General features: G+C 39.0%; 10 protein-coding genes, 5 long non-coding RNA genes and 1 other non-coding gene across 31 annotated transcripts; 7 read left to right on the forward strand and 9 right to left on the reverse strand.

The window, feature by feature from the left end:
* Window positions 1-246: 246 nt before the first annotated feature.
* Window positions 247-15,369, reverse strand: LOC6529102 (nuclear pore membrane glycoprotein 210). Of its 2 annotated transcripts, XM_002090079.4 has the most exons (19): window positions 15,128-15,363; window positions 13,996-15,055; window positions 10,891-12,258; window positions 10,079-10,829; window positions 9,701-10,018; window positions 9,129-9,260; window positions 8,864-9,063; window positions 8,540-8,803; window positions 8,222-8,347; window positions 8,036-8,141; window positions 5,702-5,823; window positions 5,548-5,646; window positions 5,258-5,491; window positions 5,012-5,158; window positions 4,213-4,365; window positions 2,453-2,588; window positions 2,328-2,378; window positions 645-719; window positions 247-575 (listed from the first exon to the last, which is right to left on the reverse strand). In XM_002090079.4, exons 1-19 carry the CDS (start codon window positions 15,280-15,282, stop codon window positions 442-444), a joined length of 5,631 nt encoding a protein of 1,876 aa, XP_002090115.1. In that variant the 5' UTR covers window positions 15,283-15,363; the 3' UTR covers window positions 247-441. The 2 variants fall into 2 exon arrangements, with proteins under 2 accessions (XP_002090115.1, XP_039227269.1); XM_039371335.2 differs by lacking the exons at window positions 247-575; window positions 645-719 and adding an exon at window positions 930-964 and having other exon boundaries at window positions 15,128-15,369.
* On the reverse strand, window positions 9,528-9,667 carry LOC120320882. The gene has a single exon (XR_005560458.1).
* A 179-nt stretch (window positions 15,370-15,548) lies between the features above and the next one.
* LOC6529103 (mitochondrial intermediate peptidase) lies at window positions 15,549-19,404 on the forward strand. The gene is made up of 3 exons (XM_002090080.3): window positions 15,549-16,604; window positions 16,667-17,196; window positions 17,282-19,404. The coding sequence occupies exons 1-3, from the start codon at window positions 16,470-16,472 to the stop codon at window positions 18,714-18,716; spliced, it is 2,100 nt and encodes a 699-aa protein (XP_002090116.1). The 5' UTR covers window positions 15,549-16,469; the 3' UTR covers window positions 18,717-19,404.
* Window positions 18,747-19,125, reverse strand: LOC6529104. The gene is made up of 2 exons (XM_002090081.4): window positions 18,983-19,125; window positions 18,747-18,905 (listed from the first exon to the last, which is right to left on the reverse strand). The coding sequence occupies exons 1-2, from the start codon at window positions 19,042-19,044 to the stop codon at window positions 18,809-18,811; spliced, it is 159 nt and encodes a 52-aa protein (XP_002090117.1). The 5' UTR covers window positions 19,045-19,125; the 3' UTR covers window positions 18,747-18,808.
* A 2,698-nt stretch (window positions 19,405-22,102) lies between the features above and the next one.
* On the reverse strand, window positions 22,103-23,619 carry LOC6529105 (glutamate-rich WD repeat-containing protein 1). The gene has a single exon (XM_002090082.4). It carries the CDS (start codon window positions 23,535-23,537, stop codon window positions 22,167-22,169), a length of 1,371 nt encoding a protein of 456 aa, XP_002090118.1. The 5' UTR covers window positions 23,538-23,619; the 3' UTR covers window positions 22,103-22,166.
* Window positions 23,620-23,750: 131 nt separating this feature from the next.
* Window positions 23,751-28,240, forward strand: LOC120320778. 4 transcript variants are annotated; one of them, XR_005560325.2, is made up of 4 exons: window positions 23,751-23,950; window positions 24,009-24,337; window positions 27,513-28,041; window positions 28,101-28,240. It is a non-coding gene; the product is annotated as an uncharacterized LOC120320778 (long non-coding RNA). The 4 variants fall into 4 exon arrangements; XR_005560326.2 differs by having other exon boundaries at window positions 24,009-24,068; window positions 24,138-24,337; window positions 27,513-28,240; XR_005560324.2 differs by having other exon boundaries at window positions 27,513-28,240.
* Window positions 28,241-37,405: 9,165 nt separating this feature from the next.
* On the forward strand, window positions 37,406-54,044 carry LOC26534906. Of its 4 annotated transcripts, none has more exons than XR_005560329.2 (3): window positions 37,406-39,626; window positions 39,693-39,771; window positions 39,840-40,078. It is a non-coding gene; the product is annotated as an uncharacterized LOC26534906 (long non-coding RNA). The 4 variants fall into 4 exon arrangements; XR_005560331.2 differs by lacking the exon at window positions 37,406-39,626 and adding an exon at window positions 53,920-54,044 and having other exon boundaries at window positions 39,632-39,771; window positions 39,840-43,392; XR_005560328.1 differs by lacking the exon at window positions 37,406-39,626 and adding an exon at window positions 46,025-47,484 and having other exon boundaries at window positions 39,632-39,771; window positions 39,840-45,971.
* Window positions 54,045-58,729: 4,685 nt separating this feature from the next.
* Window positions 58,730-82,481, forward strand: LOC6529106 (protein apterous). Of its 2 annotated transcripts, none has more exons than XM_015198683.2 (8): window positions 58,730-59,759; window positions 67,585-67,793; window positions 67,850-68,066; window positions 68,471-68,610; window positions 79,604-79,777; window positions 79,833-80,089; window positions 80,318-80,514; window positions 80,589-82,481. In XM_015198683.2, the coding sequence occupies exons 1-8, from the start codon at window positions 59,721-59,723 to the stop codon at window positions 80,760-80,762; spliced, it is 1,407 nt and encodes a 468-aa protein (XP_015054169.1). In that variant the 5' UTR covers window positions 58,730-59,720; the 3' UTR covers window positions 80,763-82,481. The 2 variants fall into 2 exon arrangements, with proteins under 2 accessions (XP_015054169.1, XP_002090119.1); XM_002090083.3 differs by having other exon boundaries at window positions 58,731-59,759; window positions 67,582-67,793.
* A 1,127-nt stretch (window positions 82,482-83,608) lies between these two features.
* On the reverse strand, window positions 83,609-86,665 carry LOC6529107. Of its 3 annotated transcripts, none has more exons than XM_015198698.2 (5): window positions 86,527-86,665; window positions 85,893-85,973; window positions 84,678-85,840; window positions 84,514-84,610; window positions 83,609-84,461 (listed from the first exon to the last, which is right to left on the reverse strand). In XM_015198698.2, exons 2-5 carry the CDS (start codon window positions 85,960-85,962, stop codon window positions 83,983-83,985), a joined length of 1,809 nt encoding a protein of 602 aa, XP_015054184.1. In that variant the 5' UTR covers window positions 85,963-85,973; window positions 86,527-86,665; the 3' UTR covers window positions 83,609-83,982. The 3 variants fall into 3 exon arrangements, with proteins under 3 accessions (XP_015054184.1, XP_015054179.1, XP_015054183.1); XM_015198693.2 differs by having other exon boundaries at window positions 86,592-86,662; XM_015198697.3 differs by having other exon boundaries at window positions 86,386-86,604.
* Window positions 86,649-87,910, forward strand: LOC120320560. 2 transcript variants are annotated; one of them, XR_005560078.2, is made up of 2 exons: window positions 86,649-87,082; window positions 87,137-87,910. It is a non-coding gene; the product is annotated as an uncharacterized LOC120320560 (long non-coding RNA). The 2 variants fall into 2 exon arrangements; XR_005560077.2 differs by having other exon boundaries at window positions 86,649-87,077.
* A 2,135-nt stretch (window positions 87,911-90,045) lies between these two features.
* LOC6529108 (cytosolic non-specific dipeptidase) lies at window positions 90,046-92,823 on the reverse strand. The gene is made up of 6 exons (XM_002090085.4): window positions 92,665-92,823; window positions 91,462-92,230; window positions 91,333-91,400; window positions 91,007-91,271; window positions 90,698-90,949; window positions 90,046-90,643 (listed from the first exon to the last, which is right to left on the reverse strand). The coding sequence occupies exons 1-6, from the start codon at window positions 92,700-92,702 to the stop codon at window positions 90,599-90,601; spliced, it is 1,437 nt and encodes a 478-aa protein (XP_002090121.1). The 5' UTR covers window positions 92,703-92,823; the 3' UTR covers window positions 90,046-90,598.
* A 1,745-nt stretch (window positions 92,824-94,568) lies between these two features.
* LOC120320695 lies at window positions 94,569-96,900 on the forward strand. The gene is made up of 3 exons (XR_005560218.2): window positions 94,569-96,628; window positions 96,686-96,741; window positions 96,796-96,900. It is a non-coding gene; the product is annotated as an uncharacterized LOC120320695 (long non-coding RNA).
* Window positions 96,901-100,483: 3,583 nt separating this feature from the next.
* On the forward strand, window positions 100,484-113,858 carry LOC6529109 (inactive serine protease scarface). 3 transcript variants are annotated; one of them, XM_002090086.4, is made up of 7 exons: window positions 100,484-100,577; window positions 103,485-103,845; window positions 106,585-106,755; window positions 110,835-111,586; window positions 111,640-111,792; window positions 111,850-112,118; window positions 112,411-113,858. In XM_002090086.4, the coding sequence occupies exons 2-7, from the start codon at window positions 103,519-103,521 to the stop codon at window positions 112,701-112,703; spliced, it is 1,965 nt and encodes a 654-aa protein (XP_002090122.2). In that variant the 5' UTR covers window positions 100,484-100,577; window positions 103,485-103,518; the 3' UTR covers window positions 112,704-113,858. The 3 variants fall into 3 exon arrangements, with proteins under 3 accessions (XP_002090122.2, XP_039226464.1, XP_015054170.1); XM_039370530.2 differs by lacking the exons at window positions 100,484-100,577; window positions 103,485-103,845; window positions 106,585-106,755 and adding an exon at window positions 109,751-109,876; XM_015198684.3 differs by lacking the exons at window positions 100,484-100,577; window positions 103,485-103,845; window positions 106,585-106,755 and adding an exon at window positions 110,099-110,240.
* Window positions 103,859-105,627, reverse strand: LOC120320566. The gene is made up of 2 exons (XR_005560087.2): window positions 104,678-105,627; window positions 103,859-104,226 (listed from the first exon to the last, which is right to left on the reverse strand). It is a non-coding gene; the product is annotated as an uncharacterized LOC120320566 (long non-coding RNA).
* Window positions 113,859-118,633: 4,775 nt separating the features above from the next.
* On the reverse strand, window positions 118,634-119,637 carry LOC6529110. Its single transcript, XM_002090087.4, has one exon. It carries the CDS (start codon window positions 119,570-119,572, stop codon window positions 118,778-118,780), a length of 795 nt encoding a protein of 264 aa, XP_002090123.1. The 5' UTR covers window positions 119,573-119,637; the 3' UTR covers window positions 118,634-118,777.
* An 8,391-nt stretch (window positions 119,638-128,028) lies between these two features.
* Window positions 128,029-129,744, reverse strand: LOC6529111 (transmembrane protein 53). Of its 3 annotated transcripts, XM_039370616.2 has the most exons (4): window positions 129,543-129,744; window positions 129,147-129,469; window positions 128,726-129,104; window positions 128,029-128,664 (listed from the first exon to the last, which is right to left on the reverse strand). In XM_039370616.2, exons 2-4 carry the CDS (start codon window positions 129,449-129,451, stop codon window positions 128,299-128,301), a joined length of 1,050 nt encoding a protein of 349 aa, XP_039226550.1. In that variant the 5' UTR covers window positions 129,452-129,469; window positions 129,543-129,744; the 3' UTR covers window positions 128,029-128,298. The 3 variants fall into 3 exon arrangements, with proteins under 3 accessions (XP_039226550.1, XP_039226549.1, XP_002090124.1); XM_039370615.2 differs by having other exon boundaries at window positions 129,147-129,744; XM_002090088.4 differs by having other exon boundaries at window positions 128,726-129,086; window positions 129,147-129,741.
* Window positions 129,745-142,436: the final 12,692 nt, after the last annotated feature.

The raw sequence follows: 142,436 nt of genomic DNA on the forward strand, positions 1-142,436 counted from the left end.
ACGTAACAAATATATAGTTTGAAATACTTTTTGTTCCATATACAAATTTTAGTTCTTCGGCACTATTCTCATTGCGCACCACTCCTCGTGCCTCATTGACCCTACTTAGAGTGCCATTCACAATGATATTCACGTTTGAACGGATTTTATTATATGTATTTATTCCTTTTAAATAAATAGCAGTGTGTTTTGCGGATACATAGAACAAAAATTAACTTATCTGTTTGATAATATTTGGCCACTTCCTTTCGTTGCAATCTCACTCTATATTTTAATCTTTTCTAATGACTTATCCTATAAACTTATTTCTGACGTCTGAATGAAAAGAACTTACTTTAAGATACATAAGACACATAAAAGTATTACAAAAGCCTGAGTTTATCTTATACTTTACATAAAACCCGAGTCGGATTGCTGACAGTCTTTAATTTAGGTATCCAACTAACTAAATCGAGTCGAGCTTCCTGATCTGTTTGGAGAATTCAGTCGAGGGTGTCCATAAATATACGCCTCCGACGAAGCATCCGATTGCTGACTTCGTCGATCCGAAGAAAAGTTTCTCACGTTAAAGGAATCTAACAAAATAAAACAAATTGAGAAAAAAGTACATTTTACAGTACTACAGCTGGCCCAGTTAAACTCACCTCCAAATGTATCGCCTTGATGCAACAATCTGGGAGAAGCAGTTAGCGATGTCACCGACTTTTTTTTTGGGAATGCTGTAATTAGAAGAATATAGTTTAGTTTAAGGTCTAATTTTTTGGCCGGAAAAATTAAAATTTAAAAACAAATCACCAAATTGTAATTAAATGAATATTATTAATTAATAAGTTAAATTAATTGATATCAAGAGCTACATCTACACAATTCTTTAAAATTGAGTCCTGACATCAAGGAACTGAACTAAACTAATATGTGAATTTACGCACTTATTGCCCATAATCATTCAGCCATAACACAGTCCCTGTAAAAAAAATTGGAAACAGAACAAAGATCGTATGTTCTTAGATTTGGGAATTTGTAGGTCCACAGCATTAAAAATAAGTCTTCCTGATGCAGACACAGAACTTTTCTCGATACTGTGTTTTAGTAAAAAGTAAAAAAAAAACAACAGAGAAGGCTATAGTCGAGTTCCCTGACTATGTGATATCCGTTACTCAGCTAGTGAAAGAACGTCGGCTCTGCTGGAGTTTGGGCGGACATAGCAGTCCGCAAGCAATGCAACTGCAATGAAATTGGTTGAAATATTTCCACTTATTTCTCGCTTCGACTAATCAAATATTTATCACGTTTTGTGCAGGCGTAGACGTCGATTTTTATTATGTTTTTGGGTAACTGAATTGTGGAAATGCATCATTGCAGTTCATTGTTATTTACTAACACAAGCAAGGCCATTTTATTTTTATACCCGTTACTCGTAGAGTAAAAGGGTATACTAGATTCGTTGAAAAGTATGTAACAGGCAGAAGGAAGGGTTTCCGACCATATAAAGTATATATATTCTTGATCAGGACCAATAGCCGAGTCGATATGACCATGTCCGTCTGTCTGTCCGTCCGTATGAACGCTGTGATCTCAGGAACTACAAAAGCTAGAAAGTTGAGATTAAGCATACAGACTCCAGGGACATAGACGCAGCGCAAGTTTGTCGATTCATGTTGCCACGCCCACTCTAACGCCCACAAACCGCCCAAAACTGCGACGCCCACACTTTTGAAAAATGTTTTAATATTTTTTCATTTTTGTATTGGTCTTGTAAATTTCTATCGATTTGCCAAAAAAACTTTTTGCCACGCCCACTCTAACGCCCACAAACCGCCCAAAACTGCCACGCCCACACTTTTGAAAAATGTTGTAATATTTTTTCATTTTTGTATTGGTCTTATAAATTTCTATCGATTTGCCAAAAAACTTTTTGCCACGCCCACTATAACGGCTACAAACCGCCAAAAACTGTGTTTAAGACTCTCCTTCTCCCTACCACTAGCTGAGTAACGGGTATCAGATAGTCGGGGAACTTGACTATAGCGTTCTCTCTTGTTAGATTCTTCTAATCTTAAATTTCCCTCCCCAAAATAAAATAGATGTATAGGGCAAAACCAATGTATGTTCATTGAGCGTCTAAGAGATTATATTGGTCTTTGCCTGGATCGACTCGGATAATGATCCTGATGAAGAGTATAAGTAAATACATACTTCACATTGTTGGAAACGCTTTCTACATAAAATTTAATAAATCTAGTATACCCCTATAATTTATAAGTAGAGGATATAAAAATTGCGTTGATAACTACTTGGTTATCATGAACAATTTTAGTAATACTTACCATCGAAGTTAACTTGCGTGCCGCCCTGAGTTTGAAAGCAAGACATGTATACTGCAATAGACGTAATAAAAACATTATAAGATTTGTGTAATTAAAATGGCTCGGAACCTTGTGTTGCAACTTACCCCATATGGAAACGATTATTATAACCGTGGTAGTCAGCACGAAGCCCAAATTCTCCAGCATCCGATACACCAGAGGACCGCCATATGGGCGGTCTGTGCATTTGTGGACCAGCATGGTATTGCCGACAATAGGCACCTGTAATACCGAAAAATATAATCAATCAATTAGTTATTTGAGAAGTTAATAATAATTCAACATTGCTTAAAGAAGGCTTAACCTTCTTGCAATAAAGTTAACTCTTACAATCCGCTGCAGGCTTACGTTCTAGCAAAAGTCTTAGTTTTACGTTGCTGTGCTTTTTTTTTGCATCTAAAACACAGCAAGCTAATAACGTTGGATTTATAAGAATCCGCGCACTCTTGTGGATTGAAACTGGTGTAACTTTCCGATAGTTTACGACATAACAAGTTATACATCCTAATTTTTATTTTTTAAGAAATCTAAATAAATCTTATATAAAACAATTTTCATAAATTAATTTAAATTTTTCGGTTTGTGGGCGTGGCATTGGCTTGTAACAAACCTAATAACGCCCACTTTAACGCCTTTATTTTTTAACCTTTATTTATTTAATTTATACAAAAACAAGAGAGAACGCTATAGTCGAGTTCCCCGACTATCTGATACCCGTTACTCAGCTAGTGGATGTGCGAAGAAGAAATTTTAACACTGACAGTTTTTGGCGGTTTGTGGGCGTTAGAGTGGGCGTGGCAAAAAGTTTTTTGGCAAATTCATAGAAATTTACAAGACTAATACAAAAATGAAAAATTTCAAAACTTGCGCTGCTTCTATGTCTCTGGAGTCTGTATGCTTAATCTCAACTTTCTAGCTTTTGTAGTTCCTGAGATCTCAGCATTCATACGGACGGACAGACGGACATGGCCAGATCGGCTCGGCTATTGATCCTGATCAAGAATATATATACTTTATATGGTCGGAAACGCTTCCTTCTGCCTGTTACATACTTTTCAACGAATCTAGTATACCCTTTTACTCTACGAGTAACGGGTATAAAAAGTAGTTGAACAAGTATAACGAAAAGTGTGTTTAATTATTAGAAAAAGTATAATTATTTTGTATTCAAAAATATAAGTCATTTGGTATCAGTACTAATAAAAACAAAACCAATACAAAAAAAAAATATCAAAACATTTTTTAAAAGTGTGGGCGTGCCAGTTTTGGGAGGTTTGTGGGTGCTACAGTGGGCGTGGCAACATATGAAAACTTGCGCTGAGTCTAGGTCTCTGCAATATGCATGCTTAATCTGAACTCTCTAAACAAGAGAGAACGTTATAGTCGAGTTCCCCCTCTCGAGTCGTTTATCCCTCTATCTGGACTACAGGGTCCTATTATACGATTCCGTATTAAAACCAATTTGCACGTATGGCTACCAAATATGGGAAAGTGCCAGCAGTAGTAACATTGTCTTTATGAAAAAGGCTCAATCATAGATACTGAGAACAATCACTGGAGCATCCTGGAATATCCAAAACGAAAATAGCCACAGAGACCTGAACATCCGATCCGTCAGAGAAGAGATAATTCAACAAAAATAAAAGTACATGAAAAAATGAGCTGATCATAAGGTCAATTTTTTTCCAAAATACAGTTCAAAAGACCTAACTATTAAATATAATTATATAATTAAGATTTGTAAACTCATAATTTTTTTAGTCTCATAATGTCAAATTGTCATAATAACTAAAGTTAAATTATTTTAAAAAAATTGGCTATACGACTAATGAAAACAAAGACTCACCTCGATACTCTGTTTTGTCTCCGGTGACATTACTAAAATGTAGAAGTGTTCATCCAGCGGAAAGTCCTCAAACAGTTGTAAACGGTATTTGCTTAGACCATGTCCATGCTCGATGAAATCCACAGCAAAATATTTTGAATCCGATGGCTTCACCTTGTGGAATATCGCAAACAAAAATAATAACAAAAACGATATTTTATATTTTATTCTCTCTGCGAGAGACATATACTGTTTCTGAGAGAGAATGTTATGAGAAAACATTTCTGTTGGCTTCAAAAGATTAAAGCTGGTTGTGAACCCATGTGGCAAACAAAAAGGATTGGCTGTGATCAAATGTTTTGGTTTGAATGTGTTCGTACAGCACTTTTGTCTGCAATAGAATTAATTGTCTTTTGTAAAAGCCTTTTTGATGGTGTGGGCGGGACAGTTTTTCGCTCTTTGCGGGCGTGGCAATCTTTTGAAACCATTTTACACAAGTAAGGTGTAAATTCACATGCACAATATCATATATCACTTATAATTTTAGAGACCTCGAAGTTTATACGGACAGCCAGGTGGACGGACATTACGTATATGTTACATACTTTTAAGCGACTTTTATATATGTATACCCCTTACCAAAGACATTAGAATATGCAGAACGCCATACGGGTTATTTGCACACAATTTTATTGTTGTGACTCTCTTGAAATTTTATTTGAAAGCTATAGGAACAGAGCTCTCTAGAGGCTCTTGCTCTGTTATACTTTTAACTATTCCTTACGGGTAATGGTTTTAAATATGACCACCAGAAACTTACCTGAACCTTGAGCAACGCCTTGTCTAGTCCACTAATGTGAATCTCGTGTGGCTTTAAATCGGTGACACGCACAGATTCAGGAAAAACTTTGATACCGGGTACTAATTTCAATGACATTTTATCGGACACTCCCTTGGTCACCACTGCCTGTTCAAAGAAGAAAGAGTGTGTTTAAAATAATTAATGAATCCACCTGTAAACGGGGTAATTACAGGTGGAAAATAAATTAAAGCGAATGAGACTGACCTCCAGCTCCAGGTAGACATCGTTTGTCTTGACAATAGCCAACAACTCAATAAAACTGGTGAGCAACTCTAGTCGACAAGAGTACTGCCCGTTGCTAGCATCGAAAAATGCATCAACTTTGTACATTTCTAGTAATTGGCGACCTAGTGAGTCCTTGGCCGACAGTCGACAGGTAAAGACATTCACTGGCAAGCTTCCCAATTCACTGGCACACTTTGAAACATTTTGTGCAATCTAACGAAGAGGACCATGTATCAGGACAAGACAAGATTATTTTCGAAAGGCCTTACAAGATTACTATACTTTTCGGTCTGCAAGTGGTTGCGAATAACTAGCTGTCCCCGATACTCCGGTCCGCTGAATGTGTCCAATGATTTCACAAACAAAATCTGTAGGAAAAGTTGGTTAATATGGTTGTCAAAAATGTAAGTATAAAGGCAATACCGTATCAGATTCACGAACTTCCAAGTCATACTTTATAAATCCTCCGCGTTTTATCTCGTCGCCATTGGTGATCTCAATCTTTTCTCCCGGCTTGAGCCGATGACTTAACACCTGGGCAATACCTGTAATAAATGGTATACGCGATGTTACGTTATAGATCACGCTATTTCAAACAAATATAAAACAAAATATCATTTAGATGTTTACATGCGGCAAATAGAAATTTAATGCCTTTGTATAATATAATTCAAACAAAAGAGAACGCAATAGTCGAGTTTCACGACAATTAGATGCCCGTTAATCATTTAGTAAATGTGCGAACGAGAAATTTTAACATTTATCTTGGACAAAGTTGTTTTTAATATGTCGATAAAAGTTGGCATATTTTTGGCAAATCGATATTAATTTACAAGACAAACATAAAAATGAAAAAATATTTAAACATTTTTTAAACGTGTGCGTGGGAATTTTGGGCGGTTTGTGGGCGTAAAAAATGGGCCAACAAACGTGCGCTTTCTCTATCTCACTGGAATCTGCATACTTTATCTTTCTAACTAGTATAGTTTCAGAGATCTCGACGTTTATACGGACGGACATGGCAAGATAGATTTCCCTATTGACCCTGATCAAGAACATATATATTGTGTGCATGAACACGTTCTGAATCAAATTTACAGCAGGCATCAATAGAATATGTATTTCTAATCCCAACTTTTCTAGCTTATATAGTTCCCGAAATATTCGTTATAAGGTCGAAAACACTTCCTTTCACTTCTTAACGAATATAGTCTACTCATAAACTAACCGAGTAATATGTTTAACAAGAAAGAATATTCAGGCATCCTCTGGTAATCGTAAGTTATTGATTTCGCTTTGGGCCAAATCGTACGATTTCGTTTTTAGGTTCTCTGGTTTTCGCAAAATTTTTGCTATCGTTTTGCTATCAGAATGTTTTTTTTACCATCGCTTCTTGCTGCTCAAAGGAATGTTTTATGTTATTTGTTAAAATCAAAGAACGCGTTCGCATTTACTTTTTTACTGCTTTTTGACCATTTGAGTAATTAAATTAAATTACAAAGAACACGTGTGGTCGTTCTTTTAATTAATTAGTGAATTCTTTTATATTTTGTAAGTATTTTTATCTGCCTGTTTCGGTTCACCAACAGTATGGAAACCTTTGCGATAGCTTTTGGCGACGTACTTATCGACCCCTTACCAAATCGTAAATTGTTGTTGCCGACGGCAACATTTTGTTTGTCAAATCTGAGGTGGGGTCAGATATATATTTTTTATAAAATAATCAAGAGAGAACGCTATAGTCGACTATCTGATACTCGTTACTCAGCTAGTGGAAGTGCGAAGTTTAGCAATGACAGTTTTTGGCGTTTTGTGGGCGTTAGAGTGGGCGTGGCAGCTTTGGGCGGTTTGTGGGCGTTAGAGTGGGCGTGGCAAAAAGTGTTTTGGCAAATCGATAGAAATTTACAAAACTAATACAAAAACAAGAGAGAACGCTATAGTCGAGTTCCCCGACTATCTGATACCCGTTACTCAGCTAGTGTAAGTGCGAAGGACAGTTTTTGGCGATTTGTGCGACGTTAGAGTGGGCGTGGCCAAAAGTTTTTTGGCAAATAGATAGAAATTTACAAGACTAATACAAAAATGAAAAAATATCAAAACATTTTTCAAAAGTGTGGGCGTGGCAGCTTTGGGCGGTTTGTAGGCGTTAGAGTGGGAGTGGCAACATGAATCGACAAACTTGCGCTGCGTCTATGTCTCTGGAGTCTGTAGGCTTAATCTCAACTTTCTAGCTGTAGTTGGTCCTGAGATCTCAGCGTTCATACGGACGGACAGACAGACGGACAGATAGTCGGGGAACTCGACTATAGCGTTCTCTCTTGTTTTTTTTTGTAGTTGACGGCTTTGCACACTGTCCTGAAGATATATTTGCAGGTGTAAAAAAGATATTGATATAAACAAACGAAGTTCGAAATCCTCTATTTAAAATATTTTAAAACACAGGAATAAGAATATATATCTTATGAAGTCGAAAACGTCACTATAACTGCGTCCCAAACTTGTGATTATAATGCTATACTAATGCCAGGAACTTTAAAACCCTATTTGCGAAATAATATACAATTCTAATCAAGACTTTTATTGATCTGAACAAAGCTTAAAGCTTTTAAAATTAAAAAGTTTAAATCGTTTAAATTAAAAAAAAATGAATAAATCTCAGTTAGTTTATATTAAATGTAAATAAATAATAATGTAAATAGTGTAAATAAACACAACAAAGTTGGGATTTAAGTAAAGAGTAAGCAGTAAATTATTTACCTGTCTGTTTATTAATAAAAACAATCTGCTGATTCGAGCTTCTCCAAGTCGATGATAACGTTAAAGGTGAATCGAAACAAATGATGTCGCCTACAGAGAAAGTTGTCTGCCGGAAGGATAGAGTTTTGTAAAAGCGAAAGATTGTACAGACCACGGTTGTTCCATAAGAGGGTTACTAATAATTACCTTGGTAGGAAATAAATTGTCCGGCTCGACAACAGATAGCTTTATGAAGTCCATGGAGTGCTTGACACCCGTTGAGTCCCTTAGACTAATAGCAATAAAATTGTTGGTCTCCCGCATCAAGTTCAACTATATGAAAGTGTGTAACAGAAAAATAGGCGTTTAACTTGAATTTGAAGAACATGAAAGTATTCGTGTAAAAAAATGTCTTTCCACTTTATGGCTGGGATGAGATTTCTTTAGCTACTTGGAGAAAGGCAAATTTAGAATTTGACAAGACAATAATGGAGCGTTACCCTCATATGATTTAATGAAACTTACCGCAAACGTCAGATTATTATCTATCTGAACATCAACATCATCTTTGTTCCCGAGTTCATATCGTAGTCCGTTGGCATCCTCGGTGTTGTGTGAAAACTCGTTGCCTAAATTGTCGTGAAGCGACACTTTAAACACAAAGTTCATTCCACGAGGGATCTTGTGTTCAAGCTTTCTAAATTTTAGAATTGGCATCAGCGTTACTAAAATGTATTGCACATTTTTAACTTCCATTCCTATGGGTAGTGATTGGTCCGTTGTCGTCGCCTAGATCATAAATACAAAATTCGAGTCTACCCGTGTACAGTTCAATATGCAAGTTCTCACAATTATTAGATCACGGCCAAGCAAGTCCTTTGTGTGTACAAGGCCATCTGGTGTTACATTAACAATGCCATTACTTCGATCGTCCAGTTTATAGACCACATCATCCATATTACATTTAAGCTGAAGAGTGCTTCGCGGAGCAGCCAAAATGGAATCCATTTTAATGGCATTTGGTGTTAACAATTCCAGAGTTTTAAAAACTGTAATTCATTTTGAATTCTTATTGTACAGACATACATAAGTGGCCGTGTGAGCTTGTACGTACCTAGTAGCTCCACTGTAGCTGGTGGCAGCAATGTCCCGTCTGCCAAAATAACCGATGCTGTTATTGTAACCTTTCCGGGATTAAGGGCTTTTACTCTAACCGATATTAAATCCTCACTCTGGTACTCTATTCCTGCAATTTTAAAGCATGTTGAGTTATTAATTGGGCAAGAGCTCGTTTTGCAGATTACAAGAAACCTGGCGTCATGCATTTTTATTTGTTATGTGTGTTTGTACAAGTGTTTGTACCACATTGCAAAAGTCCGTACGACGGTTTGTTAGTCCTTATGAATGTAGGGATCTCCTAAATTGATCTGACCATGTCCGTATGTCTGTCCACCTGAGTATCTTAATCTCTCTTGTTGTATCTAGTTGTGTCAAATTTAACAGTGATTTCAAGGCTTGTATATTCCGTATCTGTGCATGCTTTGACACTCAATCAGGCAGGCTCATCGAAGAACATTTTAAATTTTTTATCCGTGCACTTGGTGGCCATAGAGCTTTAGTCTCTTATCTCTACAGCGGTATCCGAACACGTTTATGTTAACTAAGCAATAGGTAAATTACACTCACCTGCAGCCGTAAATACGTTAAATATCTCTAACACCTGCGGTTGGCTTACTTTCCAGGAAATTTTAGTGTTCTGCATGGTAGCCAGTACTATGGGCGACAAATCAGAAAGACCCCACAAGGTGGCTGGCATTATGGCTCCGATATGAATGCGGACCAAAGGCGTTCGAATCTGAACTCCCCTGAGGGCCACTACGTGTACCTCCACCGAGTCCTGGGAGACCACCTCGTCCTTTCCGGTGACAGGGTTTTTTAAAAGACACTTGCCAACGATTTTGGTAGTCCCAAGCTTATGGGCCGTAACAACAGTAGAGCTTATAGCTGCGAATAAAAATCAAAAAAGATTAACTAATGTTAAGTTGATACACAAAAAAAACTGACTTGCTACTTGCTCCTTCTCCACTGAGAATATCATGTTGGTATTTGGGACCGGTCCTCCCTGGTAGTAGACATGTATACTGCTCCCCACTACTAGGGTTGAGTCGCGAGGAAAGAGACGAATTGGAGCGAAAACTTGAATGTTTACAGGGTCGCTTTTCACCTTATGAATGCCTTTGCCAGACTCAAAAAATATTTTGGTTTCGCCGACTTGGTTGCCCATAATGGTGTAGCGAATCTCTCCGGGTCCTAGATTATCCTGCTCGCCTAAGCGCACGCTCAATACACTTTGATCAAAGACGACCTCGGATAAATCGTACGCACTAAGTTTGCTACGGTCCACGAGCAAGAGGTTTTCGTTGGTATCAAAAAGCCTGACGATAGCTTCGATTTTAGTAGTTCGTTCTAGCCGGTCCATGCTAGCTACTTCAATAGACCCGATTCCAACAACAGAGATGGATAAATGGCTGGGTTCGTTTATTAAACAACGGTCGGTTAACTCAAGACGAACATGGCCAAAGCGCAGTGGCGACAGCACTAGGATACGTGTCTTTTCATTGTATTCAACTTCAACAATGCCCACCTCGGAGAGTTCCAGCTGCAAGTAACCGCTGCCTTGCGCGATTGGAATACGCTCGCTATAGCCCGAAGCTAGAAAAATGCTCACGTAATCTTTTGGCAACAACGTGCTGTTTACCGTGTGGAACCTAATTTCATTTTCAATCAAAGGAGTGTATACTAACCCCGTCTGAGGCTGCAAATAAGTAGCAAAACGAATTATTTAAGGATAATTAACGTTGAAGAGGATAACTTACATTTTTGATTCCAAATGGAGGACGCTCCGCGTAAATACCCTGTTGGGCAAGTAGTTTGTCGTTATACTGGGATACCGTTCCCTTGATGCGGAACTTAGTCGTCACTTCACTCAACGTTAAGACAAGAAGATCGCGACTCGGCAGGGTAACTCCATGATTAAATTCCAATTCAGAAATCTGACGGTGCGGGATAATGTTCTTCTGGTATCGCTCTTCACCAGCGGCAAACTCCCAGTCAAGACCCAGTGAGCTGATATTCATAAGCCTACGATTATTCGAATCTTGTACATCGATTTCAATTTCAATCTTGTTCTCTGGGTCTTTCAGGAATAATAACGAAGTGCGCTTCTCTAGGGGACAGGAGTCACGCAGGTTATGGCGAGCATACAGCTTTAAGAAGCGAGGGCTGACGCAATGCACCTTTGTGGTCGCCTCTGATCGATATACCACAAAGCTAGAGGTGGAAAGATTATTATGCACCCGGTAAGTGAACTGCGTTTCGCCCAGCTCACGACACAAGACAGTGAACGCGGTTATCAAATTTTGTGTGTCGAACTCTAGCTCAGACACTTGTAATATTTTTTCGTCAAATGTAGTAGATTTTGTGATTTCGGCTGCCACAGTAAAACTACGCTGCGGTCCATTAGTATAAATTATATTACGGGATGACCCGACGGGAAGAACCACTTCGTTTTCTAGGGGATTAAACACGACTAAGGGCTCAAAAACGTACAGATCAATAATGTCGTAAAGCACTTTGTCCAGATACATATAGGAGACGCGCAGCGAGGTGGTGCCCACAGCGGTGGCCCGCAACCGCAGCACATGACACGCCTCCTGAGCAGCTTCCTCCCCTTCATTACTCTCCAATTGCAGAATGGGATGGCTGAAGTCTAGTTGGAAGTGAAGACTGCCGCAACTTGTGTAGGGAACCTCTGTATTGTTAATTCGAGCGTATACGCTCACATGCACATGTACGAAGTCTTTCAGGGCAGTCTCAAAGTTGCTGCGCGTGATCTGAAGGCGCTCAGGGGGAAGAAAGTATATATGTGCAAGACGAGAAATTTTTTGGTTTTTGAATAGAGCCACCTTGACGGTAGTGTGGGCGGTCAGTTTACTACCATCTTTTAGAACCTCCTGGTTCACGTTAGCAGATTTCACGTCGCGAATTTCAGTTGTGGCTAGGCCCTGGGGGTCAATCTGAAGCACTTGTGGATTTCCTGAGAACCAAACGTAGTTGTTATCTCCGCCAGCTGCATGAAACTGCAGCTTTAAAGGTTTTACACTGTTCGGATCGTAGGGCAACACCACCTTGGTTGGCACTAACTGAAGCTCCTCGAAGATCTGAAGTTCAGCTTGTACCGACAGCTGCAATAAAAAGGAAATTAATACATGTACTAGGTGTTCGCGGGAATTTAGGGGGTTTCCAAAAAATTTAATAAATGTCAAAGAGGAGTATTTCGCTCAGCTCATATACTTAAGCCACCTTTAGCTAAAATCGTCAAACTTGTGCTTTTTCCAATAAAGTTTAGTTTAAAAACTAAAGTATTAATTACTAAAACAATTTGACCGCAATGACTACAACAAAACGCTATAGTCGAGTTCCCCGACTATCTGATACCCGTTACTCAGCTAGTGGAAGTGCGAAGGAGTCTTCAAATCTTTTTGGCGGTTTGTGGGCGTTAGAGTGGGCGTGGCAAAAAGTTTTTTGACAAATCGATAGAAATTTACAACACCAATACAAAAATGAAAAAATATTAAAACATTTTTCAAAAGTGTGGGCGTGGCAGTTTTGGGTGGTTTGCGTGCGTTAGAGTGGGCGTGGCAGCATGATTCGACAAACTTGCGCTGCGTCTGTCCCTGGAGTCTGTATGCTTAATCTCAACTTTCTAGCTTTTGTAGTTCCTGAGATCTCGACGTTCATACGGACAGACAGACGGACGGACGGACGGACATGGCCAAATCAACTCGGCTATTGATCCTGATCAAGAATATATATGCTTTATATGGTCGGAAACGCTTCCTTCTGCCTGTTACATACTTCTACTACATACTACGAGTAACGGGTATAAATACAAATCCGGCCGAAAGAAAGCTAATATGGGAATAATACGAAAAAACACAAGTATTCTACTAATTTGTAAGACTTTACATTTTTCGCGTGGAAAAGTCAGAAATGGCATTGCATTTTATAGGAATCATGGAACCTGGGAAAATATTCAAAGAGAAATACCACTTTAAAGGACGATAGCCGGACAGCATTAATAGACCAATGAGTAAACTATTTTTTTCCCTTAGTAAATAAAATCTTTTTTGATATATAACAAGAGAGAACGCTATAGTCGAGTTCCCTGACTATCTGATACCCGTTACTCAGCTAGTGGAAGTGCGAAGGAGAGTCTTCAAAACTATTTGGCGGTTTGTGGGCGTAAGAGTGGGCGTGGCAAAAAGTTTTTTGGCAAATAGATACAAATTTACAAGACTTATACAAAAATGGAAAAATATCAAAGCATTTTTTTAAAGTGTGGGGTTGGCAGCTTTGGGCGGCTTGTGGGCGTTAGAGTGGGAGTGGCAACATGAATCGACAAACTTGCGCTGCGTCTATGTCTCTGGAGTCTGTAGGCTTAATCTCAACTTTCTAGCTGTAGTTGGTCCTGAGATCTCAGCGTTCATACGGACGGACAGACAGACGAACGGACAGACGGACATGGCCAGATCGACTCGGCTATTGATCCTGTTACATACTTTTTAACGAATCTAGTATACCCTTTTATTCTACAAGTAACGGGTATAACAAGTATTTCCTAGTATCCTGTAGCATGAAAGAACTCAGTAGACAAAAATAACTGGCATTAAAATCATTATCAAGGTTCGACATTATTACTAAGTGCTTAAGTCACTCGCTTATCTATGTTCATCTGTTACCCGTTTTTAGAAATGTATGTACTATGTTTACGGTAGTACTTGGTGGGGCTCTAAATAAAACCGTATTATTTGTATGGAATGAGTCTTATATATAGTTAGGTGATTAGCTTATATATACATAGGTATATATATATATTAAAACTTCCTAATCCTTAACAAACATTTTAGTTATAAACTTACGTCTTTATATGAGCCATACACCTGTGTGATGCCCTCTTTTTTTGCCAGACCGAAAAGGCGGCTTCCGTTCCGAGTACGGTCAACAATGGCGAACAAGGACTCATCTACTTCTGAGTTGATCGAATATTTGGTGCCCATTGTTATCTTCTGACCGTCGGCAGCAAAAAGATCCAACGCAATAACGTGATGCTCGCCTTGCACTGTTACCCAATTGAGATGGGGCAAAAGGCTGATGGACAACCTATTTGGATATGCAACAGTCAATAAAGCGCTGGGACCCTTTTGAACCTTATCAGAGTCCGCCATGTTGCGATCTCGCAGAAAAACCTGGGTGCGACCGAGAGCCGCTCCGGTGGCAGTGTTGCCCCGAAGGTGTGCAATGCTGGAGTCCTCCATCTCCAGATAATACTGATTGTTGTCTATTACGTGTAGTCGGTCCATTTTCAGCTGGAGAATGCGGAATGAGACAGAGTCTCCGGCCATAATGGTTACCTCCGAGGGCTCTATTATAATGTTTGCGAGAACGCTGATGTACACCACGACTGGCCGCACATGCTTGTACTCGGCTTGAGGCATGCCGATGGTCACCTTGGCGGTGCCAGTGTTAATGCCTTCAAGGAGGATCATGTGCCCCTTTTTGCCGTCAGCTTCAAATTTTTCCAGGGTGGGCGGCACCGTGTGGTAGGGACTGTCCGTAAACGCGAGGTAGCGCATTGCGGTGGGTTTATTGCTATCAGGTTCCGAAATCTCCCAGTCAAACTCAATTCCCTCCAAGGTAAAAAACTCGTTACCCTGCTCATCAAAGGCGTGCAGTTCGAAAATGGCAGGCGCCTCCTCCAGATAAAGTTGCCGGGTGGCGGTGCGCACATTTAGACTGGCAATGGCATCCACAATCACGTCGGATCGCAGAGTGTCGCCCGTGTGCACTTCCTCGGCAAAGACGATTGCAGTGTTTCTCCGACGATCGTGAGTGCGGACTGTCACCACCGCCTGATATGCACACTCACTGAACCCCTTGTAAATTGGCATGACAGATATCAAATCCTGGCGCGAAGACGACCTGCAGAGTTTAGCATATTAGTAGTAGTTCAATTAGTTTAAAAGGCAGCAGGTCGGTATGAAGTCGATTTACCATTTGTAGCAGTTTGGCTCGTCGACTTCCAGGGTAAAGTTAATAGCCTTCTCTTCAAATATAGGCAGTAAAACACGCGGGTGATTCAACCTAGCTGCCTCAGTAACGTGTTTTCTTGCCAAAATCAGCAAAACAATACAAAGTGTAGATTCCATCGAGCCGGCAAAGGGACCACGCGCGGTAAGAAATGCTAATAACTGATAGGGATGAACAATAATGACTATATCGGAAGTGTGAACTATCGATAACTTGAATAGTACTGGAAAACATAATTAGTGTTATAATTTGGGAATAATTGAAGACTAAGTGTTTATATATTTCATACAAACAGTGTATATGCCTGGATTTTTTTTTTTTTTTTTTTTTTGGAATTCCCTGCAAACGATTTTTTGAATAAGAATACTATTTTATTGAAGTAACATATAAAATTAATAACGCGACCCATGACATGGCTAGCTCCAAACTTTTATTACATAATATAATAAGAAAATAATCATGGAAAGAATTCTAACAGAATACAATTTTTAGTGTTCAGAAAAAGAATTCGGGCTATACGACGCATATATATTTTATAAGTAATTTATAAGAAGAGAAAACGCTATGCGGAGGTCCCCGACTATCAGATTCCCGTTACTAAGCATGTGGAAGTGCAAAATTTTTCTGGCATTTCGACTTGTGGGCCAAAGTATTCTTGGTATGTAAGAATTTGGCAAGACAAATAATTAAGAGAGTAAGAATCAAAAGATTTTTCAAAAGTGTGGGCGAGGCAAATTTGGGCATGCTTAATCTTTCCAGGTTTCCTAAGATGGAAGCGTTCATACGGACAGACGGAACAGACAGACGGGGATGGCCAGATCTCCTTGGCTATTGATCCTGATCAAGAGTATATATACTTTATATGGTCGGAAACGCTTTCTTCTATATATTTTATTCGCTATATTTTGGTTGAATGACCGTGGGAAGAGGTTTATTGGCCCTGGTACAGTGCCAAATCTTGTTTTTTTTTCAGGTTACTATATTCCTTTCAATTTTGAATAGAACTGTAAGCACATTTTGAATGGGAGCTTTACATCTCTTAGACCTATGTAACATTTACTTTTCTGTAATTTTTAAACTTAACGTAAGGTAAACGTATTTTTTGAAATGGTTACAATTCAGTTAATACTGCAGACAACTCTTGAAAAATAGTATTAACACCACTCTACTTAATAGGGCTGCACACGCAGTGATGTGTGTTTGTTTGCCTGTCTGGCAACCATATAACTTCGCCGACAGCTGACTTCACATGTAACCATTTCGTTATAAACAAGCAATTTAAGTAATACGGCATTGGGGAAGAGTCATGCTAGAATTTAGTCGAAGCTTGCTGCGCTGGCGAACCCGAAGCTGTAGCCGCAGAGTCTCTACGTGGACGCCGCTGGCTATGGCGTTTAATGCGCCTCCGGCGAGGCGGATTAACTTTACCCACGACGATGTTGTAAGTGTCAAAGTCTGTAAAATTTAGAACCTCTGACTGATGTATGACCCTTTTTCCCATAGGGCCTTTTTGGCATGCCCGAGCTGCGAAGTTTTGAGGGTTTCTATCTTCTACGAGACAATGTGGAAAGCCGGACGCAGGAGCTTATTTCAGAAGCCATCTCCGATCAACGACGTCGGAAGATGGTCGACATTTTTGACGAGCTTTCTGACTCATTGTGCAAGGTGGCGGACCTCGCAGAGTTTGTACGAATTGCGCATCCTCAGAGCAGGTACACACAAGCAGCAGAGCAGGCGTGCATAAGCATTTGCGGAATGGTCGAGAGCCTTAACACGCATAAGCCCATCTATAAGGCCTTAAGCCAAGTGGTGGATCATGGGGACAAGATGCCCACCAGCGAAGTGGACAGGCATGTGGCACGTTTGTTCCTTTTCGACTTCGAGCAGTGTGGGATCCACTTGCCCGAGGAGGAACGTATGCGCGTTGTACGGCTAAACGATTATATTCTTCAGCTAGGCCAGAAGTTCATGAGTGGAGCCGTCCAACCTAGTGTTCTTCCGAGCAGCCAAGTCCCTGAATCCTTTCGCAACTAGTAAGTTCATATATAATCCTTTCTAGGCTATACTAAAATATATATTATACTATATTAATACTATACTATACTAATATTTATTTAGCTTCCCTTCCTCCGGAGAAAATGTAGTTATCACTGGACTGTGCACAAACGCAGAGAAAGTCGAGATGCGGGAGGCTGCCTACCGGTTGTACCTGCAACCGTCGAAGAGCCAGGAGGATCTTCTCCGAGACCTGCTTCTTTGTCGGCATGAACTGGCGCGTAGCTGTGGCTTCGATACATATGGCCACAGGGCCCTGAAAGGTAGCACGATGGAGAAGCCCGAGGTGGTCCGAGAGTTTATCAACGAGTTGTCAGAAAAGCTGCGACCGCGCGCTAATTCCGATTTTGCCCGGATGTCACAAATGAAACGCAGCGAAGGCGGAAAGGCGGATGCAAGAACCGAAGTTTGGGATACACCGTATTATACCAACCAGCTGAGGCGGCAATTATTTGAGGAGCATGCCAACGAGTTCCTGCCATATTTCTCCCTTGGCGGTTGCATGGAAGGTCTGGACAACTTGCTGCATGCGCTTTACGGCATCCGTTTGCAAAACATAGATTTGATGCCAGGCGAGGCATGGCACAACGACATCTACAAGCTTGCCGTAGTCCACGAGACGGAAGGACTGCTGGGCTACATTTACTGCGACTTCTATGAGAGAATGGGCAAGCCAAATCAGGACTGCCATTTTACCATTCAGGGCGGCAAGCGTATGCCGGATGGCTCCTACCAGCTTCCCGTGGTAGTTGTAATGCTGGGTCTAGCACAACCGCGTTGGAAGGGACCAACGCTGCTGTCACCAGCGCGATTGGACAACCTATTTCACGAAATGGGCCATGCAATGCACTCGATGCTAGCTCGCACCGAGCACCAGCATGTGACAGGAACGCGCTGTTCCACGGACTTCGCTGAGGTTCCCAGTGTACTCATGGAGTACTTTGCGGGCGATCCCCGTGTACTGCGAACCTTTGCCCGTCACTTTCAGACCCACGAACCAATATCCGAGGATATGCTAAGACGTCTGTGCGCTTCCAAGAACCTGTTCGCAGCAAGCGAGACCCAACTTCAGGTGTTCTACTCAGCGCTGGACCAGGAATATCACGGAGCATCGGCTAGTCATGGCAGAAGTAGCACAGAAACCCTGCGCTCAGTACAGGATCATTACTACGGCCTTCCTTACGTAGAGAACACTGCGTGGCAGCTACGATTTTCCCACCTTGTAGGCTACGGAGCCAAGTATTATGCCTACCTTGTTTCGAAAACAATCGCTTCGTGGATCTGGCAGACGTACTTTGAAGCCAACCCATTCAACCGGCAGGCTGGTGAGAAATATCGCGCCGAAATTCTTGCTCATGGAGGAGCAGTGCCCAGCCGTAAGCTGGTGGCCAACTTTCTGCAGCGCGAGATGACACCCAGCGTTTTGGCCGAAAGTCTTATCAAAGAGATTGACGCCGACGAGTCAAAAATCAATGACCTTATGATCAGCAGAAGTTAATACAAAAAATCATAAAGCTGAATCTACCTCTTTTTGTATTATACTTAGTTAACTTTAATGCCGTTTTGGAATTTTTAATATTGGCAGTATTTTCAGGCTTGCCCCAGCGCCGGCATCAGCTCAACACCCACGAACTCCTTGGCCAAACGCACTCCCAAAAAGAACAGTCCGTAGCTCTTGACCAGCATCCTGCATGGGAAATAACAAAGGTACCGATTACATAAATTCGTATTGATTGCAATTACGAGGAATGTAGGCACGCTCACCATTGAAACTCATTGTTGTAGATGCTTCGCACGATGTTCAGGGGATTTGAAGACTTCACCATTTTGATTAAATTTCTTCGGATTTTGTAATTTTCAGCTCGATTTCGTTATACTGTATTTAGCACGAGGAAATGCTGACAGCTGTGAACGAATGATTCAGCCCTGACGTTATGCTTTCCATTCGGTATTTTTTGTTAATTTTTGTATTCAACAGAGTGGTAGCACTTGTAAATGGCGCAAAACATTTGAGATGGCTGAAAATCCTAAAATCGAAATTTTGGAGTTACATTTTTTCATGTCGCGGTCTTGTTTTACAAAAAATTGCAAGCAATACAAATTAATTACTTTAGAATAAATCAAAAGGAATTATACTTTGTCTATATGATTTAATATAACTCAACTAATTTATTAACACTATCTAATTTTTTGACTTTGTACCTTTGGCATAGACAAGGAATACTTCAAATCTCCTTCTATTTTTCGCCCAAGGTATGTACATACATTTTATTGTAACGCATTCGTTGAAAACCTTTCAGTTTTCGCTAATAAAATAATTCTAACGCTTTGATAAAAAACAAGGCAGAATGCTGTATGATGAGTTCGTTCGATGACGTGTGAAGACATGTTTTTATCGAGCTCCGTATAAAATTGGTCGATTGAGTAAAGTGAGTGGTTATAAATATAAAACAAATAAATAAATGCACCATCGCTTGAATACATACATATATTGAGTATTTTCTACTGCGCTGTCACCAATCTGAAACATAAACAAGAACATCGTGCCGACCGCACAGACTGGAATGGATCGCTAAATAACAATAAAAAGAAAACAGCCATCAAAATAACAAAAAATCAACAATCAGAATCCAAAAATTAGAGAACGCTATAGTCGAGTTCCCCGACTATCTAATACCCGTTACTCAGCTAGTGGAAGTGCGAAGGAGACATTTCAACACTGACAGTTTTTGGCGGTTTGTGAGCTTTAGAGTAGGCGTGGCAAAAAGTTTTTTGACAAATCGATAGAAATTTACAAGACTAATACCAAAAAGGAAAAAATATCAAAACGTTTTTTAAAATTGTGGGCGTGGCAGTTTTGGGTGGTTTGTGGGCGTAGCAACATGAGTCAACAAACTTGTGCTGCGTCTATGTTTTTGGAGTTTGCATGTTTAATCTCAACTTTCAAGCTTCCGTCCGGTTATTGCGACAGAAACTCGATGGCTTGGTTGGTCCCCATACAAAGTTATATGAAAGGACCTCCGGTTAGTACGTCTCCGCTGTAAGCGACAAACCGCTTATACCGATGAGATTTTTTCATAATTCAACCGGATATTGCGATGTCCCATATAAAAAATACAGCAAAATAATGCCAAAAAATTTAACCATCAGACGACTCTGGTAGAATTGTATGTAAATATCAGTTTACCCGGCGTGGAAAGATGATTTTCGGACTGGCGCATTAAAATAAACAAGACCAAAAGCAGACATTTAACATTAAAATAAACCTGCCTATTCTGTACCCTAGACAATACATTTATCACACATTCAGAAGTAGTAACATATCTCGGCGTTAACCAAGCTGTTCGCCTCACCTGTCGGCGTCTTATAGAATCTAGAAGGACTCGTATGAAGAATAAAGCAGCCAATCTTCACTGGCTTATTTATTGCATTACAAAGTACTGCTCTACAATACCGTGCTGATACCCATCTGGAAATCCGGATGTAAACTATGGAGAAACGCTTCAAAAACAAACATTGAAATTATACAGCGATTTTGCGAACTATCACTGGGGCACCATGGCACCTACGCAGCGAAAGCATCCATAAAGAACTCCACATAAATCTCATCAACGATGAAATCCAGATGAGAAAGAGTAAACATCAAGCAAAGTCGCTTACGCGTCTATGCAGTCAAAGCCGCCTGAAGAGCAAAGATTCTTCAGCCCAGCAAAGAAATCCGAGGGCCGTCTCAAACTTATACAAATATATCAAATTGTAATTATCTAAGTTATATAATAAAATTTGAATACATAATTACAAGAGAAGATCCATTAAATAACAATTTTTATTTAGTATCACAATAAGAAAAGATCCAATAAATACCACAAAAGTTTGACAAAAAAAGCTATAGTCAAGTTTCCCGACTATCTGATACCCGTTGCTCAGCTATAGAAAGTTTCAACACTAAAGTTTTTTTCGTGGTTTGGGGGCGTTATAGTAGAAATGGCAAAATGATTTTTGTTAAATCGATAGAAATGTTGAAATTTCTCCGTCGCACTTTCACTAGCTGAGTAACGGGTATCAGATAGTCGGGGCACGCGACTATAGCGTTCTTTATTACCGTTTCTATCAATATGCCAGAAATACGTTAAAATTTTTTGTTTGCATTTCCAAAGGCTGAGTAACGGAAATGTGATAGTCTGGGAACTTTGGGGAATTTGAGCAAAAGAAATTTTGTATTAAACTTTTGCTATAAGAAAAAATGTTTATTTTCTCAAACAAAATTCGTGCTCAGCCAACTGGTTTCAATAGCTTAAGGATGGACAGGACCACAAGGTGCATTCGCAAATGCATCACTCTAAAATCAGTGTACTAACTTTGGGCATTACAGGACAGAGTCGTGAAAATCACTATCACTACAGATAATGGTCGAAACATGGCCAAGTGGAACTTCTTTGTAGTCGGGTGGTTGACAAAGTGTGAGCGTGGCAGCTTTCGGCGGTTTGTGGGCGTGGCAGTTTTGGGCGGTTTGTGGGCATGCCAGCATGGGTCAACAAACTTGCGAAGTCTGCATACTGAATCTCAACTTTCTAGCTTTTATAGATCCGGAGATCTCGACGGATTTTTATAACGACAGACGGGCATGACCAGATCGAGTCGGCTATTGATCCTGATTAAGAATATATATACTTTATATGGCCTGAAACGCTTCTTTCTGCCTGTTTCTTTTCAACGAATTTAGTATACCCTTTTACTCTACAAGTAACGGGTATAAAAATAAAAAATGCACAGAGGATGATCAAACGCTTCTGCCGCAACCACCTGCTTTTCTACCGTGTCAATATAGGGAATCTTTTTCTAGGAATATTTTGTTGAAGAACAGTAAAAATTCTTAAAAAACCATAGATATGATCGTTTTAATTTTGTAGCATTTAGTAACAGCATAGTAGTAGAGCTCAGAGCGTGGTCAGACACTGATAGTGCGAAAGATATTAAAACCACTGTGGGCTGTAGAAAGCAGTACGCCCGGCAATTGAGGGTGCCAGTGTAGCTCTTTTATCTCCTTTTGCCCCTGGTGTATAAAAAGCAGTTGTGGTGGCAACTTGCTTAGGACGTCTTCGTCTAGCGTCGTGTCTACCGCCTGGTCGTTATCCTTCTCTACAGCCAAGTCCCACAAAGCAATTTGATCGTCGTCGCCACCAGACGCCAGTATGGTAGCCTCGCCGGGACTCCATTCAACAGTAGTGATGTGGTCCGTGTGGTGCTTAAAAGTGGCAATAGGCTTCTTGTTTTGAAACTGACGTAGGTCCCAAATGTGGAGATAGCCGTCGTCACCGCCACTGGCGATAAATGGCTCTGTTCGATTCCAGGAAATCACGTTTACGTCGCTCTGGTGAGCATCCTGGCATGTCAGCATACATGCTTTCTGAGGCGCCGCGCGGCAGTCCCAAATACGGATGGTCTTGTCCACCGAACAGGACGCCAGCACGCTACGTTCGTTTGGACTCCATTGCAGATCTTCCACTGACTGCGAGTGGCCCGCAAGTGGACGTTGATCCACTTTCCATGTGCCGCCTTCCACCGGAGTCCACACGTGTATGTCTCGCCGGCAGTCGCCTGTTGCTAGCACACCATCTGAACTGGGACTCCAGTCGATGGCGAAGCCCTCCTGCTGGTGGCCACCGAAAGTAAACACCGGACTCGCCTCGCTTTGTTCATACTGCTTAGCTATCTGAGCGTCCTCCACGGCCTGCAAGGGCCGGGTTAGGTCCCATATGTTGACGCGACCAAGCTCGCTCCAGGTCGCGGCGTAAACCGAGTTGCCCAAGCGGCGGGCACGTACGCGATTAACGCACCCTTGGTGCTTAATCAAAGCACATGTCATCTGCGGCTTCTTAAGCTCCTCCCTGTCAGCCACGTCGTCTTGGTAGTCTTCCAACTCATCGTCTTCTTCCCCGTCATCGTCCTGCGTCTTGTGCAGGTTGCTCATTTTCATCACAATAAGGTTGTTGACATGGGCGCGGGAAGCTTGAGTGCCGGCCACAATGTAAGCCGTCATCGGAAACGACTGCCGTCCCATGCCCAGCTCGTCGGGTATAACATCGAAGCTCAGGCAGGGAGCTCCCGTAGAAGCTTGGTGCAGCATCACGTATGCACTCTCATCGCAAACCAATTCCTCATCGTCGGCCAATTTGTTTCCGGGCAAGTAAACCTGTTTGTGGATTTTCGGCTCAGCGTTATCCCCTTCTGCGTCACTTTCACTGTCTGAACTTATGTCGCTCTCCGCGTCCTCGGGTTCCACCACTTCCATACTAACGTTTTCATTTTCATCGTCCATAGCTGACAACTGTGCTTTGGATTCACAATACTATCTTGCTTAATCTAGCACGTGTGGCTTTAAAGTTAAGAGTGACTGAAGGTTAGGGATGTGAAAAATATAATAATATATCGATATATTTTTTTAATAAAAATAAATATTTGTATCGAGATATATTTTACACGATATTTCGCTTTTTCTATAAAGTATATTTATATATCTCTTTTTGGCCACACTAATAACTAAGTGAATTCGCACAATGAAGACGTTAAAAAACGGAAATTAAATAAGCATAGCCAAAATTTTTATTTTGGATCGACAACAGAGTCCCCTGCAATATATGCGAGAAACCCACCAAAACGACCGGCAATTCGTCAAATCTTTTGTCAGTCTTCAAAAAAAAACATCAAGATGCGTATTTTAATAATGTAATAGTAAGTGCGAATATTCAAAATAGATGTAGTATTTGTGTATTTCCCTCAACATTTTTAGATAAAAAGCGCCGCTGTATACTGCTGTAAGAATGAAACAAGTAAGCTTTTTAAAATTTAGGTGCGCATACCATTCAGACGATTTTGTGAAAGACATAGTTAACAACATTTTAACGCACTTTAAACACAGCCCAGCAGCTGTGGACATGCTACGTAAGTTGCACGAAGATGATGGCATATCAGATGGTCGGATTAAGACACTGGTGCAAAGTGTTGAGAAATTATGGAATTCTTGTCTAGTTATGATAACATGATTTCTAAGTCTATCAAATAAAATACCAATCGTCCTAATAAGTCTATCATCTTCTGTAAAAGGCTTGCCAATAAAAGGTATATTTCCCAACACTCTTGTCATTTTCTAGAGCCTTTTAACCCTTTTGCATCCAGCTTTGTTTCTGGTATATTTGGTCTGTTTAGCGATTAACTGTAAGCGTTGTTTTTGTTTTGGCGGGTATTACGGTACTTTTGTGTCTATTCTTAGAATTGAATAAAGCAAATGCACTTTTGACGATCACTTAGCTAAGTTATTTCAAGGAGAATGGATGTGCTTAGCGAAATTTGTTGTGTAATTCGGAAGAGCCATTCAAGTTGTTAATATACTTTGATAATAAATGAGTAAAATAAGAAGTCTTAAATTGATTTCCTTTTGTTTGTTTCCATATTTGTACTTAGATATGAAACATGACAATGCATTTTTAGAGGCCTGCAAAATCGAATGGATTGCTTTGTTAATCCCGATATGGGCAATTCCACGCGAAGGTCAACCACGATCAAAAAAAATAAAAGTGGTTGGAAGCTCTTGGTTTTGATATATTTCCAAAGAAAATGGTCTAAATTTAAATAATTTAAAATAAAACCCCATTTTCCTTTTTAAGTTATTGGGCGGTAAATTAGTGCATATATGCAAATTTTGAATTTTTGCCTATTTCTATGTCACGATTTGTTTTGGTTTAACTTCGTTAACAAAGATGATATGGACAAAAATGCTCTATCTTAAATATTGGTGGAAGTATAAAGAATAGTGCAAAAACTGCAAACAGAATAATTCGGTAAAGATAGTAAGATTTTTTGCATTTGCAGCATCTCTTTTTCTGATGTCCCATGCGACATCAAAACCGTTACTTGTTATCAGTGCTCCGAAACTACTGGCAGTAAATGCACAAAATTTAGTAACTAAACAGATTTATTGATTATTGATTATTTATTTGCAGAAAACAAAAACTTACTGTAAAAAAGTTGTGATTTTTAATTTTATAAACAATTAAAGTTGGTCCCCTGCGACAAAGTAAGTTATTTAAAAAAAAAAATTTATAAACGTGTCTTTAGTTTAATTAATATTATTTTAGATGAGGGAAAACAATAAAAGCAATTGCAAGCGATGGAGGAAAAATTTGAAGAAGGATGAAGATAAATTAAATAATCACAGAACTAAAAATAATATAAGAATGCAGGAGATGAGAAAGAAGGCAAAAATTATAGAAGAAAATAACCCAAAAGTTACGGAAGAGAGAAGGAACATTGAGCGGATGCAAAAACAGAACCAAAGAAAAAAATTAGCAGAATTAAAAGAGGCGAAACAATTAGAATCCGAGCCTTATAGTTGCAAGCAATCGTTGGCAAAAGCTATTAAAAATGTGGAGAAGAAGCTTCCAAAAGACTTAAACAGAAAGATTAAAGTTATTGAGTCCTTGTACAAAAAATATGAGCCCACTAAATTAAAGGATCCTAACCACACTGTCAGCAATGCATTGCCAGAAAATGTTGTTTCGACCGTTAAACAGTGTTATGTTAACGATTCAATAAGTGTGCAATCTTCGGGAAAGAAGGACATAATTTTGGTTGAAGGGTTGAAATTCGTGGCTAAAAGATTTTTATTAATGACATTAGCCGAAGCATGCTTTTTATCTCAGCAGATGAAATAGAGAAGCAATGCCTTTTGCATAAGATAAATGAAAAATATTAAAAGTTGTCGGGGCATTTCAAAAGAAAGAAGAGAAACAATTATTTAATTGTTTTGCACATATTAGTTTAAGTATATATAATATAAGTTAGTTATTTTGAACACAACAACAAATGTCCACATATTTACACATTACATTGTTGGCTTTATATAAAAACATAATAAATAAACTTGTTTTCATTTTATTTCATAACTATGAATTACAAAAAAATTCAAAAAAAATGATATCCAGTGCGACAGTAATACAAAGTCAATTTAAAAAAAAATATATACGATCTATTTGCTTGAAGACAAAAACATTATTAAGATAAATAATGGCATAACATTTGAAAATTTGACTCATTAAAATATTCCTATAGGTTTCGCTGAATTTTGACTTTGAACGGTAGGCCGACAAAACTACTTCCATCCCGTGCGACAGCGGTAGTTTTTTGAAATTATCTTGAAAATGAAAAGTTGGCCGAACTTTTTCACCAATAATAGAGCTATGGAAGAGTAATAATTTAAACCTACTCGCCAAATTTAATATGCTTTAATCGTGTATTTTTTTCCTTTAAAAGCGTACAAATGTCCCGTACGACAGCATGGAATTGCCCATATGCCGATTAAATGAATCTGTAATTTGTATGGGTAAAATGACAGAAGTTACAAGCAAAGATTGATCACTTTATTATAGGGCGGCTATATGTATATCGCAGCTATGGCTTTTATTTGAATGCCTAGTGCTTATATGTTTATTGCTGTTTTGTCAGCGTGTTTTCCAGGAGATAAGCTAGGGCTTCATCTGGTGAAAGAGGTGTTGGTTTCTGCCATTACATTTGCATCCTCGATTTGCTTGGAAATTCAGGTGTTTTTAAAGTTTCTGTAAGAACAAAGGCAAACGCCCTCTTGCAATATTTTTTAGCAGAAACAGTTGCTGCATGAATCAAAGATTTGTGTCGTGCTCACTTTCACTTGCCAGATGGGATGTCAGTTTCCTTTTTAATCCTAGGTTTCGGCGTCCAATTTGCTGTGGTGTCTTGCAGTTTTCAAAGTCTGACGCCATCCACTTAGTATATTAGAGATAAATCGACCTAGTAATACCCGTTACTCGTAGAGGAAAAAGGTATACTGAATTCGTTTAAAAGTACGTAACTGGCAGAAGGAAGCGTCCGTCCATATAAAGTATATATATATATCTGGCCATGTCCGTCTGTCCGCCCGTATGAACGCTGAGATCTCAGGAACTACAATAGCTAGAGAGATGAAGCTTACAGACTCCAGAGACGTAGACGCAGCGCAAGTTTGTTTATTCATGTTGAAACGCCCACTCTAACGCCCATAAACCGTCTAAAACTGTCACGCCCACATTTTTGAAAAATGTTTTGTCAGGGCTGGAGAGCCTCCTTCGCACTTCCACTAGTTGAGTAACGGGTATTAGATAGTCGGGGAGCTCGACTACAGCGTTCTCTCTTGTTGTCTCTTACACTCGGGCAGTTTTCTCTTAATGAATAATTCAAAATTAACTAATTTTTTGTCAATCTCTTCTTTCTTTTTCAATTTCAGATGGTTTTTGTTAATGTTTTAATTGCGGAATAAACGTAATCTAAAATAGTATACTTATTTCCCGATTGTTACGCCTCCATATGTCAATGACGTCCCTAATATCCTATCCCTATATCCCTATCCAGTAACACGAACTTGCCTAAATAATATTAAATTGTTTGAAAACGAGCAAAAAAAAGACAAATTACTTCGCCATCGAAAACAATAGTTAAAGGTACAAAGTGACGTTTTTAACTTTTGTCAGAAAATTATTTATACTCCACGAAACACAGGGGACACGTTAGAATTTCATGTTTAAATACACATAAATTGGATGTTTAGAAACACAAAAACAGTACAACTACACATGTATTAACTACATACGTTAAGAACTACAGACTTTGACCTTTATTTTCCATATTTTACTATAATTAATTGATGTGTATTAAAATCGTATTACGTGCAAAAGTAATCAAATAATTTGTCGCGAATTGCCTTCTCGCAATCAGCTGTTCAACACTGCACTTTTAAAAGTGCATAAAAGGCTTTAGTGAGGGTTTCGGTCCATATTGTTTTTGTTTTTTATTTATATGATCATTTTACTTTTAGCAAACTATTGGTAAAGGACATACAAATTTAGACTTTATGCCAAAAAAAAAAAAAATGAATTCTGGACCATTGTGCAATGAAGAAATTAAAAGGATCGTAAATTTTGAACGGGATGTTTCAACTGATGAAGAACGTGAAAATGAGATGGAAGATGTTAGAAAACAATTTGGATGGGATAATAGATAAAGAAGAAAGATTAGAGATTGCCCTCTTCAAAAAAAATATAACCAAGGATGAACGTGAGAATGAATCTTGTAATGTAGCAGGTTTGTGCTTTGAAAAAGTTGACCTCAAGACACTTAAGTCGAGATCAAGGTCATTTTAATCTTCAGAGAGTGCTTGGGAAGAAGACAAAGCTTGGAGAAACGAAAAATTTATGACGACGATAGAATATTATTTCACCTTTTTTCATAACAAAGTAATTGACTTCATTACTGTAAACTGAATCGTATGGACTGCAAGAACACGAGTTGAGCTATGTATAATGTACTAGACGGAATTTCAAATGTTACATTGGTATTGTGTTGTGTTAGGTGTTCTAAAATTACCACATCTCAAAATGGCATGGTCAAAAGTCTTAAAGCTTAAAGCTATAACAGATTCAATGCCACGCAAAAGGTTTGCAAAAATCAAGAGATACTTACATTTTAACTACAATTCTTAACAACCAAAAAAAAAGAAATTGTAACTATGATAAGCTGTACAAGATACGCCCTTTACTACAAAGGTATATCTTCTGTAATGTCATAAGAAATGTACACTTAAGCCTAATATATTATATTTATACAGGACGATTGACATATGTATAAACAATAAAACCCAGTTGTCCCTACAAATGGGGCCAAAAAAAGTTAGTTTTGGTAATTGGGGTTCCGAAGCACAAGAATTTAAAATTTTTTTTGATAATGGGTTTACATTAGTAAGCCTTCTGATTTCGTTAAAGAAAATGGCCATTGGCAACTGGTTCTGTAAGTAAGACGTGCGACGTCCTTTCAGATGGTGAATTAAAAAAGCGTGGAAGGGGATCGTATGTTGTAAAATGTGAGATCAACGAATATATTGTAAGTGTGAAAGCCCTGAACCCGTTGAGATATGCAAACGTCGGAATCCAAAAGAACAAAAAACTTAGAACAATGGTATGAGAGAAGTTGATTTGGGCGCATTCCTCATGGATATTTACAAAGTTAATCACCGTAGAAAGAAGAGGTAGATACGATCTTTTTTCGGTGCCTCGGAACATCGGTTAAAAATGTATAGAAAATATTTATATTTGACACAGCCAACGAGCAAACAGATGCCACTTATCAATAATGGAATAAATGGAAGTTGCAAACAAATAAAAAAGGCCATTGCTTAAAAATGTTTAATTATTGGCGAAGTGCTTTTAAAAGATTAAAGGGTAGACATATAAAAAAGAGTAATTGCCAGTCCATCATCTTTACAAACGTGGAACACCATTAAAGAATTACAGCCGGGGAAAAACTACTGATTGTACTCAGCCTTTACAGAAACTATTAAAGAAATGTATGAATCTGATAAAGGATGCATTTTAACTTGTGACTAAACTACTTCATAGCAATAAAAACAAGACAGAACGCTTTAGTCGAGTACCCCGACTATCTGATACCCGTTACTCAGCTAGCTGAAGTGCGAAGGAGAGTCTTCAACACTGACAGTTTTTGGCGATTTGTGGGCGTTAGAGTAGGCGTGGCAACATGAATCTACAAACTTGCGCTGCGTCTATGTCGTAAATGTAGTAAAATATGAGAAAAACATAAAACAATGAACAATCTCAAAATCAAATGTTAGAGATAATATTATATATATTTCCATAATTATTTTTAAAAACAAGAGTGAACGCTATAGTCGAGTTCCCCGACTATCTGACACCCGTTACTCAGCTAGTGGATGTGCGAAGAAGATATTTTAACTCTGACAGTTTTTGGCGGTTTGTGGACGTTAGAGTGGGCGTGGCAAAAAGTTTCTTGGCAAATTGATAGAAATTTACAAGACTAATACAAAAATGAAAAAATATCAAAACATTTTTCAAAAGTGTGGGCGTTGCAGCTTTGGGCGGTTTGTGGGCGTTAGAGTGGGCGTAAAAAAAAGTTTTTTGGCAAATCGATAAAAATGTATCACTATTTAATTAATAACAATTACTTTTTTATAATTTGTCTCTACGAAGATGCCTTGTTTTAAGATCGCAAAACTTTAAATGTAAGTTATGAACTAAGATTGGAGAACATAACCAGCATTGTTGATTATATTTTCACATTAGGAATTACCTTCCCAGTTGCAGCATTCGGAGGATGGTGCCTACTTTGTTTGAACGAGGGCAGCAGACCGTATTTAAGAAATGGGCGCTTACAGTAGAGCTGGGAAAGTATGAATGGTTGGAACATTCGATATTTCCGATGGTTTTTATTGAAATAGTCGATAGTATCACGATAGTGCTTTATTTTCTAAATAGTGGTTATACCCATTGTAAATTGAGAAAGGAGTTTTTGGCTTATTTACTAAACGACTTTTATAAAAAAAACATGTTTGATAAAACTCATATATCACCTTAATTGATACAAGAGTAAAAATTTCAAAACTAAATTAAGTTAACACAACTGGGGATCCATTAATTTTTGTTAAGAAACAATAAGAGGTCAATTTTTTTACAAACGCCTACGTTTTGCGCTAAAATTAAAAAAATGTGGTGATAACACTATCGTCCACTATCGAAATCAAATAGTGGTTTGAGAAGTAAATATTCAATATATCGATAATATCGTGAATGGTCGCCCCAGCTCTAATAAGGGGTCCATTTTTTTTAACAACGCCAACGCACTATGGGAAATTTGACCCCTTTTTCTGGCCAAAACCCATTTTCTGAAAGTCGGAATATTACAATAATATTTAGTGTACGCATTCATAATTGACCAATCTTTAGTGCTGCGTACTAAAAATTTTAATAGATGGCGCCACAACAAAGAAATCAGCTGTTCAAAACAGCTGTTGCGCGTACACAAAATAACAATCTGTAACATTAAGTTTTTCTTTCGTTACAAAAGTTCTAATATCTTTGGAACCAAAGCGTTAATTTTCATTCTGTAAAAAGTATTTTCATCAGTGGGCCTTCTATTAGGCGTTTGCAACATTCAATAGAAAAAAAAACTAGTGTTGTCCCAGTAATTTAGTAAAAATCTTAGTTGCTTTACAAAAGTATTTTTTTTTATAATGCCTAACTTTGAATAGAGATTTAAAGTGATTGCAGCAGATTGCATCAATAAAATATACCTCATGTTGTAGCTTATTTAATTCTTGTTCAGATTATTGTAATTTTAAAAACCACTTTTACCGATTCTGGGAGAATTTATAGATTTTAGACTTAACCCTACTTTCCCAAATTCAGAGTAATCTCATGCTAAACGGGAGTTAAACAAGGCGGTTGCTGAATTGTTTCGTTACTTTTATTAGTACTATTGTTGTTAACTTCTGTAAAATAATTAAGTATATAAACTCTATCACAAAATCAGTTGATTTTGCTGAGATTAGAAAAAGCATACAAAATGAAAGAAAGCCTTTACGAAAATTAATAATATAAATATAAGGGACTGTGCCACGCCCCCAGTTTTTGGGGTACGTTTAAATATGGTCTGGTGCAAATTATTGCAAAAAAAAAAAATTAAATAAATTTATTCGTTCTGGAGTTATAAATTACAAAAAATAGAAAGGGCGGTGCCACGCCCACAATTTTTGGTACCATAAAAGATATGGACTAGTGTAACCCCATACAAAAAACACCAATTGAATATCTCTCCCCGTTCTGGAGTTATTAATTTAGGCCAGAAAAAGTGGTCAAATTTCCCATAGTGCAACGTTTAGCGCTAAAATTAAGAAAATGTGGTGATAACACTATCGAAATCAATTATTCGATAGAGGTTTGAGAAGTAAATATTCAATATATCGATAATATCGTGAGTGGTCGCCCCAGCTCTAGCTTACATTTATAACATCGTCTCCGACAACTATAACACGCTATGCAATAAATTCATTTAAAAGATCGCCTTTAGTCGATATCCGTGTGCTCAAACTGCTTCTCCAACTGCAAAGCCTGCGTCTCTGGATTAGGTTTCCTGGCACCGTCGTTCCTGACGTGTTTCCTTGGCCCATTTTACTTGGTAGCCCAGATACAAGCTGTTGATAGTCTCAACTAGAATTGTTATTCTAAAACATTTTAATATTATTTTTACTTCTTTGTTTTGTACTGACATATTTAAGCATTGAAATTTTGCTTGTCAAAAAGTTTAGTATTTGTGCATTACCGCAATTTTTATGCGTTGCCCACGGCAAGGGGTTCTTATCGAATAATCGATGTATAATGGTATTTTAAAAATGGCAAAATGTAAAATGGCAGTGTAAAATATCAATATCTAGTGAACGACGGATTTCAAAAGGGCTACATATTATAAAGCTGTTCGCTTAGAAAAATATGTATATGAATTTAAAAATGTATACTTTGCCAAGTGCTATAAGGCGCCAACTATCGAATTTCATTTGATACTAAAAATACTAAATAATACTAAAAATATATAAAATAATAACAATTATCTAGCCCAGTTTCGAACACGATGAATATAAAAAAACGTGTAGTAATAGAAAGCAACAAAAACCGTGTATCAAATTTTAATTATTAACTTTAACTACGCATAATTAATAATATTACAAAACTTTTAAGATACCGTTCAATTAATATTAAAAGTGAGCGCAGTAAGCGCAGTACATGGAGAAGGCGGCATTTTTAAGTACCTTTAAACATCTCACACTGTTAGGCAATTTTCTGAAAAACTATGTACAATTTTTTGATGCAAGATTTTTATAAATTCACCTTCAAATAAGAAAAAGATAAATAAACAAATAAAAATCCACATGTTCCAAATTCCACCGCTAACTCATTGACGCTAAGTCCATAGTATGGACGTTACTATTTCTGTTGATGTAATAATAAGCATTTTCAAGACAAATAAATTGAATTGTTTTTTTTAATTGTTGTTCAAGTTCGTATAAGCTTTGTAACGGAAAAAAGTCTTTGCTTCATAATGATAATAGATTACTATCGAATACTAATCCATTCAATCGGGTCTGTTCACACTGGTGTTTTGCATCTGAGTTTTAAACAAGACTTTTTCGATTTTATTTTATATCGATAGTGGCTGGGCTATCGCACGTGTTGCGCGAAACAGTTATCGCCATAGCGATTACGACTTTATTTGGTTATATTAGCAAAATATTGTAAATTAAATATTAGTAATTAATCACAACACAAATAAAAAGTTTGTCGTTAGTAAATTTTCTGTTTATTTGGAAAAGTGTTTTTTTATTGTCTACTTGTTCTTCGTTATGGTGAGCCATGTTTAGCCATATTTAAGCTCAAACATGTTGACGCTAGTTATCGACTTATCTAACCAAGACCTAAGGGGGCATTTTAGATTATATTGCATTTACAAATCAAATAAAAAAATTAACTTCCTTCCGTGTAGGGATGAAAAATATTTCGAAATAACAATATATCGATATTAAAGAAATCAAAAACATGATTAAATGTCGTTTTTTCTGTAAACATTTATTTTTAATAATTCCTGTTAGCCCCACGAATATAATTTAGTAAAAAGTAAAAGAAAGACGAAAGGAAAACGCAGGAAAAAAGAGGGCAGACAAGTCCAGCAAGTCTACTAAAATGAGCGGTAACACATCAAACCTCTTGTCGCACTTGAAAAATAAGTCTAGTAGTGCCAGTTCGAAATTTATACCATAACAACAACTATTTTTTAAGCGCATAAAATTGTTAAGATTGCATTTATTATTTTTGTACTAGAAAAGTATAGTGCGTTAAAAATATTTTGTGTACCTGAACTGGTTCCTATTTAAAAATTCATTCTTAGTTTATTTTTTTATGTTAAAATGAGCTAAAGACACTGTACATTTAAAAATACATGTTAAAAATTTGTTTCAGTAGAAACTTATATTAATTATACTGTCAGAGAAACTAGGCGTTCGATAATTTATCTAATAAAACATAAGAAATGATTTCAATTAAATTTTTCAAAATCTAAAAAACTGTGTTTATGATAATATAGATGTTATAAATATAATAATTTCAAATTTTCTATTCTTACAATTACAATATTATTTTATTTGCTTAAAGATACAATACAAATAATTCTAATGCTCTAAGCAAAAGAAGTTATTAAGAAAGTAAAACAAAACAAGAGAGAACGCTATAGTCGAGTTCCCCGACTATCTGATACCCGTTACTCAGCTAGTAGAAGTGCGAAGGAGTATTCAACACTGACAGTTTTTGGCGGTTTGTGGGCGTTAGAGTGGGCGTGGCAAAAAGTTTTTTGTGCAAATCGATAGAAATTTACAAGACTAATACAAAAATGAAAAAATATCTAAACATTTTTCAAAAGTGTGGACGTGACAGCTTCGGGCGGTTTGTGGGCGCTAGAGTGGGCGTGGCAAAAAGTGTTTTGGCAAATCGATAGAAATTTACAAGACTAATACAAAAATGAAAAAATACCTAAACATTTTTCAAAAGTGTGGACGTGACAGCTTCGGGCGGTTTGTGGGCGTTAGAGTGGGAGTGGCAAAAAGTGTTTTGGCAAATCGATAGAAATTTAGAAGACTAATACAAAAATGAAAAAATATCAAAACATTTTTCAAAAGTGTGGGCGTGGCAGTTTTGGGCGGTTTGTGGGCGTATGAGTGGGCATGGCAACATGAATCGACAAACTTGCGCTCCTTCTATGCCTCTTGAGTCTGTATGCTTAATCTCAACTTTCTAGCTTTTGTAGTTCCTGAGATCTCAGCGTTCATACGGACGGATATGGCCAGATCGACTCGGCTATTAATCCTGATTAAGAATATATATACTTTATATGGTCGGAAACGCTTTCTTCTGCCTGTTACATACTTTTCAACGAATCTAATATACCCTTTTACTCTTCGAGTAACGGGTATAATAAGGCATTAACTTATCATTTCGGCCAGAAAAAAGTTACCGTTTTACAAAATACTTCCGATTTCAAATACCGGATCACCAATTTTACGATTTCAAATCGAAATCGTAAAAATCTTACGAATCCGATTACCGGAGCATGCCTGAATAAAAAATATGTACCCGTCCGATTCCAATATAATAAAATTAAAAATTTTATTATACCCGTTACTCGTAGAGTAAAAGGGTATACTAGATTCGTTGCCTATACTTTAATATATATTCTTGATCAGGATCAATAGCCGGAGTCGATCTGGCCATGTCCGTATGTCTGTCCGTCCGTATGAACGCTGAGATCTCAGATCTCAGCGCAAGTTTGTCGATTCATGTTGCCTCGCTCACTCTAACGCCCACAAACCGCACAAAACTGCCACTCTCACACTTTTGAAAAATGTTTTGATATTTTTTCATTTTTGTATTGGTCTTCTAAATTTCTATCGATTTGCCAGAACACTTTTTGCCACGCCCACTCTAACGCCCACAAACCGCCCAAAGCTGACACGCCCACACTTTTGAAAAATGCTTTGATATTTTTTCATTTTTGTATTAGTCTTGTAAATTTCTATCAATTTGCCAAAAAACTTTTTGCCACGCCCACTCTAACGTCCACAAACCGCCAAAAACTGTCAGTGTTGAAATTTCTTCTTCGCACATCCACTAGCTGAGTAACGGGTATCAGATATTCGGGGAACTCGACTATAGGGTTCTCTCTTGTTTTTAAAAATAATTATGAAAATATATATAATATTATCTCTAACATTTGATTTTGAGATTGTTCATTGTTTTATGTTTTTCTCATATTTTACTACATTTACGACATAGACGCAGCGCAAGTTTGTAGATTCATGTTGCCACGCCTACTCTAACGCCCACAAACCGTCCAAAACTGCCACGCCCACACTTTTGAAAAATGTTTTGATATTTTTTCATTTTTGTATTGGTCTTGTAAATTTCTATCGATTTGCCGATAAACCTTATGCCACGCCCACTCTAACGCCCACAAACCGCCCAAAGCTGCAACGCCTCACTTTTGAAAAATGTGTTGATATTTTTTCATTTTTGTATTAGTCTGGTAAATTTCTATTGATTCTATAACGCCCACAAACCGCCAAAAACTGTCAGTGTTGAAGACTCTCCTTCGCACTTCCACTAGCTGAGTAACGGGTATCAGATAGTAGGGGAACTCGATTACAGCATTCTCTTTTGTTTTTACTTTACTTTTTAAATCCGTAGAAAATTGAAAGTAAAAAAATAAAAGAAGTTTAATTTTACTAATCGTAACAATCTTAGGAAGCAAATTTGAGCTGCGCCTATTTTGATAGAACCTGAAAGCTTAATGGTAATTTTTAAGCTTATATAGTTCAAAGGTAGACTGTGATCATGATCAAGAATATATGATCAAGAATATATGATCAAGAATATATATGTAAATGGTATAGGATCAAAAGCTTCGTAATATTATTTATGTGATCATGATCAAAAATATATATGTAAATGGTATTGGATCAAAAGCTTACTACTATTAGATAATTTTCAACTAATCTAGTGTACCAGTTCTTAATATTTTATACAATGCAATTCCGTATACAGCAAATCAAAAGTGGGAGGCACCTTTAGGATCTTAAAAATAGAGATTTATAAATGCAGGCAATATTAGATTTTCTGGCTTTATTGGCTTCGGCATCGGTCTGAACACCTAAAAAAATAATCGTCATAGCCATCGCTGCCGCATCTTTAAATCTGCCCAAGACCGAATACCCAATCCTGTTTCCGCAGCAACGGCGAAAAAATGTTTTTTCTTCTTATAGTTTTAAGCAGAAATATGGCCTACTATAGGGAGACGAGGCCGAGCACTATTGCCATTGTCAATTAGTTTTTTTTATCGCAGACAAACCAATGTATGTATTTTATGTATGTTTGTCTGCCAAAGCAGTTGTACTAAAAGTCTTTTTCGTCGAATGGTTCGAATACTTCAGCGGAAAGAGTCATAGCAGTCAATATTTGTTGCCGCTTATTAAAGAATTTCCTAATTGGGTCGAAATTCCAATTTAACACGCGATTTCACTTCTGTTGGTTCCTTGTGTCGCCGAAAGGCTCGTACTTTGTATCTAAACCCTTCGGTAAGCTTGCACACTTCGCGGATCCCTTTGCCAACTACAAAATGCTAAAATTGATAAGCCCCTTACTGCAGCAGGTGAAAACACACCTCTAAGTCTCGTCGTTGATGATTGTTTTTAATAATTTTATTGTTTCTGCAGTGTGAAATGTGGTTTCCCCTAAAACATTCTGTGGCCAATGGTAATGGTAATTGCCGTATCTACATATTTGTTGTTTTATTTTCGCTCGAGAACTCTGCAAATATAAATGTGGTTGGCGGAAGCGACCCCTTTGTGTAATGAGCAAACACAACTAAGCAGTCCTATGAAAAGGCCTTGAAATCATGTAGTTTTAAAAGTTGACAGGTGTAGGACGGATTTATCAGATGAAATAAATGCGGCCCATGAATTTTGTATATTTTTTTAAGAATTTTTCCAAAACCGATTGCATCGCTTGACCAGACGATACGGTCAGCGAAGGTAATAATTGCAGGACTCCAGTCGCAAATGCCATTTCGGGTTTGTCCGTCCCTCGCAGAGAGTGTGGACCATGAGTGATGCTGCTGTGGCAGTTGCGGTTTTTGTTCGTAAACCAGAATATGAACGGATTAAACTGGCGGCTGCCTCCGTTGATCGCAGGGCGTTGAAAGCGCTGGATAAGCCGCAGGAACACAAGCAATACAAAATGCCCCAAAAGTGCAGGCCTCTAGAAAGTTTAACCGAATGTGCGGCTCAACATGTCGACGGCTCACTGAGGGACAGCGCAGACAGCACACAATGGTACAATTCAGGCCCCAGAGTCTACCCCAGCTCTAGATCCGCGGAATTGTAGACGTTTTGGTTGTATTAAGAATTTATCTACCTGAGCAACAACCATCGTCATTCGTCCATTGACGTTGCTGATGCTGAGGTTCCCTGTGTTTTTATGTTGCTGTTTTCGCAGCATCCCTAAGAAGCTGCAACATAATGGCCACCGAACGAAGAACCAGCTACCAATACAGAGCCCCCACTTTTCCACATGCGCCGATGTTTTGCACTTTTCAGGGGAATTGAAGACTGCGCTGAGGTCGAATGATTATGCCTGTGCCACGTCCCAAGGTTCCTTCTGACTTATCAATGCATTTGATATCTTTTCTGTAAGCACTGCGGACGTGGCGACTTTTGCGGCGTTCAATTGGTAAGCTGCTTCATGTCTTTGCCGCGACCGGCCTACAGGTATTTCGCTCGGCCTGGTAGATTGGTTTCTTTTGCGTAGGATTTGTTTGCTGCTTCCATGTGGATGGTGCAAGTCAACGCCATTGTTGTCGTTTGTGCTTCTGAAAGAGCAGCCTGGATGCTGACATTTCCAGTGCCGCACAAACAGAGTAGTTGACACCGGCAATGAGAAGCATTTCTGCATTCTTGTACCGCCTTGGCAACGGCAGGGCATGTTTGTATTTCTGCTCATGCATGGTATTTAATTATAATTACTGATTTCACTCGGATTTTAATACAAGTTTCTAGCTCTTTGGCACAAATGATGGAATATGTACATAAAACTAACTGAATGAAGGGTATAAAAAGGAAAAACGGTATAGTTAAGGCCTTAATTTTTTTCTAATTTTTCACTTTTCTTGGAAAGTGAAAATGGGGGAAAATAATGAAATTGTTTAAAACTAAATATTTGTTACCGTTTTAGTTTATATAGTTTGGCTCTAGAAATAGCATTTATTTGTAAAAATTATATGTACTCAAAAAAAGGACAACAGAATCTGTGCATATATATTATTCAGGATGCAGAATTGTATCCTATCGTGTTTTTTTGGTGAAGTTTGGGGAAATAGGAATGTATATGCGTTTAGCCGCCACATATATTTCGGTGCGTGGAGCCGACAGAATGGTGTATGCAATAGAGCTGCCGCTGGTGAACATAGTAGTCACCGAGCCTCCATTTCAGCCGAGCAGGTACGTGGCAGGGGATTACATTGGCTACACGTCCGTGTCGCGGTCAAGAATTTTATTCATTTATGCAATTTTTTACGTGCTGGCAGCATCTCAGATTCTTCTGCGTTTGGCAGCATCTCCCTTTGCTTTTCCCTCAAATGTCATGAATTGTATGTTCTCGCAGGTAGATACACTCAAAGCCAAAAAATGTATCCAGGACTCGGTCCTGAGTCCGCCATTTCTTTCCCATTGCGCCTGTGCGCACAAACGCAAGAGGGGGTTCCTGGGGATGTAAAGATGAAGGGGTGATTGAGAACGAAGGCTTCACCAGGGCGGCACAGGAGTTAGCCATATATTGTCTGTCGTTACTGCCGCCGGCCCAACCAAAGTCATCTGCAGTGGCATCAGCGGCAACCATTGTTTGCCGCATTGTTTGCCCCACCACGCAATCCACGGCGAGTGGTACGTATACGAAACATATACCAGTTCAATCTTTGGTCCACTGCGAGCCCCACTCTCCTTTATAAGGAATGAAACGATTGCGCAGCCCATATTCGATTTGCGATTGCGTTCGGGCTGAGTGTACATTGTTGCAGTTGCACTGGAGGTACAGTGGCAGTTGAGGCTTTGCAATTGTTGTGCTGATTTTCATTAACAATTCCTTTGTGTTTGTAGGTTGTATTTGTCGATTGTCAGACTGTCGGACGGGCTTTCAACCATTTACAAATGATTTATTCATAACCTGAAATATTTATCGTTATGAAGTTTCTTGAAATTTGCAGTTTTTTTTTGCTCCCAGCAAAAGAGTCACTGTCGAATGGAATATGCCATACTTTACTTTAACCACAGCCATTTTAAATTTACCATGTTTTATTAAACGCTGTATCGATCCCCAAGTTCGTTGAACCATAAAATGTTTGGGAGCTTTTGGCTGGGAGGGCTCTCCAATTCACTTCCGAAAGTACATACATCCCCTCAGAGGAGAACGAAAAAGAGAGGTATACGTTGATTACTGCTCTTGAAAATTTCAAGTGTTAATTACCAGCATTTGAAACATAAACTCTCGCACACAACAGTGATAGGGACCCCGACAGGTATATAGCACATCCATTGGCTACGGACTTACCAGACAGGACCAGCGGGCCCAATCACTCAAGGTCACAGGCATGCGCATTTCTTTGTTAGACGTTTTAAGAGTTAATTAAAGAAGCACCAGTTAATAAAATAGCACCAGTCGTCGTGCTATGATAACAACGAATGAAATGAAGAAGTGCGGTGCATCTGAAACTGGACTAAAATCTGTAGCCCCGGGAGACGCCAAAGCTAGCCAAGCCGGGCAGCCTCTTAAGTGGGGAAGTTCAGCAAATCTCCGGAAAATTTTACTTCCGACGCAGTTGTGGGGCCAGCCCTAGCGGCGCAAGCGTCACACTTGATCCGAATGTGGTGCAACTCCTTCTCGAGGCCAGGTTCGAGATACTGGTCAGTGAGAAGGGTTATTGGCCTAGTCAGGGCCAATTTGTAATTAAGTACCATACTTTGAAACTGCGGCAGCCCCGGCAGAGGTATGCGTGCACCCGACTCTCTGTAATTTGTCGCAATTTAATTTCGTTTAGTTATCATGCCGCGCTGACAACTGTGTAAAACGCAATGAATTTGTTTGCCGATACGATTTTTAGCCTGGTCACCTGGTTTGCTGCTCACTCATTTGGGTGATATACGGCTCCCCATCGCACCCCTTCCCCTAATAAGTCTGGGATACCGCGAGGTCGGTGTCAATGCTCACTGGGCTCCTGTTCTGGTCATCTGTCCTTTCACGGCTAACTTGGGCAATGCAACAAACTACCTGCCCACTTACTCTGACTGTATGCGCAGAATTTCATTTACATTACTAATTACTCTTCACATGCTCTCGCCGTTTTAATCGCGTGCAATGCGCGATTCTGCACACCAACGGATTAAAAATAAAAAATAACTCTATAGTTGAGTACTTCGACTGACAAATACCCACTCTCTTAATAAATTTAAAAATTTGTTTATACAAGTTTTGAAGTAATGAGCGGACACGAAAAACTTGCATATAATGATTTGATATTTCTAAGCTAAGTCGTCAATAGAAGTTGCATGCTAGACACCAACTCTTAAGCTTTTATAATTATACCCGTTATCCGTAGAGTTCAAGGGTATACTAGATTCGTTGAAAAGTATGTAACAGGCAGAAGAAAGCGTTTCCGACCATGTAATGTATGTATATGTATTCTTGATCAGGACCAATAGTCGAGTCGATCTGGCCATGTCCGTTCGTATGAATCTCGAGTTATCAGGAACTATAGAACCTAATACATTTTTCAAAAGTGTGGGCGTGGCAGTTTTTGGGGGATTTTTTGGCGTGGGTGGCGTTATAACATAGGACAACAAACTTGCGCTGCGTCTATGTCTCTGGAAACTGTGTGCCTAAAGTGGCAAAAAGTTTCTTGGCAAATCAAAGTTTTTTGGCGGTTTGTGGGCGTTAGAAGTGGCGTGGCAACATCATCTACAACATCTGTATGTGAAATCTGCATGCCCAATCTTAGCTTTTTAGCCTTTATAGTACCTGAGATCTCGACATTCATACGGACATTCAATAGACGATTTAATCTGGCCATGTCCGTCCGTAAGTCTGGACGGACATGGCCAGATTAAATCGTCTATTGATTCTGATCAAGAATAATGCTTTCTTTATATGGCAGGAAACGCTTTTTCGACTGTTCAAGGAATCTAGTATGTATATTCTTTTACTCTGCTTGTATACCTCTTAAGTTTTGACGATGTTTTTAAAGCCTTTGTAGCGCTTAAGATTACTAAACTTCTTGCATATAACACATATTCGAGAAATCGCTTTCTGGAGTTGTTTCTTGTTGTTTGTTATCAAACACACCTTAGCGAGATGGCGAACATTTTAACATTTATTACAAACTAATTAGTTTTTATTATAATTGGAAACATACCGGTAATAAAATAAGTGCTTGGGAATGTATTACGTTATGAATTAAACTGTTGTTCTACTAATAAAGAACTATCCTGCATTTACTCTTTTGGAGCGTTATTTTATAAAATTGTTTGTATGAGCATAATAAATGAATATATAATATTAATATATAGCAGTTTTGCCTCTAAACTAGAGATTGTTTCCAGAAGTGGGTAACAGAATATGTTTTAAATATTTCTATAGCACCTTCAAATATTTTTCGACACTTAGGTAAAGTATCTTTCAGACCATTTTAAGGTTTCATCAAATGCGTATTTTAAGCAATAGCGGGGGATTTTATCCCCAATTTAATCTTGTATAAGTTTTTTTAGTAGTTGTCCACAGTGATTCTTGATTAAGTATATTCCCCTCCTCAAGTGTGTTGTGTATGTAGCTTTAACACTAGAGCTATTAGATTCAAAAGCTACTTAAAGTAAGCATCGGCTAACAAGATACAAATATGCATTAAAATACACTTACTATTTGTCTTAAACACCATATAAGTCTCTATCTAAGCCAGAAATGCGAAACGGATTCGAAGGAATTTCCATAATCCCAACTCAATACTGCGTTTACATGTTTAGTGTTGCTTTTTATTATTATGTAGTTTATAAAGCTATATTTTAATTTACTTCAACATTCCAAGTGACTCGATTCTCATGGCTTCCCCATTTCATATTCGTTATTGTTGAGCAGCATTTTCAGGAGCCTCTCCACCTTGGAAAAAGCTCTCAAGCAAATGTAAATACTTCAGATCGTACGGAAATGAAGTGGAGGTAGCAAACAATAAATAATATTTCTAGTAAGCGAGACGAAGACAAGAACAATGGCTGCACACAAAGGACTAAAGGCAGAGGTTACTGCCACCCGCAATAATGTCACGGGGGGCGGTGGCGTGGCGGTGGTGTACATATGTATTAATGCCGAGTTGCTTGCTGGAAACTATTTTAATCGATGGACAGGTTGCTTGCCATTAGTTGCGGTTTGTACGCAAAGCGCGGATTTCTTTTTGTTCTACTTTGGAGTGCGGCTCACCTTTTTTTTTTGTGGCACCCTGTTCGCACTGTGACCTACGGCAATGGGGCGAAACTTCTGCCGTTCGGACGGTTGCTTCACACGTCTCACGGCCTTCAGTTGCCCAGCCTCCTCCCGCTCCGCAGCCACGTCACCCAGTGCAAGAGCCAAATCGCAGGCCCAGTGTCATCCCTTGCCGCCGAAAAAGTCGTAAGCTTGCCCTCATATTCTGATAAATTTTTCACACACAAAATCTTACGCTTATTCTTTTCTACACGCCGCAAGGACCAATCGCATAATGGGGCGTGGTGACGACGACTGCCACGAGAGTTCTGCCTACTCAGCCCGTGGCTGTAGATGTTCTGCAGTTTCGCTCTCTATTTGATGTTGCTGTTTATGTTTCGCTATTGCGCAGCGACACGACGCAACCAGCAGACTGGCGGAGATGGGGTGTCTGATTTTTTCTCAAGCCAAACTTTGTTTCCCTGGGGTTGCCTCGTGGGGGGACAGGATTCGTCTTTGGTTGGGAAGCCATTTTCTAAGCTTGGTCGCGAGAAACGACTCTAAGCTCCTGATTCAATCACAGTAAGCAACATTGCTTCGATTTTCAAGTGGCGTGAACTTAAGGCAGCGTGCAAAGTCAATCAATAAATTAATCATTTTAACTATGCAAGGACACGAAAACATATAGTTTTCTGTTTTCAAATTTTAAGCTGCTCTTCAAACGACCTCATAAAACAATCCCTTGTGCTTTTGCTATTACTTAAAAAGAAAGTATGATGAAGGACACTATTTAATTTACAAAGACCTTTTCTTCTATTAAAAAACAATTAACACCCCAATTTTGCCGCAGGTTAATGTAATTGTTATCTTACCTTTAAGAATATGTACTATATATTTTGATAGACTACGTTGGTAATCTTTTTTGAAGAAAGGGTATATATGATAGGAATATCTACGTCTATAATTATCAAATACGTAATTTATCAAAATGTTGACAAACGCTTAGATCATAGACAATATTTCTCAGTGGACTCTAGTCCACATATGTAATAACAAGCCGCACTAGAAAAGTACGCGAAAAAGTGCAAATCTATTGTGGTAGTTCTACTATAACGAATTATGGCAAAGGAGACCTATGATGGGGAAGACTAGTTTACGGACATAAACTTTACTTATTGGGCACGCTGCAATGAATAGTGATCCCGATACCACCACGCCTTTCCCAGAAATCTTAAAGAATTTTAACATGTTTCAATCTTGGATTACTTTTGAGAACAGTTAATTTGGTAAGCTGATAATTCTACTTATTTTGGGAAAACAAGTGAGAACGCTACAGATCGTGCTAGGGAGAAATGTGCGTGACAGTTTTGGGCGGTTTGTGGACGCGTGGGAGTGCCAACATCAGTTGCCTAGGTTTTATAGTATATGAGATCTCGACGTTCATACGGACGAACGCACAGATGGACAGACGGACATGCCCAGATCGACTTGGCTATTGGTCCTGATCAAGAATATCTATCCTTTATATGGTCGCAAACGCTTCCTTCTACCTGTTACATAATTTTCAAGGAATCTAGTATACCCTTTTACTCTACGAGTAACGGGTATAATTAATAAATGTAACCGACGCCAAGGGCGATCTTGCCTATCTTCATCGAACTCCATTTAACTAAGTATACTAAGTATCGGGTAACCCAATTAACACATTTTTAAGACGGACCAGGTCAAATCAACTCGTCTAGTGAACTTAACCTAAAATGTACTTAGCGGTATAGTCGATTTGCCGTGATAACGTTTTTGGCCGTTTTGGTCGATTTGTAGGCGTTAGGGTGGGCGTGGCTAAAAGTTTTTTGGCAGATAGTTAGAAAATTACATGATAAATGAAAAAGTATCAAATCCTTTTTCAAAAGTGTGGCAGTTTTGTGCGGCTTGCGAGCGTTGGAGTGGTCGTGGCAACATGGGCCAACAAACTTGCGCTGCGTCTATGTCTCTGGGGGACTATGTTTAATTTCAACTTTCTAGCTTTTGTAGTTTTTGAAATTTTGACGGACAGACGGACGGACATGGCCAGATGGACTCCGCTATTGATTCCGATCAAGAATTATTCCTGTTATTCCTGTTATTCCTGTTACATACGAAACAAATATTTAGAATATGTTTTTACAAGACAATAGTTAAAAATAATCAATCATAAGCCATGAGCTTTCGAAGTTGGAACCAGAACGTTCTCAGCATTTTTGAAACTTCTTGTCAATTATTCAAATTTTGAAAAATATTGACTGTTCTGCCTTTCTTATACATTACTTTCGACATTGAAATAGTAATTTTGCCATCTACGAAATTCTTTGGAAATTCCAACAAATATCAACTATTGCTCCTTCACAGTTTGCACACGAGGGCCACCTAGCTGTGATGACGTACCGTGGTACTCCCTAAAATCTGAATTAAATAAAATCTATAGAAACGTAGTGATTCAGTCGGATTCTAGTGTTGATATTGTTCCGATTTAATCAATTTGTATTACCTATTGACGATTTGTTTAAGCATTATTGGGTTGACACTGATTTAAAACAAAATATTACTTCAAGGGCATTACTAGAACTAGTATGCTTTAACTCAGCTGTCTCGACCCGTATTGAATCGATTAGCAAAAAAAACAAAAGTGACCCTGTTGTTGGTCAGGAGGATAATACCCTCGATGTCCGCAGAGGTCGTTCTTCGTCATTAACTTTTGAATGGATTGGTCCTGCACCTGATGTCATGTAGCTTTAGCAACATGACTTTAAGTACGCAGACGCCTTTTAGGTGATTTATTTTAATTTAATCATCTGCACAACAGCACTGATAAGCACAACGCAAAGGCCCTCCAATTAAAGCGTGTATATCGGCAGCAAATGCCACGGGCTATGTACAGACGTATGTTGCAGTGGGGCACAAGGACCAAGTCGAATCGGAGTTGGAGGTGTAAGGCCTAAATACGGAGGATAGCCTGAGGCAGCAATGGCCACATAATTGAAGGTTCAAGTAGCGTGGCTCAATTTGCGGGAGCGTTTCGCTTTATTACACACTTTTGACACGAAACAGGCAGTCACCAGAGCTCTGCTTGGCACTCAGACTCTCACAGTCACCCATATAGTGTAGTGCCGCACACCGTACGCCAACCATCAAGACATATCCCAAAGTACTCGTCCTAGCAGTTCGGCTTCGTTTGCTCGTTCTGCTCTAATGACTGCCTAATACTGAAATTCGCTAGCTGGCAACCACGACTTGGGAGTGCTCCTGGAAAGGAAAACGCGGAGGTGGGTAAAGCCGAAGGAGGGAGGATTGGTGGGAGGGACCTTCTTTGACTTGACGGACGCACGTTTATTATGGCGGATTTTCGTAATAAACTTGTGTAATAGAATAAAAGCCAGACGGCACGGTAAGCAAACTCCCCGTTGAGCTTAAGTCCGATCACGCTTGATAGCCCTGTCTGCGGGTGGTTTGGTAGGTGGAGGGGTGGTTTTACAGAGCAGAGGGCTGCGGTGGGCCAATGCAACGTATGCTGCACACGCTGGTTTGGGCACACGTGCGGCTTGTTCTCATTGAAAAAATCTTTGCTTTGAGCACGTGCACGGGATTTTACATAATCAAGAGCCGAGAACTGCAAAAACCCGAGTACACAATCCCTGCCTAAGCTCGTGTAGAAAATATTCTCGTCAATCGGGCTATCATGTTTTTGAGTCACTAGCCGCCGACTCTACCACCCACCCGCCGAGCACAGTGATAAGCACCCCAAGAACTTCCGCAAACATACGCCACCTGAACTCAAACTCGAACACTTTTCCATAGAGCTTTTGTTTGCTGAAAAGATAGATTTTGACTTCTACAAATTTTCGCACAAGGCGAGCCGAGCCACCATCCTGAACACGCCACCCTCAGGGCCCAGCATGTGACCGTATAATAACCTTGACGTAGTTGGGGTGGGGATGGGTTGGGGGGAGGTTTGGTTACCATCATCGCCGCAGGTATTTCCACGGATTAAAGCACGCAGGCCGTGTCATTTGACACCACTCGAAATCCACATGCCCCAGCAGTCGTGAGGATCCACCCCAGTTACCAATCTCAGGCACAAACCACTCAAGCTGCAAACATATTTATTTTAATGACGCAAATTTTAGTGGCAATAAGGTTGAGCCACAATTAGAAACAATATAAGTTCACCCTTCGTAGAAATATGTTTCGGTAATATTGTTTCTTAGTTATAAAACAAGAAAGAACGCTATAGTCGAGTTCCCCGACTATCTGATACCCGTTACTCAGCTAGTGGAAGGGAGAAGGAGAGTTTTAAACACAGTTTTTGGCGGTTTGTAGGCGTTATAGTGGGCGTGGCAGAAAGTTTTTTGGCAAATCGATAGAAATTTACAAGACTAATACAAAAATGAAAAAATATCAAAACATTTTTCAGAAGTGTGGGCGTAGCAGCTTTGGGCGGTTTGTGGGCGTTAGAGTGGGCGTGGCAAAAAGTTTTTTTGCAAATCGATAGAAATTTACAATACCAATACAAAAATGAAAAAATATCAAAACATTTTTCAAAAGTGTGGGCGGTTTGTGGGCGTTAGAGTGGGCGTGGCAACATGAATCGACAAACTTGCGCTGCGTCTATGTCCCTGGAGTCTGTATGCTTAATCTCAACTTTCTAGCTTTTGTAGTTCCTGAGATCACAGCGTTCATACGGACGGACAGACAGACAAAACAGACGGACATGGTCATATCGACTCGGCTATTGGTCCTGATCAAGAATATATATACTTTATGTGGTCGGAAACCCTTCCTTCTGCCTGTTACATACTTTTCAACGAATCTAGTATACCCTTTTAGTCTACGAGTAACGGGTATAAAAAAAGAGAGAACGCTATAGTCGAGTTCCCCGACTGATAGGCGTTTCCACACTGACAGTTTTTGGCGGTTTGTGGGCGTTAGAGTGGGCATGGCAAAAATAATTTTGGTAAATCGATCCTGATTTGCAAAAATGTGAAAAAGTATCAAAATATTTTTCAAAAGTGTGGGCGTGGCAATTTTGGAAAATTTGCGATCGTTAGGGTGGGCGTGGCAAAAAGTTTTGTAGAAAATCGAAAGAAATTTAAAAGACTGAAAAAGAATTAAAAGATATCTACACATTTTTCAAAAGTATGGGCGTGGCAGCGTTGGGCAGCTTGTGGGCTTTAGAGTGGACGTGGCAAAAAGTTTATGTGCAAATCAATGGAAATTTACAACACTAATAAATAAAGAAAAAACAAGAGAGAACGCTATAGTCGAGTTCCCCGACTATCTGATACCCGTTATTCAGTTAGTGGAAGGGAGAAGGAGAGTCTTAAACACAGTTTTTGGCGGTTTGTGGGCGTTAGAGTGGGCGTGGCAAAAAGTTTTTTGGCAAATCGATAGAAATTTACAAGACCAATACAAAAATGAAAAAATTTCAAAACATTTTTCAAAAGTGTGGGCGTAGCAGCTTTGGGCGGTTCGTGGGCGTTAGAGTGGGCGTGGCAAAAAGTTTTTTGGCAAATCGATAGAAATTTACAAGACCAATACAAAAATGAAAAAATATCAAAACATTTTTCAAAAGTGTGGGCGTGGCAGTTTTGTTCGGTTTGGGGGCGTTAGAGTGGGCGTGGCAACATGAATCGACAAACTTGCGCTGCGTCTATGTCTCTGGTGTCTGTATGCTTAATCTCAACTTTCTAGCTTTTGTAGTTCCTGAGATCACAGCGTTCATACGGACGGACAGACAGACGGACAGACGGACAGACGGACATGGTCATATCGACTCGGCTATTGGTCCTGATCAAGAATATATATACTTTATATGGTCGGAAACCCTTCCTTCTGCCTGTTACATACTTTTCAACGAATCTAGTATACCCTTTTACTCTACGAGTAACGGGTATAACTAGCAAAACATTTTTCAAAAGTGTGGCGTGGCAGTTTTGGAAGATTTTTGGGCGTTAGGGTGGGCGTGGCAAAATGTTTTTTGGCAATTCGATAAAAATGTACAAGACTTATAATATATCCTTATAAGGATATATGTACATATATACTGTACCGTTTCCTTTTGCATGTTACGTAAGTACTCTTAAACGAATCTAGTGTACCCTTTTACTATACGAGTAAAAGGTATACGATTTGTTCGAACCGATATGATTATGGGTTGCATCATTTAAACATTTATATCGCAGTACGACAAACGAGCCCGACTGAAATAATGAAAAAAAATGGCATAACTATAATAACCAACCAAATCTAGACAAACATATTTGGCAGTTCGCAGCTTATCGTAGGTCGTCGTTCGATGGGCGAAGTTACACCTAATTGGTGTTAAAACAATAAAACCAAGTTATTATGATGATTACTTCCTTGGTGGAGCTGACATGATGGAATTCACAATAAGGCCTTTTAAATATTATGATAGAAGGAAATCCATATCCTAACTTTCGCATGTCTGCGGACTCAGTGTCAAATCAAAGAAGTCCTGGCATAGGTATTGATCAGAACAAGCATAAACGCAAAGGGCCATTAAATAAATTTGTGAACTTGAACCGTGGGCTGTTTAGTTTCCTATGTTACCGAATATGGTTTTATTTTTTATAATTTCGTCCCATGGGTTCTAATTTGTGACAATCATTCTATGTTGGGAGAAAAGATTATGATGCGACTGTTAGCATTTCGCAGATTGGCTATTTGTTCTAATGGCAACAGGAACGAGTACGCGACACCAAAATCACAAGAAACTGCCATTATCTGTCCCCAAGGCTTGGTAATATTTCTTGTCACTCTGTCATACAAATTATTATTACTGCACGCGTCGGGGTGATATAAAAGAATTGTACATCAAGCAATAACTTTTACATGTCACATGCGGATATACTAACTTTACTGTTTTTCGCAAGTGTCTCCCGTTGTATGTATAAGGGTCAATAGTTGCATGTTTACAGCTTTTCATTGCACTAATGAAGTGGTCACTTCTTGATTTACTTAATTATGGGATCGGGGATGTGTTTTGCTTCTAGGACCATTGGGAACCACCCAGCTTCAAATGAAGTTATCACGGCGATTATATTCCTGAAAACGCTCAAAAACCTCCGCCCGTGCCATACGAACTGTTCTTTGGGGTGGGAGTTCAAATTGGAGGGTTTGTGTATAAAAGACCAAACAACCCTAATTGAAATTATGCGGTGTGGTTCTGCAGCGACTGCTCGTTTAGGCTGTGGTATTCCGAAGGGAGTACTAAAGGATTTCATCGGGCGGGTTGCGAACCTTTTGCGGCGGAACTGATTAGCAGACAATATGTCAAAGCTTTCCACTGGGAGGGTGAACACTGTAGCTTCACCCTTCAAGCGGCTTTGGGACTACTCCAGGGACAGCTATTCAAGGTTCGGCTGATAAGGGAAAAAGTCATGACAAATAAACGGATACATGTGTCGGCAATAGTTTTGCTTATTGCCGCGATAATAATCGACGTGAACAACAATGGTCTTTGTCCTGGTCATGCTCCTGCTCCTGCTCCTGCTGCCTGGGTGCTCACATAAAGAACAATCGCGAGCGCGCGCCCAACGAGAATTACAGGATCGTTTATGGTGAACGGGGCAACCGCCTGGTAGTAGTCTCCTGGTAGCACCCGCTACCAAAACAACCCTAAGGCGATTATCTCAAGTGCTCGCCCTTTGTGGACTATGTTTGCCTCCGTGCACCCTGCTGTAGATGCTTATCGATTACACGGTGAGCGATGAAATCATTACTCCGAATTAAATAAACGTCATACTTGCTTTTCGTCAACTTGTATTTGATGTCTCAATGAGCGAGCGTGCCATTGGCAAGGAAACACATTTGCATCGCAGATTTAGACCATGGCACTCTGATAGTGTGTAAACACGTCGCAATTAGTTGACCTAAACGAATACCCCAGAGTACCGTCTTCCGGTCAGGGTCCCGAAATGACATCAAGCTCCGATTAGTCACTTTCTAGTTGTTTGGGAGCCAAGCAGCTGCCTGCTATCCGCAACTCTCGCTCTTTTTGTTTGTCCCCATTTCTGTATTTGTCGCACAACTTTGTTGTGATTACGGCGATAAATAATACCAGGGTCTGGCCGACTCGGTCCGAAAGAAAGTGTGAATAGAGCCGGGCTCAATAATCAACAACAATGGATTCGCCGGACCAGCAATGACAAATGTCTTTAAGCTTATGAGTGGGCATGTGCATAAAAGTCATAAGCAATAGAAATAATAATTGTGTTCACGTCATGGGACACGTCATCAAAAACTGCCGAGGAACCATTGCGCGCCACTTTCTTGGGTCTAAATTAAGATACTTTATAGCTGGGGTGGTGCCGTGGGCTCTTCCGCTGGCTACTGGTCTTGAACCCAGGGCCACGAAACCAGTTCCAGCTCAAGACCTTGGTGAAGCCCAAACTGGACACCATCTGATTGTATTTTTCTCTTTGCATGCGTCAGCGATATATTAAACCGCTAGCATATTCATTGATTTTCAAACCGTAATTCTGCATTATCATTGCCTATTCAACTTCGTGGGACTAGCACAAGCCATCCCGTCCCGTCAAAAATGCCGTCACGTACGCGTACCCCATCGTTCAACAAATAAAGAATAAACCGGATCCTCGAAAAGGCGGGGCATCGTAATGATACCGATGCCTTAGTGAAATTGCTTTCAAATTATAAGAGGCCAGCTAGGAAATCGAGCGACCTGTTGAAGGTAGGCAGGAAATGCGAAATTCGGTAGCCTGTTTATTAAATACAAAAATATCTGAATCTATAGCAGGCTTGCAGGACCTAAGCCGTGGGGCTTTTGTAGCCGAGATCAGAACGGTCAGCTACCTGTGAATGGGTCCCAAAATCACACGAAATAGGCTAAGCTATAAATTAGATTTTTATCTCGTTGGCGCAGGAATAAAAGGAGTCAAGCCTCATACTGACTCTCGATCTCTGGAGAGCTGTCGCTTTTTGGGGCGATCCAATTAAGTGGTAATTTTTATCATTTTAGCGTCGAAGCCGGTTGAGTTCTGCTGGGGATCTTTTACTCCGAAATATTTGCTGGCAAACGGAAGCGATATGTTGAAATTATTCTGCGTAAGGATTCCATGAACCTTCGGCGGAGCCTGGGAGTGAGATTCAGAGTTGGAATTCGAAACGATTCGAGTGGGCTACACCCGTATTGATGAAACGAAGTTTTGTCGGGACTTGCATGATTGACTTTACTCAAGAATGACTCCATAAAAACAATTTAGAATTGGGCTGATAATCAGTCCTGTACATATATGCACACTGTGCACTGTACACTGCGGAAGCTGCACGGCGAACGCAGGGAGTCATAAAGTGTAGGTGAGGGTCTAGTTCAGTGTATCTCGATTTGTTTGTTCAGTTCTTCGTCTCCGTCTCTATTTTCGACTGACGTTGCATGGAGGCCAAGTTTTAATGTAAAATGGTAACTGGCCATCTGAGGCGTCATTTAGTTCTGGCTGGGAGTTTGCCGATCGCATTAGTATCCTTGGTATTGAGTTAGGTGGGAAATCTTGAGTTCATTAAAGTAAAGAAACGGGTATTTATTATCAAAACAAACCTTTTATTCCTAACTTTTCTATCGGTATAGAATATATTGTCTTCATTGAATTTAATAATCGAAATCAAAAAACTATAATGTAAAGCGGTCATTAAAAACATGCTGATATTTAAAAAATTACACCAAGAACATGCTGAAAATTAATAACAAAATGTGATCTTATTAACTCTGTGTGAATTAATAAAAAAAAGTTTGAATCGCCTTATAAGGGTTCCGTACTGGAACTACGCGTTACTTGAAGAGTACGAGTGTTTTGTAGTATCGTTGAAAAGTCCGTAACAGGTAGAAGGCAGTGTTTCCGACCCTATACTAAACAGAAATCAGGATCAATAGCAGAGTCTGGCAATGTCCGACTATCTGTTAGTATAAGGCATTCGATATATACTTTCGAGCTATTGAGCATTTATATGACCTTTTCTAAGTGAGGATCCGCCTCATATGCATATTTCTCCTAAGTATGTATATATATATACACATATGAGCCCGAAAGTAAATGTCGAAGACTGGATACAACCAAATTCGTCCAATTATTGCCAAATCGGTGCTAAATAAAACTTTTGATTTTATGTATGAAAATACATACTTACCATTACTATTGAATAGAAGAAAAAAACAAATAAAAAGTGATTAATAAAAAAAGTTATATACGTTGTATTTTCTATCAGAGTTTAAACAAATGTTGTGTTAAAAAGCTGACAGACTGTATATAGTTTCTATAGTTACTATATTATCGATATGAAGATATATGTATGTACATAAGTACATACAAGATGAAGTCTTCGTAAAGTACTCTTTCGGATAGGTTTGGATATGTTAAGAAAAATAAAAAGCCCGAAGTTTCCCGTTTACTCATAAAATCATGCAAAAAAAAAAAAAATAATGCATATTCGGATACGAGCCAAACCCTGATTTGTCTACACACAGTTTCTACAGAAATACTAGGATTTTTTTTATGTTAAGTTAGAATGTCCTCCTATTATAAGTTATAAAATAATTATAATAAAAATATTATATAAAACATAAATATTATTAATATTAATAATATACATACATACATACATACATACATACTATTTACACACATTCATCTTACATAATGTAAAAAATGTTTTCTTTCTTTTCAGTTTCCTCTACCAGGATAAATCAACAAGGCTACTGGTACTGAAATGTATAAATTTATTGTATTTAAACAAAATAAAAAATAAAATATTTATTGAACCGTGTTATACTCTTTGGGAACACTCAATAATTAATTCGAAAAATTATTCAGAAACAATCCTCAGTAGCGTTTAATAATTGTTCCGGAAAACATCCAGAATGCATTTAGAAGCATTTACAATAAAACTTTACCGGAGTGCTTACAGATGCGTTGCATGGGAAGGTTGACAGAGAGTCTCACTCCAAAACAGGAGAATAGAATACAAACTTTCCTACGTTTGAAAACACTTCCACTCGAAAAAAAAGTATTACGGTACGTGTTTTGGAATAATTCCACTTCCGACTGGGTACTGTCAAGCTCATTTAGGCACTTCAGGGACTGGTACCACGAAAGCATAAGAGGATGTACTAGATTTGTTGAAAAGTATGTAACCGGCAGAATGAAGCCATATAAAGTACATATACACATATATACTTGCTCAAAAACACTAGCCGAGTCGATCTGGCCACTACAAATGCTAGAAAGTTGAAAGTAAGCATGCAGATTCTAAAAACAGGTGTCCCCAAGCCCACTATTACGGCCCCAAAAAGCCCAAAGCTGTTTCACAGTTTATAATACCCGTTACTACTAGAGTAAAAGTAAATGTAAAAAAATATAAAGCATATATATTCTTTATCAGGATCAATAGCCGAAGCGATCTGACCATGTGCGTATGCCTGTCCGTCTGTCTGTCCGTATGAATGTCGAGTTCTTAGGAACTATAAAAGCTAGAAAGTTGAGACTAAGCATGCAGACCCCAAATAGACTAACCGTTAGGATTTCTCCTTCCACTAGCTGAGTAACGGGTATCAGATTGTCGGGGAACTCGAGTATAGCGTTCTTTCATGTTTTTTGTATTTTCCTTGCCAAGTTTTATCACTAGGGCAACATTTTTTTTGGAAATATCTTATTAGCACTCCCACTAGCTGATAAACTAATCTGAGTAATCTATTAGTTGAGGAAAACACATATACAGTGTACTCTCTTGCTTTCTGATAAAGTACATCACCTAATCCATTGATAAATGAAATCAATGATACTTTAAAACGTCACAAAAATGAAGGGCTTTATCTGTATATAATCGTTTATAATTAAAAAAGATCACAGAGAAGGAAACGAATTCTTCACTAAAATGTTATAAAACAAAATACATTTACAAGATAAATGCATTTTAAGACAACGGCTATTATTTATTATAGGCACACCCTATCCTCCCTCATATTCGCACAAGCAGTTCCACCAAATCCGTATTCATCCACTCCTGAATAAAACAACGTTGGAATACCCCGTTCTTTGGCTCCCGGTGGAGATGAAGTACACGTTTCCGTGCCCAGTAGCCCAGCCTTTCATTGCACACGGGATGGAAAACACACGCTTTTTGCCTTTCAGGCTTTCAGTCAATGATGCTAGGCAACGAATTGAAAAATCCATGCTCACAAAAATGTGTACAATTTTCTGTCTATTTAACTTTTATGGATGTGGAGCCAGCTAGAGGTGGTAAAGAATGGTCTACGAGATTGGGCGTTGCGGGTGTACGTTAAAATCCTTTGCCACCGCTCACATAAAGAAACATAAAATCCTTCTCGTTTTGAAATATAGAAAAAACACAGAGTAAGCAGTTCGCCGCTTCAACCCCATTCGCCCTCAGCTCCGGTATGGTTGTCAAAGTTTACGTTTCACTTCGAGTACGGTGTGCTGTTTTATTTGCAAGTGCTGCAGGACCTTTGTGTGCGTTGCTAAAGGGAAGGAGATTGGGTGAAGAGACTGTTCTGTGTGGGAGGAGCGCAGCTTGTTTGGGGTTACTGTGCCCCACAGAGCAACCTTTTGATGCAAAGAACACACAAGAGCAACAAAACTATTGCGTCGGCGACGGTGCCTTGGTGACTGGTTTTACTCGCCTGGTTTGAGGCGGAACCACAGTTAGGGAAATACGAAAATCAGATATTACGTTTCCATTTGTCGTGTCCACGGTGTATGTGCTTGCTGGTTAGGCAAGAGCTGCGCTTTGGCACTGCACTCAATCAAAGAAAGCAGTGAAGACGGGAGTTGTAGCCGGATGTCGAAACGCAAAACCGGTACCCTCGCTAGAATCCTTTTACAAAAACACTACGAGGCAAATTCCCAGCAACCCGTGGACTATACTACTACAGATTAAAATGGCAAACTCAACGCAAAAACAAGTAAACTCATGTATCGGAATTGGTCTTCGTTGTTAGTGTGGGAGGTTGGGTTTGCATGACCAAAAGAAAACAGTAGAATGGATTTTGCGACATTGAATACGCGAAGGATTTGATCTCTGTTTATTCGAAAAAAAATTTAATGCTTCATCCATTGCTCTAACTTATTTAGAATTATTACGTTTCAGCCTAACATACTGGGAAGATTAAATATACCGTGTATTTCAACATTCAAGATCCGCACTAGATCTAGAACAAGAGAAAACGCAATGGTTGATTTCTAAAGTAAGGAAATCACTCAGCAGGTGGGAATGCTAGGAAGCCATTTCAAAATGTTGCTGGCATATCGATAGAAAGTGGCAAATATTAAATTGAAAATTCAAAACATATAACAAAAGTGTGGTCGTGACGAATATGTTTTTGGCACATAAATATAAACTTGCAACACAAATAATAATAAACAAAAAACCAACAGAGCATTCTATAGTCGAGTTCCCCGACTATCTGATATCCGTTACTCAGCCAGTGGAAGTTCAAAGGAGAAATTTCCACACTGACATTTTTTGGCGGTTTGTGGGCGTTAGAGTTTTTTTTAACAAATCTAGAGAAATTTGCAAGACTAACAAAAATGTGAAAGAATATCAAAAAATATTTTATGGCGTTACAGTGATTTCTATATTTTTTTACATTTGTTTTAGTCTTGTAAATTTTTCTCGACCTTCCAAATATACTTATTCCACGCCCACTGTAACGACCACAAACTGCAAAAACTGTTAGTGCTGAAATTTTTCCTTCGCACTTCCACTAGGTCAGTAACGGGTATCAGATAGTCTGGGAACTCGACTATAGCATTCTCTCGTGTTTGGATTGTTTTTAATGGTCCTTTGGCAGCCAGTTTTTTTTAAATACTTATACAATTACTTCGAGGGTTTATAAGCTTCAGCTTGCCAAAGTGAATGCCCTTTCTATTTTATATTCGAATGTTTAAAAAATACGTCATTATGTGCGAATTACAAAAATTACTCGAATTACTCGAAATACAAAAAATTCGTTTAATGTTTACTCCCAAAGAAAAGTCCAAACAATGCGATGTGTGGGCATGTCAAATTGTATGTATATATTTAGGAGTTAGGAAGACAAATTATAAAATAAAGAAAAATAAACAAAATAAATATTCAAAATTAATTTAATGGTGCGGGCGTTACAACAAGCATGCAGACGCTTCTGTCTGGTTTATACTTTACAAAGAATTTTCTATGCTCTTCTACTCTACGATAGAGCCCAGTGTCATTTCACATCAGAATCCCATCCCATCCTCCCAACAGGCTCCAACTTAACTGGTATTCTTTGAAAGCCCTCTCAAGCCAACAGCAACATTAGCAACAACGATGCAAAACATTGGGGCAAAAAGTAAAATTAAATACGAAAGCTTAGTCGCACAAAAATTCCAAATACATAGTACACAACGTGGGAAGAGTTCTACAAACAGCGGCAAATATAATAGCAGACGTATTTACAACTAGACATACAAATATTTCTAGTGGAAATCGGCAAATCATTAGCTTGGACGATACGTATCCTGGTTGAGTTTCAGAAAGTTCACTGCAGTTAATGGCAAATGTTTTACGTTATTAAAATGTAAACGTTAACGCCAGCAGATCTTGTCAGCTTTAGCTAGCGACAAACAATCTAAATGTCCAGGATTATTGGCATCAAAGTAAATGAATACCACAAATACAGAATATCTATAGCTGTTACTACAATAAAATTATTTATTGTTGGATGTGTGTGGACTTTAGTTCCATCTACTGAGGAAGTATGTGAGGAGGAGTGACAGAAAGATTGTGATGATACTTGTTGTAGGAAGGAAGAATTATAAATCCACCTGTCGAAGGAACTTTTTTTTTTACTACAATTATACACCACTCAGCATACGAATAATAAATTAAATAACACTTACTGGAGTAAGTGTTCTGTAAAAATCGGTATATATAGACAACATACATACATGTTCTTATTATACAACTAAAGAATCAGTATCATCAGGCGAAGATCCGATGATGTGAGAGTTCGTTCGCCTGTGCGTAATCAGACCACTGTTCGGCCTTTGCGGGTTGGAATTCCTGTCACGGTCTCCGCTTGCAGCTTCCAGTTGGAGTCCATCCTCATTCATGTGTCGCCTGCCGAACAGCTTATAGTCCTCCTGACTGCTGCTGCCGCTGCCCTATTACACGTTTTGTAGCCGGACAACGGTTTGATGGTGGGCGGTGCGTGGGGAGGATATTCTGGCTAGTGCGAGAGCGCGGACAGAACACCACGCCCTCTTCGTTGACTGGCTGAGCATTAGAGCGGGATCAAGCTACTGCCGCTATCAGCTGAGAGCGCCGCCATTTGCCACTACGGGATAGCTGCGGGATGACCGTGTGTGCAAGCAGGACAGCAGGTCATGCGCGGCACCGCGCTCACTCACACCGGCGCGCGCACATCACGCACGCAAACACACGGCGAACGGGGCGGTGGAGTTTTTTGGCTTCTGGCGATGCGCTCGCACTGCTTCCAAACATTCCCAGTTTCTCAGCTGCGACGGCTGGTTGTCCTCACGATTAGGAGCAGATCAGCTGCAGACTAAAGTCGGTAGTCGAGTTTCAAATTCGAGTCGGTTTTTGTTTTTGTAAACTCTGCGCGTAGTCCAGTTTTGTTTTGACTTGTGCTCGGCTGGCGTTTCGGTTTGCCTGGACGGAGCTGGGATAGGGCATCTGTACCCACCCCAATACTCAATCGAAGAAGAATCGACGTAGAAAAAGGGAGTTGGCGAAACGGATACAAAACTGAAGTTGGATCGGTAATCACCTGCCCGGCCATAAACAACACAAGGGAGCACAGCCGCATACGCATACGCGTCTCTAATGCCTTATCAGTAGCAAGCATCGTCGAGTGTCGTTGGAAGAGTCCGACAAAGGCCAACCTTTACCACTCAATTTGGATCTGATGTGCCATTCACGCGCTGTCTCGTAAATTAATGTCATAAATTAACTTTAGATTTTTTCCGCTAACCGGTGGTCGGCAGCGGCTCGAAAACGTCTTTGCCCTCGAGATACAGGGGCGGTCCCTAATCGAAACCTGTCGCCGAGATAAGTGTTTTAGTGAGTGTGTCACCCTAAGTTCCTTATATTACCTTAATGCTTAAAAGAAAGTTATAAAATAAGCGGCAGAAAATTTGTAGTGTGTGCAATAAGAAAAGGCAAGCCAATGGTGTCAATCTTTAAGACAACGCTGAAGTGATGCATGTCTGCAAAGTTATAGATCACGTTGTGCGCACACTTATTTTCGTCGGGCCAAACCGGTCATCTTATCGTGAGCAGTGTCAAGTGCCCCTTAACACATTCAGGCCGGTTCTAGAGGATTACCCAGAACCAACGTAGTACCGCAGCCCGTTTAAGAAGGCATAACACTCGCAAAACACTAGGCAAAGCCCAAACAACGACAAACATAACACGACCGACGGACATCATCCTTGGAAATAGACCTCGTGTCATTCCAAAAGACGCACATGGGCGTCTGCACCGAGGAGCGCCCTGTGATGCATTGGGTAAGTTCGGCCGCCCTAGCACATAAAATACAAAGTTACCAGCGATAAGACAAAAAAAGTAATCCACCAAGTCGTCCCAGCTCATCCAAACGCTGCCCTTTGCGATTAATATTGATCCGAGGCTGGCTGGGTTACTCGGAGTTATCAATGTCAGACTGAAAGCTTGCCTATCAACAGACAGACCCACTCGATAAGCAACACCCCTTGGGCATTTCAAAATTAAACAGTTCCCAGAAGTGTTCAGTATGGTTCAATCAGTGGCTAGTTCTTTCCTTGTTGATAATGTTGCTCGTTGCTGTTAAATTTGATTATTATTCCCCGCTTTAAAGCGCAGTACCCACTGCTTAATTTTACTTCATATTTCTTGCCAATACATTATTTATACAAATGATTTTTCAAATAGAATTCCTGGACTCTTACATGTCGATTTAGCTATTTAAAGATATTTAGACTATTTCGAAATTTAATAAATGTTTTAAGAATTTTAAAAGTTAGAAGACTAAAGAAAAGAATTCACGCCTCAGATGCACAAAGATTATTTAAAACTTTGCATCCGCTCTATTATCTACGCTTAAAAACGAGGAAAATTATTGATAATTGACGTTTGAATTAATATACAACCAAATTCTAAACTGGTATTATTTTTCAAGAAGTTATGAGTTATGGCTTAAACACAATCGTGTCAAGAAAATAAATATGTAGAGAACAAAAAACACCTGAATCTAATACGCTTATTTTTTAGGTTACTTATTTTAAAGTTTATATATTTATCGGTCATCTTTGAGAATCATCTTTGTCCTCTGAATTGAAAATTTGGGTTCCTTATTCCTATTCTTAAAGTTCATACGGACTGACGGACGGACGGACGATCATGGCCAGTCATACCTATTACATACTTATTATATTGCACAAAACTGATTTTGAATATCATGTTATGTAATAACGTGTGCCGTATCGTATTTCCTAAAATATAAGTACCCAAGTCCAAGTTCTCATATTCTGTAAAGTATTACTAACTTATTGTAGTCTGTAAAAAATTTTAAAATAATGTAAAGAGTAAAAACAAGAGAACGCTATAGTCGAGTTCCCCGACTATCTGATACCCGGTACTCAGCTAGTGGAAGTGCAAAGGAGTCTTCAACACTGACAATTTTTGGCGGTTTGTGGGTGTTAGAGTGGGCGTGGCCAATATTTTTTTGGCAAATCAATAGAAATTTACAAGACTAATAAAAAAATGAAAAAATATTATAACATTTTTTCAAAGTGTGGGCGTGGCAGTTTTGGGCGGTTTGTGGGCTTTAGAGTGGGCGTGGCAACATGAATCGACAAACTGGCGCTGCGCCTATGTCTCTGGAGTCTGTATGCCGTATCTTTCTAGCTTTAGTAGTTCCTGAGATCTCGACGTTCATACGGACAGACAGACGGACGGACAGACGGACATGGCCAGATCGACTCGGCTATTGATCCTGAACAAGAATATATATACTTTATATGGTCGGAAACGCTTCCTTCTGCCTGTTAAATACTTTTCAACGAATCTAGTATACCCTTTTACTCTACGAGTAACGGGTATAACAAACAGAAACATTTATTTGAAATATTTGTTTCTGTATTCTAAATTTTGTTCCTTAATCTTTTGCACGCCATGTTTCCTTATAGGAACAGGCAGGTTAAGCTTGGTCAAATGCCCTTAAAAATTGTTCTTAAAGTTCATACGGAATGAAGGACGAACAGACAATCATGGCCTGTTATCCTGATCAAGATTATATATGTATATATACTTTGTAAGCCGAGAAACGCTTTCCCATACATGTTACATACTTTTCAAGCAATCTAGTATAGCCTTTTACTGAAGGGTGCACTAATAACAAGTTTGTATTTCACCGAAAGTTTGTAGTTAATTCTTAACTACACACATTACTCAGATTATGTATAACGTAGATGTGCATATACCAATTTTATATTTTTTATTGGTATTCAATTGAACTTGAAATACAAATTTTCAACGCGAGTAAAGTATTGGCGACCACTTAAGGATATTCTTGTGTCATCCTTATGAAACAACGAATTGGCTTGACAACTTTTTTTATATATAGCACCGTGTATATGATGCGTTACATATCGAATTTCTACTTTTTACTATTTTTAAAATTGTTTGATATGAAACAACGCTATAATTTTAAACTACCAAATAAAATAATTGAATAAATACTGTTTTGCTGCCTAAATGCAAAGACACTTTAATCAATTCGTGTGATTTTATGTTACTCTTCCGTGTTTGTCTTCATTATTAATTTTTGCAATGTTTTCCAAATGTATGACGTGTAATGGAATCTTGTATATCCTTTGTAATATCTCTTTGAGCTGTGGAATAAAACAAAGGTAGTACATTTTACGATTTTGTTGGTGACCATTGTTTTTTTTTAAAGGTGCTTAAAATACATACATTTTATACATAATAAGAAAAGAAAAATTAAAAAAATATACCTATCGGAAGCATTTTCGACCATATAAAGTATATACATGCCAATGCTGACACACTTTTGAAAAAGGTTTTGATATTTTTTCACATTTTTGTTAGTCTTGTAAATTTATCTCGATTTGACAACATTTTTTGCCACGCCCATTCTAACAAACCTTTAACAGTGTTGAAATTTCTCCTTCGCACTTTCACTAGCTGAGTAAAGGGTATCAGATAGTTGGGAAACTCGTTTATAGCGATCTATTTCTCTTGTTCTTGCTTAAAATTGATATTAGCTGAGTTACCAGAGACTGCAATGAATGTGTGAATTTTTCAGTGTGTCGCCAATTAGATTTAAATATTACATATAAAACATATGAACATATGTTCATATTACATATGAAATATTACAATTATGAAAATTTTCACCATACTTGTATACGGAGTATAGGACTTACACACACAGCAATATGACCTGGTCTTCGTTTAGAAAACGAAAGTACACAGCAAATCTAAATAAATATAGTTTTATCTTTTATATGCACGTGATCACCATATCAAACAGAAGGAAGCGTTTCCGACCATATATTGTTGATCAGTTGAGATTCAGAATGCAGACTCCAGAAATTTAGACGCAGCGCAAGTTTGTTGACCCACGTTCTCACACCCACTCTCACGCCCCCAAACCGCACAAAACTGCCACGCCCACACTTTCGAAAAATAGTTTTTTACATTTTTTGTTAGTCTTGTAAATTTCTCTCGATTTGCCAAAAAACTTTTTGACACGCCCTCTTTAACGCCCACAAACTGCTAAAAACTGTTAGTGTTTATATTTCTCCTTCGCACTTCCACTAGCTGAATAACGGGTGTCAGATAGTCGGGGAACTCGACTATAGCGTTCCCCCTTGTTTTTATGTGATTTACATTTCTCCTATAAAAAGCCACTTAAATTGAGCCTGTCTATTAAAAACAAGAGAGAACGCTATAGTCGAGTTCCCCGACTATCTGATACCCGTTACTCAGCTAGTGGAAGGGAGAAGGAGAGTCTTAAACACAGTTTTTGGCGGTTTGTAGGCGTTATAGTGGGCGGGGCAAAAAGTTTTTTGGCAAATCGATAGAAATTTACAAGACTAATACAAAAATGAAAAAATATCAAAACATTTTTCAAAAGTGTGGGCGTCAGCTTTGGGCGGTTTGTGGGCGTTAGAGTGGGCGTGGCAAAAAGTTTTTTGGCAAATCAATAGAAATTTACAAGACCAATACAAAAATGAAAAAATATCAAAACAGTTTTCAAAAGTGTGGGCGTGGCAGTTTTGGGCGGTTTGTGGGCGTTAGAGTGGGCGTGGCAACATGAATCGACAAACTTGCGCTGCGTCTATGTCCCTGGAGTCTGTATGCTTAATCTCAACTTTCTAGCTTTTGTAGTTCCTGAGATCACAGCGTTCATACGGACGGACAGACAGACGGACAGACGGACAGACGGACAGACGGACATGGTCATATCGACTCGGCTATTGGTCCTGATCAAGAATATATATACTTTATATGGTCGGAAACCCTTCCTTCTGCCTGTTACATACTTTTCAACGAATCTAGTATACCCTTTTACTCTACGAGTAACGGGTATAAAAAGTAGTAGTAGAACCTGGTTTTATAATAGATCCAAACAGAAAACATAAAATAGATACCGATCAAACCATTTTAAGATACTTAACAATAAACCCACCCATAACGTAGTCCTTTTAGCTTCGATTTTTTTATCCGATCGTAATGTTTTGCAGGACACCAGTTTTTTCTCTTTCGTGTGCTTTTTTGTTTGGGGGTTTGCCGGCAATGCCATTCTATTATTCGTGTTTATTGAACTACGAATAATAAATAAAATAAATGTTTTTATACTCGTTACTCGTAGAGTAAAAGAGTGTACTAGATTCGTTGAAAAGTATGTAACAGGCAGAAGGAAGCGTATATTCTTGATCAGGATCAATAGCCGAGTCGATCTGGCCATGTCCGACTGTCTGTCCGTCTGTCCGTCCGTCTGTCCGTCCGTATGAACTACAAAAACTAGAAAGTTGAGATTAAGCATACAGACTCCATGGACATAGAAGCAGCGCAAGTTTGTCGATTCATGTTGCCACGCCCACTCTAACGCCCACAAACTGCCACGCCCACACTTTTGAAAAATGTTTTGAAATTTTTTCATTTTTGTATTAGTCTTGTAATTTTCTATCGATTTGCCAAAAAACTTTCTGCCACGCCCACTATAACGCCTACAAACCGCCAAAAACTGCGTTTAAGACTCTCCTTCTCTCTTCCACTAGCTGAGTAACGGGTATCAGATAGTCGGGGAACTCGACTGTAGCGTTCTCTCTTGTTAAATATATATATCTTTCTAATGCCTACCAATATACAATTTTTTTTATAATATTCTAAAGATTCTATATATATATTATACATGCGAGTTCATTTAAATTTTATTTTTTCCTAACGAAGAGAATTACATTGTTGTTATTTTTTTTTTAAGAATTTGTAAATAAATAATCAAAGAATCAACAGTAAAAATTTGGGTTCATTTGCCTAACTAATACCTTCTTTTATTTAGGCCAACAGTCAAAAGTTGCAAACTTGTACTCATACTCGCCACTGTATCTATATCTATATTATATTTCTATAATTTGTTATTACTATGCCCTTTACTCTTTATTATGCCCTTTTTGCAACGTCCACTCTAACACCAACATTTTTAAGAGTTTGATCGATAGAACCGAAACCGTTTTTCTACTACAATTTCTACCAAATTTGGTTCTGGGTATCGACCTCTTGGCTTTAAGATGTCAGTCAACCTAAGATATCGCCCTTAAGCTTTTCTGCCAATCATTTGAAAGGTCTCTTTACGAACTTGGATCACTTTCCTATGTTTTTAATGATGCAATGAGGTAGCCTAAACATTCGAGTCAGCATGTCGAAATTTTAACGTAAAATTAACTTCCAAAATAGGCATGAAAACTTTGTACAAATATAGCGTAATTTCCCCCTTAGGTAAAAACATGTTTCCAGGGCACAAACATAAGAATTGCTCAAAAACTGTGTATTGCAATAAGGGAAGATTTCTTTTTCCATGTAAACTGTCAGTTTTTTAACCCAAAAGAGGTAGTTGGGGATAAGTAGGCACACATTTGCAATCTATTTTCGACTAATTAATCAAAAATAAGCAAACTGGAGCATCGACGATTCGTGCTGACAGCCCAGGCGCGGAGATAAGAGAGGAGATAGGGCGGAATATGTGCCTCACGGATACTCTTTTGGTAATAAAGTGCGACGCCATGTCTACACTCTGTGTTCACTACATGGCCAAGGCCCAACGTGTGCGATTTTGTTGTATCTTCAATGAATAAAGCTTCAAGATGAGTTGCGATAGGAGGATGCCAGATGAGCTGGATGGATTCGGTCGGGAAGTCAAGTAGGATGACGCTGGTTGTTTCCCATATGTTGGCGATTCCTAAATGTCGCGCAGCGCTTTCTGGGAATATGAAAAAGTCTTCTCATTTTAATTGAAAGGAACTTTGCGTTTCTCTTTGTATTTGCCGTCATCTATATTGAAAATAAAATGCAGCATTAACAATAAAATCCCATAATATTACCCCGTAGATAAGGACTGTCTAACCGTTTCTTTGGCCCTTGTATAACATCAACATATCAGCTTACTAATTCCAAAGACTGTTTATTATACCCGTTACTCGTAGAGTAATAGGGTATACTAAATCGTTGAAAAGTATCTAACAGGCAGAAGGAAGCGTTTCCGACCCTGTAAAGTATATATATTCTTGATCAGGATCAGTAGCCGAGTCCATCTGGCTATGTACGACTGTCCTTATGAACGTCGAGATCTCAGGAACTATAAGCTAGAAAGTTCAGATTAAGCATGCTGACTCAAGAGACATAGACGAATCTCAAGCTTGTTGACCCATGTTGCCACGCCTACACTATCGCCCACAAACTCTTAAAAAATCTTTTTATATTTTTCCACATTTTTGTTAGTCTTGTATATTTCTGTCGAGTTGCCAAAAATTTTGTTGCCCCACAAACCGTCTGTATAGAAATTTCTCTTCGCACTTTTACTAGCTGACAAACGGGTATCAGATAGTCGTGAACTCGACTATAGCTTCTCTCTTGTTGTGTATTCGGTTACAAAACTGAAGCATACATAAAAGCCAAAACACCTCATAAATTCGTCCCTTACCGTTGTAAGCAAAGTATTCATTGATTTTCTGTTGTTGTTAATTCGCAGCGTCTTGTATATGTGTTTATTATATATTATCAAAATTATTTCCGAGTCAATTTGGCCAAGTCCGCCTGTCTTTCCGTAGAAACGTCGCTATCTCGGGATCCGGTGCCGCCGCTGTGTCCGTTTTCCGTGTAAATCTGTTCTTTTAAAACAAGTAGTGCTTTCTTCGCTTTACAAACGTTTTAAAAGTACATAGCTAATCATTGCTTATTTATTACAAATGCTAGAGCTTGGAAACAAGAATATTGATAAATTAACCTATACAATCCTGTTCTGTCGTGTATTCCTAATTAAAACCATATTGCAAAATTCCTATCAAATTGAAACCCTAAATACAATAAGGTAAATTTGTACTCATGATAAATAAATTAATTCATACACTGCATAACACCACAAGGCAAATACCAAATTATGTTTACTATCGGATCGTTCTTCGGAAAAGGAAAGAACTCTAATTTAAACTCTCTAATTCGTTGAGAATTCGGTTTTCGTTTTCTTTTTTAAACGGACAGATTGCAGCTCTGTCAGAAACTTAAACAGCTAAAAAGTTCAGATTAAGCATTCGGTGAGGCCTACGCTGTACAAGATAGTATAAGAACCCCGCCACCCGCTCTAACGCCCAAAAACCACTTAAAACTTTCACACCACACATTGCATACGTCATCTCATTGTATTTGCCATGCCAATTTCTATCTATTAGGACCACAACATCTTTGAAAACTATGGTTTCTTGTATTATCTTTTACAAATTACTATCGATATGAAAAGGTATATGAAGGGGATATCCTCTTCGCACTCCCACTCGAACTGAGTAACGGGTATCTGATAGTCACGGGACTTGACTATACCGTTCTCTTGTTTTCGTAGTTTAATTTATGTTTTTAAGCTTTTTATATCTCACTGTATCTCACGTGTCTACCTGAGGCTATAACTTGAAAATTGTTATATACTTTAAGGCAAACCTAAAGAGTTTTCAACATAACTTCTCTGAAAAATCGTAATACGAAGTGTGTTTATATCCTAAAACGATTTTTTTTCACATATTAATTGTGCATAATTTATTTTTTCGAAAAATATAGCAGCAGAGCGCAAGATTTCTTGGGCCCGGCGCAAGGGAGAAAAGTCCAACACCACCTGTAGCACATCAAGGGAGCAATCAATGTGGCAGTGCTGCAGGTGCAAATAACAATCACCCATTGTTTCGCGCTTGCTCCTCATCCTCTTGTCCAGATATTTGTGATCATAGTACAAAGCCATTTGGCAACGCTTACGGCACCGAATCATTTAGAAGGTAAGGGAGTCAATTGCGCTCTAATCCCACCACTTAAGGCATATGCAATCCTCCAGCTACGAAACAGCCGATCGTGCTACCTTCGAGGACGCTGCCGCCAAATTCTCGATCAGCCGCAGTCGAACAGACTGCACGGAGGTCAGCGACGAGACGACGTCGGGCATATCATTCAAAACCGAACCCTTCGGACCGCCCAGCAGTCCCGAGTCTACAAACGATAGCAAAATAACGCGCAGCCTCGACGACTGCTCCGGCTGCGGACGGCAAATACAGGTGAGTTTGTAATAGATAATTTCTAAATTTTGATTTAATTATTAAGAAAAAAACATAAATATAAAAATGTCAAGAAAAAGAGCAATATTTTCAAAAACTATTACTAAAACTAAACTAAACTAAAAAAAGTTCATGGGTTATTTATTCAATCACGCGCAAAGAATAGGTTTTTTTTCATGTATTAATTATAACCTGATGAAACTCGACATGTTTGGGTTCTTGGATCGTTGTATAACAGTTTAATTAGTCGTTTCAAGAGATGCTATACATTCCATGTTTATATTCTATGTTAATATGTAATTATTTAGATATATGAAAAATCAATTATTGATACAATTTTACGGGAAATGCATTGATATATAATATATTTATCATTTAAAAAATACTATCTCCGCTATTCTAAGGATCGCTTCTACCTCTCCGCTGTGGAAAAACGATGGCATGCAAGTTGCCTACAGTGCTACGCCTGTCGGCAGCCGCTGGAACGGGAATCCTCATGCTACTCACGTGACGGCAACATTTATTGCAAAAACGATTATTATAGGTAAGTCACCAAGCCTTTGGGTCCAGGGTTAGACTATTCATTGAGAGAAATTATTATACCATACGAAATTGTGGATGAACGTCACCCGCGGAGCCTTTGGGAAGCAGTCCAAAGTGGGGTACTGAAGTGGGTCTGATGAATTAGATAACGCCGAGACTGCATGCCAAAACATTGGCCAGAAAATTATAGGAAAACACGCGAGAAGAGTTTCTATGCAAGCGGCTGCCTTATGATCCCATCACCGTCATTCTTTTGCTCCACTGTGCGAAGTCTGAGCGACGGCAAATGCGATCGCGAATTCGCAAGTGGAAGCGGACCGCAACGAAGATACCAACGGTCCAACCGTCCGGACGTCCGCTTATCCGATGGCTGAGTGGCTTTGCGTGTGTTCTGCTATTTGCTTTCCACTGCATTCCCAAGAACACTAGCTTACCTGATCACGCCTCCACTCCGCAAGACTCGCCATTTCCAGCCAAGAAAAGCTGGGACGTGAAGCTTCGCTAGTATTGCCAGTCTGGGTGGGTTTCACAGGCAGCAATACATTCGCCCACGTCGCTCCTGTAGGAAACTGCAGCCATGCGATTTCACGCGTCATAGCTGTCACGCGAGCTCCTAAAATGATCAGTGCGAAGATTTTAAAAATGGGTTACAATTACCCAAAAACTCAGCACCCACCTGAAGCGTAGCTTCGCTCGCTGGAGTCTTTACTTGTATAATTGTAGGGGTTCCTTCAGACATGTCAGTCCGGTGGCGAGCGGTAAATCGGCAAGGCGGCAAGCGGTAGTAGAGGCTACACCTGTAATATAGATCCGAATAAGTTTCCCATTCATGAGTAAACGCCTGAGCTCAAAAGGCATAAATCGTATGCAAGTCACGCTCGTCACTCGTATTTCCTCTCAAATGATTCTTGTGACATTTATTACCGCTCCATATTTCAAAATAGCCGTCGTTGTAGTGGGATCCGCAGTTGCAGCCCCTGACTGGGATTGGCTGCGAGGCTCACTGGATTTGTGGTCTGTATCTGCGTGTTGCGAGTGCTGCGACTGATCCCCAGATTCCAGCAGCGCGACCGCCGCGCTCCGCTGACAACCGCAGAAGCGGGGTCGTGTTTGGAGAGTTAGGGGCGCCTTGTCTTGTCGTACACAATTCATTTCGCCGTAATGTTTCATTTTGCTTCATCCCGGCGGCGTCGGTTGGTGCGGGTCATTATCAATCACATAGACTCACCCTGCCCAAATTTTCCACATTCTCCGTTGATTTATACTGCATATGTCAAATATGACTTCTCCCGGTCGAATTGGAGAAGAGCTAGTGGATTTTATATTAGCTGAATCTAGTTGTTTGAGGGGTCGCGGGTGAGCCAAACCATGAAGGGACGCGCATCGCCGCATCCACCGAAATAAGGCTGTTTTGTTTATTTTAAGTGCACATTATTTTTAAGAACTTGCGCGGCGAAACGCCTTAAGTGAGAAATTGGAGGGGGCGTGGGTTTGTTCAAATAGTAATTAAGTCACTTTGAAAGAACGTATATTTATTGCCTGGTAACGAATTATTCTGATTCAATATGAAAAATCTCATTGTAAGAGTCTTTTGACAAATTTGTCTCACTGCGTTCTTATACTTCTGATAATAATTTAAATTTTAAGTATTAACTAAACGGATATTCATTTTTGTTGTGGAAACCCAAATTCCAAAGTGTGCATCAATCAATCTGAATTAAAACATTAAAAGTCAAAGAAGAGTATAATTTTATTTCAAGGTCAAAATTTTATTATTTTAAACATGAAAAAGGTTGTTTCCTGAAACAGTAATCGGTTACCCGCTGATAAAAACTTCAAAATTTATAAATATGCGCTTTTTCGCATTTGGAAGCGTTTGCGACCACAAAAATAGTTTACATATGCTTGATCAGGCTCAATAGCCCGTCGAGTTAGGCCATGTCCGTCTGTCTGTCTGTCCGTATGACTGGCGATATCTTAGGAATTATATTAAGTTGACATTAAGCATGTAGACTCCAAAAACATAGACGCAGCGCATGTTTGTTTACCCATGTTGTCACGCCCACCATAACGCCCACAAACCGTCCAAAACTGCCACGCCCACACTTTTGGAAAAGGTTTTAATATTTTTATACCCGTTACTCGTAGAGTAAAAGGGTATACTAGATTCGTTGAAAAGTATGTAACAGGCAGAAGGAAGCGTTTCCGACCATAAAAAGTATATATACTCTTGATCAGGACCAATAGCCGAGTCGATATGACCATGTCCGTCTGTCCTTCTGTCCGTCTGTCTGTCCGTCCGTATGAACGCTGTGATCTCAGGAACTACAAAAGCTAGAAAGTTGAGATTAAGCATACAGACTCCAGAGACATAGACGCAGCGCAAGTTTGTCGATTCATGTTGCCACGCCCACTATAACGCCCACAAACCGCCCAAAACTGCCACGCCCACACTTTTGAAAAATGTTTTTATATTTTTTCATTTTTGTATTGGTCTTGTAAATTTCTATTGATTTGCCAAAAAACTTTTTGCCACGCCCACTCTAACGCCCACAAACCGCCAAAAACTGTGTTTAAGACTCTCCTTCTCCCTTCCACTAGCTGAGTAACGGGTATCAGATAGTCGGGGAACTCGACTATAGCGTTCTCTCTTGTTTATTTTTATACCCGTTACTTGTAGAGTAAAAGGGTATACTAGATTCGTTGAAAAGTATGTAACAGGCAGAAGGAAGCGTTTCCGACCATATAAAGTATATATATTCTTGATCAGGATCAATAGCCGAGTCGATTTGGCCATGTCCGTCTGTCCGTCCGTCTGTCCGTATGAACGTCGAGATCTCAGGAACTACAAAAGCTAGAAAGTTGAGATTAGGAATACAGACTCCAGGGACATAGACGCAGCGCAAGTTTGTCGAATCATGGTATCACGCCCACTCTAACGCCCACAAACCGCCCAAAACTGCCACGCCCACATTTTTGAAAAATGTTTTAATATTTTTTCATTTTTGTATTGCTCTTGTAAATTTCTATCGATTTGCAAGAAAAACTTTTTGCCACGCCCACTCTAACGCCCTCAAACCGCCCAAAGCTGCCACGCCCACAGTTTTGAAAAATGTTTTGATATTTTTTCATTTTTGTATAAGTCTTGTAAATTTCTATCTATTTGCCAAAAATCTTTTGGCCACGCCCACTCTAACGCCCACAAACCGCCAAAAACTGTTCTTCGCACTTACACTAGCTGAGTAACGGGTATCAGATAGACGGGGAACTCGACTATAGCGTTCTCTCTTGTTTTTATTAAATTTGTAAATTTGTATCGATTTGCCAAAAATAATGTTAAACTTTCTCGTTCGGAATCTTACTAGCTGTATAACGGGTATCAGAGAGTCAGGGAACTTAACCATGGCGCTCTCTCTTGTCTTATTTTTTGTTATCAGTGCATCCAATATTATCAGATTAGTGCATTCATTTTCGTATATGGTTGTTCTTAAATACGTCAGAAGAAAGTATAATTATAAAGGTATGATCAGTTTTGCGTACTATCGTCGCATCTGAAATTATAAAAATAAATTATTAGCTAAGACCTGCATGTTTCCATATTACTTAAAACATCTTATAAGAATTTTTCTTTAACAACTTAATTGTCCTGTAAATACCTTATATACCTTATTTTATATAATGAATGAATCCTCTTAAAACTTTAAGCCCTTAAACCTCCATGAATTAACAATTACAGTGGGTGTGGCAAAAAGATGTTTGGAAAATCGAGACATATATACAAAACTAACAAAAAATGTGAAAAAATATTAAAAGATTTATTTAAAAGGGTGGGCGTGGGAGATTTGGGCGGTTTTTGGGCCTTAGGGTGCAGATCGATAGAAATTTACGAGACTCATAACATAATGAAAAAAATATCAAAAATGTGTACATCTATTTCAACTGCTGAATGCAGCTTTTAAGGTTCACCTCCCAAGGCAAATATTTGTATGCAGAAAACACATTTACTTCTGGTACTGCCAGTGCTGATCGTAATCCCATCGGAACCCTCACCAGACTGGCATTCCACTAACGTTCATTGTACCTGTTTGGCTTTTCGATTCTCACTCTTGTTGTGGACGCCAGCAGAATTAATGCTGAGAAATAAAATTTTCGCTGTCACCTGCATCATCCACATGTGCATCTGTTTGTATGTATGCACCGGCCACTAATAAAAATCTGGGCAGCAAGTGCTTATCTCTCGCGATGATGTTGTGCTGATGGCACAGCAGATAGGACGGTTAAGCCAGCATCAGATTGCGGGTAGGATGATTTTGGCAGCCATAAAGAATGTTTTGGGGTAGAGGCAGTGTCATAATTTGTATTTCGTATGGTAGCTTTTGTATTTATACCCGTTACTCGTCGAGTAAAAGGGTATACTATATTCAGTGTGTAACAGGTAGAACTAGCGCTTCCGACCATATTAAGGTATATATTCTATATTCTATAGCTTAGATCTGGATGGATGTCTTCGGAGACATTTCCTCGTCTTAATCAGCGTTGGGCACTCAACCAACTAAACGGAGGATGTCTAAGATGACCACAAAACAGACAAGTTAAAATAAATTTTCGGTTAAAGAGTTTACAGTTTCAAAAAGTCAGCGATGCGCAACCGGTTTATTGTAGTAAGTAAAAGCAGCTGACCGAGCATCGAATTTATGGCCTCTCTGAAATTCTGGCTTATGCAATAAAATAATATTTTACCTTGTAAATAGAAAGGGAGGTTTGGACCTAAAGAATTCATTAAATGAGTGAACTACAACGACAGAGCTGAAATATATTCGTGATGAAACTAAAAAGCCACAAAAAGAGTCCCTGTAGCCCACAACAATGGCACATCAGCTGAACGATTCAATTTATGTTGAGTTTTTATGTTCAGGTCACCGCCTCTTAGGGTAACAACCGGTAGGAAAAGATCACAGTAAAAAATTAATTTGATTATGTGGCTGAAAGCAACATGCACCTACTTTACACACTCTGATGCACAGCAATAAAGGTGGAGAAAAGCACCGTGTTTTTATACCCGTTACTCGTAGAGTAAAAGGGTATACTAGATTCGTTGAAAAGTATGTAACAGGCAGAAGGAAGCGTTTCCGACCATATAAAGTATATATATTCTTGATCAGGATCAGTAGCCGTGTCGATCTGGCCATGTCCGTCTGTCCGTCCGTCTGTCCGTCTGTCCGTCCGTCTGTCCGTCCGTCTGTCCGTCCGTATGAACGTCGAGATCTCAGGACGTACAAAAGCTAGAAAGTTGAGATTAAGTATACAGACTCCAGGGACATAGACGCAGCGCAAGTTTGTCGATTCAGGTTGCCACGCCCACTCTAACCGCCCAAAACTGCCACGCCCACATTTTTGAAAAATGTTTTAATATTTTTCCATTTTTGCATTGGTCTTGTAAATTTCTATTGATTTGCAAGAAAACTTTTTGCCACGCCCACTCTAACGCCCACAAACCACCAAAAGTTGCCACGCCCACACTTTTGAAAAATGTTTTGATATTTTTTCATTTTTGTATTAGTCTTGTAAATTTCTATCTATTTGCCAAAAAACTTTTGGCCACGCCCACTCTAACTCCCACAAACCGCCAAAAACTGTCCTTCGCACTTACACTAGCTGAGTAACGGGTATCAGATAGTCGGGGAACTCGACTATAGCGTTCTCTCTTGTTATTTTATGGTCTCAAAAACAGCCACTATTGTCTAAACCGGCCAACTGGACGCTTCTTATTTTTTGGGCAAATGACTATATGATAAATAATAATTCAGAGCAAAAGGTCGTTAAGTGTAGATATATCTTACAATCTCATTACTCTGATTATACATTTTAAAATAAACATAAACACACATAAATAAGCTTGCATATTTAATATCTATTCGTTGTTCGGGAAGAAACCGTGATATAATACTCGTTACTCGTAGAGTAAAAGGGTATATTCGATTCGTCAAAAAGTATGAAACAGGCGTAAGTGTAGTAAGAGGTATAATAGACGCATTGACCCATGTTCCCACGCCCACTAACAGCCCAAAACTGTCACGCCCACCCTTTTGAAACCTTTAATATTCTCTTTTATTTTTTATTAGTTTTTTTTTTAAATATCTATGCCAGGCCCACACTTTTGTAAAATATGTTGAAATTTTTTCTTTCTTTTTTAGTATTGTAAATTTCAATCGATCTGCAGAAAAACTTTTTTTCACTTCCAAACTAACGCCCACAAACCACCAAAAACTGCCGCGCCCACACTTTTAAAAAATATGTTGATATTTTTACATATTTGTTAGTCTTGTAAATTTCTCTCGATTTGCCAAAAATCGTATTATTTAATTTAATTTATTAAATTTTTGCAGATTTTTAAGTTGATTTACATATGTTTATTATTAAGAAGTTGAACACTTTTATAGCATAGCCGCCTCGACAGACATTCTGTAAATTGGTTTGGGAAACAAGATAGAGACAATAACGTAGGATAGGAGGTCGGGTTATATATAAAATGCTTAATGTCTATATCCAAACATAATTTACGCCGAGTGTGCGTTTGCTAACTCATTCAAGAAACTTTATTCCCAGATTCGTGGTATCAGGCACAAACCAACAATAGGGTGCTAATCCAATATCTATTAAATAAAATAATAGACATCATTTTATTGGGAATGGGGCTACGATTCATGGAAGCGGGAAGAGTTATTTACACAGGAAAATAAATTTTCCAAAAAGTCTTAAAATAAGATAATGTATAGGTCCATAGATTATATAAAAAGAAAACTGAACACTTCAAAAAGTTAAGTGGATTTATTGATGCACACTCCTGGAAGACATGGAATCGTTTTATACGGCCAAATCAATTATACCTGCCACATAGTTATATTATTCCAATCGAATATAGTAAGCTATATGAGTAAAGAAAGTATTTATTAGGTACCCTTAGTGGCTGCAGAGATCTTTTTGAGAGTATTCTTTTCTAAGCAGCTGCATGCAGAGCACACGAAATCAACGGACCGCAATTCCACCTTTTTTCTTGCAGTGTAATACACTAAAGTCTTTTCTATGAAACTCTTAGATCGGTCCAGAGTTCTCAGTTGTAGTCAAAACAAAACTAAACACGCAAATCTTAAAATGCAAATAATTATTGTATACGTTTAAGCAGCATGTCGTCGAGAACCTAGAATTATCACCGCGGGACGTCATCATCAGTAGAAGCAGGGGGAAAATAGGGTTTCAACTAGGGGCTGGACGGCGAACGAAGCGCTCTCACGATAGCTGACTAATAGAACGGGAAGCCGCCGCTGTTGGCGGTGGCATGGTGTTGGCAAATCTGCTGTAGTTGTTCCTGGTTAACTTATACATGTGTAATAGGAAGAGCAAATCCCAGCGGGTGGCTCTTGAAACCTCATCATGCAAACCCTCAATGCATTTCAAATGCTCTCACGTTACAAAGCTTGCCGTCCTCTCCTTTTTCTTCCCCTTCCAAAACAAGCCCGGTGTTACCGCAGCGTCCACCCGGTCTACAATTCGCTTTGCACTTCAGCGTGCGTAGCGTTACTCATATGCCCTCAAAAAAGAGTTCAGCCAGCCCTCTCCCACGACTTTGGAATTCATCGAAAGGCCGCGAGTGGTGGTGAAGCGTTCGAGTGGATTGTCGTAGCGCTTGGCCACGATCCTGGAAGACATCCAGCGTTTTTCATTAATTTAATCAAATTACCATTACTCGTAGAGTAAAAGAGTAGATTCGTTGAAAAGTAAGTAACAGGCAGAAGGAAGCGTTTCCGATCATATATATATTCTTGATCAGGATCAATAGCCGAGTCGAACTGGCCATGTACGTATGAACGTCGAGATCTCAGAAACTATAAAAGCTAGAAAGTTGAGATTAGGCAAACAGATTCCAGAGACATAGACGCAGCGCAAGTTTATCAATTAATCTTGCCACGCCCACTTTTACGCCCACAAACCGCCCAAAACTGCCACCCCTACACTTTTGAAAAATAATTTAATATTTTTTCATTTTTGTGTTGGTCTTGTAATATTCTATCGATTTGCAAAAATAACTTTTTGCCACTCCCCCTCTAGCGCCCACAAACCGCCCATAGCTGCAACGCCCACACTTTTGAAAAATGTTTTGATATTTTTTCATTTTTGTATTAGTCTTGTAAATTTCTATCGATTTGCCAAAAAACTTTTTGCCACGCCCACTCTCACGCCCACAAACCGCCAAAAACTGTTGAAGTGTTGAAGACTTTTACTAGCTGAGTAACGGGTATCAGATAGTCGGGGAACTCGACTATAGCGTTCTTTCTTGATATACCCGTTACTCGTAGAGTAAAAGGGTATACTAGATTCATTGAAAAGTATGTAACAGGCAGAAGGAAGCGTTTCCGACCATATAAAGTGTATATATTCTTGATCAGGATCAATAGTCGAGTCGATCTGGCCATGTCCGTCTACCCGTCCGTCTGTCTGTCCGTCTGTCCGTCCGTATGAACGCTGAGATCTCAGGAACTACAAAAGCTAGAAAGTTGAGATTAGGCATACAGACTCCAGAGACATAGACGCAGCGCAAGTTTGTCGATTCATGTTGCCACGCCCACTCTAACGCCCACAAACCGCTCAAAACCACGCCCACACTTTTGAAAAATGTTTTGATATTTTTTCATTTTTGTATTAGTCTTGTAAATTTCTATCGATTTGCCAAAAAGCTTTTTGCCACGCCCACTCTAACTCCCACAAACCGCCAAAAACTGTCAGTGTTGAAGACTCTCCTTCGCACTTCTACTAGCTGAGTAACGGATATTAGATAGTCGGGGAACTCGACTATAGCGTTCTCTCTTGATTTTAAAATGTTGACGTGGTGAAGCTGTAAAAAAAGTGCGTTTTTTACAAACTATTAGAAACATCCAAAATTTCCTGTCTGTTCCCTGACCTGGAATCTACTACATACATATGTATGTACATACCATTCGTACATTTTTAGCCTTGCGGAGAGTTACTTGACATTTAACAATTTTATTTATATGTATTATATTTACAATCCGAGTACATATACAAGAGAGAACGCTATAGTCGAGTTCCCCGACTATCTGATACCCGTTACTCAGCTAGTGGAAGGGAGAAGGAGAGTCTTAAACACAGTTTTTGGCGGTTTGTAGGCGTTATAGTGGGCGTGGCAAAAAGTTTTTTGGCAAATCGATAGAAATTTACAAAACTAATACAAAAATGAAAAAATATCAAAACATTTTTCAAAAGTGTGGGCGTAGCAGCTTTGGGCGGTTTGTGGGCGTTAGAGTGGGCGTGGCAAAACGTTTTTTGGCAAATCAATAGAAATTTACAAGACCAATACAAAAATGAAAAAATATCAAAACATTTTTCAAAAGTGTGGGCGTGGCAGTTTTGGACGGTTTGTGGGCGTTAGAGTGGGCGTGGCAACATGAATCGACAAACTTGCGCTGCGTCTATGTCTCTGGAGTCTGTATGCTTAATCTTAACTTTCTAGCTTTTGTAGTTCCTGAGATCACAGCGTTCATACGGACGGACAGACAGACGGACAGACGGACATGGTCATATCGACTCGGCTATTGGTCCTGATCAAGAATATATATACTTTATATGGTCGGAAACCCTTCCTTCTGCCTGTTAAATACTTTTCAACGAATCTAGTATACCCTTTTACTCTACGAGTAACGGGTATAATTACTCTTGACGTGCTTTTAATAATGCTAGCTTGGAGAAGATAGTATATTTTCTAGTTTTGTGCATCGAAATTGTTTAGACGTGTGATCCCCTAAGTGCTGTAAGTGGGGCTTTGAGAGGCAGCGAGAACAAGAGCGACCAGAATGTGTGTGAGAGAGTATCAGATTTCGAGAGCTCGAAAACAAAATCATATATTAGGCGTTGTCACTTTGACATTTCGCCTGCTCTTTTACATGGCAATAATAATAATTCATTTTTCTCGCCTTCTCTGCCCGGCCCTTGCGAGAAGAGGCGTGTCATGGTAGTGTATGTGGCTCGAAATGAACTTAACTTCGTCGAAACTGCGGTCTGGGTCATTTTTATGAGTTGGTAGCTACGACCGCGTCGCCGTCTTCTGCATACATGTTTAATATTATTTATGGGTCTTGCGTACAGCGCAGCAGCACAAGGTACATACACATTCGTACAGACGTATGTAGTTGTAGATTCTCAAGGGCCTTTCTGGAGACGGAGCCGCACTGACTCGTGTAGCGACAAGATGTGCGACATGGGGATGTGACAAAAATCTTTCTGTCACATCCCAAATAATTTCAACAAAATGAAAACACAAATGCAGAACGGTAACTGGAACGGGTAAAAGAATAGGGAAGGGATGAAAATGCCATCTGAATATGATAAATTCGGATGGAATTGATGTTGGCTCTGACTTTTCCGTTGGCTCGATTTTTCTGTGTATATCTCGCAGGATCCAATGCAGCCAACTGCGCCAATTATTTTGATTAATGCCAAAGAAATCGCGTGTCTCAGTAATTTGATGTTGGCCCTCTTTCAACCCCTGCATCCGCGTTCCAGAGGAGCGCTCCCAGGGATTCCATTCAATCTGCTAGCTTATTTCTGACACGGACGCAGCGACTCCTCAATGATTACGAGCGGACGCTGGTAATCTTTGATCTGTCATTTGCGAAAGTGAAAACAGTAGCCGGGAATGGATCGAATGCGTACCAAGACAACATCTTCAGCATCGTCATTATCATGGCAGGGATGGAAGGGATGATTGAAATGACGATGAGCAGGCGTTTGTGGGCAGTTTATTGGACTTGCTTGTGTTACCTGTGCGAATGTGATCAGTCGGTAGCCCGACTGACATATAATTACTGTTCCTGTAGCTCTGCCCTGATTTCTTCAATAGCTTGAATGCCCAATTATTACGCGTACCTAGATCCCATTCTCTAAAATCTTACTGATATGACAACCCATATTATGCCTCACAGTTTTTTTGGTACTCGCCGGTGCTCGCGGTGCCTGGCATCCATCAGCTCAAACGAGCTGGTCATGCGCGCCCGAAATCTTGTCTTTCACGTCAACTGCTTTTGCTGCACTGTCTGCCACACGCCACTGACGAAGGGAGACCAGTACGGCATCATCGACGCCCTCATATACTGCAGGTATGTACGCGTTCCTAGTAAGAACAAGACACGTCACTACTAAAAGAACCCATAGGTCGCACTACAGCATAGCGAGGGAAGGGGATACCGCCTCATCCAGTATGAGCGCCACCTACCCGTACAGCGCGCAGTTCGGTTCGCCCCACAACGACTCCTCGAGCCCGCACTCGGACCCTAGTCGGAGCATTGTTCCTACGGGCATCTTTGTGCCCGCGTCCCACGTAATCAACGGACTGCCGCAGCCGGCCCGTCAAAAGGGCAGACCCCGCAAGCGCAAGCCCAAGGACATAGAGGCGTTCACCGCTAACATAGGTATGTTGTAAATTTCCAGCTCATTCTCGATCAGGTTGCCGGCCATAAAAGAGGCTACAGGCGGTCGAAGCCTTTATGGCTACAACTTGGAGGATCTGGAACCGCCGCGAAATCTGGATACTGGCGCCATTAGAGCTGCAAAAGCACCAACTTTTATGTGTCTGCCTCATAAAATGCGGAAAACGCTGTAAAAAGAAAAAACTACAAGGCTCTCTGGATTGATTGCAGATCTCAACACTGAGTACGTGGACTTTGGCCGAGGCTCGCACCTAAGCTCTTCATCGCGCACCAAACGAATGCGCACCTCGTTTAAGCATCACCAGCTGCGTACCATGAAGTCCTACTTTGCCATTAATCATAACCCAGATGCGAAGGATCTAAAACAATTGTCGCAGAAAACTGGTTTACCAAAGAGGGTCCTACAGGTGAGTAATTCCACTTTCTAGATCAAGAAACCAGTTAATAACAATCACGCACTGGCTATTCTGCCCCTGTATAGGTCTGGTTTCAAAATGCAAGGGCCAAATGGCGCCGCATGATGATGAAGCAGGATGGAAGCGGCTTACTAGAGAAGGGCGAAGGCGCTCTGGACCTCGACAGCATCTCCGTGCACAGTCCTACGTCGTTTATATTGGGAGGACCCAACAGTACTCCGCCACTAAACTTGGACTAACGGATGCTCAGGAAAAGCGAAAACAAAATGATAGTGTCAAATAAACTAGGCACCTCCGACATCATACTTTCTTATGCCAGTTTATTCGCGTGCCTCATTTATAGTCACAGACCCAGTTTGAGTACTAGATCCGGAGATTTGTTTAGATCAAGCGCAGCTAGCTCTTGAATGCTATGTGCTCGTCAAATAGGAATCAATTTGAAAAGTATGCCTTGTGTTCAAGTGTGGAGTGTTGATTCATGCATATGCACAACACCTCGGAAAGGATTGACTAGCAAATGGCTGGCAGTTCAAATGCACAGAAATGATGTATTTTTGTATTTGCCTCTCAACCGTTGCCACCACTACATGTCTCCTCCTTGTCCCCCATGTTGTTTTTATAGATATACCGTTCACTTGTAAATATGTAATGTAATCACTTTATTTTAAACGACCCATATTAACCTGGCTACCCCTGTATTTTGTATTCTTTTAAAGCGCAGAATATCAATTTGGTACATTGGAAATATGAATCAAAAGAAGGTGGATTTTTTAAAGATTACCAATATGTAAAGCTATTATAATAACATAACAAATAAAACAGCACTTAGTTAAATTACAATTTGTTTTAACATCATTTTACTAGTTATGTTATCGGGAAGTAGAATTTTTAAAACATTTACAGAAAAAACGAATCAAAATATGACTAAATACGTATAAATTTTTTTTAAATATTTTCAAATTATAATGTTCGATCTTATAAAAGCAAAACAGCATTACCGTCTGATTCGTCTGAAACCGCCAATGATTATTACCCTGATCCTTTATGCAGATAAACACCGAACACGCTTTTGTTCAGTGACACGACTACAGGATACCAGTTGTATTTTAAAATACATTTTCTGTTAAATATACATCTGAGGACAGGTCATGTCCTGCATCATATGTAATTCCCACTGGCAATGTTGTTAACAAGCATTCACCTTGTGGATAGATAAAAAAATTCAGATTTTAATATTGTATTCAAGAAAGGAAGCGTGCCATTTTTTTTGTATACACATAGGTAAAAAAAGTTTGACGCCCATTTTAAAGTGCACATGCGGTAGACGAAGAACGTAACACTCTCTTTTAAGCCAAATTTAGTATACTCCAATGTTCTACGACAAACGGGCCGATTGTGAGCTATAGTAAGTTCAACTGCAGCTCCATCTTTTTTTGATTCATATATGTATAATGGTGTGAGAGAAAACATTTTATGGCGTATATAGTTCAAGCTTACATACTTAGAGTACAGTGCCCAGAACGCGCTTAAAAATACCTAAAACGGGTTGTTAAAGAAGTCCCATATGTATAATTCTCTAGGTACATGGATATTGTTAATATATTATTATTTTTATTTAAAGAACTCGCAAAACAATATGTATGAAGAAATGTGCGTAAATCAGCGTACAATGAAATGCAGATGCATTCGTATTATATATATGTAACTAATATTTATTGCCCAAATTGAATAGTTAGAGACGAATTTAGTTTAGAGCAGTCTATACAATAAAGTCCATATGTACATGTAGTATTACGTTAAAGTAATAGCTTCGCTCAAGCATACGACCAGGCTCGTAAGCTATTAATACGAAACTGTCATTATATTCAAATCACTAAACACTGAGAGATTTGTACTTACATATAGTTAACTCATAAGTCTAACCATAGAAGCTTAAATAAAACTTATTCAAGCAACAAGCTAATTGTTTCAATATGGGTCCAAAAGAAAATGGAACACAAGAATGATCATCCGCATTTATAGTCGAGTTCCCCAACTATCTGATACCCGTTACTCAGCTAGTGGAATTGCGAAGGAAACATTTTAACAATAACAGCTTTTTTGTGGTTTTTGGGAGCTAGAGTGGGCGTGGCAAATAGATACAAATTTACAAGACTAATAAAATAATGAAAAAAAAAGCAAAGCATTATTCAAAATTGTGGGCATGGCAGTTTTGGCCGGTTTGTGGGCGTTAAAGTGGGCGTGGCAAAATGGGTAAACAAACTTGCGCTGCGTCGATGTCCCTGGAGTCTGCGTGCTGAATCTCAACTTTTAAGCTTTTATAGTTCCTGAGACCTTGACGTTCATACAGACGGGCATGGCTAGATCGACTCCGCTATTGATCCTGATATATATATGTATATATACTTTATATGGTCGGAAACGCTTCCTTCTGCCTGTTACATACTTTTTAACGAATCTAGTTTACCCTTTCCTCTACGAGTAACGGGTATAAATTTAATCAAATAAATTTACAATTTTTCAAATGTATTGGAAGTGTGACTGCTTAGTAGTTTGGTCGTGGCAGCGCTGCGCGGTTTGTAGGCGACACATTGGCATATCGATCGAAATAATGAAACAAAGAAAAAAGCAAGCCTCAAAACAAGAAAACAATGCTATAGTTGAGTTCCCCGACTATCAGATACTTAGCTCGTGGAAGTGCGAGGGGGAAATTTCAACACTGATAGATTTTGGCAAATCAATAGAAATTTACATGACTAATAAAAAAATATCAAGACATATTTCATGGCAGCATGCGTAGAGGATATCTATTTTTAATGTATTTGTAACGTACAAAAAAAAAACCCTGTAAACTACCATTATTAATAGAATTCTCATTCCATCATTATTAATGGAATATAAATAATTCGTACAATGCTGCTAACGTCACATCGTCCATAGTTATTTGCTAGGAAAAATTAGCAAGACCTTTGTTTTTAATTAAAGGTGTGTTATTTTTATTTGCAATTATAAAAAATATTTTGCCTAATAATACAAATGATATTGTTTAATTTACATCCTCCAAAAATAATTATAAAATATCAAATAATGTGTTTCCTTTTAATGTACTTAGATAATTTAAAACGTGAATAAATGTCTTTTGTATATGTAATAAAGAAATTTAAATTTTTTAATTACATAATGTGCACAGCAAATTGATTAATTAGCGAAATCTTTCGCGGATAAGGCAATATTTATGAACAACTTTAGGTAAGTCGCAATACTTCGATATCTCCTAGATATTAGACGCTTTGTGACAGATTTCAATACGAAGTTCCGACACAATTTTAGTTGGGACTAGTAAATGATTAATTCAACTAGAAATATCTATAAATTTAAGTATGCTTTTGTGGGGTACACGTTAGTTAAAAATATATTTATAATTAGTAAGCATGTGTTGCTATTTGCAGTGAGCATTATTTAACTTCCGTTGCTTACGCCAGGAATAGCACAACTATCGCCAATTATTCCCGGTAAGTCACCATCAACATCTTTTGGATTTAGTTTGGCCGCTGCGGTCATAGCCTCGCGACGCTGACGTTTCATCTCTAGAAGTAGTTTTCTCTGGGCCTCCCTTTTCAATGCTGCTGCAGAGTTAGGGGGGGGAGCTGCCGATCCATTTACACGAACGCTGGATGGCTTTCCGAATGTTTTCACTTGCGGAACACCGATTTTTGAAGATTTTGTTGCTTTACTAGGTACGGTGTCCAAATCGTGTTCGTCAGCCACGGACTGAGCCTTAACCTTCCAGTCGTTACTTTTGAGTTGCTCGATATCAGCAAAAATGGAATCCACGTGCTCTACTTGCAAATAAACCATATCCCAGAATCCTTGTAAATCATCCAGAGTTGTTGGAAACTTGTCCTCCGGTGAGCGATTCAGATTATTGTGGCAAAGACCTAAAATATTAAAGTTAGTAAAAAGTAGTATCATACTTTGCTTTACACCTACCTTCGAATTGTTTCATTTTCTGCGCCACCAAAAGACGGGCCTTACCCGACGCTGATCGCAATAGCCCAAAGATATCCTCGGTGATATCTGGATTTGTCTAGAGTTTAACACCGAAAATATTAATTAAAACTATTCAGATTTTAGGCACTATTTAGTAAACTTACAGACAAGGCGTCTGCATATTTTTCAGCAAGAGCGGCTAGCACCAACAGACGGGTTTGTTCCTCTTTTAGTATTTTTAGAAAGAAATTTCCATCTCTAACAACAGCTTCAACAAAAGTATTGGAAGTGCTGACGTATTTTTCTGACGCTAGTTTGTCCATTTTTATGGACTCGTGGTCGACTTCATCTGCGGGACCAGGAACTGTACCTGACTCGTTATTTATAAGCAGGACCTCTGGAGCCACGTTAGATCGAGGAGCACCCCTTTTTGGTGACACAGTAGGCAACTGGGCGCGGAACTCTTGACTGAGGTGCCTAAAAACGGGTAGGTCAAGATCTCCGTTTAACAGTGATGAGTGCAACGACTTGTCTAGCCGCGACGTGGTACTCTGAGAGCACTTTTTTTCAAGTTTCTTTCGGAACTCTCCATAGTCTTTACTGGGGGAGAGCTGCTTGAATTTCCGAGCCAGTTCGGAGCCTTGCGGAGAATCGATCTCTAACTGTCCCCTTTCCGATCGCCCTGCTGCATACGATGACTGGCCGTGCTTTTTGGGGCTGTAGAAACCCTGGGCTAATGCACCCGGCCCGTAAAGTCGCTCCACCCGTTGCTTGATAAAACTGCCATTTCCATTGGTATGACCAGAAACCGAACTGAAATTCCCGATACTGTCGTTGCTGTTGTTGTTAGGCTTGATGGGTTTGCACTTGCTTGCCGGAGAAGGCATGCTGTGCAGAGTTGGAGTCGCTAGAAAGTGGTTGCGCTTACAGTACTGTAGACTGCTGGTGGAGGGTCGAATCGGGGAAACCTCACGTGACTTGTTTATATCCTGCCGAATCTTAGAGTCGTATGTGGTCAGATTGGAATAACCGTTAACGCAGCAAGCCAGGTTTAAATAGCTCGGCTTCTTTTCGGGAGCTTCTTGTGAATTTCCTGTAGAAGTCTGGTCAAAATCATTGGAGCTCGGCTCTCGGTCGCACTCCTCAATTGCGGGTACCAGCACCATGTGCTCCAGCTCTGTCGACCTGGATTTGACGTATGCGGGGGATTTGTGCTGAGGTTGGTGAGGCAAGTTAGGAACACTGCGCTCCCGAAGGTTGCCAGTAAATTCGCGTGTGATGTCCCTTACTGAGAGCGGCGTTATGAAGTTCAGGCTCCCACTGGTATCTGCAAGTCAAGGCGATTGAGGTTAGATATACATATATGCACATTTATATACCTGATATGTCGGAAGAATCTGCGTCTACATCCAGGGAACAGCTACCAATAGAGTCCAGACTGCGATCCATGAAAATTGTGCCTGTTGAAAGAAAGCTAAAAGTTATTCATGCAATTCACAATTCTTAGCCGTATTAAATTAAAAAATTGATGATTGACTTCCAGAAAAAACAACCAAGAATTAAATGATGACAACCAAGTCTGGCTTGGTTTTAATGTGGAAATTGAGCATTTAGAGAAACAAAAGAGCGTGACAGGTAATTTTTTGTTTTATATATTATATTTTATAGCAGAACCCAAATGATCGAATTGATAGAAATATGGATATATTTTAAAACATCAGGTCAAGCCAATAATATTTGCATAGCACTACGCCTTCTAAGTTAAGCCTGTGATTGTGTAAGTGTAAGCTTAGCAGATGGGAGCAGCTTTAACGGCACTTTGAAAGTTCCGCTTTGCTGGCGTTTCGTTGATGCTTCACCCAGTTCCCGTACTTTTTCCCTCCTCTGGCAGGGTTTGGAACCATAAAACGACACGCAACTATTTATAATTCGGTAAGATGAAAAACATGAAGATGTCGGTGGCGTTTGAAGTTTAAGAACACAATTATTTTGGAACAAAAAACACACACGCACTTCAACCTATTTCGGTCCCATATTACAAAGTAAAGAGTGACTTTAGCGAAAGGAAATCTACGTGCCAAGTCAAGTCTTCAAGAAACAATTTACTAATTTCTGAAAGCCAATAAAAATTGCTTGGTGTACAGCGGTTGTGTTGCCATGACCTGGACATTAAAAAACGACATATCGCCGACTGCTTCGTATTTTAAGATTATAGAGTATTTGGTATTTTTGGAATAATTGTTAAGATAACGACGGAAGCGTAGTGTTAAAAGTGAAATTGTGGAAAACGTAACACGTAACGTATAAGACGTTATATTCAATTACGCCACAAAAATCTTGCTATGTACATACTTTGTTTCCTTTTTCGCACACAGTAGAGAAGGCTTTTAAAATACCATAAAGGATATAATTGTATTTGTATTTGTAAATATATTATCTTTTAATTTGTTATACATACGTTTTTTAAGTATATAATTAATACATTGGCTTGCCGATTGCCAGTGCTTTAAATGGCCTAGATCATGCACAGTGATCCAATTTAAGAGCGACTGGAAAATATTTCGGTAAGGTAAAATGCAAATCTTATCAGGAACTTCATGTGAATAATAGAGCCCGTTCTAAGCAACCGAACTAATGTGAAGTCGGAGCTACGCCCAAGAACACATCGGTCACCACATGGGAATTCTCCGGGGCGACTGAGATTCTGGTTCAGTTGCAGCCAACAAATGACGTCGCATATCGCTAGTTCTAGTGTTCTAGAACTAACTAAAATTATTTGTTAGTATACATTATTAATATACCTTAATAGAATATTGTGAGTTGATCCGGAGTCAGAAAAGTGAGTGAGAATTGTCCTCGTCGTACCGCCACACCTGAATTTGTAGCGAATTTTCGAAGTGGACCGTATATACAAGCACCGCGCTGTTTGTAGCTTTCTAACTTACACATTCCACTGTGACCAATCTCCAGCAGCAGTCGGCGATCAAAGGCTGACGAAATGATAACGGCGTAGACAAACGCGGAGGAGAGCTGGAAAGTGGTGGACAACCCCATTCCCTTTGGAGTTTCTACAGCGACAAAACCATTGTCAGCGAAGAAACTTCTATCGGGAGAAGCGAAGGAGTGGTACTGGGTTCACGTTCGCTCATCCAGAGGGGATACCTGGGCACAGCTGCGCAGGGCTCGGTTGAATCGGTACCGGGGTCATCAGACGAAGTACGAGAGCATGCACGAGCTACTCAAACAGCTCGAACACCAGTCCGAGCAAAACGGTGTTGACTACCTTCATTCCATGCAGCAACCAGCTGCAACCAGCAACCAACGAGAAAAATATCCAGTGAGCTAATCGAGAACGGAAGTGATTCTCTTACACAAGAATCACGAATACAATTACAAATATGCTAAAAAAAAAAAGAGGAAGTCATGCAACTATACTTAGATGTAGAAAAGCGAATTTTTGCGGATCATTAGATAAGTGGCATGCTTCATGCGTGCCAAGGAAAGTTCAGTAAACCAGGAAACGCTTCAGGATCAAAGTGGTGATAGATGCCGACATCTCACAGGCTTGTTCGACACGAGCGCCACTTTCAACGTGCTGGGCTAGGACCGAAGGGAGGAAACACTTAGTGCCATGCTTATCCGGGGCTAGAACGGCTTCTGGCAAAAATAGGTTTATTATTGGAGACTTAAGAGTACAGGGGTATGATAATATCGTTTTACCTTTGAGCATACCTGGAACAAGTCCGTACGGAGCTCAGCTCAAGCTGGCCGACTTGACAGCGCGAGCTGTTAGAAATATGGCCCAATATACATACATGCACAAATGTGTCAGATATTCTGGCAGCACGATGTGGTTTTTAAGTTTTTACAGAAAAATTATCAAACATAAATTACTTAAGTCACTTTTTTACTCACTTTACTTTATTAAATGAGATGTGATCTGCTAAATAGGAATATAATTAATATAAGTTTTTGGAAAGTGGTCTACAACTTTCGAATTGCCCGAATCCTTTTTTTTTGCTTTTCCGTCGCACTACTATTACCAAAGTACTGGGTATTTGACAATCAAGAAACTAAAAAATAGAGCTTTCTTTGGTAAGATTTCGTTTTTCTTCGATTATTCCTATAGAATATGCTCGTCAAGAATTGTATCAAATCTTTAAAATTGCCATTATTAATACATAATCAAAAAAGGACCTATATTTGGACAAAGAACTATGTTTAAGCAAAGTCATTATAATAATAATAATTTGACTGAATCTTATTTGCATTTTAAATACTGAAAATTGGTCATTTTCATACTAGTAATTTGACTAAATAACTATAGTAAATAATTAAAACGTATACAAAGTAAATTATTATAACTACTGTAATTTAAAACAAAGAATTTCGAAAAAAAGAAATCACATTTAAAATATTTCATAAAACTAGTTAATAAACAAAAATTTTATTTATAAAATAAATAAAAATATGGAAACTGTTTATTGCAAAATTGATTTCTTGAAGCACGAAGTGCGGACATAAGCTGCTGGCTCTAAAGCTCTCCGCCCTCTGGCTATTGAACAAAATTTGGAGAGAGCCTGGAGTCTGCACGAAAAAATCGTGTGCAAAAAAATTGTATGGCGTTACGCATCTTGTTATTCTAATGTCTTTGGTTTAAGCGTCAAGAGATCTGTATGCTTTTTACATGAGCAAATCGACCGCGCTAGAAATCTTGATCGAAAATATACTTATCCCATTTACCTCATGACGAGACAAAAATTTACTTATTGCCACCGCCACAAACTGTCTCTTCCCCATATTTTTGGAAAATATTTTTTTTTGCCTTCCCCTTTTCTGGTCATTTTTTTGTAGTTGTGCCAAAAAAATATTGAAATTTCGTTTAGCACTTCCGAAACTTCGAAAAATGGTACCTTATAGTTCAGGAAATCTACTTATCTTTTGTATTTATAATTTTTATAAATTAATTATAAAATTATAAATTTTATAAATTAAATTAAATATTATAAAATTTAAAAACAAGAGAGATGGCTATAGTCAAGTTTCCCGACTATCTGATACCCGTTACTCAGCTAGTGGAAGTGCGAAGGAGAGTCTTCCACACTGACAGTTTTTGGCGGTTTGTGGGCGTGAGAGTAGGCGTGGCAAAAAGTTTTTTGGCCAATCGATAGAAATTTATAAGACTAATACAAAAAATGAAAAAATTTCAAAACATTTTTCAAAGGTGTGGAGTCTGCATGCTGGATCTCAACTTTATAGCTTGGGATCTCGACGTTCATACGGAAAGACGGACGGACATGGCCAGATCGACTCGGCTATTGATCCTGATCAAGAATATATATACTTTTTATGGTCGGAAACGCTTCCTTCTGCCTGTTACATACTTTTCAACGAATATAGTATACCCTTTTCTCTATGAGTAATTGGTATAATCGTATATCGTTTTCGATAAATCTACCAACAAGTGACAAATTATATGTTAATTATAATTGGAATTTTTAAACGACATGAAGAAAGAGTCTAAAAGCCCAGTAGTTCACAAGTTATCTTTATTTCGCTGTTGTAACGCTAAACTGGGGGCTTTTCCAAAATCGGTACACCTTAAATTCCTTATTTGGGTTTACCAGATAAGCCAAATTATTTAAGTACATAACTACACCGTTATGTTGAAAAAGAAAAAATTCATCTAGAAAAGTTCTCCAACACTATTTTTTGCACTAAGCATCAAAGTATCCCCCGACCGATCAGTCCTAATTATTTAAATCGCTTTGTCTCCAAACCCATTTTTTTTCAAATCTTTTAATTGTTTTATCACTCGTTTAGATCGGTCAAACACATTAGATCTTAGTTTCTTCGTAACTACTTGTCCTTCGGAACACAGTTATTTGTTAATGGCTTTTAACAAATACAATACACCCATTTACTCAAAACAAAAAATTTAAGTTATACAAATTTTAATATAACATCAACAAATGTTTATAAAATATTATACAGGAGAGTTTCTCAAAATAAAGTGTATATAAAGATATATTAATATATGCACCATTGTGATGTTTTATCGTATCAATATATTGCTTCGCGGTTTTTATAATTTTCCCACTTCGTGCAGATAGGCGCCAAGAAGTTTAGTCTAAAAATTGTAAGAGTTTAGAAATAGCAGTGATATAATATGGTGCTATCTTACGCCTTCAATGTAGTTGTAAATATCAATTTTTTCATTTTGAGAGTGGGCACCGTCGTCACAAGCACCAACTGGCACAAGGATTACGTTTTTACCCGTGGCTTCCTGCAATGTTAACGTTACTGGAATAGATCCCCCTTCACGGGTCATATCTGGTTCTACATTGAAAACATGCTTAATGGCTCTTTTTGCAGCCTCATAATGAGGATGGTTAGGGTCCTCAGTCCAGGGCTTACCAGCTGAGAGCATAGTAACCTTCAAAAACAGGTATTATGTAGAACATAGCCAAGCTAAACATAACAAAATACAAACCTTCATTTTGTTAGGCGAGCCGCGCTCGGCCCATTTATCATTAATGTATTTTACGACACACTCTTCAATGTGCTTCGGATCTTGGTTGGGGACAAGACGAATGGAGAACTTGCCAATAACCTTCTTCGGAATGACAGTTTTTGCGCCTGGCTCATAAAATGCACCTTCAATTCCGTGAACAGAAAGACTGGGATAACGCCACCTGGCTTGAAGTAACCTTGTTTTATCACCATTATGCGGCAGCTGCTGAACACCAATGTCTTTCCTAAAAAGATTACAGCGATGCAAAGATTTACGACGTCAGTTAGAGGATAAGATTAACTAACTTGTACTCAGCAACTTCAAAGTCTATGTTCTCATATATAGATTGCTCGTTCTTGATTTGTGGTGCGACCTTCAACAATGCGAAAATAATTAATGTTAGAGCGCAAGCATTTGGGATACACACTACTTACGTCGCGATCCACACCAGGGACTAGGATTTTCGTATCCTTATCGACAAGTATGCTTAGCAAATGACACAGATCCGGCATTGCTTCGTGAACGGTGCCTCCAAAAACTCCGCTATGCAAGTCTTTGCTGGAGCATTCCACCTCCACTTGAAAGTATGCCAGACCGCGAAGACCATATGTAAGGCAAGGACGTTTTTTTCCCAGCCAATAGTTATCGGAAATGCAAACAAAATCAACATCCGCTAAGAAATTATCTTTACGTTCCAATAACAAATTGTCGAGGCCTTCGCTGCCGCTTTCCTCCATTCCTTCAAATACGAATTTAACGTTCACTGGCAGTGTAATGTTGAGCTTCTGATAAGCTTCGATAGCGTGAATCCAGCACAGCACTGGTCCTTTGTCGTCGGATGCCCCGCGTCCAAACAGCTTTCCATCCACCTGTGTAAGCTCAAAGGGATTGGTGTTCCATCCATCTTCCTTCAAGGCGGGCTGCACATCCAAATGACCATAAACCAAAACGGTCTTCTTAGAGGGGTCTTTGCCCAAAGTTCCAAGCAGAACCTTTGGCAGTGGTATTATCTGGCCGTTCGGCAAAGTCTGCAGACCAACATCTGCCAGCTCTGTCTCAGCGCCCAGAGACCTCAGCCGATCTGTGGTCCATTCCACCATGCGATCGATTTCGCCTCGCTTTTCGGGCCAAGCTGAAACGGACTGAATACCCACAACAGTTTTTAGGGCCCCGATGTAATCTTCTTTTTTGCCGTCCACAAAGCTTAAAAGAGATTGTGGTTTATGACCATTAGATAAGAGTGTACACTGATAGAAGTGGTGTTATCAAGCCCGAACTGGAGCATTTTGCGGCTAATGGTATAATCGTTTAGTGGTTATGTCGGATTTGCCTTTCTATTTGTGATTTACAAACAAAGAGGCGACAAGAAAAAACATATGCATCAAATTCTAGACATGTCACCCCCATAATAAAATGAAAATCAACAACGTATTGAGATGCACAGTTTTTGCTTTTGTGCACTTTGGTTAATTATGCGTATGTATATTAAAGCTCCTTAGTAACTAATTTTCTAAAATTTCCTGTCGATTTCTCCCAATTGGTTTTTGAACAGCGTCTTTGTTTTTTCATACACACATTTGCTTGCAAGTGTGTGTACATGTGTTCATCTCGATTTAATATCATTATTTCATACTTACGCAAATAATTTTAGAAGTTCACTTGATATCTCGGACATCGCGTTTTTATTTTTTATAGAGTACTAAAACAGTTGAAATGGCCTCCGGGGTCTAACTATTTAAATCTAACCTGCAGTCGGCGCGCACTTATATTAATAAAACTCAAGTAACGCCAGTAGTGTGACCGCGGAAGGGAAAAAATATACTAGGCCATAACGCGTATATAATATACTTAAATATGTGCATACATATTAGCGTATTTCCACAAAAATGAATCCATAATATAATATATGGACTCCATCGTCACACATTTTACATATTATATGATACCAAATTAGTTAACATGTGTACACAACACAGATTGGTCCAAGGAATAGTTATTCAAAAAACAAAATGATTGTGTAAGACCTAGAAACCTGCTAATATTTATGGGGTGCGTAGAGAACCTATACGGGCCAAGTCTCCGATAGGGGCATATAAAGTCCATACCGTAATCTTTAAACAAATTGTTTAACCTATCTTGCAATTTTTAGATTAATGGTAATTTGAGTTTCGTAAACGGTCTGGGGAAAATGTGCTGAAAACTAGAGGTGGAGAAACATCAATGGAATGGTTTCTTAGAGTTTCAATAATTTTGTCAGAACAAATATTTATGTTAACAGTCATCGATTCCAACGGGTCTATCGGGGCGATTCTATTCTTTTGTCGACGATTTAACATATATAAAAGTTTTTAATACGCCTGGTGGCCAACTATCCGGTCGTTCAAAAATTGGAGGCTTCTCTTTGATCGTTCATATTAAGATCAATTTTTATACGTTGAAAAGAATGGAGGTGTTTCCTGATTAGTATCACCAGCCGAGTTGATCGTCCGTTTGGGTGTCAGTATAAACGTCGAGTTATCGGGATCGCGTGATCTGTCAGCGATAGTAGTTCTGAGAAATTTTTTATATCTCTGGAATACAGATAAAAATTTAAACGTTTTTTCCTTTGCAAAACATGACCTTATTGGCTCGCTTGACATTTCGCGAGTATCGCGAATAGCAACGGGTATCTGATAGTCGAGGAAATCGACTAAAGCGTTATATTTTGTTATAACTGTGAGCTTCAACATATGCATCTTTGATCTCTGAAAAAAGTACGAAGGAAAAAAAGGACGATGCTCACACGAATTAACTTGATAGGACTAAGGATTATAAATAAGCGCTAGTTTGTTGAGTTTGTTGTAACGAAAGTATTTTTCAGAAAACCTACTTGATATCCACAAATAGTTTGGTAGGCTAATGCTGTGCGCCCAAGAATTGATTGCTAATAGTACTCCCCCAAGTATATACTCAAGGTGGAGGTGTTTTACTCAATCGGAAATAAACATCACTAGATTATGGGCCCAGGGCACACATCCGTAGGACACGCGTTTCTTGAGTAAAGAAGTTTCGAAAAGTTGAAAAATAATAGGCGTTAAAGTGGGCGTGGCAAAAAGTTGTATAGCAAATCGATAGAAATTTACAAGACTAATACAAAAATGAAAAAATATCAAAACATTTTTCAAAAGTGTGGGCGTGGCAGCTTTGGGCGGTTTGTGGGCGTTAGAGTGGGCGTGGCAAAAAGTTTTTTGGCAAATCGATAGAAATTTACAAGACCAATAAAAAAAAGAAAAAAAATTAAAACATTTTTCAAAAGTGTGGGCGTGTCAGCTTCGGGCGGATTGTGGGCGTTAGAGTAGGCGTGGCCACATGAATTGACAAACTTGCGCTGCTTCTATATCTCTGGAGTCTGTATGCTTAATCTTAACTTTCTAGCTTTTGTAGTTCCTGAGATCTCGACCATTCATGGCCAGATCGAATCGGCTATTGATCCTGATCAAGAATATATGTGCTTTATATGGTCGGAAACGCTTCTTTTTGCCTGTTACATACTTTTCAACGAATCTAGTATACTCTTATACTCTAAATGAAAGAAAAGTGATTTGTTTTAATTGTGAAGAAGCAGGCTCTAACTGTTCAAAGGCAGTGCAGCTTATGGGTTCTCTGAACGCCGATAGCTTTGGTCGCACAAAATGGTGCTTAGAAAGCGGAGCTACAAGCCAAATGTGGTGTGACGAAAATTTGTTTACAGCCCTGGAGGAGCACACCGAAACGATTGGATTAGCTGGATTCGGATTTCTGAAGGCAGGGAGAAATGCAGTGGTCAAGATAAAGACGGATCATAACACCCGTGTATAAACGACGTAATGTTTGTTGTTTCGATGAAGGAAAACATAATGTCTGTAAGTCAAACCCTTTCTAAATACACTTTGGTGCACTTTAGCGAGAACCGCAAGGATTATTCAGAAGGCTGAGCGTGTTAAGTTAAGAAAACAAGAAATCTAAATACATACATTCGATGGAAAGTCCAATCAGTGTTTTGCGGCTTCCAGCGCCGATGGCATGTTATGGCATATCCGATATGGTCTTATCCACTATCGCTGTCTGTCCGATATCGTGAAAAAGAACATGGTTTGTGGAGTTTAAGGTTGTATATTACAAAAAAATACATCATGTAAAACATGTATTTTGAGCAAAATATATGAACAGCCTTTTCCACATTCGAGCTAGTGAAATATTGGAACATGTTTATATAGATGTACATGTACCCTTTAGTACAAAATCACTGGGGGGCAATCGATATTTTGTCACGTTTATCGATTACAAATCTCGTAGCATATTTTTGCTGTTTAAAAGGCAAAGACGAGGCATTCTCAAAGTTCGTGAATTTTTCGCCATAAAAACTGATCACGGCATTGACGAGTTTATAAGCGCAGAAGACGGTGACTGCGACGATGACGGCGCAGAGGATGAGGACCACTCGCACAATAGAAAAGAAGTGGGTCCTGGCAGACCTAAAATTCGTCGGACGGGAAGCAATGAATCGAGAACAGAATGAGCTATAGGCTGCAAATGGACATTAACTGTGAAAAGAGCTGCCAACGGGCAAGTGAAGCGATACAAGGCACGCCTAGTTGTTGAGGGCTGTTCACAGCAGTGTGTGAGACTTTTTCACCTGTTTGTCGGATGGAAAGTTTCATAATTGCTTTGCTGCACAATCAAAATTAAATTTGCACTAAATGGATGTCTGTACGGCTTATTTAAATAGAGGTTTTACAGACATGTACATAGTCATGCAACAGCCACTTGAATTTCGAGATTAAAGATCATGCGGACAGCGTGTTTTTGCTAAAAAAGGCAATTTACGGCCTTAAACAGTCTGGCAGAAAGTGGAATTGTAAATTGGATGGAGTTTTGCGTAGTATTGCGTTTTTTAGTACAAGCAAGCCAAGAATAAAGGTGCGCTTATTATTATGTGGACGATCTGGTCATAGCTTATCAAGATAAAAATGATCTCATCAGCACGAGAGGCAAAGTCGCTCAATCTTTCAAATGTGTAGATCAAAGACCGTTGCACATGTTTCTTGTATTGGAAGTTAGCAATGAGCTTCTAACTGGTTAAGTGAATGCTGACTGGGGAGGTGACAAACTTGAAAGTCATACACAGGATACATATTCTGGAGGTCCGATTTCGTGGAAATCTTAAAAACAACGCAGAGTACCTCTCAGCAGTCGCATGCAAGGAGGCGCTTTTATAAAGACGACTTATATTGGAAATTGGCTACGGAAAAACTCGAGCATCGACAGTACTAAATATTGACAATTTAGGCGCTTAGCAGTTGGCAGTGAATCCTGTATTTTTCAAGGTCGATACGTATTGATATCAGGTATCACTTTGTAAGTGTTATCGTTAAGGAAGGGCAAATTATTGTTTGGTATCTTTCAACTAAAACTTCAGAAACAGAAACATTGTGAGCTTACTAAAAAGTTAAGTTTTTATTAAAATATAAATATAACATAAAATATAACATAAAAAAAAGTATCAAATAAAGATCATTCCATATTTATATACTCAACCAAGGCGGACGTGTCAAGCGAGAATAAACATCAATACATGTGTAGGTAAGATTAATAACGATAAAAAAAATTAAATTAAATACATTTTTGTGAATTCTCGAGGTTTTAAGATCAATCTACATCAGAAGTCTCGCCAAATGCTTCAAAAACATCACCGGGTATGTACTTAGTAAGGTTTGTAATGCTGTTAATTCTGCCATTTTTCTTTGCAGAGTATTAATTATTCGCGAAATTATTGACCAATTATTTTTAAGACTTTTGTAAATACATAAGCCTAACGTGTAATGTTATAAAATTGTTGTAACATTTATATAAAATAAAATGCATTTTATTTTTTAATTGGAGATTAGGATCGAGATCGGTTGAGGATACTGAGATCTGTTCATCTCGATAGCTAGATCGGTTCGTCTCGATGATATTTTTTCAACATCGATAAAAATGATCGATAATCATTTGCTACCTAAGAATGGTTCGATCTCGAGCATGACTCGATCTTGGCAAGATTTTAAGACCGAAAATACTGAAACCGAGATCGCTATGAACTTATTGCAATGCTTTGTGTACAAAGCAAAATAACATTTTTCAACTGTCATTTCTTTAAAAATTATAGAAGTAGGAAATTAAGTTAATTTAGCAATATTTCCCGCTAATCATGTGGATTTTCCAAAAATACAGTATCTTAAGTTTCATTTCATAAGCTCTTTACCACAAAAGAAAATTATTTCACGACTCCACAATTACGTCTTGTTTCGTTAATATATTTTGAACGGTTTATCGGATTTTAACAAATGCTTTTACATTTATACAAAGTTCCTTAAAAATTGGCCACACAAATAAATAGAAAATAATATCTGAGAAAATTCTTGACTTGCAACAAACATGGACTGGGTGCGCGTTATTAGCATGCTAAATAAAAAAATTCTAGACGTTTTAGGTTCCCAGGATCTAGATGTTCATACGTTTAGACGTTCAGTCACCGACGGAAATGGCCCGATTGATTGGGCTAGTGATCGTGTGCAGGAAAATATGTACTTTAATGGGTCGGAAGCACTTTCTTTTACCTGATACTTACTTTTCATCTGATCTGGTATACCATTTCACTCTATGAGTAACGGGTATAATATCATGTAAAACTTACTTTAGTAATAAAGTAAGGACTGTGGGTCCTTTCCATGACAGTTGTCGTTGACCACTCCTTTGGAAAGCAGCATGCGAAGTTTTATTTATTTATTGATTTCGTCATTTATAACTGCGCTCCACCACTTTTCGTTTGAATACCAATTGAACGTCTGCTATTTACAGCACTGTTAACGTTTGAAAGATTCCATCCCTTAACCTAAAGTTTATCAAATCTAAGTATTAAACAGAAACCCATTTTTTCAGGACACTAATATAAAGCTTGTTGCAGAAAAACAGACATTTTTATTTTGAATTTTACCCAAAATCTTTTTTTGGTAGTACTTTTTGAACAGATTTTAGCATATGAACTACCGATCCTTGTATATTTTTGACAGGTATTTTTTTAAAATTTTGCCTTTCAATTTTCGTTTATTGTATAAATCATTACATTTTTTATTATTACCATTATCGTGCTTAAGTTTGAAAGCTAAATTCCGATTACATTCAATGTTATGTGTACTAATGTAAGTAAACTCCTATGCCGAAAAACGTATTATTTCCGCTAATCAAAGAGGTATAATAAATTTGATTGATAATTATTATTTATTGTTTCAAAGAAGGAATCTTTTTCGATCCTATGAAGTATGTATATATATATTCTTGAACCCTATCGGATTCGATCTAGCCATATACATCTGCCCGTACGGATGGACGTCTAGAACTTTGGAAATTTCAGATTAAGCATGCAGATTAATGGGATACCTATGCCGCGCAAGTTTGTTTCAGAACGTTGTCAATACTACTCTAACGCCCAAGGTTGTTACTTCTAATAAATGTTTCGTTTTTTTTTCATTTTATTTTATTGTCTTTCCAATTTCTATCGAAAAAAGTATAAAAGTATTTTGGTCTGTCACGCCCACAAGTTTTTAAGATGTTTTAATGTATTTAGTAATCTTGTCTATGTCCATCGATAGCCCAAAACATGTTTAAAATTTATATTTTTACTAGCTGGTATCTGATACTTCGGTATACGTAACTTCAGTATAGCGTTCTCTATCGTTTTTCTTCCTAATTTCATTCATTCTATTGTTTTTCTTCCTATTTTCATTCAAAATTTCAATATACATATATCGAATATTAACAGACTAAAATTGTTGTGGTGACATATAATAATTGTCTAGATTCGGAGTACTGTACCAAAAAAATAAAACCGTGATATGTAGGTCAGCAAGTGCGCTGTACAGAAAACTTAAGCAAAATATAAAAAATTTGTTTACAAGAATTAAAAAAATTCCAATTAATGTCTGTAATTATTTTGGCTTTGACCTTGACTAGTAATTAAATCGAATATGCAACCGTTTTTTATTTAAGACAGCTTTTTATAAACTCATAATATGTCATAAAAAAAGATCCACAATGCCTAAGCAATGTATAAGTGTAGTGACCCTCAAATCGTGCAAACTTTTTTAGTGTGACTTATAATCTTTGTATATTTCCATTTCCGCTTATTACTCTGAATGCAATTTTAACGAACAGATTTTTGTATTTATATATTATAAGAATATGAATATATAATTAATTTAGAAATATCATTTACTCTCTATAACATGTTACCATGACTTAAACAGTTTTTAAAATCAAATTATAGACAGTTTGTATCTGGATACTGTTTATTTTTTATTTGTAGAAATGCATATCATGTTCGAACTGTGTCTAGAAGTTCGTTACTTTTCTATATATCTATGAAGAGGGTATACTGATTTTAGCCATTTAAATATGACTATTTGAAGTATAGTCTCTCAGAGCAGGCAAAGCCGGACCACTATATCAAACATATACATATGTACATATGTAGATGTCATAGGGGTAATCGTGGAAAATAAGGAATAAAGCCAGTTTTTTTTTGTTTGTTTTTTATTTTCCGTAATAACTTGACTGAAGCTTCGAAACTTTTTCCCTTTTTTTATTTTTATTTTTTTTAAAGACACAAACAAATATATTTTAAAACAATCTTGACAAAAACTCGAACTTTTTTGTGGTATGTATGTACATGTGTATATAAATGTGTAATAATCCCTTAAGCTACTTATGTTTAAATTTAAATTAAAAACTTCGCTACTACATTTTATTTTAATCGTGTACATATATGTACATACATATGTATGGTTTGGCAGAAACCATTTGGCGAAGACTATCAAGATTTTTATGTTTTGCGGTGAATTAAATTACATATTTGTATACGTCGTTGCGAACACTCGCGAACTTCAAGCCAGCATTTTGTATGCGAGAGCCAAATCACACTTTAAGGCCCGAACCCAGACTCTGAAACCACAATTAATTAGTAATAGCGCCCACTAGAGCCCAAAATAGCCCGACTTAAAATGTAAAGCCCCTAGAATGCCTAAGACAATTAAGCCGCGCCACCAAAAGAGCGGAAGACTTCTTCTGAGTCGACGGAGCACTGAGCTGCGCAGTGACCCGCCTGAAGCTTTGACGCTTCTTCAGAAGACTTTGTGGTGAGACTGCAGAGCCCCAAGATCAACATCCGCACTAAACGAAAGTGAATATGCGGAGAGCACGAGCGTCGCGCCGACGTCGACGCTTCAACGGTGCCAACGTAGACGTTGACTCATATGCAGAGACAGGCAGCGCTGCGGTGAGCCTCAGTGATTCACTTGTTCGCGTTCGCATCTTTGGCAGCCGAGGCTGTGGCTTTTGATGCAGGCGTCGGCAGCGGAGCTTCTGCGACGCGCTGCGGTTGGCTTTGCTGGGCACATATAAAACAAACGATCTCGGAGAAATATTCACAATCATATTCAAGTTGTTCGTTCGCGCGTTCGAGTTCCTGTCCGAGAAGATTTGGGTTTCCATAAGTGTAAGAAAACAAAAACAGACAGGCGACAGTGATACAGTGTAATCGTTAGCTGCGGCTCACATCCGGGAAGGGATTTGGACCGGACTTTGTTCATTTCCTTATACCCAAGTGCCCGACCGGCGGTGGACCAGTGAAAAGTTAAAGGACATCGTAATTACTCCTCGCAATAGTGAACTGCCAGGCGAGCTCCATTTGGAAATGTCGCAATGCATCCAGGTCAATTGGGCTGTTTGGCTATTACTTGTGCAGCCCCAGCCTTTTGTGGTTGGAAATTAAATTCATTTGCGGTTGATTGATTGATGGATAGTTCCATTGATTCAGTTTCAGTTGTCTCTGCTCCGAGGTTGCCGAGCCGCTACCTCCGACCACCCGTTTGTCAGTTTGTGCAGCCATTTCGACTTCGGATTTGGTTGCCACCGTCCATTGTGTTTAGCTCGGTGGAAATTTATTTGCTGGTGATGCGATCTGAACTTTGCTGTTTGTTGTTTTGTTCTGTTTTGTTGAATTGTTGCCAAATGCGCCAACACAAAAATTTGCAGTTTTAATTTATGTGGAAAGCGCCCACGGAAATGCAGCAGAAACTGCAGCAAGCGGACAACACAGCACCATTAAAACCCCCAGCCCTGAAATAACATCAAAATTCCTTTTGTATGGGCCATTAGGCAGAGGAGTTACTAAATAAAAGTACAACATTAAAAGTACAACATTAAAAGTACAACATTAAAAGTACAACATGATCTAAAAGCTTAAAGGACAGTACATAGAACATTTGAATTACAATTTTTTGTTTAAATATTCGCCGGTTATACCCGTTTTTTTTTAGAGTTAATGCATATAATATAAAAATCTTTTAAATACGTTCCCATAATCTCCAAGAATAATATTAACATTTATATTGCCAGATCTCAGATAGTGAGACTGATCAAGATTATACTTTATAGCGTTGGGAATGCTTATAAATCTTCATTATATTCAAGAAATCGAATTTTCTCCACAAGTAATAGGTATTAAATTTATTGTTTTAAAAGGTTCAAAATGTCGATAGGAGTTCTCAATTAAAATCAGGTTAATTTTAAAAGTGGGTTGATGAATAAGTAAGCTTTAATTCCAGACCTACTTCGACATTTGGCCTTTGATTTTTGTAAGTTGTATATCTTTTACCTGTAAAACCCTTCGGTATTCAATCTTTTTAGAAGAAGAAAAGAATGCACATTCTTAATACATATATATGTTGTGCATATTATTTTTAATAAAAAAATCAACCATCTAAATTTAACAAATGACGTGACGCAAATTTATTTTCGACACAACCCCGCAAACAGACTAGAAACTGTGATTTTTAGCTCACCGCACATTCCCCTAGCTCTATGTAATTCCGCCCACAGTGATTTTTTTTGCCGGAGTATTGCATATTATATTTGGTACTAGTTTCCCGCATTCCCGCTGCGGCTCATAAGTAATGTACAAATTTTTTAAGCAGTTGAAATACAAGAATTGGTGTATTCTCAAATTACGTCATATATTTTGCTACGAAATTGCTGAGTTGGCAAACACCCTTCGTTTGACAATTTTTTAAGGTGTCAAAGCTTGTTTGATATTATAATTCTGATCAGATGTTTGAGGACAGAAAAGCCAGTTGCGAATAAAGTCCAACTTGAAAGATATTGCCTTATGCTGTGTGCAGCTACATAGTATGTATGTATACAAAAACATTAAATGCTAAATATTTTTTCTAAATACTGATTACACATAAAGTAATAAGTACCTGCATTTGCGTTGACTAACAGCGTAATGCCTTATTCTCCCCACTCGGACATAAAATCATTTCTAAAAATTACAAAAAATCATTGCTCATTTGATGCCTGAATATGACTTCGATTAGTTGGCTGGTTTGGTAATAGATAGATGTAGATGTAAGCCTACAACGGAATGTTTCAAGGGGCTCGTAAGCTATGAAGTAGTCTGGTATGAAGTGGTCTGAATCGAAGACAAGTCCTTTATATTTATAGCAGATTTCAATAAGAAACAAGGCTTCGAATTGTTACAAATGGGTATCGTTCTCGTTTTAACATAGATTTGCAAGTGGGGAAAGCTTGAAAACGTTGTACCTCAATGATCCACCTGATTTTCAACGGCTTTTAAATATAATTTCTCAACCGTTATAATTGCTGCTAAAAGAAAGTTTGTAGTGTTAGTTTTTAGTCGTTATCTCTCGTTCGCGAGACTTCTCATACTTAATAAAGATTGCTGCGCCCCAATTATAAAAATATTTTTAGTCCATAAACTCTAAGAGCTTAAAATAGAAAGTAGAAAATTTTGCAGAAATTTCTAAATCTGAACTTAAATAAACAAACAAAAAAAGCCAGAAAATATTTTATGCTAATTTTGGCTTGGTAAAAACCAGCAAATGCTAAAATTGTTGTTTTTGCTTGGGACTGTGCGGTTTTTACTATTTTTAGCTTTTAGTCACCACAGTCGCAGAGATTGGGGGATCTCCCCGAAACAGGTTTCCCTAGGAGCAACAAACACTTAATCTTTGAAATTCTCTATAGTCTTCGGCAGCACCTTCTGATTAACCACCTCTACATTTGGGGTTCCACGGACTTGTTTGGGACTCGTAATCTCGTTCAGAACATATTTCATGATAACATTTTTGCATTAAGGTGTTGATGAAATGTCGACTTGGATCGGAAGTCTTATAATTCGGATTAACCACCTCTACATTTGGGGTTCCACGGACTTGTTTGGGACTCGTAATCTCGTTCAGAACATATTTCATGATAACATTTTTGCATTAAGGTGTTGATGAAATGTCGACTTGGATCGGAAGTCTTATAATTCTTTAAAGCCATTAAATATGCTTGATTATCACTGATTGAATTGGTTTCCACTTTTATTTTTCCCTAGATTTCTTCAGCCTCAAGTCCAGCGTCGGAAAGCCATGACTGTTTCAAAGCTTAGGGAGCGGCTCGCCCTATTCATTACCCTGGCAGTGGTCGCCTCTGCCAGTGGTGACTACCAGGCTAACATGTTTCTAAACGGGAGGTACCAAAACGGTATCAAGGATCAAAAGGCGAACCACCTTTCAGTAAATCCCTCGACGAACGTGTTTCTTAACCACGCCATCATCAGCAGGCAAGCGTCGCCGTTCCAGGGCCCAACCTATCTCCCTCCCAAGGAATTCCTGAAATGCGCCCCCGGTCAGCAGTGCGTCCGCAATGGTCAGTGCTTGAACGGATTTTTCGGCCAGCAATTACCTAAGATTCAAGTAAGTGAAACGCTTTTTAGACTCCGGTAAACATTTATTTTACCATTTGCTTTTTGGATCACTTGGAATATTGATTTCGGGTTTTCCCGGTACAGAAAATAACAATAAAATAAATCCGTTCGTCCGTTGCTGTGGCTTGATTAGCCTGCCTGATCTGCATTTTCTGCTTTGCTACTGACGTTGCTGGCTTAATGGCTGCTGGCCGGTGGGTTAAGTTGTATGGCACATTTACCGCTATTTTCCGGTTTGTCATTACCAAGGTTCGAAATACATGACCATATACATATTAACATGCTGTCCAGTCCGTAGACCGAAATCCGTAGGGACGGGGAGTTTCGTAATCGCCCAAAACGAATAAAAAGCGATGTTCGTGTTTATTGCCTGGCCAAAAACACATTATAAGCATAAATATGTACGCGTGTGTACAAAAAACAAGAAGTCAGCGACACTAAAGTGGGTAAATAACCCAAATTGGGCAGTTCGTCAACATATTTCCTGTACCGGTATATTAATCTTTCTAAAAGTTTTCGGGAAATACTATAAGAACTTCTCCAACCAATAGAAGAAGTAGGAAATACAAGTTATTTATCAATTGAGACAGTTTTGAAGCCCTAGGGTATATTAAGGGAGAAAGTTAACTATCCAAAATCATTTCGCTATCGAGTCAACAAGTAAAATTTACATTAAATAAAACAGAAAAAAAGCGCCAGATTACCAAAATCTATTTTAAAATTTAGCAAAACACCCTTTAGATGTCATTTCGTCGGAACATCTGTGTAATTCCAAAATGTGTAAGGGAAAAAAATTCAAATAATGAAAATACGCGACGTACTGGTAAATTTCATTTCGGAATAATTAGCAATACAGTCGGAAGACAAACTATCAATACGCGCTATATCAGCAATCTAAACAAACTGATGATGTTAGAACCGACAATTAAAAACGCTCTCAAACTCACATATATGTATGTATAACAAACAAACTATTAGTTCCGGGACTGTGGAAACGGATATGCCAATCTACTGTTTCGATTGAAACACTTAAGTGCACTTGCCCCCAACAGTTTAACCGTACGGGCTTGTAGTATATGCTGGCACTTTAAACAAAAATTCACGCATGGGCTCGATCGCAGATATTTAATTAAAAAACCATTTCAAAATACCCAAACAAGATTTGACTGCTTTCCAAAACCACTAAAGCTGGTCTTCTGCGATCAAAGCCCGAAGTTATTGCTTCGTAAATATATCCATGCTATTTAAAGCCCATTTAGCTCAACTCACGCTCAGGCCAAAGATCTTCATTAGTCAAGGTCGTGCCTCAAAAACAAACTCAGAACATTCAAATGGGTTTCCGATTTTAGATTTTCTCGCTTGGGGAGATATTCAAAACGAAATAAATAAGAGGATTTAGACAGATTCATTTGTAATATTTAGAGACTGATTGATATATGGAGTGCCAGTTCTAGCGAATCTACGATCTGAACTGGTTTTTAAACTCTTCTTTATTGGACAGGCGTTTCTTGTCTGCTATCTACACCGGATGGGAAACTGCTCAGTAAATTGTTGGGCTGCAAATTCCTCACGGGGACCCCGCCTTAAGCTACTGATGTGGCTTCTGATCTCTGACCAGACACTCTCAGAGTTATTTATTTGCAATTGTTCAGTTGCTAAATGCCAGTTGACCATTGAGATTTGATAAAACTAAATGTACCATATGTATACCCGCGGCAAAGTTCAATGCAAATGCAAAGGCTTAATTCATCTAACCGCCGGTCACTGACTTTAGAATCTGGCTGTCCACTTATTAGCACATCATTTATCCAACTGGCAAACTTTTGTGACCTTTTGGCCAAATAATCTTAATCAGTTGGGATGTGATGCAACATTGATGTTACTTTAGAGTTGTTAATCAAGTAGGTCTACAGATATATCATGTGATTTGTATATTTTCAAAAAAAAAAAAAGAGAGAACGCTGTAGTCGACTTCTTCGATTATCAGACACCCGATACTTACATAGTGGCAGGGCGAACGAGAATGTTTAACATTAATTTTGGCTTATCGGTTGAAATTGGTTGAAATTGAATTGGTTGAAAATAATAAACTGTAAAAAATCAACAGTAAATTCAAAAGTGTGGGCGTGGGCGCGCAAACATTTGGAAACAAACTTACGCAAAAATGGCCGTGCTATATACTCACCCCTACCAACCCTTTCTTAAAAATCTAAAATTTGTTTCTCAACTTATTATGAAAAATGCAGTGCACAGTAGTGTCTATGACTAAAGCGTTCTTTCTTGATTTTCTAATGAGATCTATGCGCTAAGTTATATATACCTTATATAACTATGCATTTTTTATTTGCATTCTTGTTGTTGGTAGAGTAACCATTTGGCCAGCTCAAGACATGAAATTTTTTTTTTCCATACATGCCTTCCAATTATTTCCTTGCATGGTCTAATATACTGTGCATATGTACAAAAGTTCATGTTGCACTCAAAAATATCCAACCTTTTCGCAACCCCTTTACGGTGGGAACAAGGTGCTTGGCGTCTTTCAGTAGTTCTTCTACTGAAGCTATGAATATGAAGCTATGAATATTTTATGAGAATTGCTGTTCAAGTTCACATTCAAAAACTGCTTTAGAAACTTTATTATGCTATGCTCACAAAACTTTTGAATTTATCATAAAATAAATTGGTAAATAACTTAAGAACTTACCATAATCGAACTGTTTATTCCCAGAACTGTGATCCGGAAACTACTGTATGCTGTACCTATAGGGCTCCTGCCACCACGACAACAACCACTACTCCCGTGCCAGTGGCAGTGTGTGCCCACGACTCCGACTGTGTGACTCCGGAGAACTGTCGGAACGGCGAAATTAGCGCTGTAAACTACGTAAAGAAACAAGGAGTAAGTGTTTATTCTCGACCACACGCGGTCAGAATACGTTTCCATCAAAAGAGTTGAGCAATCCATAGTTATTTCAACTGGTATTCGGCATCATTAGTACGAAGGGTTTTCCCATCATTCAGCTTTTTTAGCTTCACATCAATTGCAAAGTAGCTGTGCTGCCTTAATGATGTCCCAATGCCGAAACAAACAATGCTACTTCAGCTACAACTGGCTACGCCGGAACTTAAATCGACCGCAACCATTTCACAAGCCAATTGGTAAACACGGGAACATCATAAAGAAACGGCACCGACAGCTTATTGGCTCGCAAAGTGCCTGATATCCTTTTATCGGCTGATATCCTTTAGGCACAAGAGTACTTGAATGCCGATGGTCAGGTATGTTTGCGCTGGCTGCTGATATGGACCCTTTTAAAGTGATTCTGGTGCCAGCGCCCTGGCTTTGACAGTGCTTTAAAGCGCGAATACGCAATTAAAATAACTGTGGCAATGGTAACAAACTTAACACCACCAAGCAGCAATCAAACTGGAATGCCGTTGAAGTACAAGTATTGCACTACTACATGCGTGCATCCAAGAAAAAAGTGTTCAATTACAGCCCAGCTGTATATTCAGACCATGTACTGCTGTATGTATTTATAAGTGTACATAACCAGAAGGCAGGTCGGTTCATCGGCTCAGCACGGCCGACCTCAGCACGGCGCGATAGGAGAGGACAATACTCAGAGAGGCGATAAGAAATTCGACTGAGAGATCTCAGGTTTTCACCAAGCCAGTGCAATTGCATAATTTGCTTACAACATGCCGGAAAAACGGGTCAGTTGCGTACCGCGCTGTGCTGCTGCATGCAACGCCTTGAAAAAATGAGCACAACAAAATTTGGCAGTACAGACGGCAAAGCAACAGCTGCAAGTTCGGCAATATCATTGCTGGTGGCTCTGAAAACGTAATAAAATTGTTGAATCGCTGAATTGCATTCTTTGGCTGCGATCAAGAAGCCCTTGTAGGACCCCATGATTTCCCCCTGCACGATCCCCAGTACGGGCCATAATTGCTCGATTTGCTTAGTTATACGCACATCAACGTCATCTGCGGGCATAGCCCACACTTAAGTGTACCTTTGTTTGGTAGAGAGCAACATCATAGTATAGTTTATAAATTTAAATGAAATGGCTGCAAAGTGGTATTTACTGTATAGTGTAGCAATAAAAACGTTAGGAATGCAGGCAAGGTCACTTAATTCTGGCAAATAACGAATGGAATCGTAGGTATAGCATGGGCTTGGTATAATTATTATGATTTAGAGCTTATTCTACAGAACCTCTTGAAATAGGAATTTTATATAATTGATGAAACATAATTTGTAGCATTCAGATACACATAACGTAGTTACTAGCAATATAAAACCATATTTCTTGTAAATGTGGACAATGTTGGCCCATTTAAATCTTGAAGTTTTATCCAAAATGTGGCTTGCTGTGAGCAACTTAGGTCATTTATAAAACAATAGAAGTTCCGTGATAGTCTTGTTTTCTATTTTAATTTATTTGCTTTTTGTAGATCAGTTATAAAAAGTTATACAAATGTTAGCTGCTGACAGAATTATTGCTAGAAATATAACTGTTTGTCCTATGGGCAGTAAACGCTATTTCTAGAACTATAGAATACAATTGTTATAAAAGTGTGCCTATAAAATACATGGGTAAAGTATTTGTTTGGTACTTTCCTTCGTTACTAAGCTATTTATTTTTTTCAAAAAAGCCTACAGCTGCCACAGAGTTCTTCAGAATATAAGGACAGAGCGGCGGTATACATAGATAGATTCCGAGTCTACGCCAAGAGCTATAACAGGGCGAAAACCAAAAGTAAGTAGGCTCACAAAGCCGAGAATGTCGAGCGCTTAGCGTGCAGACGAAAAACTCAAACGGCTAACTCAAGGTCTAGGTCGCGCTCGAGTTCTCTTCGAGGTTGCTGGCTGGCTTGCTCGTACGGTTGTCGAAAAGTCGTTAACAGCTCTTAACGTTTATTCGAGTCGTGCAGCTTGATTTTGTTGCTGCGTTTTTGGTTTCCTTTGGCTAATGCGTGTTTTATGGTCATTATAATTGTTATGGTTTTATTAGCTTTGTATGCTGCTAATCGACATCGATTGCTACGTTCCGATACAATGGCTGCGACTTTGTTTAAATTAACATAAATCCGTGATGTACAATAATACACAGTTTACAATGAAATCTTGTCCGATTGATTTGGGTTTTTATTAATTAGTTTTTTTTATAGAACAACCGAAGGCATTGCAGATTTGGTATCTGGCTTGGACATAAATTACCGAGCATACGCCCACGTTGATGATGATTATGCATAAACTGCACTGCATGACGCATAAACAAAAGGCTTTAACACCGAACTTGTAACACAACTGGCTGGCGACCTGCCAGCACTTGTACTTCAGGGCCGAGCGTGGTATTTAGAAGCTTCTTCCACTTTGCGGTTCGGCTCGATTAAACTTGGCCCGTACCAAGATAACCACTCGTAAAACGGAAATTTTCAAGCGTCCACTTTATAGGTTTATAAATAGTGTGCCGTAGAGAGGTGAGGAGTAAGACTAGGCAATTTAGTGTTGTGCTAGAGACGCCTTAATGCAGTCATAAAAATAGTTTCGTGTGTGCAGTGAAGCATTTGTGTCATAAATTTCGCCGCTGGAGATGTCGTCACGGCTTGACCTTTCCCCAAGCCATTAAGGCAGCAACGTCCTATCACCAAAGTATCCGCTTCTGCATTTCAGCTGAATCCATTGAACTTGGTAATGGCTTTAAATTATACATTTTTATAATATATGTATATATATGTATGCTTCGAGTAATTGCAACATTATTAACAAATTGCGACAGACAATCTATGGGACATTAACAACAACCTTAATGGACAACTTGTCTGGTATGGCCAGCAACAACATTAATAAAAAGCATTTTGGGGTCTCCCTGCGCGCTTGTCGTTGGTGACTACATATTTTAGCTGTCGCTGGTACACAAGTAGTAGCTCGAGGTTTTTGTTGTCGAAGTTGTTATCTTCGCGTAACATGATTGATCATAAGCTATGCAATGGCCACTGACCACTGGCAGGTAATCGCCGCTCAGGGGCAAAATTGGTGTTGTACGGCATTTCGCCTCTCGGGAAATCTTGTTGTCATTGATCAAAATTAAATGCGCTTCTCCGTCCTGCTTTCTCGCAGAGCCGTCCTTTTTAATAATATGTATTACATAAGTTTAATGTGCGCGGTAGGCTGAGCTCCACAAAATACCAGGCTGTACATTATGTCTACATTAAGATAACATTTGATTAACTATGAAATGATACAAAATTGAGGAAGAGAGCCTCTGCCGCTGTGCCTAATTATGATCTTCACAAATGAATCACAACAACAAGTTCCACAGGCGAGGGATAATGGTAATTTCCATTTATGAACGGAGCTGGAACTTGGCAAACGTAAGTGCTTTTGTCTAGATCAAATCCATACGTTTCTGCTTTCATACAAATAATTATTTGACCACTACCAACAATTTTTCTTAAATTCATTTTAAAAGTGTTGATAGTTGTTAAACTCGTCTTTGGGCAGCTGAACCTATTTTCTTTAAGTATATGTACAATGTACATACATATGTATACAGTTTGATTGAGAAAGCATCGGATAGACATAGTATGGCCATTGCATAACCCTCAATTGTTGAATGTTTCAAAACATTCAGCAGACCGACAAACTTGACAATGCCATTGTATGCAGTCCGTACTGAAGTAAGGGGGCTGGAAGGGAGACGGTACCCACCAATGGCGGGTTGTATTCCACCATGATTCTGCAATATTTTCTCGGATGCCTTTAAGCCAAAGCTCAAAGACCATTGACAGGCCAGTCGAGTAACTCCGTCCCATGTGGCACTTGACCTACCAACATTTGAGTAGGCACATAGGTACATAGGGGCTAACGGCCAATCAGCTATAGTAAGTTCTCGCGATTGTGTGTCATTGGCAACCGTATAAGTTTATTGAGGCTCTTCTCTTAACCCCACTCACTTTCACTTGCAGACCAATCGCTGCCCTGCGCCTGATATTTGCTGTCGCATACCCTCGACAACGCTGACGGAGGATGGGTATATTTTCAACCTACCGAAAAAAATCTTTCCACTCCCGACGAAACCAACAGTGCCCGCCGTGCGCTCCACCCAGGCGCCGTTTCGCCCAGAAGCAACGGCTGCGGTGACAGCTAATCGACCCACCATTGAGTATCTGCCGCCCTCCACCACACAGCATCCCAGTTACGAGAACGTCCAGACGAGCCGACGACCAGTCTACTTGCCACCATCCCCGGCCCCCGAGTCGGCCAGCAGTCTCATCCCACAAATCAGGCCTAAGACGGAGCAACGCCCCCAACCGATGCGGCAGCCTTCGAACGAGTATCTGCCGCCTTCAGCCGCTAACGAGATTCCTCGGTTCGAGCCTGACCACTCTCCGCAGCCATCAAACGAGAAGCCAATCTACCGCGGAGAGGACCTACTGTCGCCACAGATCTTCCCCTCACCCCAGCCAGCTAATATCCCAAAACACTTTGCCAAGTGCGCCTCAGCCTTAGTGTGTACCTCTGAGAACTTCTGCAATTCCATCGGAGTGCTTTCTGATACTGCCGTAGAGCTGTCCCCCATGGAGGCGGCTTTTCGAGTGCCCCTTACCGACTGCTTGCAGGCCGAGAACGGTTCCCCCGGCAAGTGCTGTCGTGACCCTAACTACGTAGACCCCTGGCCCGTTAACTTAGCCGGAGTGTGCGCGACAAGGAACAAGCGGTAGCCAGGCAAACTCCTTACACCTAGCAACGGCTAATCTCTTTCTTTTCCAGTACAAAGCCCACGGGAGTTAAGGATCTGGATGCAAACTTTGCCGAAATCCCCTGGCAAGCAATGATCTTGCGCGAGTCAAGCAAGACGCTTATTTGCGGAGGAGCCATTATCGGAGACCAATTTGTTTTAAGCTCCGCCAGCTGCGTAAATGGGTATGTGAAACCCGTCTCTAGTTTCTTCAACGCACTATAATTGAAACCCCCTACTAGCCTTCCGGTGGTCGACATTCGTGTCAAGGCTGGTGAATGGGAGCTGGGCAGCACGAACGAGCCTCTGCCGTTCCAGCTGACTGGTGTCAAAACCATCGATGTCCACCCCGATTACGATCCTTCGACAAACTCCCACGACTTAGCCATTATCCGACTCGAGCGACGCTTGGAGTTCGCATCGCACATCCAGCCCATCTGCATAAGCGACGAGGACCCAAAGGATTCCGAGCAATGCATCACCTCTGGCTGGGGAAAGCAAGCGTTGTCTAGTAAGTAAAGTAAATATTAAAAGCTTTTCGAGTCGCGTAAAAAATTGAAAATCTTTTTGCCACGCCCACTCTAAAGCCCACAAATAGCCAAAAACTGTCAGTGTGTAAATTTCTCCTTTGCAATTCAACCAGCTGAGTAACGGGTATCAGATAGTCGGGGAACTCGATTATAACGTTCTCTCTTGTTTTTATCTTTGAGCTGCACTCACACAACGTCATATTTTATTCTATCAAAAATTCTACTTAAATTACTTTCTCGATTCGATACTCAACTTTATTTATCGTTCCACAGTCCATGAAGAGGGCGCTCTAATGCACGTGACCGACACTTTGACGCAAGCGCGCAGCGAGTGTGGTGCCGACTCCAGCAGTGTGTGTAGTGCTACCAAGTTCGACTCTTGCCAATTTGACGTAGGAAGCGCACTTGCCTGCGGCAGCGGCTCGAACGTCCGCCTCAAGGGAATCTTTGCCGGTGAGAACTCCTGCGGAGAGGGGCAGATAGTGCGTTTTGCCAAGCCGGACATTAAGTGGATTAACACGGCGTTTGCCGAAAAGAACAAGCCGCTCCTATTGAAGCGATTTTGAGATTTATTTTGATTCGGATTACAACCAAGAAACGAGAAATTGTTTGCATCTTGATACTACAGATAAACAGAGTACATAACCCAAACACGATTAGGGGTTATGAACTTGCCATTGCGATTTCATTGGAGCTTGAAAAGGGCCATGAAAATAAGAAGGCATTCTATATTATCAATGTTTTGTATTCTGTTAAAATAATTTGATGCAAGCCTTGCTTATAACGTTGCTTGAAATTGTTTCTTGGAAAGTGTTTTTGTTTCGTGATTTGAAATTTTTAACACTGGCTTGGGGGTACACAAATCACTTATGTAAGTGATTTTTTCTAGAACTTTGTCGTAAATTATAATTAGAAACGTTAGATGGAAACGAGAAATCGTTGATTTACCAAATTAAATGATTTTGTTTACAAGCTCGCAAAAATTCGTATTCTAACCCATCAAAATAGTCTTCTTACCTGGCCACATTTTTACTGCAGCTCTAATGAATAAGCTATATTTTACTATCTAGATACAATTTTTCTTATTGACCTATTGGAGTTTGCTCGAATATTTGTATATGTTGCTTCTATGTACAAATACGTAAAGTCTAAAATAATATTTGCTTCAGTGACTAAGCCTAACAATGTAGAGTCATTGGTGCATGAGTTAGAATCAGCTTTTATCTATTACGTGCTCTCAAACTACGTACATAGATTGAGTTTGTATGTTAAAGAGTCCAGCTATGGGGGAATGTAAAATACTTATGTAATTATAATAACTTTGAAGAAATCAACTCACCGCCAACCAACCACAATAAATAGAGATTATATAATTTTTAAGATTTCCTCTTTCTAAGCGAAGGCCCTAGACCGACACACGTAAACCGCACAACGGAATCTTCGCTGCACCAGTAAATTCGTTGACATTTAAAATTTTCCCTATATCGTAGATTGAATATGTATGTTATTATGATTAATAATTCTAAATCTAGCTTATAGTTTATTTTTTAAATAAATAAAAACTAAGATGTACAACAAATTTTCCTTTTTTCTATATGTATTCAATAGAAAATGGATTTACATTTGTATAACCTTGTATTGACTTAAGTCAGAAATTTGTACAGCAGTAAATTAGCAAATATTTGGGAACAAATAAAAAATATATATGCTTGATCAGAGTACACATTGTATACTACACAACTGAGCCGATAAGCTTAAAGAAGCTGCCACGCACAACATTTTGAATTTGATTATTTCTATAATCAGAAACATTTTGGCCGCGCCTAAAAATCGCTAATAACTTATATACCCGCATTTTTGCCAAATGTTTTTTTTTATAATAAAACACATTTTAACGACGTAACGATTGCTCCTGCGACCTACATACAATCTTATATCAAAACGAAAAGGGATTTTTTTCGACTAAGAAAATAAAAAATTTAAAATTTAGATTTTTGACACGCTTTATTAAAACAGTTATTAGCACTCTCATGCATTCTCTTCTGAAATGTGACAAATAAAAAATTTAAAATTTCTTAGTTAAAATGGATCTTTGTTACAAAAGTTGATATTAATACTTTTGTAACTTGAAGGGGCAATCGCCAAAAGTTTTTACCTCGCTGTAAGGTTCGATTGCCAAAATTTTTGAAGGAAATAAATGTTAGTTTTTGTATAAGTGTAATACCAATAACTCAATACGTAAGTACCATCTCCAGAATTCATCACCCTTTCAATAACTCTGTTATTAAACAACTAATGCACATGATTTTGACCTCTGACCTTCGTTCAAAAAGTATAGAAAGCTATTTAGCTTTTTAAGGATGTTTTCCCATTACACCAGCGGTTTTTCCCTAAGTGGTAGAAACAATGTTTCTTCTATCGTTTGGATAAGCTCATAAAGAATTAATTATATCAAAAGTTTAATTGTTCTGAATTGGTTAAGGGTGCTGCTTTTTTTGTTTAATAACTTGAAACATGGACTTTTATGGAAATATGTTGCAAAAGTTCAAGTTAGGCAATGTCAATGGCTATACAGCTTTGAACCTACAAACAATCGTTACTCTTTTTTAAAAAGGACGAAATAAAAGATTTATTTTGGAATTTATTTGTTTTTATTTGGTTTATTTAGACAACATTGGATTAAAAAGCTAGATTTCATCTGGAATAAAACATATATAATTTATAATATATATATATTTTCAGCGACATATTTTTAAATGTGGTGCATTCAGCTTTTTATAGGTGTTTTTCAGCTACACCACCGAAAGTGGTAAAAATTGAGTATTTTTGATCAAACTGCTTTACAGAAGAATAAATATGTATGTATGTATATTCAGATTTTCAAATACCGTTTTGTTGCAGACAGACAAAGAAAACAAATTTAATTTTTAAAAATTCACAAAAACAAGGTTTCATACGACGCGTACTTTTAACAATGTATTTATATGTATGTATAATTGCTTATACATAAATCCTATGCATATTTTAAATAATTATTATTACTATTATTATAATTTTATTAATAAAGCATTGATGAACAAGATTTAAGTTTCATTGATGAAAAGTTTAAGTAAGTAGGACAAGAAAAATCCTTGAAGACGAGATAAAAATTTTTCTAGAAAATTTGGTGAAAATTAAAGGAATAATTTTATGATTTACCCGTTAAAATGCGCTTATAGGTGATGATTGGCGCTCTTTTAGCGGAGTTTATGTGATATTTTTCATAGCGATGATATTGTAGGTCATGCCAACGTTAAAATCATCAATTGCTTCATACAAACTTTAGCGGTGATTAAAGGTTTCAAATTTTTATATTTTGGTGATTAGTCGGTGAAAAAGTAGTGAATGGAACTGCAGGGTATACCTAGTCGCGTTTGAACACTCTCCTGTTGTGCGTTGTCATTTTGTGAACATTCGCAAATCAACATTTGCGAAACAAAATTGTTTTATTTAACTCATAATATAAAATATCTTTAATATTACTACGAGTGATCTAACCTAAGTCTGCAGGACAGCCGATTATAAATTATAAAGAAAAAAAACCGGACACCAACAGGTGTAGGTACAAGAAAAGTTGAAAACGTAAAAAAGTGAAACCAATAAAAACAAGAAAGAACGCTATAGTCGAGTTTCCCGACTATCTGATACCCGTTACTCAGCTATTCGAAGTGCGAAGGAGAGTCTTCCACACTGACAGTTTTTGGCGTTTTGGGGGCGTTAGAGTGGGCGTGGCAAAAAGTTTTTTGGCAAATCGATAGAAATTTACAAGACATACAAAATAAAATATCAAAACATTTATCAAAAGTTAACCAGAGCCCATTTATGTTATCAGCTTTTATGTAACATTAAATATCTAGTTATATAATGTAAAATGTATTGTCTGAACTTATAAAACAGTTATATGTGAAAAGATCAAGTTCGAAATTGAAACGTGAAAATTGAATCAAAGCCTAAAATACTAAGCTAATTTTACTTATGATAGGTAATGTTTAAAATTAAACATTTCATGGTCTGCAAAAGGACACGCCTCTCACAACCAAACAAAAAATGCCATTCACTTCATGTTCGGAAAGAAATCTATAATCGAAAGTACATTGCCCCCGAGATTCGAAAAGTCACCTTACTTTTTGAACCCACCTCGTATACACTACATTGATCACTTGCATCTGAACAATAAGTACTTTACACAGTTGATTTAAAACGAAACAATGCTATAGTTACTTAACTGGTGGGAGTGCGAAGTAGAAATTTTAGACAAAAATGATATAAAACAACATTCCTAAAAAGAGTGGGCGTGGCAGTTTTGGGTGGTTTGTGGACGTAGAAGTGGTCTTGACAAAGTTCTGTAAGCTTGCACAGCGTAGGCGTCTCCATGCTGCTCCATGGCCATGTCTTCGAAGATATCAAAACATTTTTCAAAAGTGTGGGCGTGGCAGTTTTAGGCGGTTTGTGGGCGTTAGAGTGGGCGTGGCAATACGAATCGACAAACTTGCGCTGCGTCTATGTCCCTGGAGCCAGTATGCCTAATCACAACTTTCTAGCTTTTGTAGTTCCTGAGGTCTCAGCGTTCATACGGACGGACAGACAGACAGACGGACAGGCAGACAGACAGACGGACGGACAGACGGACATGGCCAAATCGACTCGGCTATTGATCCTGATCAAGTATATATATACTTTATATGGTCGGAAGACATAGGCGCAAAGCAGTTTTTTTTTTCTTAATGGGAATGCCACAAATTTCTTTTGCCACGCCCACAAATTGAAAAATTAAAAATTTTTGATGTATTATTTATTTTTGGCTGGCACATACATACACTAGTTGAGTAAGCGGTACCTGTAAAACGGGGAACTCGAATATGCACTCTTTCGTGCTTTATACTGTAAAAGACTCCTTAAGAACAATGGGACAAGTAGAAAGAAAAGTTTCCAAACCTATATAGTATGTGACATGATCAAAAAACCAAAAATATTGGTCGAATCCATCAATTCTCGAACATATTGATACGAAATGCAATCACGTACAACGAGAAGCCCGAAACACGTGGGAGAAAACAATCGTTAAAAGGCAAGTGCGCGAGAGCAAGAAGGATCCATTAAAAATTGCTACCGAACTGAAAAGTGATCTCATCACATCCGCAACAGTGCAAAAAGTTCACAGGGAACATGGTTTAAAAGGCTGTAGTCGAAGAAAAGTCCCTCTTTTAAAGGGGAGACACAAACCCAAGCGCATTAAGTTTGCCAAGAAATATTTAAAATGGCCGAAAAAAGGAGGAACTTTTTATGGTCAGGTGAGAACAAGGTTGTTATTTTTGGTAGCAATGGATCTTGATCGTATGTAAGGCGCCCTAGGAACACCGAATATAAGCCAAATTACACAGAAACAATTAAACACGGAGAATGGTATGGGCTTGTTTCCCGTACTATGTAGTTGGGGTAATACATTGGATAAAAACCATCATGGATCAACATGTGTTTGTGGATATTTTGGTGACGGAGATGCTACCCTTTGCCGAATACTATCAACAAGACTATGACCCCAAGTACACCAGCAGGAAAGCCGAGGCTTAGTTCCAAAATAAATCTGTTCCTGTTTTGGAGTGGCCTGCAATGTCCCCACGCCGTAATCCCATCAAAAATCCTGGATCGGATATGAGAAAAGCAGTTTAAGCTTCAAAGCCTACTAACAACAAATAACTTTGGGCTATAATTAAGAAGTCCTGGAGCAAAATATTCCTAAAACGGTTCCAGGACCTAGTTGATTCCATGCCAAAACGTTGCGCTCCTGTTATTGGTAATAAGGGATACTTTACGAAATATTAAATTAGTGGGATGGGTGTAGTTTCAATACGCAAACATTTGTTATTAGTGAATTAGTTACTACCAAGTTTAATATTGAACAATTAAGAATTTTTCATAAAGGGATGCCATTTTATTTTTCGCTTAATTTTGTCGTTCTTAATAAAATTTCTTATTTAAGATAAGAATAAAAATAACTATTGTAGTTATTTTTTATTTCCTAAAAAGTGAATTGTTTAACCTTTCTAAAAACCCTAAGTTGTAGGTAGGAGACTTATTCAAAGTCCAAAAAAATATTAAATTTATGACTTCAATGAAGATTTTGTCAGATCGGTAAGTTTTTCCGAAATTACAATGGCCATTATTATAAAAGATAAATTAAATTCTTTGATATATAGATAAAAGTGGCAGACGTATAAAGAAACCTTATTGGGATATTCCAATACGATACCAATTTAATAAAACTGCAAACAAAATACATGTGCAACCAACTTTTGAAAAATGTTGAGACATATGTACGTGTAGCCAGCTGTATGTTCGCTAAAAAATTAAATAGAGCTCGTGTGTTGTCTTTTACATTTAAATTTAAAAAAGTAGGATATAATTTAAGAAAAACATAAATTATTTGACAAATTTTTATTAACTTTGAATTCGATACATTTTTAAAAAATTAGTAGTCAATTTGTGAAACGATAAATCTACCTTACATCGAAAATATATTTATATTTGTAAATATTATAAAAAATATTGTGTAAATGGACGGATAATTTCTTCGAATTCACAATATTTCCCTTTTTTTATTTCATATATCTGTTTGAATTCCTCCTTGTACAGCGGAATTCGATGAAATATTTTGTTGAGGTCTTCGTGGACGACTTGGCTCAGATGCAAAAGAGGATTGATATGGCGACGGAGCAGACGGAAGCGCTGCGGCGGATACCTGGTTCTGGTAATACTCATCTCCGTATTCACTGATCTCCCGATTGCTGATTTCGTTTAGGCGCTTGTACCTTTCCCGACGCGCTTCTACCAGGTAGAGTACCCCAGCCGGCAGTAGCAGCACAGCGCCAACAACGCCCAGGGCAAATGACCAACCCATATCGTTGTTCTGCCATCCAGGCATCCAATCCCGAGAATCTCCCTTTGCGCCAAAAGTGACCACAGCAATAAATCCGAAAACAGAGCCTACAACCTGGCATGATCCAATCGCCAGTAGGAGCACCATATACCTGTCATCATCGCGAGATGTACGGAGAAATGCTGCAGTGAGTGGTATAACAACAAGGCACATTACAAAGCATAGCGTAGCAAAAAGTTGAACGGATATGTAGAAACCAGGCAGGAGAAAGTCGTGAATGATGTAATATTCCTCTTCGAAAACCCATAGGCATCCGTTAAAGGGATTGTCAAAAAATCGGTGTATATCCTGGAAGTTGTTAAAGCAAACTTCCCATAGGCCTAGGTTTGTGAATCGCGGGTTTTGTAAACTACCGTCTGTAACCAGCCAATAGGGCGTGGAAAACGCGATAATAAAACATATTAAGGAAAACACGGACGCACAGACGGCAACTTGCAAAATGCGGTTGGACGCACCCATTGATTCCTTCTATTAAAATATTTTTAACTAATCAACTCTGAAAACAACACGCCCTAAAGTGTGACCGTTGCACTAAAATAGTATTTTTGAAAAAAAAAACCTTGTTTATTAAACACTTCTATATGGAACGGTTGGTATTTAAGCAGATGTGAAATTTCCCGCGCGTCGGCACAATTTTAAAAATGTGATACTTCAAATCGGTTAAACCTATCTACTTGTATATTTCCATTTTTTTTTATTCATAAACCCTCTCAAAAAGTAATTTAATCGTATGATATAACTAAAAAATGTTAAGGACGCTCGGTCCGACAGACCATTTGATAAGTGAAGTGTATGATGATGGTAAACAGATCTGTGGAATAAGGGAATCGAAACAACCACAACACAATTCCATAGCAAAACCATAACTCGCTGACGTTAGGGAAGTCATACAAAATTGTAGTAGGACATAAAATCCGATATCTTTATAAAATCAGTACCGTGAAGTATAGATAAACAAAAAATACTTAAATTTTATGTTGCCAGAAAGGTGTTTTAAAATAAAAAAAAATATGAAAAGTAAGAAACACCGACAGAATTTCTGCGGACTGAAAACACCAACACTGTAGGCCAATCCTGGCACCTAGATTTATATATTGAATAATGTAAAAAAATAACAAAACAATTCTATAGTCGAGTTCTAAGACTAACATATACTCGTTACTAAGCTGGTGGAATTTTCTGTCATTTTGAAAGAACTAGCATGACAACAGAATCTAGAATCTGTATGCTTAATCTCAACCTTCAAGCTTTTATAGTTCCCGAGATCTCGACGTTCATACGGACGGAAAGACAGATGGACAGACGGACGGGCAGATCCAGAGCAGATTCCAGAGACATATGTAAATGCGGCGTAAGTTTGTTTCCTGATGCTGCCACGCCCACAAACAGCCCAAAATTGCCAAGACCACAGTTTTGAAACCGTTTTGATTCATGTTCATTTTATTATTAGTCTTCTAAACTTACTATTTTTCGTTTTTTTTCCCTATATTTTGGCCACGTTATTTTTTTAAGAACAAAGTTTTGCCACACCCACTCTAACGCCCAAAACTGCCATGTCCGCATTTTTGAAAAGTTCCGTTTTTTTCTCTATATTTTAGCCACGTTATTTTTTTAAGAACAAAAGGAAGAAGTCTGTAGTCAGGGTCCCCGACTATTAGAATCCCCTTATTTAGATAAAAATGCTAGAAAAAATTAATTTTTTTTGGCATATTGATAGAAATTATGAAGACAAAAAAATAAAACATTAAAAAAAAAATTATATGACTAAAAAATGGGCGGCTGTGGGTGCAAGACTGGACGTGGCCGAAATATTTTTTTCCTACCGATAGAATCAGACAAATAAGTATATTCTTTATATACGAGTATATGCTTAGAATACTTATTAACGATTGAAATACATATATCCTTCAAGTCTACGAGTAACGGGTATAAAAATAGATAGAAATTTTTTAGGTTAAGTTTAAGAGTTATTCATAATTCATAACATTTTGAACAAACAGACTTATAATATGATTTTTCAGTCTTCGACTATCTCTCGTTGCGAGCGGACGTCTCCTCTCTCCCAACAGCGGTTAGCGATCGGTCTCTGTTTTTGTCTGACCCACGTGGTTCTTAATTTTCTTACCTCTGCTTTTTAAAGTTTTTGCATTGATTTTTCAAAACACTGCGTAAAAATATACTCAAAGGTTTAAAAATCCAGAAGCCCCATTATGGCCCATAAGCGACAACCGGTTTACACCGCTTCTTATCAGCCCCCATCGAAAAAAAAAAAGACAACCCCAAAAGCTGGATTACCTGACCGTCGACAATCCTAAGTATATAATAATTGCCTCCACCGACACCGAAAAGACGGAAGTTTAATAATGCTACTTAAAACCCAAGCCGATGCCGATAAATTCATTAACACCACCGATCTTACTGGTATATGCAAAATAAAATGCAAGCTTCATGAGGACCATCATTTTGTAAAAGGGACTGTTTATGCCCTATATCTCTAAGACATCCACGAAAATGAAATTGTCAATGAACTTAAGTCACAAAATGTGACGATGGTGTGTCTAAGCCGAGTGGTTTCTCTTTGCACTACGTTAAAGTTCGCGAGTATACACCAAACCCTATGCGTTGCAAGTCTTGCCAATTGCTCGGTTACACGGCCAAGCATTGCAAAAATTCTCCCAGCTGCCCTGATTGCTCCCTTCCACCACACACTCCAACTAAATGCACAAAAATCAACTGTGCCTTTCGACAATGACCAAAGTACCAAGAACAAAAGGAAATTCTAAGAATTAAAACTGTTAAATAATGCACTATGCGTGAAGCGAAAACAATATTCTTGACAACACCACACACTCCGGTTATCACCGCTTATAAGGCAGCGATAACGCAAACCAAAACAAAAATGACAAAATTATTAACGCGTCCATCGACGTAGCCCCGAATAACTCCCGCTTCATTCCCCTTTCACCATTCCTCAGTCCCCTATTCCCAGTACCCCCTACCAATCTAAACAATCGAATCTTAACAAATATAACCTATCCCCTGCATCATCTGATCAAAAAATTAATGCAGAACATGATACCGAAAGCCCCAACATCTTCTATTCAAAATAAATGAACATTGTATAACAATAATAATTGCTATAACAATAAATGGTAGTACATGCTCTCTAGGTATTGAAATCCTAGCTCTATGCAATATCTGTATTTTTAATGCATACATACCTCCATCTCAATACGTAGCAGCCAACGAAATTCTTAATTTAGTGGATCCCACTACCAAACCAATCGTATATGTTTGTGATTTCAATGCCTGGAGTGTAATGTGGGGGTCCCCCTCATATAGCTCTATAGGGCCTCAAATTGAAGAAGATATAAACAATTCAATCTTAACTGTCCTCAATGACCACCATTCCACTTCACGTCTATTAATCTTACATTTCCCTCCGCATCACTGTTTTCTTTCTGTGCGTGGTCCGTTAAAGACTCTCTGTATGGAAGTGATCACTATCCCATAATCACAGAATAAATAGTAAAACACTACCACTAAAATTTAAGATGGATAAAGCTGATTGGGATACCGTACCCTTTGTAAAGATACCTTCAATTTTCCTACAACCAACGACTTAAATCTTTTCGTCGCCAAAATAATAAAAGGTATTTAAGTGGCACCCAACTGGTCATCGGCGGCACAATATTCTCACACAAATATGTCCACAAATACTCCTGGACATCTCCTAGTGGTAACACGCGCAACCAGATCGACCACATTTGCATTACCAGGAAATGGATCATGAGTTGGTCACTGGATAACTTGAAATAAAGTAGAACCGCAACTACTCAAGGAACACTGATAACAGCCAACACCGACGAGCGCACCCCCTGAACCTGCACCTCCTTAGCGACTCCACTCTGAGGACGAGACTGACGTCCACATTGCGGGAACAACTGATCCCCCTAGAAGACCACTCATGGGAGCGCACCTGCAGACAGCAAAGGACCGCAGCTAAGCAAATAATTGGGCTGCAACAACGCAAAAGAGCAGAGTGGATATCTGAAGGGACCTGGGACCTGATTAGAAGGAACAATCTGAAGCCTCTGGCGGACCAGCTTACACAGAATCGTGATGAATATCGCGAACTGTGCAGAGCTGTGAAAAGAGCGGCCAGAAAGGACAAACGAGCGCTACTGGATAGACTTGCGACAGACGCAGAACGAGCAGCCGGCGAGAACAACATGCGCTCGTTATACAAGCAGATTGCACGGATTGCCGGAACCAGCCAGTCAGAGACCTAGAAGGCAACCTAATATCCAATGATGATGCACAAATCCGGAGATGGCGCCAACACTTCATGGGAATTAGCCACGCCACATCACCAATCGTGGCTACGGACTATAGAAGCATTGCGCCACCAAGTGGGAATACCAGGATACCCTCTACACCCCTCTTCGCACGCATATGGGAAGACGAGACTGTACCTGACTCCTGGAAAAGCGGAATCATCGTGAAGCTCCCCAAAAAAGAAAGGCGACCTTAGCGACTGCAGAGAGAATTAAACACTGCTCAACACTAGCTATAAAATCCTAGCTACACTGCTGAACGACCGCCTCCAGGAAAAACTGGAGCCAACAATCCGAGACGAACAGGCAGGCGTTGCGTAGATCAGACAAGCACATTACGCATAATTACCGAGCAAGCTGTTGAATGGAGAGCCTCGCTTTACCTCCTGTTCATCGACTTCAAGAAGGCGTTCGACTCAGTTAAAAGGGCAGCAATATGGCGATCACTTGCAAGGAAAGGAGTACCTGCATCGCTATCATCAAATTGATGTATGACGATGCCAACTTGGCGGTACTGCACAACGGAAAAACAAGCGAACCTTTCCGGACGAACACCGGAATTCGACAAGGATGCCCTCTATCACCTTTACTCTTCAACATCGTGGTCGACTAGTTAATGAGCGAAGTATGCTCGTCCAAGCGCGGAATTACGTGGAGCCTCACCAGACAACTTGAGGACTTCGACTATGCAGACGACATCTGTCTTATTTCTCATAGACTCGGCGATATACAGAGGAAAAGTGATGACAAAAATAAAAGCAAAAACAAAAGCTTTGCGATTCAACCACTCCAACCAAGGAAACATCATCATACATGGGAACCCAATCGAGTTAGTTAACAGTTTCTCATACCTTGGCACCATAATATCCAACAATGGAGGAGTGGATGATGATGTCTCGAGTCGTCTTGGCTAAGCCCGCTCAGCTTTTAGGAGACTATACCGCATTTGGAAAAACAGAGAAATAAGCCGGCGAACAAAGCTGCGGATCTACAATGCGTGTGTGAAATCCATACTGCTATACGGTGAGACATGGCTCGCAACGAAGAAAGTAAGGCAGAAACTGCGGGTTTTCAGCCACAAATGCCTGAGAATCATATGTGGGATATTCTGGCCAAACAGAATAGCCAACATAGAGCTGTGGCGCGTTACGAACGAGCCCCCAATACACACCCAAATAGAGAAACCCTAGTAGCATAGTAAGGATGGCACTGGACTGGAACCCCCAAGGTAGCAGGAGGGTAGAAAGGCCAAGAGCAACATGGAGAAGAACCGCTCAACAAGAACTTGCCCAAATAAACATCACATGGGAAAATGCTAAACAGACAGCACAAAACAGAGTTAGATGGAAGACTCTCGTAGGAGCCCTAAGTTCCCGAGAGGAATAACAAGGAATAAAAAAAAGTGGCAGCCAATGTAGCAATTCCGCAAAACAAACCATCTCTACGTCCGAGAAGCGTTGATTGGTGGAGCCCAACGCTCCAAGATCTTAGACAACAAAAGCAATCCCTTTGGCATGCATACAAACAAACTGGAAGCACCGCTGCTCTGATCTTCTACAGAAAATCCAATGCCGTATTTAAGTACAGATCAAAATTAACTAAAAGGGAATCCTTCGAAAAATTCACAAGAAACATAAGCCCCCAAGCATTTACAAAGAAGTCTTGGGCCGGCCTAAATCGCCTCGAATTCCCCCAGAACTATAAGGTATAAAAATGTAGATCTATCACTCTGTACACATTGACGATGCTTTTGCGGACTTTTGGTCGAACTATTTTACGGACGACAATTTCTTCCACCAATACAAGACCCTTTAAGAAAAATTCCTGTCTCAGGAATACAATCCTACAAAACTGTCCGCTGCATCTGTAGACCTCGACTGCAACTTCACCCTTAGTGAGCTTGAATATGCCCTTCAGTATGCGAAAGGGTAAACACCCGGTTTTGACTGCATTTCCTATCCAATCCTTGAGCAGCTACCTTCCGAAGCTTAACACCGCCTATTAGAAATATATAACACAATGCTCGCCATTATAATACCAATTCTAAAACCTAATAAGCCAACACACGAAATTACATCTTTTAGACCTATTTTCCTTCTTCCTTGCTTAAGCAAAACACTTAAAAAAATTGTTAGCCAAAAGGCTTATGTGGTTTATTTCTAAACATAAACTTATCAGCCCCCACCAAACTGCATTTAAACAACAGCATAGCACTTTTGATTCGCTTTTGCAGCTCCACCATTATGCACCTGACGCCCAAAATCATGTTACCATACTGGCAACTGATTTTGAAAGGGCGTTCGATTGCGTAGGGCCACATACAGTATTGGATCCACTTTCCCGGTGGGGTGGTCAAAAGACCTTTAACTTGACAAAGGCTTTCATGATCAATCGCTCATAGCGAGTCAGAGTAAAAAATACTCTTTCCAAATTCTAGTCCCTCCACAATGGCATCCCCCAAGGATCGCCTCTCTCGGTCGTATTGTTCATGATTGCCTTTCAGCTCTTTAATAACATTATTAACGCCATAATTTTTAGCAAGTGTAAGAACACTACTACACTAAATAATAAGTTTAAATAAATGCTGAACGAAATTCAAATCTGGGGCTAAACTTCCTATAAACAAATGTAAAATTTTCCATATCTGTAAGAAACAACGCTGGACATACCCACCATTAGCTTTTAATAACATAGAACGCGTTCCTTTCCTTAAAAATCCTGCCTCCCTATCACCTGCCGTTAGGCGATGCATTGGTGCATTCCCAACGACCCCAACTAAATACTTATTGGATGAAGCAGGACCACGCGTTCCTTCCCTTAAAAATCCTGCCTCCCTATCACCTGCCGTTAGGCGATGCATTGGTGCATTCCCAACGACCCCAACTAAATATTTATTGGATGAAGCAGGACCACTAAACATTAAAGACAGAGTCGCCCAAACAACTCTATCCTTTACAAAGACTTTCAAATTGCCTTCAAACATCGTCGGAAATTCAAAATTCAATCTCCGATACGAAGATACATACAATTTATGAAGAGTTACAACATTGAAACACCCTATCGTTGGAATAAAGTCATCCCGTCATCCCTTGGAAATTACGTTCCACGGCCATCGACACTACAGTGTACTCCTACAGTGTTTAAACAGCTACTTAAAGAAGCTACCCATAAATACGCAGATCGGAAATGGCTGTACACAGACGGCTCAAAGTCCGACGCAACAACCACATTTGCAGTAGTAGATGAATGCGGATCAATTGTTTCATGGGGTCAGCAGTTGCAAAATTAAGCTATTATGGGTCCCACTCCATATAGGAATTAATGAAAATGAGTTAGACGACAAATCCGCTAAGCTAGCCAGTCGGGCTCCGTTCCATTCCATTATACCTGGAGTACAACAGGAGATGTCCTGGAAAAGTATTAAAAAGATATTGCTTGACAACGAGTTAGAAGAATGGTCATCTCTTAACCACTGGTACAAACAATTCAACCCTGACAAAAAAGTAACGAATTTCCGCACTTTAAATTGGTTATTATATTATAAATTTTTGTTTATGTATAGTTTATTAATATTGAAATAAAAAAAAAAATAAAATATAGTTTTAACAACTTTTGGTGAATAAGCTAAACTAAATACAATTTCCGCCATTATGTTACTTTACTATATATATTAATACTTTAAGCATGTGGGCACAAAATAGGCATTAGCGTTTTGAGCGCTTTAGTGAGCATCGTTCAACTTTCGCTGCGTAGACTTCTGTGGAATCAGCATGCAAGCTTTTTACATACATAATTCTCAAAATCTCTATGCTCATGTGTCGACAATTACAAAATACAACTTTTCTGATATAAAATATTTAAACGATTACATTAACAAACTATCGCACACACGTAACGAAAAGTAATTTGTATAAATTAAACTGATACTGGTTCAAACGCATGGCGAATAAGTAAAGCAAATGAATAAATAAGTAAGCCTCTTTCTCGATATATTTCAAATTGAGTCCAGTTGAAACCAAAGCAAATTAATTCTTTTGCGACGGATTAACCGGAAGGAACATTTTATATACTTTTTAGAGCATACAAATTCTTGGCCATGATAACTACTCCCGTCGATCCGCCTGTCCGTAAACTATAAACTTTAGGGTATTGGGTTTATGCATACATGTGGAAATTTGTTTTAAGACACTTAGACACATTTTTAATTTATTTATATTTTTAGTTTTGGCAGTTTTTACTTTATACCAAAACTTATTGGCACATGTTTTGCGGAAAATATTTTTCCAGTCAACACCAACAAAACCTCAAGTATTATCCGTATCGCTCCATTGCTTTAGAAATTTTTAAAACCATGGCCAAACCGGCAGAGTGTTGTAAGAAATAAATTGAATAGATTAATTGCAGATTTCGTTTTTCTGTTCTTTCAAGACCAAAAAAAGTAAAAGGCCAAAAAAAGAAAAACATGGTGAAGTTCACCAGGTCCCGGTGGATCTGTAGCACGCTGAACTGGTCTATTAATTAAATATATCTGCATCTCAGTACTAAAAGTCACCCAAGCCAAAAAATAAATACTCTTAATTTGATATGTCGCTGAAAAAATATATTTGTTTTATTTACACTACGAGGTACGCCAGCACACGGAATTACATATATGTAGATTTAATCAAAGGCTTACCACTTTGCAGGTAAGTTTTCCGTACATAAACCACTTTTTTAGATAAATGTTTTTTAAATATTTGGAAATGCTTTTATTTTAATCACTTTTAAATTTGATTCTACATAAAGCGCTTTAAACCTTTAAAAATTACGATGAGTTTAGTTCTCTCTTGTTTCTTTCTCCTGTGCTGCCTAATCGTATTTTAGGTTAACCCGATACACATTTTCGGATGGCTTATAATTAGCAGCCACCTTAATGGGAGAAACTGCCATGCAATTTTTAATAAAATTACACACACACTTGACGTACTGTTTAGGATATTTGATGTAAATCTTAACGTGCTCGGCATCCTCGAAACATACTGACGATACCTGAATACCCTGATCGCGTCGAAGTCGAATAAATTTTTCCACATCTCGATAGGGAATAACAATGTCAGCTTTTGAATACAAAAAAAGCTGTGGGTATCTATTGGCTTCGTTTTTAAGATCGCAAAACGGACTGGGGCGTATTGGCGAAGACGGCACGAATAAGCTTTTTAAGGCAGAAACTGATTCCTGAAACGAAGTCAGCAGTAAATGCTGATAATCTATACCTATTAAATTCAACGGCACTAACCTCCACAAACCACATGATACTAAGTGTGATGGTTATAACCAGTGCAGCCAAGCAGTTGCAGCGCTTTTTCCTGCCATAGATGGCTGTAATGGCACGATACAGGCTTAATATCCTTCGCTCTCCAGGAGCAGAGTCAAAAATCACGCCACGAACGTGCAGCGGAGACTTGTGCTTCATCACAGCTAAATTAATATGTTGGTACAGGTATGCCCCGCCATTGGAAAATATGTGAAATATTAGTGGGTGGGCGTCAAAATTCATATCCTGGATGAGTTTGAGGATTTTCTCGCCGATAGGAATCATTTCGGATCGCTTCCAAAATAGGCTGTCTACCGGAGCCGTGTATCGCACAGTAATAAGGCTGGAAATAGCGAAATTCCTTAATTAATGATTGTGTTGGTATGTCAGCCTTTACACTTACCCCCGCTCCTCATAAATTTTAGAGTATTTCATCAGGTATCGATCCTGGCAGCCCGCCCATCCCAACAGCATAACAATGGGCACGTGGCTATCCTCGCTGTCATGGTCCTTAGCTAGTACAAACTCATTTTTAGATGAAGTCTTTGGAAACTTAATGAAGTACTCTAACGTATCCTCTGGCTCTGGTGGAAAGGACCTAGGTGATGACTGAAGCCCAGAGGATTGTGTGGTGGCCGGCGTTTCTTTATACTGGGTGGCTGTGCCGTCAGCTTTTAACCCGCACGAGTGCGAAGGCGATATCGACATATTGACATACTAATAGTTCTATGGGAAAAGTAATTATTTTTCGGTCGGTCGGGTTACGCAAAGACTACTTTTAGGGTACGGTTAATACAACCTATATCGATTTTGTAAACTTCACGTTGTGTCAAAATTCGAGTGCGAGCGTTGGCTGTTAAGTTCAATTTGTTTTTAAGCTATCTGCTTCAGCCCTTTGATTTTTGACACAGAACAGTCATCATAGTTTGACTGGCCTTTGCTGGCGATGTGATTCAGCTAAAATTCCTTGCGACAGTAACTGGGTGCATTCAGGGAAGTAAATTATTGGGGTTGCTGCTTCTTGACGCATGGGATTTCCATGGGCATGTCATGCGCATTAACTTTTAATTTCTTTTTGATCAGGGCTGTGTTTAAATTTGTACACCGTTATATGACTTCCTCGAGCAAATCAATAGAAATTTACAAGACTAATAAATGAATGAAAAAATATTAAATCATTTTCCAAAAGTGTGGGCGTGTCAGTTTTGGGTGGTTTGTGGTCGTTAGAGTGGGCATGACAAACCATTTTTTAGCATAACCATTTTTTACCGATAGAAACTTATCAGACTAATACAAAACTGAAAAAAATGTCAAAACACTTTCCAAAAGTGAGAGTCTGGCAGTTTTGGGTGGTTGGTGGGCGTTAGAGTGGGCGTGGCAACATGGGTCAACAAACTTGCGCTGCATCTATGTCTCTGGAGTCTGTATGCTTTACCTAAATTTTCTAATTTTTATAAGATCTGAGATCTCGACGTTCATACGGACGGACAAACGGACGGACGGACACGGCCAGATCGACTCGGCTATTGATCCTGATCACGAATATATTTACTTCATATGGTCGGAAGCGCTTCCTTCTGCCCGTTACATACTTTGGCCATTTGTGCGCGTTAGGGTGGGCGTGGCGAAAAATTTTTTTGCAAATCGATCAAAATTTTACTAGACTAATACAAAAATGAAAAAATATCAAAACATTTTTCAAAAGTGTGGGCGTGGCAGCATTGGCCGGTTTGTGGGCGTTAGAGTGGGCGTGGCAAAAAGATTTTGGCAAATCGATAGAAATTTAGAAGACTAATACAAAAATTAAAAAATATTAAAATAAAAAGAGACATATACGCAGCGGAAGTCTGTCGATTCATGTTGCCACGCCCACTCTAACGCCCATAAAGTATGTAACAGGCAGAAGGAAGCGTTTCCGACCATATAAAGTATATATATTCTTGATCAGGATCAATAGCCGAGTCGATTTGGCCATGTCCGTCTGTCCGTCCGTCTGTCCGTCCGTATGAACGTCGAGATCTCAGGAACTACAAAAGCTAGAAAGTTGAGATTAGGCATACAGACTCCAGGGACATAGACGCAGCGCAAGTTTGTCGAATCATGGTGCCCACTCTAACGCCCACAAACCGCCCAAAACTGCCACGCCCACACTTTTGAAAAATGTCTTAATATTTTTTCATTTTTGTATTGGTCTTGTAAATTTCTATCGATTTGCAAAAAAACTTTTTGCCACGCCTACTCTAACGCCCACAAACCGCCCAAAACAGCTACGCCCACACTTTTGAAAAATGTTTTAATATTTTTTAATTTTTGTAGTGGTCTTGTAAATTTCTATCGATTTGGAAAAAAACTTTTTGCCACGCACACTCTAACGCCCACAAACCGCCAAAAACTGGCCTTCGCACTTACACTAGCTGAGTAACGGGTATCAGATAGTCGAGGAACTCGACTATAGCGTTCTCTCTTTTTATTAATCATATTTATTGTGGATCCTGTGTCTATAAGAAATTTGTATTTGGAACCTTTGCGTGTTATTTCTATGTAATCGTGATGTCCGGGGCTGTTAACTGAAAATTTTTGTTTGGTTCTGAGTTATTTTGATTTTGTTCGTCAATAGACATCTTTGTTTTTTCACTCTCCGGTGGTCTTCGTCGTTTGGTAATCGGGAAGTTAGTATTATTACATGTTGAGAATTATAGCACTTGAGGGTATGTATTTCCCCTAAAATGTGCTGTTTCAGGATTTTGAGTTTAATGAAATGTTGTGGGAAAGGACTTTTGTAAATAATTGGTTCTGTGTGCGCCACGTAGGTTGCTTGTTAGGCATCTGCTGGAGGCATGTATTGATTAAATACATTATATAAACATAATAAAAATATTAAATACATACATAAATATTGTGGGTAACTGGGTTGATATTGAGATTTGGTATTTGTATTGAAATTTTGTGATTCAGAATTCTGATTAGGATTTAAGGTTTATTACGGTTTTCCGGATTTTTATTTAATTCAAAATTATTATGTTTTTCCTAAATTCCTTTGTTTTGTGCAATAGCACGATACCATCTAAAGTTCTTAATATCATGATTAGTTAAAATAGTGAAGAAATAGGTTGGTATATTTCTGATCATTATTTTGTTGGAATCTTTAATTGACTGAACATAAGTAAGTAGAAAATTTGTTTCATTACCTTTCAGGTGTTTTTTTAAATCAATATTTGACGTCGTCTTTCCGTTTTTCGCAGAATGTTCTCAGCTTCAGCAGTTTATAGTTCGGTGTTTGTGATTTGAGTTCTGCGGCTAGTCTCGATTTGAGGGTAGGCCAATCTTCGATGTTCGGAAGTCCCAAGGATCGTTTTACCAAAGAGATGAGAATAACAATATGCGTACCGCCATACGATTTTTTTGTGCTGGCTCTAGAGTTGGCTCCAGGCTCTCTCGAAATTTTGTTCAATAGTCAGAGAGCGGTAAGCTCCAGAGCGAGCAGATCTCTCGTACGCATACAGTGACAGCCGAACACTGCATGTGTGCACATGTATGCTCATGCATTGTAAATTTGACAAAATATGATCTTCTTCCTACAAGTTCTTAGGTTTCAACTATACATATACATATTAGAGGGCTGCATAACACCATTCAAACCGGCAAATGAGACATTCGTGTTGAAACGAACGAAGTGAATTCGGCGCGTTTGCAAATGAACGAAGTGAAGTCGGCAACGCGCGCCGACTTCAATTCATTCAATCCAAACGGCACATTCTGAAACGAATGAAGTGAAGACCGAGTAAAATGAATGGGTGATTCGAATGTCTTGTCTGCGTATGTGTGTGTGTGTGTGAGTTTCAATAAAAGATGCTAAATTGGTGTTTTAATATTATTGTTTATTATTACTTAACTGATAATACATTATATTCTTATCTTATAAATATATATTTTTTTTTTTCTTTAATTTTCAATGTTATTGTGTAAAAACATAATTTTATTAATATTTTCCGAGTTAAGCGAAATGGCAGAACGTTTATCTGTTATTTATATATTCGTATTAGACAAATGCTATAATATTATTAAATAAGACGCACACGCACATAATAATACACAAACACAGAAAACTTAGACTTACCTCCGCGCTGTCCGAACTCATTTTACACAATGACAACATAAAGTATTCAGAGTACTCTGAATTTCTATTGAAAATTCATTGGCTTCATTTAGTTTTCGCGCGCATTCATTGCCTTCATTTCGCTCGGGTACCCAAAACTCCGAACGCATACGAAGTGAACGCAAAGAGATCGCGACAACTGAATGGTATGTATTCTGAATACATACTAAAACGAATGAGTACTCTAAATGCAAACAAATAGAATGGTGTTATGCAGCCCTCTAATACATATATATATGTACCCGTTACTCGCAGTGACTCTTTGAAAACTATGTAACGGACAGAAGGAAACGTTTCCGACCATATCATGACTCAGTTCTATAGGGACAGGGCCCTAGATAATTTTGTTAGGGGTTTGAGAGGAGACTTACCTAAACTTCTGGGTATTAAAGAACCACAAGATTTGCCCCAAGCACTACACTTGTGCCTGAAGCTTGAGAACCAAAATTTCAGTACAGCTCATGCCAGCTATAGGATTCAGGGTTTTAGACCAGGGTTTTAGACCAGGTTTATCGGTACCCTTACCCTGAAACGAGATCAATTATAATGATGTTCCAGTGGTGCGACAACAACCATATCTATACCAACAATTATTTAATCAAGGTTCACCACAACAATACCACTGTACAAACAATTTAGACCACAGTCATTCCCAACAAACATAGCGGTCAATAACGGGTTTCCAACCCCACCACCTCGACCATTGGCACTTAAACCATTACCAAAACCAGAATCAATGAAGGTCGTCCCTAGTGTCCTTTCTAGACAAATTAATTATATGATTAGGCTCAGGTTCGAAGTTGGTAAAAGGCCACCTGCACCATACCAAGCAATAGGTGATAAAAGACCAAGACACTTTAACATCCATACATATAACAACGAACAAATTGACATGACCGAAAAAGAATACGATCAAATCCTGGAACAGGAAACCGGAGTAGGAGAATTCTATGAGACCCTACAAGAATACACAGATACGGAAGACGTATTAGTACCAGACCAGACGGAAGAAGAACCTACAGATTTACATTTTTTAGAATTACCCGCTCCTCCTTGCCATACTTCGAAGCAAATGTAGGGGGCGGGAAGACATTCAAAATTCTAATTGACACGGGATCAAATACAAATTATATGCAGCTTCGTTGGGTCTCTAACCCAATACCCAATGAAAAACCATTTGAAGCAATCTCAGTAGGAGGTAGCTTTAAAATTACCCACCATATAACAGCTAATTTATTTAACATTTCCGACGTTACCATTACACTTTTCTTACTTCCCACACTAAAAACATTTGATGCTATTCTAGGAAACGATAGTCTGAAAGAATTGCAAACTACTATTTACACCAATAAGAATCTAATGCTTATAAAAAAATTACATATTAAGAAAAAGAAACGTGAGGCAGTGAGCAGCATTTGCCCCCGTACCGACCATATGACTCCACCACAAATCAAAGAACTAAATGAACTGACCAATAAATACCCACAACTCTTTGCCAGGCCGAAAGAAAAGTTAACTACGTAAGTAACGTCAAAGCGGACATACGGACAAAATCGGACGGACCTGTCAATTCAAAATTTTATCAATACCCTATGTCTCTCAAAGAGGAGGTAGACAGACAAGTAAAAGCACTCTTCAATGATGGCATCAATCGACCCTCAAGGTCACCTTACAATTCACCAGTCTGAATTGTCCCCAAAAAAACTGATGCATCTGGAAAAAAAATATAGGATGGTTAGAGACTACCGCAAGTTGAATTAAGTAACTATTGCGGATAAATATCTCATACCTGAAATCAATAAGGTACTCTCGCAACTCGGAAACAATAAACTGTTTTCCGTACTCGATCTTAAACGCGCTCTGGACGATGTTCGTACGAAGTTTTTCGGACGTAATTTTTATGTTTTATTGAGTCAAACAAATGTCCTATCAGAAGACTAAGGACAACGCTAAGAATAAAATAAAATTTGGGTGCGGTGCGCAATATTGAGATATCGACATGGGCCTCAGCCGTCTTTGACCTGGACGTAGGCCGCGGCGATGGACGAGGTGGCCAAGAATTGGATCGAACGGTAAATGTGCGAACTTTGTACGAGCACAAAGATTAACGGGAAACCGTCGGACACTGGAACCGAACTTTTATTTATAATAAACAAGATTGAGACTGCAACTGGGTGTTGCAATGTGTTAAAATGTGAGTGTGCTAAAATAAAATAGGGCCCTGCAAGGTTGCGAAAGGGATTGGAGAGTCCTTGAAGCTGCATGAATCAGAAATCTTGTTTATTCCTCGGGTTTGGTAATCCCACAAACATAAATTTGTTGAGATGAGCTACCCGCTACAACACGTGGTGACCAGAACTTACGAAAACAGGGCGTTACACCGAGATAATTTTTTTACATTGCTGCACTAATACAAATTTTGTATTGCTTACCAATAAAACTACTGCAGTTTTACTATTATTCCCGCTAGCCAGGAGTTCATTGCCCCAGCCTGGGTCGCATTAAGGCAATGTGAAGATATATTTGTTGCAATAGTTCCATGTTTGCAGAAAATTTGTTGAAAATCTTGTTGTTCATGTGCATCTGGCATCTTTTACCAACTGGATTTCTATATTTTCCACCTCCCAAAACATTCTAAAACGTTTTTCCAAGAAAAAATGGTAAAAGGTAATTAATACCCGCCGAAAATCACTGATTTTCTTTGAATAGATGTACAATCGTAATAATGTTTAAATTGAAGCCCTGAGAGTTCGGGAGTGCGGGAGTCTGATGGACTTGGTATTTCTCTCTTTCGTATGCCTTCATTTTATACCCGTTACTCCTAGAGTAAAAGGATATACTAGATTCGTTAAAAAGTATGTAACAGGCAGAATGAAGCGTTTCCGACCATATAAGGTATATATATTCTTGATCAGGATCCGTCTGTCTGTCCGTACAAACGTCGAGAGCTCACGAACTATAGAAGCTATAGAGTTAAGATTAAGCAAACAGTTTTCAGAGACATAGACGCACACCAGCTGTAATACCCACAAACCGCAAAAAACTGCCACGTCTACACTTTTTCCTCAACGACACAAAGACTACCAATTTCCATATTTGTGGATTAAAATTCGGCTAAAAACTTTGTGTTTTCTTATAAACTTGTTTAGATTCTCAAATGTTTTCCCAACTATTTGAAATGATCATGGCTTTGTGCCGATACTGACTCATCTTTTTCCTTTTATTATATATTAATGTTTTTGTTCTGTTTGGATTGTATACATATATAAGCTTGGTCCGACTGTACTGTGCCACTTCCAATATCGGAAATGATTCGACAGGATAATTCCGGGGAAATTACATTTCCTACTGATTCTCTCTTTAAGATACAAATGTCGCCTTTACTCTAAAAATTAAGGAGTCCCAGCAAGCGTTATTAAAGCCAATGTCCTATTACATAACAATTTATACAAGCTTTAATACACATTTAAAGGCTGCGCGGACATATGTATAAGCAGAAGGATTTCTCCAGATGACACACTTGCATTAATCGTTTTGGATTGCGGATGGCTTAATATGTTGTGACGAAACCATGTGAACAAGCATGCATACCCAGTTATTTCCTACCATTTCTAATGCAATTAAACAACCTTGAATAATAATTTTGAAGTCCTTCCTGTCGGATAGAAAGCTCATTAAATATAAATTTTAGTTTTTTCAGTTTTTGTTTTTTCAGTGCGACGACAATAATTTTGGCAAATGAATGTTTAACAATTGTCGTTGCCTGCAACACTATACATATGTATATATTGTAAATAATGTAAATACTATAAGTTAAAAACAAGAGAGAACGCTATAGTCGAGTTCCCCGACTATCTGATACCCGTTACTCAGCTAGTGTAAGTGCGAAGGACAGTTTTTGGCGGTTTGTGGGCGTTAGAGTGGGCGTGGCCAAAAGTTTTTTGGCAAATAGATAGAAATTTACAAGACTAATACAAAAATGAAAAAATATCAAAACATTTTTCAAAAGTGTGGGCGTGGCAGCTTTGGGCGGTTTGTGGGCGTTAGAGTGGGCGTGGCAAAAAGTTTTTTTTGCAAATCGATAGAAATTTACAAGACCAATGCAAAAATGAAAAAATATTAAAACATTTTTCAAAAATGTGGGCGTGGCAGTTTTGGGCGGTTTGTGGGCGTTAGAGTGGGCGTGGCAACCTGAATCGACAAACTTGCGCTGCGTCTATGTCCCTGGAGTCTGTATACTTAATCTCAACTTTCTAGCTTTTATAGTTCCTGAGATCTCGACGTTCATACGGACGGACAGACGGACAGACGGACGGACAGACGGACATGGCCAGATCGACTCGGCTACTGATCCTGATCAAGAATATATATACTTTATATGGTCGGAAACGCTTCCTTCTGCCTGTTACATACTTTTCAACGAATCTAGTATACCCTTTTACTCTACGAGTAACGGGTATAATAAGGTAACACTGTAACTATAGATAAGAAGGGCACTCGATATATTATAATCGACAGTGCGCGATCGAAGGAGTACGGACACTCTCTCGAGAAGGCGCCAAACGAAGAGAAGTGTGAAGATCATAAAATAAGTTGAAAATAAAGATTTTACATACCAGGTGTGGGGTCAAGGCCCGTTTAAAATAGAACGCCTTTGTTATGAGATATAGTGAAATATTAAAAAGAACGAGACCTGAGCTGAAAGTTATTCTAGAGCGAGAGAACGTGTTTTTCCAAGAAGACGCCACCATATATCAACTCCGTGCAGCGGCGAAAACCATTATGGACAATAAGAAAGCAAACGAACGGGAGAAGCTGAACATGGAGGAGTCAAACCTAGAGCATTTGGAACTGGGTAAGCTAAACCTGGAGGAGTTGAAGATAGATAAAACCTCGCCCAAAGTAGCCGAAAGTTCGAGATCGGGCTGCGACGCTTGTGTTAGTTGCGAAATTGAACATGAGCAAGAAAGAGACGGCGATAGTGTGTTGGCGAGCAGTGACGAAGTGGCGGCGTCTGGAGAAGTTCCTGGTAGTGCAGCTGCGAACGTGCAGCCTCGTGTTCGAAATGCGGCGTATGATGAAATTCTGGAAGGTTCTGATGTGGCGGCTGCGAACGTGGAGCGTCGTGATCGAGTGATGGCGGACGTCGTGGCAGAAATACAACATTTGCAGCAAGTTGAAAAGCTGTACGCTGCGCGCAAACGAGTGGCTGATTTAGAAAACGCGTTGGGCCAAAATAAATCAGCTCAAGAAGACAACATTGATATGAGTGATTTGGATGCCCTAATTCAATCGTTTTCTGGAGACAATGGATACCCTGTGCTTCGTTGGATCGACGACTTTTCGAATATAATGGATATATATTGCGTGCCGGAGAAAAAACGTTTTATCTTCGCCAAACGTTTACTGTCTGGATCAGCAAGAGTGTTTATGAACGAAACGCAGCTTTGGATTGGCCGAGTCTGCGAGCAGAGCTGATAGCCGTTTTTGACCTCAAGATTACTGCATTCGATGTGTTCAAGCAACTGGAAGCCAGGAAGAAGTTACCTGACGAGGGTGCTCTCCAGTATTTTTTCTCCATGTGCGGCATTGCGCGACAAGTAGAGTTGGCACAAGAAGATATTATTTGATTCATCGTAAAAGGCTTGGGAGATGAATGCGGAGATGCGTCTGCAATGGCTTATTGTAGTTCTTTGGAGGAGTTGCGAAACAAAATTATGATCTACGACAAATTCAAGAAGATGACGGCCCAAATTTCAAAGTCGGCGGAGAAAACAAAAGTGGTGACGCCCCAAGTCCGCGTGTCCATGCCCGATAACATTCGTTGCTACAATTATAGGCAAATGGGACACATGGCTAGAGAGTGCAAACAACCAAAGAGGCCGGAGGGGGCCTGTTTCAAGTACTTTAGCGTGGATCATAAGTACCAGCAATGCCCCGAGCGGGGGGTGTCAACCAGGCCGGCAGTGCTGCAGGATGAGGAGAAGTCTGGATCAGAGATCTTGGCAGCGATTCAAAAAATCGAGATCTGAGGTTTGCGAGGTGAAAAGGGAAAATATATTTCTATCTTAAGTCTATTTGATACCGGCAGCCCGGTAAGCTTAATTCGTAAGTCATTAATTCCGAAAAATATTGTTTTAAGTTCAAAGAAATCGAAGTACTCTGGTTTAGGGGGACCTAAAATTTTGATTTGGGGCATTTTGAAAGCCTCTGTTAAGTTTTATGCGAAAAAATATTCTATCCTCTTAAATATAGTTGATGACAAAATATTACCACTCCCTGTATTAATTGGTCGAGACGCACTGAAGGTAATGAACGTTCAATTAGTTCATAAAAAAATCAATAATGATACTTATAAATCTAAAGACTCTTCCCTTTTCACCGCTAAAATGAACAATACAAATAATTTAAGTACAGCTATTCATAATCCCATAAATTTAAGTCATAATCACAACTCTGGTTTAGATAATGAAAATTCTGTAGAAATTTTGGGTACTGACAGTGATGCGCAGAGATTTTTGGCTGACATTGAGCCATCATTAGAGGATTCATTTGAGATAGACTTTGAGTTTGGCTTGGAAATTGCAAATAGGTGTGAAAAAATTATTCAATCTCATTATTCTAGTATCCAATACGATTATAACACTGCACCTATCGGATGTCTTTTAGATTAACCGATACCACTCCGTTTTACTGTTCTCCGAGACGTTTGTCTTATTTTGAGAGGGAGAAAGTAGCGGAAATCATCGATGATTTGCTTAAGAAAAAAGTAATACGTCCTAGCGCCTCACCTTATGCGTCACCTTTGGTCCTTGTGAAAAAAAAGTCTGGTGAAATTCGAATGTGCGTTGACTACCGTGGTTTGAACAAGCGTATCGTTAAAGATAATTTTCCTTTGCCCCTTATTGAAGATTGCCTAGAGTATTTGGAGGGAAATGTTGTTTTTCTGTGATTGACTTTAAGAGCGGGTTTCATCAAACCCGCAGAAAAATCCGTGCCGTATACAGCATTTGTTACCCCTCAAGGACAATATGAGTATTTGAGGATGCCTTTTGGATTGAAAAATGGCCCGGCAGTGATTTTATAAGAAAGAAGAGCCTAGTAATTTATATGGACGATATTGTTATTGCGACTAAGACAGTAGATGAGCACCTAGAGATTTTGGGAAAACTTTTGAATCGTATTAGCGAATATAATTTGGAGATAAACAAGAAGGAATGCGAATTCCTGGGATACAGTGTAAGTAAATACGGGATAAAGCCTAGTGAAGCCTTGAGAAATTTCCCTGTGCCGCAGAATGTTCATAGTCTTCACTCCTGTTTAGGATTCTTTTCGTATTTTAGACGTTTCGTCCTGTCATTTGCACGTATAGCAAAATCCTTGACAGAGTTGTTGAAGAAAGGGGGTCCTTTTCCACTGAATGATGAGCAATTAAGAGCGTTTAAAGGTTTAAAGAACGCTTTAGCTAATCTCCCAGTTTTAGCCATTTTCAGTCCTGGTCGAGAAACCGAGCTCCATACGGATGCCAGTGCCCATGGATTTGGAGCTATACTATTGCAGCTACAAGATGATGGAAAAATGCATCCTATTTCGTTTTATTCCGGTAAAACCACTGCGGCAGAATCCCGGTACCATAGTTTTGAGCTGGAAACACTAGCGATAATAAATGCGTTGCGTCGGTTTAGAGTATACCTTGAGCAGAGACCGTTTAAGATAATTACGGATTGCAATTCGTTAGTGCAAACTCTTAGTAGAAGAGCTATTAATCCTAGGATTGCCAGATGGTCCCTTGAGTTAGAGAATTACGATTATTCGATTATGCATAGACCGGGTGTAAATATGGCCCATGTGGACGCTTTAAGCAGACAGATAGAAGTTGTCAAGTTGTTAAAAGATAGTGAGTTTGGCGAAGACTTTAATGAAGACTTGTTAGAAAACCTTGAGGAAACCCGTAGAGACAGCCGTAGAGACCAACTTGTTGAGACCGTAGAGACCAACCTTAGAGACAATAGTAGAGATAGCATAATTCAAAGCCTTTTAGAAATCCGTAGAGACAACCTTGTTGACAGGGCGCCACTTGATGACCTTTGTGAAGATCCCTTAGAGAGACTTCGTGTTATTTTGGAAGAAAACCTTCATGAAGAAGAAGGGGAAGAGAATGGTGGAATAAATTGTGAGAAAGCAGCCAGTAACTACATGAACAGTAGTAAAAAGGCCTGGGGAGATGATAAATTGGAGTTTCGTGAGGACGCTTTTCCAAAATCAATACCGTTAGTTGGAGTTGTAGGAGCAACACCTGATGACGTAGACCTAATTCTACAAACGGAACAAATGAGGGATAAAAATATAGTTCATTTGAGAGTTAAGGGATGGACTAGTATGTCGAAGGAACGTGGACGATTCTTATTGTCTGTATGCACCGGCTTGTATGGAAGAACAGCTAATTAGAAAATCTCACGAAAAACTAGGTCACTTGGCAGCAGATAAGTGTTTTAAGGATTTAAGAAGGACCTATTGGTTTCCAGAAATGAGAACTAAAGTTGAGCATTTTATTAGAAATTGCCTTTCGTGCATTTTGCATTCGGTGCCGAGATCTATTCATAACAGAACCTTGCATAGTATCCCTAAACCTTGTATTCCGTTTCATACGCTCCATATAGACCATTTAGATCCCTTACCGAGTATCATTTCAAAGAGAAAGCATCTCCTAGTTGTTATTGATGCTTTTACCAAGTTTGTCAAACTTTTTCCCGTTAATACGACCAGTACAAGAGAAGCGAGAGATGCGTTGAGTAAATACTTTGATTTTTATAGTCGACCCCATAGGATTATATCGGATCGCGGTACTTGTTTTACGTCACTTGAGTTCACCACCTTTTGCCAAGAGCGAGACATTGAGCACATAAAAGTGGCCACAGGAGCGCCTCAGGCTAATGGCCAGGTGGAGCGTGTAAACCGGGTGTTAGCGCCAATGCTAGGGAAATTAGCAGAACCTCTTAGTCAGTCCGATTGGTACAAATTACTTAATAAAGTGGAATATGCCATCAATTTCTGCCATTCTTTCTGAGTATTTAGAGAATAAATTCAATGATGAACCTAGAGATCTTGTAAGCATCCGTGAGAACGCATCTGTTAATATCCAGAATTCACAGATAAGAAATGAAGAGTCATACAGTAGAAAACATAAAGCTCCTCGTGAATATCAAGTAAGTGATTATGTGGCCATCAGAAATGTTGATACTACTGCAGGAATTAATAAGAAGTTTGCTCCTAAGTACCGTGGGCCTTATAGGATAAGTCGTGTGTTTGATAATGATCGATACGAAGTAGTTGATATTGATGATTGCCAGTTAACTCAACTGCCATTTAGAGGCGTGTTAGAACCTGCTAGACTTAAGCCTTGTATAAGTAATGTTAACGAACTTGTTGCCCTTTGTTTATAAAGATCGTGGACGATCTGTAGCCGGGTCGGCCGAATGTAAATAATGTAAATACTATAAGTTAAAAATAAGGTAACACTGTAACTATCGATAAGAA

Source organism: Drosophila yakuba, chromosome 2L (assembly GCF_016746365.2).
Source record: "Drosophila yakuba strain Tai18E2 chromosome 2L, Prin_Dyak_Tai18E2_2.1, whole genome shotgun sequence".
Taxonomy (NCBI): Eukaryota; Metazoa; Arthropoda; class Insecta; order Diptera; family Drosophilidae; genus Drosophila; species Drosophila yakuba.

Coding starts and splice junctions, on each gene's coding strand:
- LOC6529106 (XM_002090083.3), top strand. CDS start 59,721: ATGGGCGTCTGCACCGAGGAGCGCCCTGTGATGCATTGG. Junction 67,794..67,849: donor GGCACCGAATCATTTAGAAG/GTAAGGGAGTCA, acceptor GCAATCCTCCAG/CTACGAAACAGCCGATCGTG. Junction 68,611..79,603: donor TGCAAAAACGATTATTATAG/GTAAGTCACCAA, acceptor TATGCCTCACAG/TTTTTTTGGTACTCGCCGGT.
- LOC6529104 (XM_002090081.4), bottom strand. CDS start 19,044: ATGGTGAAGTCTTCAAATCCCCTGAACATCGTGCGAAGCATCTACAAC. Junction 18,906..18,982: donor TACAACAATGAGTTTCAATG/GTGAGCGTGCCT, acceptor TTTCCCATGCAG/GATGCTGGTCAAGAGCTACG.
- LOC6529107 (XM_015198698.2), bottom strand. CDS start 85,962: ATGGATCGCAGTCTGGACTCTATTGGTAGCTGTTCCCTGGATGTAGAC. Junction 84,611..84,677: donor AATATGCAGACGCCTTGTCT/GTAAGTTTACTA, acceptor GTTAAACTCTAG/ACAAATCCAGATATCACCGA. Junction 84,462..84,513: donor GAAAATGAAACAATTCGAAG/GTAGGTGTAAAG, acceptor TTAATATTTTAG/GTCTTTGCCACAATAATCTG.
- LOC6529105 (XM_002090082.4), bottom strand. CDS start 23,537: ATGGACGATGAAAATGAAAACGTTAGTATGGAAGTGGTGGAACCCGAG.
- LOC6529102 (XM_002090079.4), bottom strand. CDS start 15,282: ATGGAATCTACACTTTGTATTGTTTTGCTGATTTTGGCAAGAAAACAC. Junction 12,259..13,995: donor TGTATGGCTCATATAAAGAC/GTAAGTTTATAA, acceptor TTTTTATTGCAG/CTGTCGGTACAAGCTGAACT. Junction 5,824..8,035: donor TTTTATTAATAAACAGACAG/GTAAATAATTTA, acceptor CATTTATTACAG/GTATTGCCCAGGTGTTAAGT.
- LOC6529109 (XM_002090086.4), top strand. CDS start 103,519: ATGACTGTTTCAAAGCTTAGGGAGCGGCTCGCCCTATTCATTACCCTG. Junction 111,587..111,639: donor TGCGCGACAAGGAACAAGCG/GTAGCCAGGCAA, acceptor TTTCTTTTCCAG/TACAAAGCCCACGGGAGTTA. Junction 111,793..111,849: donor TCCGCCAGCTGCGTAAATGG/GTATGTGAAACC, acceptor ACCCCCTACTAG/CCTTCCGGTGGTCGACATTC.
- LOC6529110 (XM_002090087.4), bottom strand. CDS start 119,572: ATGGGTGCGTCCAACCGCATTTTGCAAGTTGCCGTCTGTGCGTCCGTG.
- LOC6529103 (XM_002090080.3), top strand. CDS start 16,470: ATGCTAGAATTTAGTCGAAGCTTGCTGCGCTGGCGAACCCGAAGCTGT. Junction 16,605..16,666: donor ACTTTACCCACGACGATGTT/GTAAGTGTCAAA, acceptor TTTTTCCCATAG/GGCCTTTTTGGCATGCCCGA. Junction 17,197..17,281: donor CCTGAATCCTTTCGCAACTA/GTAAGTTCATAT, acceptor ATATTTATTTAG/CTTCCCTTCCTCCGGAGAAA.
- LOC6529108 (XM_002090085.4), bottom strand. CDS start 92,702: ATGTCCGAGATATCAAGTGAACTTCTAAAATTATTTGC. Junction 91,401..91,461: donor TCCCTGGTGTGGATCGCGAC/GTAAGTAGTGTG, acceptor GCATTGTTGAAG/GTCGCACCACAAATCAAGAA. Junction 90,950..91,006: donor GCTCGCCTAACAAAATGAAG/GTTTGTATTTTG, acceptor CTGTTTTTGAAG/GTTACTATGCTCTCAGCTGG.
- LOC6529111 (XM_039370616.2), bottom strand. CDS start 129,451: ATGTCGATATCGCCTTCGCACTCGTGCGGGTTAAAAGCTGACGGCACA. Junction 129,105..129,146: donor AAAATTTATGAGGAGCGGGG/GTAAGTGTAAAG, acceptor TCATTAATTAAG/GAATTTCGCTATTTCCAGCC. Junction 128,665..128,725: donor GTATCATGTGGTTTGTGGAG/GTTAGTGCCGTT, acceptor ACTTCGTTTCAG/GAATCAGTTTCTGCCTTAAA.